Source organism: Crocodylus siamensis, chromosome 12 (genome assembly GCF_052110815.1).
Source record: "Crocodylus siamensis isolate JL-2025a chromosome 12, ASM5211081v1, whole genome shotgun sequence".
Taxonomy (NCBI): Eukaryota; Metazoa; Chordata; order Crocodylia; family Crocodylidae; genus Crocodylus; species Crocodylus siamensis.
In genome coordinates, this window is record NC_143406.1 from 2,440,644 (window position 1) to 2,550,915 (window position 110,272).

Genomic DNA, 110,272 nt, shown 5'->3' on the forward strand with positions numbered 1-110,272 from the left:
GGTGCCCAGAGAGGTGATGGAGTCTCCATCCAAGGAGGTTTTAAAGATCCAGGGAGACAAAGCTTTGGCTGGGATGCTCTATTTTGGGCTGGTCTTGGCTTGAGCAGGGGGTTGGATTATATGTGACCTCCTGAGGTCCCTGCCCACTCTGAATTTGCTGTGATTCTAGGACCTGACATGCGTGTTCCTGGCGGTTTTAAAGACCCAGCTAGACAAAGCCCTGGCTAGGTTGATGTGGCTGGGGTGGGGCTCGTCCTGCTTTGAGCAGGGAGCTGGAGTAGGTGTGACCTCCTGACATCCCTTCCACCCTGACTTTTCTGAATTTCTCGGACTTGACATGCGTGTTCCTGGGCCTTGCCCGGGCAAAACACGTGTGCTCACTCACGTGAGCTCTCCCGGTGTCCGCCCCTGCAGCCCATGCGCGGTGGGCGCAACCACCCAGCCCGGCGCAGCCCAGCCCACGTGCTCCGACCGGAAGGAAGCCGCCGGTAGCTTCCTCCGCAGTGCGCAGGCGCCAGGTGGCACACGTGATTGGCGAGTGGCGCGCATGCGCTCTGATAGAGCGCGCATGCGCGGGCGGCGGGCTGGCGGCGGCCGAGGAGCCTTAAAATGGAAGATGAGGAGGTCGCCGAGAGCTGGGAGGAGGCGGCCGACAGCGGGGTAAGGGCGGCCTCTGCTCTCGCTCCGCGCGCGGAGGCACCGGGGCTCGGCGGCAGAGCGGCCGGGGTCGCCCGGGCTTGGCAGCGCCCGACTAGGCCTCTTAAAGGGGCCGCATCCCCATTTCCTCCGCCCACCCCCCCCCCGGGCTCCTCATGCCCCTGGGCTCCAGGGCGGGGTTGGAAGGTGCCCAGGACGCCGGTGCATGGCAGGAGTGGTGCCAGCTGATGCAGGGCAGTGATTTCTTTCCTCTATTCAGCACTGGGGAGGCCACATCTGGATTTTTGGGTACAGCTGTGCTACACCCTTCCCCCCTTTCCCCCCCCCTCCCCCCCGAAGGGATGCGGGTGAGTTGGAGAGAGTCCAGTGGAGGGCAAGGAAAATGGTTCAGGGCTGGGGGACAGGACTGGGAGGAGAGGCTGAGGGAAATGGGCTGGCTTGGTTTGCAGATGGGCAGTAGGCTGTTACCCACCCCCTCAGTCTTCCCAAGTGTTGGGGGGACTGAACCCTTCCAGCCCCTCTTGTTTACAAAACTCCCTTCAAAGAGGATGGAGCTGGTCTGTTCTCAGTGGGGGCAGATGATAGAACAAGCAGCAATGGGCACAAGCTGCAGCAAGGAAAGTTGAGGTTGGATATTAAGGAAAACTTTCTCACCAAGAATGTAGTAAAGCACTGGAACAGATTACCCAGGGAGGTGCCTGGAGGTGTTTAAGATCCAGGTAGACTTGAGTTGGGATGATGTGGTTGGAGCAGGGGGTTGGACTAGATGTGACTTCCTGAGGTCCCTTCCCATCCTCATTGTCCGTGAGCGGCCCTGTCCCTGTGCAGACCTGGCTGGACTCAGCTTCTGCCGCCAGGTCCGTCCCTTCCTTCTAGTCCGGTTGGAAAAGAACCTCCCGGTGCTTGTTGTAAACTAATGGCCTGCTCCTTCTGCCTGCCAGCCTCTACTCTGAGGGCCGTTTTGGGACCCTTTCCAGGTTGTAGGGTGGCACTCCTCTGGTTATGTGCTCCAGACACGACTTGACTCTCTCTCCTCTGCTGTGAAACATTAAAGGTCTGCTTTCTAGCTCCCAGGAGAGGCAGGGTTCCCTTCTGAAATCCTCTTTTGAAGGCGCATGTGGGTATGGTGTGACATATTAGAGTCCAGCAAGGCTAAAACAATTGCTTGGTGTTCAGGAGCCAGCTCTGTCGCTTGCATTTCCACATTAGAAGGCGCCTGAAGGGTCCTAAATGCTTGCATGCATCATTACGCTACTGGAAGTACACGGTTGCTTGAAGTGTAGCAAGGGTGGATGATCAGCAGGAGGTACACACCTGCTTAGTCGGGGAAGGGGAAATTGTTCAGTGACATAAGAGCAAACCACTACTGTGAACAGGTTCTCTAATGTTTGCAAGGCAGACAAGCTAAGTAACAATCAGCGTGAGTTGTGAAGAGCTAGAATTTCATCTTGGATGGTGCCTCTCTACACTTTTCTCCCTGATTAAAATAATATTAAACTGTTATAGGGTATTTGGGTTACAGTCTGTGGGAGACTATGTTAAGCAATGGAAAGCTTGTAAGCCTGGGTCTTCAAGTAGCATGTGAGATATCAGTGATACACCAATAGCATGTGGTCAGGTGCATAAAAGCTGTTTCAGTGACGTTGCTGATCCTTCATGCTGTGGGGAACATTGTCATGACCGCTGGAGATGAGTCTCCATCTCATTAAACAGTTCCATCGGGGAATCTAACTTAGGAAAATCTCATTTTTTGGTGCTGGTTCTCCCCAAACTGCTTTCCCAGTGGAGTACAGAAGACCAAAGCTACTGGGTATGGCCCATAGTCAGCTACACTGGGGAGCAGACTGAGAGTTGAGCTGTAAATGCTCAGTGCTTACAGTGGTATACCTTGTAGCTGTGTTGGTCTAAAGACACGGGCAGACAAGGTTCTTTGAGTAAATCTGATATCTTTTATTAGACCAATTCAAATAGGTGGAAAAATTCTTAGCAAGCTCTCGGGTACAAATACCCTTTATCAGGCTGAAGTAGTATCTGTAGTTCGTGTGCGCTCTTCCTAGATGGAATGAATAGTAAAGAAGCCTGAGGCTGGTATGCAGGCAAGAAAGCCAACCTCTGGCTTTCAAAGAAAGCTTGCAAAGAAGAATTTTTCCAGCTATTTGATTTGATCTAAAAAAATTATCGGGTTTACCTAAAGAACCTTGTCTGCCAGTGCTTACAGCTGCTTCTAAAACCAATCAGCATCTTCATGTCTGTTAAGAACAAACCTAACTAGTTGCAGTGTTGGACCAACCGCCCAGGATGGATACTCATAGGAGTTGACAATGGGACCAGTGTTGCTAGTGGTGGAGAAAGGGCCAAATGAGAAAAGGAAATAAGAAGCAAATAATGGGAGAGGTTGGGAAATGAGCTGAAGGACAGGGCAGGCCATGTGACTCTTATCACAAAAGATATACTTGCCAAATTAAAGCCAAGTAAAAATAGATATATGCTTGCTTGAGAACAGCTACCGTACCCACTGCCAGGCTGTGACATTTGAGAAAACTGCTTTAGTGGAACTGCCCCGGTCTTTGAATCATGAGGAAGAGTTATGTACATGAGCCCGTGGACTGACCTGATCTTCAGTTGCTAATAGGTCATTGCATAGGACACAGCAAGACTATTTCTCCATCTGTTCCTGGCTCTGAAATACACAGTTGATGACTGCTACATCCAGAGCTAGCAGGGTGAGACAGACAGGACTTTTCTTACTGAACAGGTGAAGGAAACATAAGTGCTTAACTCTGGTCATTTATGTTCTGACAAAATGAGTGAAATGGTATTCTAGAAATAGTATACTTTCACCCAGTGCATACTTAAATATTTTACTATCACAGCTATTCAGATGGGTATGCCTGGGTAGTTCAGGGCGAACATTAGGCTTTTACGAGACTGATATCAGTAGAAATTGTGTAGTTCTAAGATTCCACATGAAAAGTTCTATTCAAACTTACACCTGCCTCTGCAGGGTACTCCATGCATCATTTTGGTGCATGAGAGCCAGAAAGTGAAAGGGATTATTCTTGGTGGATCACTGTCAAAAGTAAATAGGGTGGAGAAGGGGAGAGAAATCCTAAATTGCAAGCATCTTTTAAGAACATGCTTAATCCAACATGCTGGTATTGGTAGCTAGCACAAAAATGTAAACATGAGATTTCATGGGCGGTTGCCCTTTAGCTAATGTTTCTAGCGTTTCTCCAGTGGCGTCTTTGCTGAAGACATGCCACTGACTCACTAGGGTTTAGTCGCTTGTATTATATTGATATTGTAATATCTTTTTAGATGATAATTTATCTCCAATTTTCATCACCTAAGTAGCAATGAAGATGTGTATAAAAGTGACCCACAAAGGATTTTTAAGAAACCAGGCCTTTGTTTTTGCCTCTTGGTGTCTGGCACATAAAGAAGACCTGAAGACTTGTATAGGTTGTGTTTGCTTTCATCTTCTGCTTTAAGAGACCAAGAACATGAACTCTGGTCTCCCTAGGTGATGTTAGAGCAGTGGTTCTCAAATTTATTAGGCTCGGGACACCCCTCCATAACTTTTGTGAATTGAGTGGCACAAAAATTTCAAAAACTAACTTCTATATTACAGTGTTTACCTCCTTGTAGAGGGGATGGATAGTGGGGATGGGGAATTGTCTAAGCAGTGGTAAGTCTGTTTTTTCTATCCAATTTATCTGCTTATCTCCTTGCACCTCAAGGCACCCTTCAAAGGATCTGATGGCACCCCAGGGTGCCCTGATACTGTGGCTAAGAATCACTCTAGTAGAGGGACGCTCGAGTTGTCATACGTGAATGTGAAAGCTAGATACAAATCCAAGATGGTGAAGATTGCCTTGTCCTCCTATTTCTGGTGTTGTCACCTGACGCACTGTTGCTGTTCTGTAGGGACAGACGAATATTGAATGTCCAGCGTAAGGGGGGGAAAAAACCAGAAAGGCCTTTCTCATATGCTTGGAAAAAATCCGAATAAAACACACACAACTACTCAGAAAATGAGCACAAATTAAAGTTTCTTTTTTGCTGGTCACTTCTTAACTAGTAGGTCAGACACCTGAGGACTGAATACCTACCAGCTTTTATCTCATCTGTGTGAGCCTGAATACCATCTTGGATATTCTTGCTTTAGCCATTATAAATTTTACATCTCTATCAAATCCCCCATTGTGGTAGCATCTGAATTCCTTCCAGCATTTTGTTTATTTTATCCCAACATGTCCCTGTGAGGTAGGGACATGCTGCTGCTTCATATAGATGGGCAAGTGAGGTACAAAGAGGAAGAAAAAAACCAAAACAATTTTCCTAAAGTCACAAACTTCCTATGTGTCAGCGCGGGGGGGATTGAGCCTAACCACTAACATTGCTTAGGGTGTAGTCAGCTTCCTGTCTGCAGAGTGCTTTCTTTTTTTTTTTTTTAGTTTTTTTAATCTGCTATAGGGGAGCATGGAAACGCAAGAACTGGCAGAGCAGCTCCTGGTAGCTGTAATGTCTGGACCTGTCACACTTGGTTTCAAAATCCATTAAACTTCAAACTGGCATCTTCACTATAGGGTTACTCGGGCACATACTATACCAGTCTGAGCTCTAAATCATCTGTTTTGTTTGCTCATCTGTTCATCTCCATGATGTGTGCTTCTGAAATTGCTAAGGCTGCTAATAGCAAGAATTCTTGCAAGTGATATCTCTTGTTGGACCAGCTGCATAGCTGGGGTAGACATAGGCAAGCTTTTTGGTATTGCAGTACCTTTCCTCAGGCTGACCAATGCTAGACAGAATATAACCTTTTGTTTTGTGCTGATACAATGGTGGTGGTCCAGAAGGAAGATGTGCTTTTCAGAAGTAGACTGCAAAGGGAAAGTCACCATTGCTGGTCATGTGTGTTTTTAAAAAAAAAAAAAAATACAGCTGCATTGATGTCCATCTGCCATAAGAGGCTACTTAACTTGCTTAAAACACAAACCATCACTTGCATTTGGTGAAGGGTAAGAGCGATCATTGCTTATGGGCTCAGAGGACTTTAATGTGGGCATGTTACTGATGCTTTTGTTCATGAAACTAGCAACAACAGCATTTTTTCACACCTTTCATTGGGTGATGCAGTTTTGACCTAAAACAAGCCCTCTGTACCCGCTGCAGTTAGGCAGCTCTGCACTCTGAGGTGACTAATTCTGATTTCTCCTCTTAGCAAGGTAGCTCACTGGGATAGATGAACTTTTTGTCACATTCGGTTAATATTGCAGTAATATCTCCTTCGGAGCTGCTTCGAGTAGTTCTGCAGCTGAAAAGTTCTTCAGAGGTCTTATGTTTGTATCGCGTGCTCAGAAGGGAGTGCTGTTAAACTTCTTTAAAAATAAGTTTTGATTCCAAATTTAGGCCCTATTGCTAGTTTATTACAGCATATATTGTAAGAGCTTTCTGTGCAGGCTTAAAACTAAACCTCGCATAGTTCAAAGTCTAAGTTTAACTTGAACCCTGCCCCCTGGCTAGATGTGTCTTATGATACAGAGCCCCTGAGTAGCAGAGTCTTCAAGTTTGTTTTTTCTTAATTCTCAATTGCCAGCTGAAAATATGAGCAGTTGAGCAGAAGAGACTGGGTCTTGCAGATGCCTTCTATGATTGTATGTTGTACCTCTTCATTTACAGGTTCAAAATGTTGCCCGTGTTCCTGTGAAACAGCCTGGACAGTTACGGAAGTAGCTGTCCGAAACGGAGCTCAGGGTGTCCCCACCTAAAACCTGCCCTTCAATTGCAAAGTCCTGCCACCACTTTATGTTAAAAGGCTGAATTTAGGTTGTTGCCTAAGCTGTCGCAGTACATTTTAACCAACTTCAGACATGATCAAAGTACAAAGAAGTCAGGGTGAAATAATATTTAAGAACCTCATTTGCAGACTGACAAGCTGCCTTGCTCCCTCTAGTCACAAAAGAGCAATTTGGTGAAGTTGGACAAATACAGTGAGATGTTAGTGCTTAAAGATAGGATTACACAGCTCTCAGTTCATTGTAAGATTAATTACTGAGGAGACTTGCGGCGAATATAGACCGTATAGGGATGAACTTTGATGTCAAGGACTATAAAGGAATATGAAAATATTGCCACTTCCTGGAGTTCATATCCAGTCCAGAGATCACAGGTGCTTTGAAACCAGGCCATGTAGGTTTATAGATTGTCACCTAGGCCTGCCAGATGGTTGTGGCGGCTCCCGTTTCCCAGTCTAGCTGCAGAGGCTTCTCGCTAGCATTAAGGAAGATCGAAGCATCCCTGAAGTTGAAAGCCGCCTGGGTCTCCTCAGCCTTGCATTAGCTACAGACTGCAGCCAGGATTTAATGAAAGCAGAGTAGCCTGGAGAATTAATTAATGGAGCAGCCCGATTCCCAACAGCCTCAGGAATCGAAATGTTCCATTAATTAATGGAACATTAATTTCTCTTCAGAGGAAAGAAATGGATACTTAATGGAGAAACAAATTAGTCGTATCTTAGAATTATCTCATGTTTGAGGGTCTCCCAAAGCACCTTATTTGGATTTTTGTGGCTTTATGGCTAAATTATGTACTTAATAATGGCTTATGCAGTTGTGAAAGCTAAACCTGTTTCTGCTGAGAAAGGGAATGCTAGGTCACCGGGGTCATTGATGAAAGCCAATGGGATCTTTGCTAATTGGTAGAAATCACCTTGTTTAACGGTATCCTAAAACAAAATGATTCTGGAGCTAAAACCTACTCAATTTATTCGCTCGAACCATTTTGGTGTATTCAGCAGAAATCTGTAGTAAGGGATGTGCCTGGTGTTCTTGAGAGCTGTAACAGTCTGATAATGTTTTAGGAAGGTGTAGTACTCGGTGACGGTTACAGTCTGTGCTGCCAGTATGGAAGTTTGGATATTTTCTCTTTTTCCTCCCAAGTAACCCCAAATTGTTGCATAAGCTTATCCTTAAAAAGACACCACCCCCACAACATTAAGGAATTATGTAATCTCTGTAAAGCTCTCTTGCTCCTTTGTTTCTAAGGGGCTTCTTAGCAAGGGAGAAACAGATTATGCAGGGGAAAGAATGACACTACTTTTGCATTGCATCACCCTTGAGTTATCTTTTTTCCCCCCCAGTTTACTTAACTTGAGACAGAAGTGAAGAAAGACCAGTGATTACTGGAAAAGAGCACTAATGCATCAAATAGGTTCATCTAACATGAAAACAAACAAGCAAAGAAACCCTGCAGAGGAGCCACATGTGCAAAACCTAGAAATACCAGTAAATCTGAAGTCTAAACATTTCATAGATAATCTTCAGGAATAACTGGGACAAAAGCGATGCCTTTTCTTTATTTGCACCCCTGCAGAATTTCTGCCTGTAATGAACTTAAAGGAATTTCCTTCTCATGGTACGAGTCTGTTGAGAGTGGTGAATCGGAGGACTCCAAGCTCAGACCAGGCTGTTGTGGATACACCCGAGACTTGCCTGTGCTCTAAGGGTTTGCTGGGAAAGCTCTACTGGCAGCCTCTCATCCCAGTGGAGATGCAGTTTCTGCTGACATGAGTCTTCTTGCCAGTATGGATTCATTTCTTGGACAGAATAAGCTGTACTGACAAGAAGACTCTTGGCTTGCATAACTGTTGACATGAAAGATTTCAGAGTATACTGTGTTGAGGGGACTGTCTTTTTAATTTTTATTTTTCTGCCCCCCCCCAACCTGACTGGCATGATTAAGAGCTGACTAAGCCTAATTCTTGATTTTTCTTTCTTACTGCAACCTCAAATTAAAGAAGCACCCTCTGATTGTGTGAACTGGACTAGAGGACCTTGTGACATCCCTTTCAGCTCTACTTCCCCATGATCCTATGAACCAGACCTGCTTGGTGTGGCATGGTTTTGAACTTCAGACAAAAAAGATGTCCGTGGTGAGCATATTTAGGTTACCTTGGAGAATGGGTGCCCTTCATCTCCTGTTCTGTAGCATATGCTAGAAAATGTAGATGCATAGTGGAGTCTCCCGCAAGCTAAATGACTAAAGCTATATTAGGTTTGCCTCATGTACTGAACGACAGCCTCATAATGGATGTGTCAAATTACTTTTCAGTGAGTCCTGATATTTTAGTGCATCTTGGCATTTGTCTCTAATGCAGATGGAAGGACATGTTGATATTCAATGCTAAGGTCAGGATAAATATTCCACTTCTGTTGATTCCCCATCCATAACCAGGTTCTTAATGCCAAGGAGTAGTGTTTTGCATATTCTTTCTGTTGGATTCCCTTTGGTCTTTAAAAATGACTGTGATGAGGCAGCCTATGGGAATTCTTTAGTAAATTAGGAATCTGGTCACAGGTCCCTTTTTCAAGAGGAAGAAAGGGAGTGTAAAATGACTTTGTTAGCAAGAGCTACACATACCATGCTCAGGAAAAACAGCAACCTTAATTGTATCATGCTAGTAAAATGAGGACAAAGGAGCCTCCTATAAGAAAAGCTAACAACATCAAAAGATTAATAGCATAGTTGGTCGTCATGACTTGTACAACTGCGTACACGCAGGATGATCTTTTCTAATGGTAGGTTTAATTGCATCTCCTGTGAGCTCATGCCTTCCAGTTGTCGTAGTGCTTTTGGCACTCAACGGCTGTAAGTCAGACCCTAATTTTAACATGTTATCTGCCCAGCTTAATGACATAGTGCAGCTGTAGGAGGATGGAAGATAGTTGGCATCAGCAGGAAAACGTCTTCCAGCAGCGGCTAAAGTTGATCCCGTTTCAACTTCAGTGAGGAGAGGAGGATGTGCCGGGTGTACCAAGTCTTCAGGCTAAGTGCTTACATCACAACATCTGTTTTGACAGTGTGCTAGACGCGTGGTAACAAGCTCACTAGCGTGTTGCCAACTTAATGGACAGATGTTTCTTAATTGTTCATAAAAACATTCTCCAAATCCTAACTTTTCTTACCTTGAGTGTAGAATGCAGCAACAATAGGGAAATGTGAAACAGACCATGATTGCAAGATAACACCATTATTCAGAAGAAAAATATGCAGTGATTAATATTGTGGGGTTTTGTAATCACTGCATAAAACTTCTTTAACCCTGATGGCTGGTCCGCAAGTCATGGAAGTTTTCAACACAGTTGGAAGCTCTTAGTTCTGTTGTTGTTCATAGTGGGTATTGGGGTGAAGTTGGAGCCCCGCACAAGTGGTGATTACTTGGATCAAGAATGTAACAAGATTAATGTCTGGAGAGGATAGCGTCAACAGAGAGCCCAATTGTTGTATTGCCATACCGCACAGTAGCAGTGTAACAGCAAGGAGTCCTTAAATGGACAAAGGAATTGCACTACAAGAAGTACAGTGATGGGAAAGAAAGCAATAGAAAACAGATGGAGGTAAGGGGAAAAGTTCTCTCACACTTCCAGCATGCAAAGTAAATTTCTGTGATGCGAACAATTGGGGTTTGACATAGACAAATGCAGGGTGCTGCACCTTGGGAAAAGGAATCCACAGCATACATACAAGCTGGGGAGCTCCCCCCTTGAGAGCACAGAGGCAGAAAGGGATCTTGGAGTCATTATTGACTCCAAGATGAACATGAGCCGCCAATGCCAGACTGCAGCCAGCAAGGCCAGCTGTACCTTGTCATGCATCCAAAGATGCATCTCAAGCCGGTCCAGAGAGGTGATCCTCCCCCTCTATGCGGCACTGGTCAGGCCACAGTTGGAGCACTGCGTCCAGTACTGGGCGCCGCACTTCAAGAGGGATGTGGCCAGCCTGGAGAGGGGTCAGAGGAGGGCCACCCATTTGGTGAGAGGGCAGCAGGGCAGGCCCTACAAGGAGAGACTGAGGGACCTGAGCCTGTTCAGCCTCAGCAAGAGGAGGCTGAGGGGGGACCTAGTGGCTGCCTACAAACTCATCAGGGGAGATGAACAGCAAATGGGTAGAGCCCTTTTTCCCCCAGCACCACTTGGGGTAATGGGGGACAATGGTAATAAGCTGATGGAGAGTATGTTTAGGTTAGAGATCAGGAGGCAATTTTTTACAGTTGGGGTGACCAAAATCTGGAACCAGCTTCCCAGGGAAGTGGTCCTCGCTCCTACCTTGGGCAAATTCAAGAGGAGGTTGGATGATCACCTGTCTGGGGTCTTGTGAACCCACCATTTATTCCTGCCTGTGGCAGGGGGGCAGGCGAGATGATCTGTTCAGGTCCCTCCTGACTCTAACTACTATGAAGAAGAACCACAAGGCAGAAGTACTTGTATAAGAGTGTGTGATGCTCTGTCTGCAGGACAGTTTGATAGGCAGACATACCAACTAGTTGGCATTTTACTTCAAGTTGCTTAGTATGCTGTTCGTTAATGACTGGGAGTTAATAATACAAGTTAGAGCAGTAACCATCCTCAGGATTGATTTAATGACTATAAATATTGCCTAAGTGAAGCGTAAATAACCTGTTGCTAAAATCCAGGGAATCCACCCAGGTGACTGATATATTGATTTTTTTTTTCCTTCTGTCATCCTTACCCCCTCTGCAGCTCTGTACTGGGAAGATTGCCCCATTCACTGGGCAATCTGGAGGGGAATGCTGCTAAAGTTGGTGGATTAGTTTCAACTGGAAAGCGCGGGGGTTTATGGAGATGCTGATGTAGTTTTCAGTGGCTTATACATACTCATCCCCTCTTCTATCTCCTGCCCTAAAAATATTTGCTTCTATCTCAGTTTGTGTAGCTGGACTGAGTCTGAGATGGGTGTGCGTGTGCAAGGTCACCCAAGTCGAGCTAGCAAGGAAACACTGAGTAGGAGGCATTGTGGCACAGATTTTGGGTAGCGTTGGACTATTCCTTACTCCAATCTCGGGAATATTTTAAAAATGGGGAGTAGCCTTCGTCTTGTCTGCCTCTGCTGTGACTCTAGGGTTCTTCTGGGGAGGAGGAATTTTCAACCGACTTGCAATGGTTTATACCTTTTGTAATTAACGGTTCGGTGAGGAAACATTAAAGGGTGACTGAACCCAGTTTTGTCTCCTACCAAGAGCACCTAAGGAAGCAGGGACATGGTGGGCAGAGGGGTAAGAGAAGATACAGCACTGATGTGAAGACCGTAAAGAGCTAGGCTATTGATCACAAAAGGTAGAAGCCCCCTCCTGCTGAATTACCAAGGTGTGCGTTTGTGAGGGTGTGGATGAATGCTGGAGAACTGTCTTGAGCACAGCAGGGAGTCTCTGGTAATGGCTTGTTAGGGGGTGAAGGGGAAAGAACAGATGCGTCTGAGAAGGTGAGGAGCTTGCTATCGCTACCCACCATTGTGATGATGGTATCGGTCCACCTGCTTGTCTGGCTATGCAACATTGGCCGTGTCCAGATGAGCGTAGACGTTTGGTTTCCAGGGGACAACTGCAGCAGCACATCAGCCAGAGCATGCCTCCTGCCAGCCAGGTTCTGGTTTTGAGCAACACATGCTGCCCCTTTGTGTGCTGCTTTGCTTTTTTTGCATGTTTTTTTTTACCTCTGGATATGCAGAGGTCAAAAAAATCCTCATGATGCTCCCTTGCAGTGTGGGGAACAGATGAATGTGTACTATGTGACCCTGCAGGCATGTCTGTGGCATCACACACCACACAGCTGCACTTGTCTGGACGCAGCCATTGACATGAGAATCTGAAATTGCAGGGGGATCTGTGTTTGAGAGAGACTGAAAACTTACTCCCCAGATTTCGCCAGGCAGGCTGCAGTTTTGGGAAGTGTGGCCCAGACCCAACTTCTTCCCACAGTTGCAAGCTGTTCTATCCAAAAGCCTTTGCTACTGAATTTGGCTTTTATAAGAGCATCTCTTATCTATCAGAAGCAAAAAAAAAAAAACCCCAAACCCTCAAGCAAATGCCTTTGCCGCCTTGAATTTCTTTCCTTCTCTTTTTTCTTTTCTTTTTTTTTTTTTTACTGTAAGATATGCAATTTTTTTTGAAGCCGTTAGACTCCTTAATGAGGTAGTACTGCAGTCTGGTGTGTCTGGGCAGGGGCACCTTGAACCTAAGCTAGGTTTTAAGTCACTCTTTGTCTTACTGGACTATAGATCAGCAAACTGAAGGTTTGCTGGGGTATAGCTTGAAGCCAGCACTTTCTTGAGAAAATGCAAGTTAGTTTCTTTCTAAGCTAGGCAACTTATTAACATAATACAGGCTGTATTGATTACTGGTCTGAATTTCTCAACAGTAGTCATTTTAAAAGATTCAGGTGGGTAATATGCTATGTGTAGAGTCTAAGGCAGTGGTCCTCAAGCTCTTAGACTCAAGGTTCCCCTTGGAAAATTTCACCTCTTGGTTTCATTCATGTTTTGAATGCAAACATACAGAGCCATTCTTGTGTTGCAAAGAATTCAGAAAGACCACAACAGGTCAGCTTGTTTTGAACAGGACTCCTATTTGAAATCTCTGGGGTTAACTTGTTAATCACGTGTAGGTATGCAAACACCTAGCTGTGCTAATATGGACAGCACCCTTAAAAGGATCTCGCAGCACTTTAAGTTGAAAATCACTGGTCTCAGCTAAGTCGTCAGACCCGAGTCTCTTCATTTTCACGTTCTTGCAGAACTCTCTTCCCTCTCAGGAGTTTCTAGGTCCACTTCCATGGGGCTACTTTGAAGCTTATAATGCTCTTACTGTGCTGTTGGCCATCTCTTCCCCATGAGAGTTTTTAACAAGGAGTCAAGCCAAGTATTAAATGGCTTCCTTTAAAAGGACTGTGGTGGAGGACAGATGTGGGTTCGCTTTCAGATCTGGCTGATGCTTGTGTTCAAACTAACTGAAATGCTGTTAATGAAGGGCATCCAACTCCAAGCTGCTTCTGCGATGTTGCTCCTATTGCACCCTGCTCCCCAAGCAAGCAGCTAATGAGACGTGGTTGAGGAAACATCTTTCCAATCTGCCACTTCTGGTTGAAACACAAGACTCCTTGTGAGAGTCAAATGCTGAACCCCAGAGTTAACACTCTTCTCTAACAGGACATAATCCCTTCTGGCCTGGGGCTGACAAATGAGGCAACACTGTCTTGATTAGATCCTCATTGTTTGTCACCAGCCGGTCCCAAGAGACTTTCGGCTGTCAGCCAGGATAGCCATTTCTCCACTGCCAGTTCCCAGCTGGTCTTTCTGCTGTTGTGGCAGCTGGTGAGGAGGAGGCACCTTCTGCTGCGCTTCTCGTGTGCGTGCGTTCCCTGTTTTCCATCCAGCGTTTCGGCTGGTTACTGCGCAAGCTGAGGAGGTCTCGGGGAGAGAACAGACAGCAGGTTCCTGTAATTATCTGCAGCAGTCCAGAACGGCTTAACTTTGGCTTGACAATCTGTCATTGCATTTAGGTAAAACGCAGTATTGCTAGGTAGCTTCATGTGACCCCTTTTTGCAACCAGGACGTGCAGGATATTGTTACGTACCCCCTTTCAGAGCAGAAACACTTTCTGATGGAGTAGCGTCACCTGCGTGGGTGAAAGTTGCAGCCTCTGTGCAGCCAGTGGGAACTCTTCATTACGTGGGGGGTAATTTTAACAGGCACCTCTGTGCCCTGGCTGGCAGCTGTACCCATCAGGAATGAGAGCAGAGTTAAGATTTGGTGTAGTAACTATGCTTCTTGTTGGCAAGTTTTCAGCTGATTGAAAGGTGTCAGTCAGGGCAGAGATTTCTTTTGAAGGAAGATGATTGTCATAAGTAACAAGAATTTTAAATGACTGGCAGAGAGGTTTTACAATGGGTAAGCAGGCTCCTGTGGCTACACTTTCTCTGTAGCTTTTGGAGGAATATATTGTGTATTGAACTGAGTCTTTGAAGAAGCAGATTTGCCCTGGTGTCGTGTTTGCACTTTGTAGTGATCTAATCTAAAAGGCTCCACGTTGCTGTTGGAGAGAGCATCTTGTCTTCCTAATCCAAATTGCATGGTGTTGCCGTGACTGCTTTGTTGCATTTTGCTCCGGAGGAAGCTTCGCTGGCAGTTGAAGTCCTTCGGTGGGGGGGACCCTTGGCATCAGAGCTGCTGTTCAGATGAGGCCGTCTTTTTAAAGCTGCCATTCTGTCACCAAGGAACTGAAAATGCTGCTATATATGTAGCCAGCTTCAGTCTCCAACCGTATTTAGTGTTCTGGTGCTCTTGGAGCATGCGATGAAATGTATGTTACCATTAGGGGTTTCTCCCCTCCCTCCCCCTCTTTTTTTCCCCCCCTCCCCCAGCAAGACTTGTGTCTTCTGAGCGTGACTTACAAGAGAGGATAGTGCGGTAAAAGAGAAGCACAGATAAAGAAGTGACAGGTGTCTTTAAACAGACTCTGGACTAAGACATGAGATTTCACTCTTTTTCTCTCGTTCCTCTTGTAGGAAATAGATAGACGGTTGGAAAAGAAACTGAAGATCACACAAAAAGAAAGGTAATGGTGATAGTCTGAGATGCTCTTAATCTGGTCTTCCCCGGGTGCAGCTAGATGCTTGCCAATCTGGAGGGCTGGTACGGTGGGCTTGGGCTGTTAGAAGTCTCGAACGTAGTGGGTAATCTTTTCACCGAGATGAGAATTGGGAAGGCTATAATACAGCATGCCGCTAGATGGCACTTGTAATCCATGGCAGCATTTGCAGCAATCCTTGTATCTTTATATGGCCACCACTTTGGAAAAGCCATTTAAAAAATAAATAAGTAAATGCCGTGGATAGCAAAACGATGAAACGGGTGAGGTCAGCAGATCCCTGCCTCTGCCTGCCCTCATCTGGTTTGCTGAGCTATATGCCAGTGAGACTTCCTTTTTTTGTTTGGCTTGTCTGCATCCTAGTTTGGGCTGCTGAAAGGGAGGAAAAGTTTATACTTGCTGCTGTATGCAAGTTAGGAAATGGGGAGGGTTGTAATCTCCTGCTTTCTCTTCCTCCTGCTGCAAAAATACTGATGAGGGTCAATGTATTCATCCTCACTGGGCCATCGGGAGGCTTTAGGTTGTGTTTCCTTCACCATCTAAAAAATCAGACTGTGCTTTGATGGGAAGGTGGGGAGGGATTGTGCCAGTGGGGGGTGGGGGGACTTAATTCCAAAAAACCTGGAGAAATGGAGCAAACATAGATGTGGCTAAACCTGATGATGAGGGCTCTCTGAATCCCCGCTCCTGGAGGGGGAACGTTGGCTTAAGCACATGTTCAGCTGTAAGTGCCCAAATCCCTTTTTGTTCCTGAGTGTTAAGGAGTATTTCAGCTGCTCTGCCAGCTGACTTTTTATCTGTGAAAATGTTGTTCTTAAATTTGTAAGATGGGTGCTGGTTGCAAAACAATTTTACTCTCTTTTCCTGTTACTGAAAAGGGAGATTTTCTTCTGCTCAGCAGTCTGCTAACCTCTTCTCCCTTCCCCCCCCTCTTTTTTTTTTCTAATGAAGTGTGGATGGTTGGTCTTCTTGCCTGTTAGATTTAAGCATACAGGGGAAATCTCCGATGATCAGGATTACTCCTGTAACAGAGTTGGCACTGTAACAGGGTCTTCGACTACGGTAGGATGCTGCTTTTCATGGAGACAGTTAAACCACAGGACTCCTGCTCAGAACCCAACATCCTTTCTCATAGCTGGCTCTGTACACTGATCAGTTATTTCTTTTTTTCTTCAGTAGTAGAAAATCAAAATCTCCTCCCAAAGTGCCGATTGTGATTCAGGACGACAGCCTTCCCTCAGGTCCTCCCCCGCAGATCAGGATCTTAAAGAGGCCCGCAACTAATGGCGTGCTCAGTAACCCCAACTCTGCGAGCAGACCAGCCTTTCCCGTGAAGTCTCTGGCACAAAGGGAGGCAGAATATGCAGAAGCCAGAAAACGAATTCTGGGCAGCGCGAGCCCAGAAGAGGAACAGGACAAACCCATTCTAGACAGGTGAGATGCGCTGGGCTTTAACGGCCATGCCACTTGCAGCCCTGCTCCTGACCCTTGTTTCAGCAAATGACTTGCTGCAGATGGTAGCGTGCAAAGGGAGGAAGAGCTGTGTTGTGATCTGAATACTTCACATTTGAAATGCAAGATAAACCCCACTAATAGGCAGGTGCATCCTGTTAGCAAACTTTGCAAAGTGTATAAATAATAGAAATGAAAATAGATGCCTGCTGGTGACAGCACTCATCGTGGCCTTTTAAATGCCTTTGCTGAGGACGGGGGCCCTGTCTGACATGGCCTGGGGAGGTAGCGCCAGGAGGTCAGCTAGAAATGCCCCTTCCAGGGCAAGGGATCATAATTGACCGCAGTGGGGACATAACCTGTGCTGATAATCATTGACCTTCTGCAAAAGATTGGTGGCTCCTCTGAGCCAGAGGGATGCTATGGGGAAAGGAGCTCATCTGTGGCATTGAGCTGGCTTTCTTGACTCACTTCTTGTGAGATTAACTGAGTCTGTCTCCCTGCAAACTTGCTGTATCAGTGAATGTGGGTTGGAAAGTAACAGACTGTTAACATCAGAATCTCTCTTCCCCTCCCAGTATTTTAAGTGTGAATGTGTCTTCATTGCCTCCTGATCTCCATTCACAGTAATTTGGCCGTCACATGCAGTTGTTCGGGCATGTGCTCTAACTAAATGTGTAATCCCTGGAGCAGTTGTGGGGGAGAAAGCTGTTTGACACCAGGTTGATGACAGCCTCTTTGCAAAAGCCTTGGAAGACTTCCCTCTTGTAAAAAATGGAGCTACTGCACATGGGTGGGGCAGAAAAGGTGATTGCTTGAAAGGCCTCTTAAAAGAAGCTGATGATAATTGCACATAATGGAGGCTGAGCCAAGGCATTTTAATTGCCTAGCAGCAGAGCAGTGCCTTGCACTTGCTGAGTCCTGGCTGCTCAAGAGCAGGGTCAGAGAAATGCAGGACTAACAAACTCTGCATTGCCTTCTCAGCCTTGGAAGCACTGCAGGGCTGCAGCCATGGCAGTGATCTTCTCCTGAGCTTAGCCATATTTATTGGAAGTGTGTGGCGTGAGGCAGAAGCGTTGCTTCTTTTAAAAACAGACTCTGATCTCCTCTCCTACAGGCCAACAAGGATCTCCCAGCCAGAAGACAGCAGACAGCTCAACAATGTGATTAGGCAGCCACTGGGTCCTGATGGTTCACAAGGCTTCAAACAGCGCAGATAAATGTGGGCGAGAGATCATGCTGCCGAAAGCAGGGTCAGCTGCCACGGGTTGCACTGCCGTGGTGGACAAATGGACTTGAGCAAAGGGAACTACCTGGTTTACTTGCACTGTGAGCCCCTTTGCTCTGCCCACTGTGACCTTGAACCCCATGCACTGTGACCTCCCCCTCACCCCCCCGCTCCACCCACTGTGATTGGCACACCGACAAGGGCTGTCCCAAGTCACTGTAAAAGGAAGGGGGGGGCGTTAAGGACTCAAACAGGTGCAGAGTGTTGTGTGTGCCACTTCAGCCGAAGCTAGCGCCAGCAATAATGTTTGTACTCATTAACCTGGGATTTAAAACAAAGATGGGAAACTTCCCCCAAAGCGCATGTTGTCTTCATCACTTCAGAGCAAGTTCTGTTTCAAAGACTTTTTTTTTGTTTGTTTGTTTAGCTTTTGTTTTGGTTTGGGTTTTTTTTTTGGTGGGGGGGAGGCTTTGTTTTATATATGAGATCAACTTTAAACCAAGTGCATGGGAAGGGTTTTAACCGTTTAGTTTGTTTTAATTGAGAGAGGTAGTTGATAGCATTCTAAGAAAAGGAGTTTCGACGAATTTCCGCCAGGATTTGGCAAGCTTCTCTTCCCGATCTGTATTTCCACTGCTGCCAAGCCAATGGAAGAGGACTCCCAGGCTTTCTAATTGCCTTGGCCCTGGAAGCTGATGGAGTCCAGTGGCCTAGTTCACTTACTGCACCTGTTATAAGCTTGATTAGTTTTCTGCTGGCTTGAGGAAGGTACATCCCTTCGTATCTAGGGGGGGAAGGGAGTGTAGGCGGATCCCGTGGAGACCTATGGCCTCTGAGAGAGCAGGGTGAAGGAATAGGGCTCTGTTGCATCCAGGTTTACAAGCTAGGAATAGACTAGTTCAGTACTGTACTGGCCCATGGCAAATGTGGCAACGAGCCATGCTCTGTAAAGCCTGTGCTTGTCGAATGGCTGACATACGGTAGGAGGCAGGACAGCCACCAGGTACAAACCTTGAAGCAGTGTGGCTTTTGAAGGACTGATGGCTGTAACCTTTCAGTGATGGTACAATTCAGTGCTGTACCTGATGCATTTACTTCTAGGAATCATAGACACCGGGAACAAACCCTGTTCAATAAACTTTGGAAAAACTCCCTGTTTTCATGCATTGCTGGTGGTAACAAGTGGCTTTTTGCTAGGCTTCAGGCAGCTGCTCACTTTTTGCTTCTCTAAACCCTGGAAAGAGAAAGGGGTCTAAGGTAGGGTTTCATTTGGCAGTCTGAAAACCTTCCTGGATTCCAGCCATGAAAGAGAAATCTAAGGTACCACCAAATTTATCGTTGCAGTACACTGTCAAATACAATTGCTCCATGGCCTCTCTTGTGTCCTACACTGTCTGGTTTTGTTTTGTTGTGTTGCCTAACTCTTGTGGTAGGTGAGAAAACTGATCTACCCTTCATGGTAATGGTCTTGAGGGATTAGATGAACACTAAGATGTCTTTCTGATGGGACAAAGAGAAGGCATCTTGTATGTTAGAAAGACTCCAGTCCTAGAGGGGATTCACCATGTTGCTAGGGTCTCTTCCTGCACGGCAGAAAAACTGACTGCACCTTTTTGACCTCTGTCTGCTACCACAGAAGGTTTAAACCATTCCTTCAGCCAAAATTGCCCATGGGCTTGTCTGCTTCAAGCTGTGTTCCCACAAATTGCCTTTCTCCACTTCTGGTGTTTGGAGGATGTATTCTGTACTGGCAAAATATGGTCCACCCTCTCTGTGCTCTGTAGGTTGAACGGTGGACATTTGAACCCAGCCTCTTCTACCTGAAAGGAAGCAACTGTACAAAACCTCTGCCTACAGCGAGGTGTATGGGAGATTCCCAGCCAGTAAACTGACACACGTACAGAGATGCAGCAAACAAATTACCAGTGAAACAAAAAACAAAACTGCTAGAATACATATCTGTTCACTGACTTGATCTTCTGTCCCATCGCCCTGTGTGATTCCCTAAATCAGGTGAGCCCTCAATGGTTGTTGAAAAGATTTTTTTTTTTTCTTTTACTCTGCTGTAATTTGAGAGGTGGCCATGTGTACTGATGTCCCCTTTGGCCTGGAGTCATTTCTCAAAGGCTGTAATCTGATGTTTACGGAACTTCCTCTCAGGTAGGGCTTGGCACGTGCCCTGGGGCACCTGTACAAGCCAGGAGCAGCTGCATCGCAGGAAACGTTATCTTTCCTTCGCAGTGGTGGCAAGGAGAAACCCATGGGGATGGCTAGAGAGAGGAGGATGGGTGGGGGTGGGGGGAGGGGGGGACAAGACAGCAATAACTAGTCACCACGCCTTTCCTTAACTCTCAGTTAAAATAGCTATTACTTCAGATGGCCAGCTGCCGCAAAAGCCTCTTGATGTAGCTTCAGCTATCTTGCCAATGTTAGGACAACGGTATCCTTTTCTCCTGCCTGCTGTCCTGTGCAGCAGGGCCTAAAATTTCTTGCTAGTTGCACATAGGACAGAGCCGGCGCCTCCAGCATCAGCCTCGCGTAAATTCACATTAGTTACGTGAGGGGAGGTCATCGCAGCACCCGTCTCCAGCTTCTCCATCCCTATAGCACGATCAGTCAGGATGCTTCCAGCCTGCAGGCAGGATGGGGCAGCATTCCTGTAGACGCCTGCCACCAGGCCCCTCCTAGATGGACAGTAAGTGAGTGGTCCTGTCCAGAAATCAGTGTTGGGATAAGTCAAATGCCTTGTCTGCAGAGGGGCTAGAGCTTTTGTTCTAATACACGTTTATAGGGGTTTTTTGTGTGTGTTCTTAGGGGCACTTTATGGTTCTCTCTTGTGTGTGCCTGTGTGTATGTGTGCGTTCAGGTGGTGAGAAGTGCAAAACTGTGTGCATCTGACACACAGGATCTAGCTAGAGCCGCCCGTCTCCCCATGGAAGTGCTCCTAAGTATGCAGAAAAACATTTTATAAATTGTATTTTAAATAAATGTGTTTAAACTTTTAAAAAAAAGTGCAGTTTGTATTGAACTCCTTCATGCGCATTGCTCTTCACATCCCACCCAGGCTTTGCATGCAGATCTGGACAGTGACATCTCGGCTTGTAAGCTTTTTATCAAATCAAAGACTGCATCATGAAGGTGGAGGGCTGGGGGAGGGAACTGAGTGGCTTCTTACTGCAGTGAATGGAGTGAAATTACTTGATTTCTGCATCCTCTCTTTCAGATGTTTATCTCAGGCTTGTCCATGAACGTGGGGGACCTTTCTAGTGTTTTTTTTTTTGTTTGTTTGTTTGGTTTTTTTTCTTCCCCATTTGTGTGACGACCACAGATACATTGAAAGGAGTGATCTAACACGCTGCGTACCAAGAGCAAGCTGCTCATGCTGTGGGCTCTCTTCAAAGAAAAAGCCCTAAGCCTCAAATTCTGCAGCTACATGGTTTACCTGGACTGGGAATAGTGGGAAGAGCTAACGGGTTGGAGCTGCCCTGAGATTGCGTTGGTGTTCCTGAATGGAAGGCAAAGTGCTTCGTGCATTCTCCTAGCCACCAGCCCTCTACCTTGATACTGTCTTCATGAGAGCGGCTCTACGTGTTGCTCACAGGATCCTGAAGCCTTCTGATCCTTTTGGCAAGCACAGCATTTGTGATGCAGACAAAGCGCTGAGGGTAGAAAATTGCTTTTATTCTGCAAAAGACTTGTTTCCCTTTTTAAGCTAAGCCTCGACCAAAGTTGGCACCTGGGCAAGTCGCTCACCTGGGGCAGTGCAGGTCTCTGACCAAGGTCTTGAAGCACTAAAGAAAGCACTGGGGGCTACTCTAAATGTCTGTGCAGTTGTGGGAAATAGGATTTGATGGCTCAAGGTGTCTCCCAGCTTCTCCCTCTGCCCCTGTATTACTGGAGTCTGACCAGCTGGGGAGGGTAGGAGTCATCCAGTTGGTATCCAATTGCACCAGTGAAGCTGGAGGCTGCTGCGTCATTTTGTTTTAAAATGGATGCAAGAAAGCTAAAATGAATGCGAGTTACAATAGTCCAAGGCACCTTTTGGTTCTCTTCAGAGCTAACTGCCATTTATAATCGCAGCTCAAGGCGAAGGTGTGTCTGTACCCTCGTGGCTGGGAATACCTGTGTGCTCGTGTGTCTGCGTGTGATTTTAGATTTGGCTTACACAAATGTCTTCGATGCTGGTGAACCGGTTGATGACATCACCACTGTAGGAGGGGACAGTCCCCAAGTCAGCTACCCCCTACAAGCAGCTGAAAAGGAGATTTGAACTCTGCCAGGTGAAGCTTCCTGTTCTCACGCTGTAATGGTGCCTGGGGTGGTGTGATGCTGGCCATTGGGAGCATAGTCCAAGTCACCCCAGTCCTATTCATTTCACTTCAGTCACTGGCCCGTGCACTGGGTAGGATGCTCCTGCTCTGCTAGCTCTAAAGGGAAGCTTGGAAGCACCGGTTCTGGAGAAGGCAGAATTCCCTGGGGCCAAGAGCAGAGGTGGATGCTCTTGCCTTGAAAGCCAAGGCCCGAGAACCACTGGCCCAGATGCTCTGTATCTACATTAAGTAATAGCCCCATATCCAAAAAAACTCACTGACAGTGGGTAGTGTTTTCACTCCTTTACCTTAGCTCTCATCTACAGCCTGGACTAAGTGACCTACCCACTATCGCAGTCAGTTTCTGACAGACAGAAGGTGAACCTGCATTTCCTGAGTTTGTGGATGAAATTACTCTTCCTCTAAGGGGAACACTGAATGCAAGAGCAACCACCAGACTCAGTCTCTGAAACCAATTTACTTCATACTGTAAAGTCCTGACATGCCAATAGTCTCAATGGAGTATGAAGGCACCAGTCAAAACTCTATTTGCAATGCAAGTACTTATGACACTTGTCGGCATTTCGGTCTTGTCCTGTTACCACCTTCCGCTAACCGACTGCCAGTTCTCCCAGCAGGTTCCCTCTGCCATTTTAAGAAGCTGGCTTCTTCCAGGTACTACCTGCTTCTGATCCACATGGCCCTCAAATTGCTTGCCATCCTGTGGGCAGATCTGCTCTCCTCCTGATGATTTGCAAACACTTTTAAGAGCAGGAGCCACTTTTCTGCTCCAGGAAGGGAGGGAGGTACTGAGGGGCAGTACCAAGGTCAAGTCCCCTGGAACCAGACCCAGCTCAAACATGCTGGGAGGGCTGGTCTCCTATTTGGGGCTGTTTGACCATAGTTGCCCCTCGACAGTCATGCCCAGGATTCCTTAAGACCATAACACCAACTAGGCTATCCCTGCTCTTTGTAGATGAAGGTCCTGATGGCACGTGAGAAGCTGCTCTTCCTACGTAGCAAAAGAATGAAGACTATGCCACGGACTGGACAGCTGGTTGTGCCTGTTCTACAAATCGGCAAATGAGGCAAACGACACCCAGCACGAGGAGGAGATGGAGCAGGACTGCAGAGGGATGCATCTCAAGGACCATTTTGAGTGATCATCCACAGACCTCCAGTTACATAAACTCAGTCCTGGCAACTCCCATCATCTCTCTGCTCAGGTGCTCCACTTCAGAGTCATGGGGCGAGAGCTCAACCAGCCCCCAGGCACTGCGCAGGGCCAGCAGCATGCAACACGCTCCACCTCCGCGTGCGTCCAGAGGAGGATCTGGTCTGCTGATCATGGGCAAGTACATGACGCGTGACTGCGAGGTTTCCTTTTCTGCTTGGGACGCGCTTCCCGTATTTGCTCTGGAGTTGACTTGCACTTCATGTTTCCAACCCAAGCTGCAAACTGCGATCTTCAAAAAATGCCTTGATGCCCTTGCTGGAGTCATCTGACCCAGCAGCCTTTCCTGTCCCAGAGCAGGGAGGCTGGTAAGGTCCCCATGATCTGTACGGTCCCTTCCAGCCCCTAACAACTATGAAACGACTGTCTGCTCTATGTTATCCCATGGTAGGGGTGTATTCAAAGGAAAAGAACCAGTCATTTAAAAATACTGGTTTTAAGGAAGTTTCAGGCTTGTAATATATGTTTGCAATTGTTTAACTCCCTAGCTCATTGCTAGTTGTGCTCATGCTGAAGCATCTGCCCCACCACAGGTTTGGAAAGACATTTATTTCCCTGCTTTGTCTGCACTTCTGGGGTCTCAAAAGCAGGTAACCTCTACCCAAATCCTGGCTAAAGAACCCCTACTTCTCTTCAGGCCTAGGGCGCAGCATGCCTTAAGGCACGGATCCCATGAGATGCACCAAATGTTTTTTTTGCAGATGCTGTGACCCTGCCAGAGGCAGCTTCTACTGCCCTCCAGCTCACCGCTGCATCTTCAGCCAGGTGCTGGCATGCCACAGCACAGCTCTGGGGGGCCAGAGGAGAGCTGTGATCTCCAGGGGCAGTGGGGGCTGGTATTTGCGTTACATTCCCGGCTCATCCCTAAGCCGCCGGAGGGCCTGGCCCTCACGCTCTCTGCTGGTTTTGCCGGTCTCGTGGATCCCTGACGCAGGTCCTACACCCACCCATCTTGTCCATTGGCTCGGGCGCAGCTTTGCGGGGCCGACACCAGGCACGAACCCGCTCCCACGGCCGCGGTGCGGTGCGGGAGGCTCGCTCCGCCAAGCCCTGCTAGTATAACGGGGACTTGTACCAGTTTGGTTACCTAGGGAACAATGCCCCGACATCGCAGAGCCGGCGGCCAACCCACCACCCCCGTCACAACGCAGTGCGCGCGTGTGGGGGCAAGTGTTCAGCTGCTCTGCTTTCTGTTCCCGGTCCTATTTCCTGTTCTGCTTTCTGCTCCCAGCCCTGTGCGCTATGCCTTATCAGCTGCTCTGCTTTCTGTTCTGTGCCTGGTCTGCTGCTCTGCTTTGTGCTCCCAGCCCTGTGGCTCTTGCATCATCAGCAGCTCTGCTTGCGGTTCTGTGCCTGATCTGTTGCTCTGCTTGCTGCTCCCTCTCCTATCTGCTGCTCTGTCTGGTTTGCTGCTGCGCCTTGTGCTCCCGCCCATCGACTGCTCTACTTTCTGCTCTCCGTCCTTCCCCTGCCCATCAGCTGTTCTGCATTCCGCTCCCAGCAGCCTTCGCGCCCGGGGCTCGGCGGCCGCTCTCATTGGCCGAGCCGGGACGTGGTCCTCCAGGCGGGAGGGAGGCTCCGGGCATGGGTCGCTCTACCCCGCCGGCCGTGCCATAGAGCCCGAAAGCACGCCCCCCCTTCTCCCATTGGCGGGCCGTCCCACCCACAGAGACGACGCAGAAACGCCCACCCAACCACCGCAGGGCCGCTCTAGCCGGTGCCGGGCCCGCGGAGGCGGGGTGCGGGCGGACTTCCGGGTGCGACAGCGATGGCGGACGGCGACTACGAGTCGGTGCTGTGCGTGAAGCCCGAGGTGCACGTGTATCGCGTGCCGCCGCGCGCCTCCAACCGCGGACACCGGTGCGCCCTGAGGGGGGGCAGTGGGGGGAGCCCGGGCAATGGCGGGGGCAGTGACGTGGTGTCCAAGCGCGGGGCGGGGGCGGCCTCCTGCCTTGGTGCGAGGAGAGGTCTCTCCGTGCGCTTAGCGATGGATCCAGAAACACGAGGTTCCCGGTTCGTTGGATCCAGCGTGCGGGGGGTTCACAGCACAGCGCCCGTACCCGAATAGGGAGGAAGTAGTTGCACGTCTCCGTTGAAGTGCGGGGCTTTCCTGCCTGATTCACGCTGGCAGGAGGGGAAGCTGATCCGTGGTCACGGAGCGAAACTTGGCGGTGACAGGAGGCAGCTGACGGCCCGGCGGTCCCTGCTCAGCCAGCCGGACAGCTTCCCCAAGCAGGCTCCTTGTGCACGGCTCCCCGTCAGAGTGCTGCGCTAATTGTTTAATTGCTCGGGGGCAAAGGGCTGTATGTCTTTGTGGCCGGCTCTCTGAGCAGAAGCGGGCGGTGAGGATGAATACCACCTCTGTCTTCCGAAGCAGAAATCGGTGCGCGTAGGGCTTCGGTTATGAGAGCGAGTGAGTTGGGAAAGGACCAATCGAGCGAGGAAACGTCTCTTGCACTGGGCTGGATTCTTGTGTGCAATTTGCTTGCTTCATGGTGACTTCGCCCTCCTTCCCCAACTCTACTCCTGGGTGTTTGCCCAGGCATACCAGATGGATAGAAAATAACTCAGGCGCTGGTTCTGCAAGTGCCTCCCTCATCGTGTCTGTACGATGCCTCTGTCTCCAGGAGAGGAACTTTCTCTGTATGCGCCCGGTGCAGTGGAGTCCCGGTCTCTGCTTTATGCCTTTGAGCGCTACTGTAGTTTAGTTGATAAGAACATCATCGGTCCCAGGTGTAAGTATCTCTGAGCACTGCTGTGAGACGCAGAGTAATCAGAGGGACTTAGCCATGTAGCCTGGGACTGGGGAGGTTTTTCAGACACTAATGACAGTTTCTACCCGCAGGGCTGCAGAATGGCAGCTGGACCAGCCAGCGTGGAGCGGCAGGCTGCGGATCACGTCGAAGGGGAAGATGGCATTCATCAAACTCGAGGATAAGACTACAGGTAAAGGGAAAAGAGTGCAGCATTTGTGTGTGTGAGACCTGGGGCTTCCTCCGTTCACCCGCAGCTTGAAAGGGGCTACCTTACAGAGCAGGCTCATGGATCCTTGTTAGAGCAACCGTGGTGAGGAACGATCCACGCACTTGGCTGTGTGCACTGGAGGCTGGGGTCAGGGACACCTCCCAGAACTACCCTGCAGCTGAGAGAATGAATTCGGTTCCCTTTAAAATAAATATGTGGAAAGTCCATGGGTGCTTGTATGTTGGTGCTAAAATGCCTTAAGGCAGCTTCTTCCTCTTCAAGGAGGTTTGCTGAGGTTTCCCACATGACTTGCAACTGTATTTGGTTCTGGATTGATCAGCTCCTCAGTTCTTTGTGGTACCTGGGTGCCCCAATGATGCACAATAGTTAAAAGCTGTGGAAGGGAACTCAACTTGAGCAGCGGGTTTAAAGCCCCCTTTCCCCCTTTTGTGGCAGAATAATCTCAGCTAGATGCTGATTTGTTAGCTCTTCAAGGCATTTAAGAGGCTGAGCAGGAAGAAGCCTTGCAAACTGCAAAACTATAGTCTGTGCTAGGGAGTCTGTCTTTAATGAAATCAGGGGGGAAAAATCTGGTTAGCCCCTACAACTAGTATCTCCTGCCCTATCCCAGTAGTTTCTGTTGGAAACGCTTCCTGTGCGTTTCGCTTTCTTGATGCAGCCAGGTTGGTTCAAAGATGGAACATTTTTCTAAAGAGACGGGCGGCGTTTGTTAGAAAGCTTCCATTCTCCCTGTGCTGCCACTGCTCTTGGTCTGGGTGGAGAGAGCTGCAGGTAGCTGTGGCCCTGTCATTCATTTTCCCTGTCCTGGGGCCTGCTCAGAAGGGGATCAGTCCTTGAAAAGATGCGCAGAGCGTATGCTGCCTGTAGTGATTGCCTGGGCTTTACTACCTCTGTGATTATCCCACTGCTGCCAGGACTTCCTGACCATAGTTCTGGGGCTGGACTGGCCCCAGGTCATGTAAGTGAGCTTGCTCTCAGTCACAGCTGTGTAAGAAGAGCCTTATGTTGAGAACTGAGAATTGGGTTAATGGATTTCAGCCCCCAAAGGACATGTAGTGTAGTGGTTGGACTGGTTTCTCAGTCTGGGTTTCTGTCTGGATTTTATCCTCTGCTGTAGGCTTCCTGGAAGACGCTGGGTAAGTAGGTTAACTTCTCTGTTGATATGTGCAGCTTGTAAATACCTAAGACCTTGGTGTATCACTGTGTTTAATTCCCTAGCCTGTGTAAGCCACTGTCCCTGTGCGTGCTGTGCTCTGAGACATGGCACTGTTGTGTTGGCTCCTCTTCTTTAGCATTAAGAGTCCTTGCCCTTCACATACAATTCTGTTTCTAGGGGAGCTCTTTGCCCAGGCCCCCGTGGACCAGTTTCCTGGCATCGCTGTGGAGAGTGTGACGGATTCCAGCCGATATTTTGTCGTTCGGATTGAAGATGGAAATGGTAGGGGAGGTTTTAAGCTCTCTTCTTTCCTAGCAGCATACTAAGGCAAGCATGTTTCTTGATGAATACATTTTTAAGTTTATCTTGGAGGTTTCCGTTGGCCTGGTCCAGATTAGTCTTCCAGCTAGGAAGGATTCCTCATTTCAAAGGACTAAATAAACATTGCATCTCGGAGGCAGAGTAAAAACCTAGGGGAGTAGAATGAGGGGCCTTTCATTCCTTGGGATACTAGATCAGATCCATCCAAAGTCAGGACTCGGCACTGGTATTTCAGCAACCTGTGTGGATTGAACAGAAACCAAAGATAAATTACAGGATTTTCACTGCTTCAACTGAAACCAGTTTGAAAACCAATAAGTTGGCATGTGGGCTTATTTAACCAATTTTTAAGTTGTGCTAGACTGATCTAACATGTTTCTGTGCCAGTGTATTTGCTGACCCAAGCTGAACTGATAAGCAGTGTTGAATGTAGCCTGAGAGGTTCTGCACACAAGGTTGCCCCAGGGTAACTCAGTCAGTTTTATATGAACTGGTGTAACTTGGTGCCCAGGCCAGGCCTGAATTCAACTCCTAGTGGGAAATGAAACCATGTTACAGAGAGCACTGTAAAGTGACAGGCTCAGCAGAGAGGAAGGGAGGGCTGCAGCTGGTAGGGGTGGAGATATCAAGGGGCAGCACAAGGAAACTGATGATGCTGGGTTAGTCGTGTGCATAAATCGCACAACTTCAGCACCAGTATAGCATTAAGTGTCAAAGTATAATTCCCTGACACCTTACTTGGTTGCAGTTGAGACACATGAATTGAGGAGTGGGAAAAAAAATGGTGGTCCATTGTTTTCCTTATCTTAATTGCACCCGTTATTTTGCTAATTTGATTAGCAGCTTTCTGATTTGTAAAGGAGCTTAGTGATAGCTGGCTACTTAGATGTGCTGAAGTGGGGGAGATGCAAGGTCGTAGAAGAGGACTGTGAATTTCCAAGACCCTGGCAGTGACTTGGTATTGAGGATACATCCTGCATTTCCACAGCAACTTGTGCTCATTTACTTGTCACCGGCAGCATAAGGAGAAGGTCCTGAAAGCTTAAAAATTAGAAGTGAGGAATAACATTCAGGTTGAGGGATAGAGCAGTGAAATGCTGATTGAGTTTTGCAGGGAATGATCAAAGGAGGGGTAAAACATGGCCTATGATAAAACATAGAGGGGACTGCAAACTGTGAGACAGCTGTGTACTCCGTGACAAGGACCAGTAAAGGTGCTGAGATTTTGCCCTGACTCACTGCAGCTGTCTCCTAATGGATAAAAGAGTTCACATTGGTTACCTAGTGCTGCCTCCCCTTTCCTGCTCTCACTGCCTTACCCCTCTTGATGCACTCCTGACACTGAAAGGGCCTGTTCTGAAGTTGCAAGTGCTGCCTTTTTTAGGGGAACAGTTGAAAACACTAGGGTCTGTGTAGCAGGATAGACAGGCCACTTGTTCAAGGTACTGTGTAAGGGAGGAGGGTGCTTCCTTGGCCTCTGCCAAGCCGCCTGGCAGCATCTGGGAAGGGCTGTAAGATTCTGCTGCTAAGCATGTTCTCTGGAAGCTGTGGGACATGTGACCCCACGATGCAGGGGAAGCGAGAGTCCATGCTGGCTGAGCTGGAGGCTCACCACTTCGCTGCTGGTCCCAGTGCTTGCTCTCCTTTGTTTTGCAGGGCGCCACGCATTCATTGGCGTGGGGTTTGTGGACCGAGGTGACGCCTTCGACTTCAACGTTGCCCTGCAAGACCATTTCAAGTGAGTCGTCTCTGCCTCATCTTGGTGACTTTTTGCAGCATCTGCATGGTGGCAGTTGCATGCTGAAACTGCCGGAGGAGGAAGCTGTTGGCTTGCGACATGCTTAAGCAGGGAAGCCCAGTCAGCGGGGGGGGTGGGCTGGATAGGAAGCCTGCAGATTCCTCTGAACCAGCTCAGTTCCTGTCTCCATACAGATGAAGTCATTAGCATCAGTGCTTGTCCTCTTGAAGATTTCCCCAGCCCCTGGAAAAGGAAGCATTATTTGATGACATGCACGCACAAGTAAAAGCCCATGATCACCTCTTCCCAATTAATATTGCCTAAGCTTCCTTCCCTCATGCTGCTGGCTTCCTAACCCTTTTGTGGTCAGAGAAGTGGGGATGCAGCCACTCAGAAATGACTTCATTGTAACTCCAGCTGGTAGCAGAAGATGGAGCTGTGCCCAAACCTATAGTTCCTTCTCCTGCCTCTATGGCAAGTGCCGGAGCATATTGGATCAGAACAGCGTGGAAGGGACTGTGCTGTCTCTTGCAGCTTGGACAGGCCTGCCGATCCAGGGGGGCTGCCATCATGGGTGCTATTAGGAGAAGCTGCTCTGAACATTACAGCAGCTGGTTAGTCCTCAAGACCCTTGAGCATAGTTTAGGAGTCACGACCGCAGTGGAGCATGCTTGAAGCCTTTTTCTGGGCAAAATAGTTCTAAAAAAAATCACTGCTTCCTTCCTTATCCTGCCTTCCCTGCACATCACTTTGGTGTTGCCCATAGATTATGTTTCTAGAATCCAAGCAACTCTGGGTTGAGCAAGGGACAGCTCAAAAGTGACCTAGTTGAGAACCTGGGGAAAAATGTCTGAAGCCTGAAATTGCTAGTGGTTTCCTGTGTTGTCTTGCACTGGCTTTCTCAGTAGTTTCTTGGGCCAGCATGTGCAGTTCAGTCAGTTGAGCACTGGCAGCCTGGAAGCCAGTGGGCGGTAAACAAGTGAAATGCTGCTTATAATGATGATGATGATTATTTATTACTTATAATTTATTGTTTTTCATTATTACTTGCTATTTGTTTGTCATTTCTTATTATTCATTATCGCTTGCTATTTCTTTACTATTTCTTGCTACTTAATGTGCTTATTTATTATTACTATTATTTATTTTATAATTTAGTCTTATCATCCCTTTTACTATTGATTATTATTTTCATTATATTTTTAATTTATTTTTATTATTTAATTTCTATTCGTTGATGCTGTTGTTAGTTGGCCAGGGCCAGAAGAATGCCCAGAGCAAACGGTATAAATGACCCACACAAACAAGAGTCTAAAGATTCATTGTGCCGCTACCATAAGGGAAGCCACTTGTTTTGAATAGGACTTTATTTGGATGTTGGCTCTTCCTGCTGTTGCCCTCCTCATTTAATGACTTTTATTTGCCCCTCGCAGGTGGGTTAGGCAGCAAAGTGAATTTGCAAAACAGGCCCAGAACCCAGAGCAGGGGCCTAAACTGGACCTGAGCTTCAAGGAGGGACAGACCATCAAACTCAACATTGCGGTGAGGTACTTCTCTTACCTAGTCTGCTGCCTCCCCCGGCTAAGCCTGGGTAGCATGACTAGTCAGATGGATCCTTTTGTTTGATGTGTGGCTTTGCCCCTTGGAGCTTGTCCATGTGAGTGCTGACACCGGCAAGCCTGAGCGCAGCCACCAGTGTACACCCACACACCTGCCCCAGACCGGGGCGACCCTGGGTTTGCCCCCACTGGCTGCTTTCTTCATAGTATCGTAGTTTGTAGGGTCGGAAGGGACCTGAGCAGATCATCGAGTCCGACCCCCTGCCATGGCAGGAAAGAGTACTGGGGTCAGATGACCCCGGCAAGGTGTACATCCAGCCTCCTCTTAAAGACCCCCAGGGTAGGAGCCAGCACCACTTCTCTTGGAAGTTGGTTCCAGCTCCTAGCTGCCCTGACCGTGAAGTAGCGCCTCCTGATATCTAGCCTGAATCTCCCCTCTGCCAGCTTGTGACCGTTATTCCTGGTCACTCCTGGTAGTGCACGGGGGAACAGGGACTTCCCCAGCATGGTCCCTTCTGATTTCATGCTGGAGACGGAGGGCTCCAGAGCAGATGCAAAGGGACAAGCCAGGCGGTGCCTCACTGATGAATTTCCAGTCATGCTGTATGTTCACAGATGCAGGTAAGTGGGTCATGCTAGGACCCCTCACAGCCAGGGCCCTCTGTAGGTGAGCCCTTGGGGGTGTATAGGGCTGACTGGCCAGAATGAAGTGTGGCTCTGTGCCCTGCCTGACCCACAGAAAAGCTGCATGGTTGACTGTGATTTCGATGGTGATCTAGTGGTGAGTGGTTCTGCATGTTTCCAAAACCCCATCCCTGTTCCCAGCCAGAACGTGTGTGTGGGGGGGAGGGTATTTCCATTCCCCATGATAGAAAAACATGAACTGCTTTAGCTACAAGGCCACGAGAGGCTGTAGCACCTGCCTCCTTTGTACCTCTCAAACTTCTTGGGCTGTGCTGGACAGGAAGAATGAACAGTTTTGTACTGAAACCCTCTCACAGGAGGTCACTCGCATACCCTACCTTTGGGGGTCTTAAACATCCCCTCAGCGTCAAATCACAGGGGGAATGAGGCTGATATAGCTCCCAGCTTCAGATGCCAGCTCTGTTCTGGACAGTCTGGGTTCAGTGCCTGGGGCTGGCTGAGATGGCCACGTTCACAGTGGAGTGTAAAAGGTACTGGCGCTTTGCTGTGCTCAGCAGCAGCTTGTGAACAGCTGAATGGCTGGTGGGGGGAGTGGAGCTGGGCCAAAGCAGTATGTCCTGCTCTGTGGGGTCGCAGGCTGCATCTTACGTGGAAATTTCCCTTCAGAATATGAAGAAGAAGGAAGGAGCTGCAGCGAGCAGCAGATCGCGCCTGTCGGGGCCAGGGGGCCTGAGCCTACTCCCACCTCCCCCTGGAGGGAAGGGGCCAGCTGTGATCCCTCCCTTAGGGGAGCAGCCTCCATCATTTCCCACACACTCCCAGCTACCAGGCCCTGCTAACCCAGGTCTGTTTACAGTGGAAATGCTTGCTTCTCTTTGGGTCTGTCTAGCAGTCTGGATCCCTGTACCACCCAGTGCTATGGTAGCAGGTCTCTCTAGGTGCCCTCTGGCATTTAGCCACATAGCACTTGAGTCGATGAGAATTACCCCCCAGGAGAGGTGTAGCTTTTGATTCTTTTTAGGCCAGTTCCTTAACCTGAGCAAGCTGTTTTGGATGCCCATGGCTGCATGTTTTATGGGGTGGTGCTAATTTTAGACAAGCATCTTGTGTTGTGGGCTGTGCAGTTGGTGAGATTCAGACCCTGACTGATCTCTAGAGCTTTGCTGGGAGCTACATCTCTCTCCAGGCTCGCAAGGTGTGGCCTGGTCTCTGTCAGCCCTGGTATCTCAAATGAGCGTCACGCTCAGTGGAGAACGTAGTCTGTTTCATGGACAGACAGCTGAGATCAGCTTCACTAGGGAAGCATAGCCTGCTAGTGGTCTGTGTGTAAGGAGATCCAAGCAGACCTGCGAGAAGCTGCCTCAGAGCAGCTGACCTGGCTAACTTGGTGCGGTAAATCAAATGCTGTCCATCTGCTGGAAGGCTCATGGCCAGCGTTGACTACCAACCAATGCCTCACAAGCCAGGTATTATCAGAGCCAGCCTCCTTCATGATATAACTTTATATCAAACCCAGTTCTCCATCCTCCAGATATTGCAGCCTTTATTTAGCAAGGTGAAAAAGAGGAGACGAAATCAGGAACGTAGGAACTGCCATGTAGGTCTGCCAGCCAGGGCAATCATTGTATGAAAAACATGTTATGTCTGAATGTGGTTTCTGTTGCCCTTTCCTGGCTTGCACCGCTCTGCATTGCAGACCTGCAGTCTCTTAGTAATGTCTGCATCTACCTTGATCTGTTCCATGAAAGTCACCTGCATCAAAGTTACTCTGATAATTAATGGATTGAAAAGCCCCTTTAGTTAAACTGGGAACAGCTGAACTGGCCTAGACTATGTGCATTGGCAAAGTTGAGGGGTTGCTTTTGGGCCCTTAGAAATAGGTGTGCATGGGGAAATAAGCTCTGGTGCGGAAATCTGATCTCTGTCTCTCTTCTGATCCTCTTTGTTTCCTGGTTTCTGGTAGATACCCCTTTGCCTTGGCCACAGCCCAGCGCTGCCGCCACCACCGATGTCTGGGGAGATTTTGCCAAAGCTTCAGGGTAAGGCCCTCCCTGATCTGTAGCATGTTTGAGCGCAGCTGGCTTCCTGGGTGGGAATAGCCATGTTCTGGTGATGATGGATCTCGTGCTATATGGACAGCCCTGGAAATCAAAGCCATCTCTCTCGGGCAGTTCAGTGCTGCCAGTAGTGCTTCACACCGTTACCTCACATCTTTCCCTGAGCTCCGAGTGAGAGGGGAACGGTTCAAACCAGCAGCTGGCCAGTGGGGGTTCGAAGAGGAGGCCTATATCTGTTAGAAACAGCACTGAATCCATGAGGACCGAGTCTGCCAAGCCTTGCGTTATTCCCGTACCGCTTTGGGGCAGCATAACCGAGCTGTGGTGCTGAACTAGTAGAGATCTGTTTGCAGCTCTGGCAGTATCTTTATCGAGAGCAAGCTGTGCCGGGGTGACTGGCTCATGGTTAGCCTAGCCTGGGTGTAAGCAGCCATGCAAGTTACTGTGTCCTCACAGGTGCTGTTACTCACCTGTGCATGCCCAGGGCTCCTGAGGCTGCACCTCCTCGTTCTTCCAGCAGCAGTAAACTGGGCTGCTGTGATTCCTCCCCGTTAATTGTGGGAGAACTTGTCTGCACTGAGATCATGGGGGTGAATCAGTCTTGGCTTGAGGGCACAGCTCTTCGAGAGCCAACCTCAGGCCGAACACTCGGACACCTAAAAGCCTCCTGTCGTTCCCCCCTCCGCAGGTCTGCTTCCAGCCAGAATCAGCAGAGCACGGGCTGGGTTCAGTTTTAATCAAGACGCCTCTTTTTGCTTTCCTGCGGGGACATTGAGGAAGGAACCTCTTCTCTTCACTGTGGACCAAACACCGGGGGAAAGCAGCCCAACGCCCTCATGCCAAAGAGAGCAGGCTGAAGCCCCCGACCCCTCCCTCGTGGCAGCCTCTGTCGTTTCCGTGGGCATTACAGGAAAGGCGCGAGAGCCATGCAGAATCAAGTGTCCTGTGACTGCCATGCTGAACTAAATGCTCTGGCGCTGGGGAGTGAATGCCTTAACCCTGGGAGCCTGTGTGTGCTCCTGGGAAAAACCCACAGCAGGGGCCCTTAATTCAGTGCTCAGATCACAGTCGACATGGTGGGTGCTGCTCTTCTCCAGACCAGCACGCTGCGGTGCTTGCACGTATCCAGGAATGCTCCTTTTCGCGTCTTCTTCCCTTTGCTTTCTATAACCGCACTCTGGTTAATGCGAATGAAGGTCACCAAAGACAGATGTGACTTTTGTTCCCTTCAAGCAGCAGAAGGCTGGAGGAGAGCTAGGAGCGGTATCGGAAGACTTGGGCTTGCTTTAAGTCTTCTCTGTATTTTGCTGGCTGCTGCTGGTGGTCTGTGCAATATGTAGGGAGCTGTGCTGGCCTGTGCAGCAGAGGGTCTAACGGGCCAACAACTGGCTACCAGTGACTAATAATGCACTGCTGGGTTGTCCCCTGTACTCTTCTCACCTTGAATGCTTCACACAGTAGAAGAACCATTCCCCGTCTCAGAGTATGACGGATGAAGGAGCGTTCATATAAAGGGGTCACAGCCTTTAACACTGTCCAGCATCATCCTGTCTGCAGCTTTCTGAGCGCAAACTCTGCATTTCTTCATAGTTTCCAAAGTGCCTTCATGTCACTAACAGCCTGCAAAGCTGTTAACAGCCAGCTGGGAAGTTACTGAGCACTTAGACTTGCAGTCAGTCAGACCAGAGAGGAGTTCTTAGCTGGATCTCACTGTGTTTTAAATAACCGTATCTAAGCGAAACTCTGAGATTCCTTGTTCCCTGCCCAAAGGTGTTTGTTTTTTATTGTTCTTTTATTTTTAAGAGAGATTTTTGCTTTTCACAGATATGTTATTAGTCCGTGACATAGCTAGATGCGATGAAGGACAGAACTATATTGATCTTTAATGGAGCTGGGCTTATATTTTCTGGGTTTTTTTTCCTTTAAAACAAACCCCACAATATTTTCTTATCTATTTATATTCAGGTGAAGGCCTATACCAATGTGAAGTACTGCTCTGGTTTCAGTGTTCCAAGCTTTACCTTTTTTTTCATTTTACACCAGATAATGAGTATTTGATTTCTGATGTTAAATCTATCCTGAGGATTAGTTTACCCTCTTTTAAGCAGTTAGAAAAGCACACAGGGGGAAAAAAAAAAAACGGGTGGGAAATGTTGTATATTAAATAAGTAATAAAATCATGTTTCAATGGTAATTTGGATTCCTGTTGGTTTTCCACTCATTGGATCCCGGTCAGGTGGGCCTCGCTATGATGGTATTTAAGGAGGGGATTTGATGGTGCAGGGAGCTGTCCCCTGCTTTCTTCCTCTCTGCAAACCTGCTGCAGTTCTGCCAGGGGAGAGGAGCAGAAATGTGACAACAGCGAGTCTTAACCTTAAGGAATCTGAGTGTCATGGTGGGGTGGAGGTGAGCAGGCCGGGTGTAGGGAAGGGCTGGGGTGGTGGCTGATTCAGTCTGCAATGGCAGTGGGAGGGAAAAATGGGATGGATCATTGAGGGACATGTGGGAACCTGGAGCTGATGTCCCACTGCCCTCGGGCAGCTAAACCCTGAGAGCAAGGGGAGCTCTGCTGGTCCCCTGGCAGTGAGACTCCTGTACAGACGGGATCGACTGAAGGACTCGAGGGGAAGACTGGCTCCTTCTGCTTTACTGTTGCACTGGCTGGAGTCACTTCTGGGGAGAGCTCTGAGCTGCCTGTGAGCTCGGGGAAGATCTCCCGTTGATTGCAAGTGATGATGGATCAGACCTCTTGGAAGCACGAGTGTTTGAGGAGTGGTGCATCCCCTTCAGCCCATCTGCTTCTCTTGCTGCTAACAGCCTGCTGGCAAGTGCTGGGTGTAAAAGAGATCACTTTCTCCTGGGGGGGGCAGGCAGAGGGGAAAACCAAAGGGAGGGTAAATCATGGAGATAGCTATGGCACCAGTAGCTTTGTTAGATCAGCTCCAGCTTCCCTGGGTTTGTTTCTTTATTGCATGGGGAAAAAGCAAGTCCCTGAGACAGTGCTATGGACTGTCCCGTGCCAGTAAAACCCTATCTATCTCTGTCCTCAGCAGCTCACAATCTAAAGTCCTGATAATGGAGGGATTTGCTAGCATGCTTGGCTGTTCTCTGCAGCCGTCCCACCGGCTAATTAACTTCAGGCAGCCTAGAAAGGGTTGAAACAAGTCTCTGGAAGACTGAGTTACGTTTGGAGGACTGATACAAGAAAAGCAGGACTTTAAAAGCAAATAGGGTTCCAACCAACACCCTTTAAAAGCACCTAAGTGATTTAGGAGCCTTATGCACACTTTTAAAAATGGTGGGGGTGCTTCAATGGGATTGAAAGGGGGTGGAGGAATTCACCCCTGAATCTCCTTTTCTCTCGCAGCATGATCTTGCTGCCTTTACCTCGCCCGGTCAGTCTTCTCCACTCAATTTTGTGTCTGAGGAAGGGCAGGATGGGGAAAGAGAGGTCTCCCCATCTCTCCCCCTCACCACAAAAATACAGTTTGGGATTTAGGGCTTTATTTCACTGGGAATCTTCGGGGTGGATTTGACCCCTAGCAGCTTTTCCTTCCCCCCCTTGGCAGGAGAGTTTGGCAGGTCACAGAAACAGAACGGGTAGGGGAAATATCCTGAAACATCTGTCCAAACTGAAGTGGCAGCAGTCCTAACCTGTCCCCAGGACAGTGATCCAGCCGTCTCCCTGTAATCTGAAGGGGTCTCGGGCCTGGGAGCACTTGGCCTCAGCCTTGAATTTAGGAACGGGCCATCGGGTTTCCTGAGGACTTGCTTTAGCAGCCTGCCACGGATGTTGATTAGCCAGCTTGTGGTGCAATCATCCTAGCTGCTAATGAGCTTAAAGCAGGGCAGCAGCATGTCAGGGGGCTTTATATAAAGGGCTGCGGGCTGGCGGGACAAAGCTCCCAGCGGCCCAGCCCCTGACCTGGGTTACCAGGAGGAGGAACAAAGTGTGGCAATGCTGGAGCAAGCTGCACCTTCCTCCCGCGGTGCCCTACCCCGGGCTGCTGGAGGCATTTCCCCCCCGACGGCATGTGCTAAGCTCTATAGTAACGCGGCCCTGGAAAAGGAAACGCCGCTCTGTTGACTCCCGAACAAAGGGCCTGGACCGGTTTCACTGAGCGCCGTGGGCAGCGCCAGCGTCTGAGCCCTTTCTGCCTCCGTGCCCAGCACCGGCGAGCAGAGCTCGGGGTAGGTGAAGCTGCTGTTCCTCTACGGCGGAAGAGAGATTCAATCCGGCTCAGGTGTGCAGGGCTTTCCGAAGGGCCCCAGGGGTGCAATTTGAGGAGTTCCTGGAGTTGTAGGGTCAGGAGACCCCCTCTGACGACCGCTTACTTTGCTCTCTTATTAATGCTGCTCCTGGAGGCAAAGCCCTGGCTGTCACCAGCTCTTCCTGCTGGGTATCCCACTTGCGGAAGAGGAGAACGTGTCCACCCCTTGGAGGATGGCCCCGGGGCACGGGCCATCCTTGGTGAATGGTGCATATGTTGGGGGTTGTCGTGTGCTGGGGATTTAGCCCCCTCGGGTGCGGTAGAGGTGAAGGGCACGGGATGGGTAAGTCGGGACCAGCGCATCCAGTGCCCTGGCTGTTGCCTGATCGGACCCCTTGAGCGGTTTCTGAGCGTCTGGTTTATCAAGCGACATAACCAGGTTTCCCCAAATTGTTCCGCGGCGGGTGATCAGCACGGAGGAGCTGCATTTACACTATATGCCATGCGGTCCTGGGCACCTGGCTTTGGGCATCCTTCTTTCGTGGGTGCAACTGAACTGAACGCTGAGCCAGCGTTTGCCCTGTTACTAGCACAGCTGCTGGAAATCTGGTGGCCCAGGCAAGATGAGCTGAGGTCTACCAGCAATCTCTCTTGTGCCGGAGCTGGGCTTGGTGGGGTGTCTCAACTTGCAAGCTGGATCAAGAAGTTGGCTGAAGCAGTGCACCCTCAGGGAGCAGGCAGTACAGGAAGGGCCACGTGCTAGGGATGGTGCTGTTCCCCCTGCAGCTGCTTTCCTGGGGAGAGGGGGGCAGTCACAGCCCATGGAAAGTTTTTTGCTTTGCCAGATGCACCCTCCTTAGCTCAGGTTTGAAGTGGGAGCACCTGGCTCTGGCATCCGCCTCACCTCAGCATCAGTGGAGTCTTTCTCTTGGCTCCTGCAATGCGGGGGGGAGCCCCCTGCTCTACTTGCAGCCAGCCAGGGAGCTGGGTCGGAGCTGGGGGTGCTCCGGAGATGCCCATTAGAAGCCCGTGCCCCCAGGCTGCCCTGGATGCAGGGGCTGGGCCTGCAGCCCCGGGGGGGAGCTGGAGGTAAGCCAGGGACTGGCAGTGATGGTGCTCGGGGAACTGAGTTCTCCTGCACTGGGGGCAGCACTGCAGCAAGGTCCTGCCCCAGCAGACACTGTGATCTCCCCCTTCCTTCCCCCCCATCCTCCTTTCCCACCCACTGTTGATGCTCCAAAGCTGCCTGGGGTGGGCAGGACCCTTCCTCCCCCTGTGCCCCCTTCCATGCCCTCTTTGCAATGAGGGTGTTTGGGTTGCCTCTGCAGAGAGAGGCTGGCATAGAAGTGGTGGGGCTTGCAGTAGGGGAGCAGATACTCATGTTTGCCCTAGGTAGGGCATTCCCATGCCAGGCTCTTGTGAGCATGGTGGATTGCAAGCCCGGCCCAGCAGTCGGGATCAAAGTGCCTGCCTAGAAGTACCCTCCCCTGTTTGCAGCAATAGATGGCTGTCCCGACAGCTCTGCAGGAGCAGAGGGCAGAATCCAGCCCCCACTAGCTCTTACCCATTGTTAACAGAAACGTCTGCGAAGTGCCCATCCCTTCCCCTGCCCAAACCCACTGCAGTCGGCCAGGCTGGCACAGGGACTGTGGTGTCCAGAGTCCTTCTATTGTCGCGCTCTCGTTTCCTGCATCAGGGTTGGCTCTGGGTACCACTGATCTAACTCGTATTGGTTCGGATGCTCCAGCCTCACGTTGTCCTGAGCACCAAAGCATTTCTGTAAAACCTGCCTTTCCGATCCAGTAGTATCTCATTTGCTTGGGGGAGAGCCCCAGTTTGCCTGCCCTGGGCGCTACGTGGCTCAGTAGCTCATTAGAAGTTGATGGACTTGAGCTTAGCTTTCCTCGGGATGAGTTTGGAGGACGGGGGCCTGTGCAAGGCAAGCTTTTACTGGCCAGGTAGAATTACGTCCCCTTGTACCATGAGCCAGCTGGGCCTGGGAGATGGGACTTTGAGCTGAGAGCCGACCTGGTACCAAAGCTGTCGGAGCCGGGTCGGAAATGCGCTCTCCTCCTCGTCTCCTCTGGTCCGTGCACTGCAGATGTGTATGTTCAGTCCAGGCAGCAGCCTGTCCGTCTCTTCTAGAGGTCAGGGTTTCCTAGGGCGGTATCTCGTTGGCTTTTCGAGCAAGTTGCTCCAGCATGGGGGGGGGGAGGGGGGGTTGTCTTTTGCATCCCCTACCTAATAGGCACCTGATCAAGTGTGAATCTGGATTTGCCTCTAGCAGTGGAAAGGAGGGAGCCACTGATCCCGAGCTGCCTGCGAGGATCCTGGGTGCCAGGAGGGACTGCAGCTCTGCTATTGCACCCCCTTCCCCAGCTTCCTGGCCTCTGATGGCGTCTCGGCCTCTCCCAGCCTCCGGTGTTATGGAGGACACCAGCGTCTGCTCATAATGGCCTTCTGCCTCGTGCAACCGTGGCTGTTGGCAGGTCCAGAGCTGGTTACTTCAACATCTACCAGGCAGCTGATATTCCCGTCAGCTGGCAGATGGAGTAAAACCCAGGCTCCTCCGTGCTCTTGAATCCGACTTGCTAGCCAACTTGTCCAGTGCTTGGTCCAGCAGGGCTGTGTCATCAGCAGCTGCTTCGGGAAGGCTGAAGAGCAGGAGAGATGCTGGAGCTACCTCTGGAGCCCAGGGATGGTGGCTTTTTGTCAGAAGCTTTTCTTTGCAACCTGCAGAGCATTTCCCATTTTGAAAGCAGCCTTTCTGCAGGAGCTGATCATCCCCGTTCACTCAGCTCCGTCTCCCCCGGACCCTGCTCCTCAGTGCTGTTACCTGAGGGAGAAGGCCGCTCAGTCGCCGCTTCTCTCCGTCTGCATCTGGGAGATGGGATCATTTCTCGGGCTTAGATACGGGGTGCAGGCGGCTCAGGACCTGCCGGGCCATTCAGAAGTGTAGCGAGGGAGCTCCGCTTTTGCACCGGTTCATCCAAGCAGCTACGATGCAGGCACGGGGCTGGCTGGCCTGCTTCGAAGCCAGCGCTCATCTCATCCGGCCTCCTCCTGCCCCTGGTAGCAGCCAGCACCTGTGGTATCGGAGGAAGGTGACAGGGGAGGGTTACCGGTCTCTAACCCCAGCTGACGTGTTCTCCTCCCGGCGTCCAGGAAACCCCATTCGAATGGTGTCGAGCTCTTGGCTTCGGTCTGTCGCTCGTCGTGGGTTTTAAAAGCGGCTGATGAATGCAATTGCTCTTCCACCTTCTGCATTTCTCCAGGCTGCCCGGCAGGAAGGCTGGGCCGCATCCACCCCCTTTCTGGCGGGAAGCAGGGCGTCTCTAGGACCAGGCAGCTCGAAGGCGATGGAAATGAATGAGATCTCCAGGAAAGGGAGGGAATCTGCTGTCGGGCCGCCCCTGCTCCCAGCCATTGGTCGCGTGGGGGTGGAGAGGATCTCTTTCTAATCCCGTTTGTTGTGCAGCCGCAATTGTGTGCATCTGGGAGCCTTTCTCCCAGCTCGGCCCGGGCTCCGCGGCCTTAAGCGACTCTTTAGAAAGAACCAGGAAACCCCCCGGGACCTGCTGGAGAAGGGGGAGCAGAGGGCACGGCTCCCGCAAAGCACCCCCAGGGAAGAAGCCTGGGGTGGGCCCCATGGAGACTGCTTGGCCGAGCCGGGGAAGGCGGCTCGGGTTCCCCGGGGAGGAGTGATGGGGCTCTAGGACTCTCTCCCACTGCCCCGGGACCCCCATGAGCACCCCGGAGCCTGCGGCGGACCCCGAGCTGAGACTGGAGGCAGTGATTCAGGTCGGTCGTGTAGTTTAGCTTGCATGAGTCCTGCCTGCTGCACAAGGTGCTGGTCCACGCACCAAGCACCCAGGCCCTTCCCGGGCTCGCCCTGCTTCTCTCTGCTTAAGGCACCGTCCTTGGGTTTACTGTCCTGCTCTAAAACAGCCTGTGCCAGAGCTCACCGGTGCAGGGGGGCTGTGGTCCCCATCCTGATCACAGGCTCTCTGCTGGGGGGACTCCGGGCTCGCCAAATGTCCTGGCCAAGCAGCTGGGTGCCGGACTGGCTCCCACGCCCTCCAAGGTGTGCATGCTGCTCCGTGCTGCTGGAGAGACCCCTTTGCTCTCTTCCTTCCTTTCCGTGCCGATGCAGGTAGCGACCGTGTTTGCAACAGGCCTGAAACACCGCCCGGAAAAAACACCCCGGTCACTGGCATGGGAGGGGACCCACCAGCTGTACCCCAAGTTGCGCTGCTTTGAGGGTTTATAAGCAAAACTTGAAAGTTTGTAGGGGTTTTTTTTTCCTCCTCTTCTTCCCAGGTTTTCCTTGCTTCACCTGACAATGCCAGCGGGAGCTTTATCACCCTCTGTTTATCAGTGGGGTACATCTGAATGCCCCCTGATGGGGTTTTCCCCGAGTGTGCGCCTGGCATTTGAGTTATATTGGTGTTAAAAAGTAGAAGAGAGAGAAAAACACAAGCCTGGCTGCTCTCTCCCCGTTTACAGGTCACCTTTAAAACCCTCCGTAGGCTAAAATGGGTGCCCAGCTGGCACCTGATTGGATTGGTTTGTCTTAGGGTACTATTTTTATCCTTTTAAATCAGTGGTCCTCAACTTTGTTAGACCCAAGGCTCCTCTCAGGACCTGCCAGCTCTTCCTATTCACTTTCATTTTTTGACTATGGAAAAAGACTGGAGCAGTGCTTGTGTTACAAAGGCCTCAGCAAGACCCCAGCAGGGCAGAGACTCTCTCAAAGGGCAGATTGCTATTTGAAATTGCTGGATTCATCGCATTTATTTGAATGCTGAACAGCGCTAATGTGGATCGGCACCCTTTAAAGGGTCCCTGGTTGAGAATCACTAGGTTTTTCTCACTTAGACCTGGTCTATTCCTGTCTTGTTGGGAGATACCTCGGGTGGCCCGGGAAACGCAGAGAATTTTCCCCAAAGCCACTCAGCATCCAGGTAGCAAAAGGGTAGTGGGCTGCTTGCATTCATTGCCCGGGCAGGATCCTCCATGAAGGGTGTTTGCATTGCTCTGTAGCCAGCTGTGGGTTAGTTGGCCTGGGTGGCACAGACCTCAGATGAAACCCTGCAGAGTTTGTGTTCAGCTCCAGGCCCCTTGTTGGTTAGTAACCAGCCCGGAGGGGGAGTGGGTAGTTGGGGGTGTAATGAAGCATTGCATCCCAGAGGCCGGTGGGTTGGGTCTATGCCGAGGCCGTTGTATTGCCTGGGGTTGGCTTCAGCCGCGATGGGCGAGGCGACAAGGTGGGTACAGCATCTCGCTGTGCCTCCGCAGGCCTGAGCTCGAGCCTTTCTCCAGACTCGGTCACCAGGGTGCAAAGCTGGGGGGCTAATTCCCAGGCCCCGTATTGTCCATGGATTCCCTCTTGGCCCTGGGTCCAGCCCAGCTAGGGTCAGTCCTAAGCATGGCAGCCTCCATGGCTAGCTTCTTTGGTCCCAGCTGGTTGGGGGGGGCTGGACAGGCCTTTCCGTCGCTGTCACAGCAGCACATCTGGCTTCTGGCTGGGAGGGAAGACGGGTCCCTTGGCCGCTCACGCTTGCAAGGTAGTGCTCGAGGAGGGTAAAGGGCCAGGGGAGGCTGCAGAGAAACAAGGAGCCAGGTTGCAGCCTCCGCGCTAGGCACGGGGCTCAGCCTGCTGTGTCCCCGTCACACAGAAGCTGGAGAGCAGCGTGCTGACCTCCGGGGAGGGGAAGAGCCTCGCCATCCGGGGCACCTCCAAGGACGCGCCACCCACCCGCCTGCCCGCCCGCATCCGGGAGATCGTCACTGAGAACCTGTCGGAGCCGTGGGACCAAGGTAGGGCCTTGGTGGTCCTGGCTCGGCCGGTGACTGGGCTGAGGTGAGACGCCGGCGGGCAGTGGCACTCCGTCTGGTCGACCACGCTGCCTGCTGGGATCCAACCTCTCCATCCCACCCCTCCCCGTTCGGAGCTGGACATTGCCAGCCCCAGTGCCCTCTTCCACCCTGGCCGACGGGGCTGTGCTCACCCTGGTGCCCTCCAGACCAGGGACGAGCTGGACCGTCTCCGGCCTGAAGCTGGGCACTGATGGGGCATTCCCATGGACCTGGGGCAGGCAGGTCTCCTCCCACGTCTGCAGTCACAGCCCCAGAGGGTCCCCTTTGCCTTGATCACAGCCCAGCCCTGCTCATTCCTTCCCAGGAGGGTGCTGGCAGCTAGGGCTGGGTCCCGGGAGCCGTGTGCTTTTAAAGGCTCTGCTCTGAGGCTCCGGGTCTCGGGTGGCAGACGTGTGGCCCCGTGCCAGGCTGATGCATTGGGTGAGAAGCTGTGATCCCGGTGGCCACCTCTGAGTTGTGTACCCGGATGTGCTGGAAGTAGAAAGGGACTCGGTCGGATGCTGCAGCCTGCAAACCAGGCGGCTCCTGTGCAGCTGGATGCGGCCCGGCGTGCTGCCCCGCAGTGCCCTGCCATGCCTCTCTCTCTTCTCCCCGCAGCGGCCTCTCCTGCCGAGATGTCCTCGCTGCTGTCCCTCCAGGAGGAGAACCGCATCCTGCAGCAGGAGCTGTCGCGTGTCGAGGACCTGCTGGCGCAGAGCCGCGCCGAGCGCGATGAGCTGGCCATCAAGTACAATGCCATCAGCGAGCGGGTAGGTCTGGCGTGCAGATGGGGTGGGAGAGCTGCCTGTGTGCGTCCCGCTCCCTGGCTCTGAGTGGAGAGGCTCTGGAGAAGGTGTCCGGGGGGCTCTGTTACCTCCCAGGGAAAAATCATCTCTGCTAGACCTGAGGCTCTGCAGCTGGGATGCGTGGTCCAGCTTAAAGCGGAGGAGACCTCGGAGTTGGGTTCTCCTGGCTGCAGGAGCCTGAAGCGTCGCTCTGCAGCTGGTATGTCCCCCATCACCCAAGGGGTCTGCCTGTGTGCCTCTGGCACCTTTTGGGTTGCAGTGATGGGGCCTGTGCTCTGGTGACAGAGTTGGTGCATGCTTCGCCTCTCGGGGCCCTGTGGCTTCGCTGTCTGGTCTCTAGGGTTTGGCGGTCCTGACTGATTCCCTCTTGCCTTGAGCTCCTTCTGGGCTGGTGCGCTCGGACCCTCTCCTCTTGGGTCTGCTCAACTGTGTGGTATGAAACCCAGCTCTCGGCTCTGGTAGCACTGGCCAAACTCTGCAATCTTGTCCAGAGCTGCGGACGTCCTGTCCTTGGGTCAGGCCAGGCCAGCTTCTCCTCTGAGCCCACTGCGGCTGAGCTGGGGAGAGGGCTCTGTTGGCTGCAGGGCGGGGAACGTGGCATTCATCTGTCTGGCACGTTGCATCCTCCTGGGCATTTCAGCTCAACCCTTCCCGGTTGGTGGCCTGGCCTGAGCCAGGTCCTGGATCTTGCTTTGCCCCCAAGGGCACATCACTGAGTGCTGCTTTCTCTCATCCAGCATACCTGTTGGGTGGACAGTCCCAGCTCCCCTGCAGTGCCGTGCTGAGGTATGAACGGACTCCCACGGCCATGAAGTGGCCTGTCTGTCCCACTTGCCCTGCGTTTCCCCCCCGGGGTGCCCGTGCTCAGCTCCGTGTCCCGGCTGTGAGCTGGTGCAATGCCCAGGTTGGTTGGCTCTTCACGAAGCTGCGTGCACGGACCTCCATCCAAGATCCTGGGCCTGTCTGGGCCTGTTCCTTGCAAAGAGTGTGACCAGGGCTTGTCAGGACCTGCCCACGCGGCGATGAATTGCCTGCTGGCTGGTGCATGGGACCACACGCAGCCCGTGATGGCCTTGGCATGTCCTGGGGCAGGTCACTGAGCAGCGCAGCAGGGGAGGCTGCTGGCACGAAGTCTCACGAGCCTCATTCCAGGGCTTTCGAGCCATCGGTGACAACAGGGATCGAAACCTGGCTCTGCGGGGAACACCGCACCTCTTTGCTAGTGCCAGAGAGCAGCGGTCAAACACTGTTTCACACTCAGGGATTGGCAGGTGATACCGGCACCGTGGTCCTCCTCTGAAAGGTACGGGGGATAGCGTTCGATTTCTTGTCGTCTCGTGCACCCGTCACAGCACCGTTGCCCAGCGCTGCCTGCTGCGGGTCACTCACCCGAGCGGAGTGGACCAGAGCAGTGTCCTGGGAGCGAGTCTCATCCCTACTCTGTGCATCGGTGGGGTGCAAGGGTGTTTTGCTATGGATCCAGAGACCTGAGTCTGAGCCTGGCTAGACTCATGCCACGGCTATGCCCCCACGCACCCAGGTGAACGAGCGCCTGGGCTGAAGAGTCAAAGACAGGTGGCCACGATGCTCCCCTGCCTCTGCCAGGGGCTACAGAAACTGGTGTGGTGTAGCCATGCCAGTCCACTTTGACCTTTAGCTCCTATGGATCCACAGGGGCTTCCAGCCACCAGCACTAAACGGATGCAAGATCAGGAGAGAGGAGCCCTTCCCAGCTGTGACCCGTGCAGGACCACGCTCCAGCCCCAAACCGTGGGGTCGGTGGGACCTGGGCCCTGGCACCCCGCTGCCAGCCTGCCCGGAGGATGGGGGGTGCCCCAGCCTGCTCCCAGCTTCTCGTCTGCTTTCACGGCTGCATTTTGGGCTCAGGCCTGGGCTGGTGTCCATGGCAATCGGGGAAGGAATGGAAGGAATCGCTGGTTGCTAAGACAGCAGTCGCTAGGGGAGACGGTAAACTTTGTTCATTCATTCGCGGGCCGAGCCTCGGAGAAAGAAAGCCTTTTACAAAGTACTTGGTCATCATCGCCAGCGTGGGGCGGCCAGCAGATATGGTCCCGGTTGGGCGGGACTGCCTCTCGGTCTGCGCTCCCCCAGCCTGGGACGATAAACACAACGGGAAGTTTAAAACCAGTGACATGTACGGGGTTAAATCCTGCTAAATCCCATGAGGACCAGGCCGGACCTAGAGGGGTGAAGCCGAAGTCCTGGGGGCTCTGGCTGACTTGTCTTGGGGGCCTTGTCTGCCATTTCTGGGAAAGGAGTAAGGGACCTGATCTGGTTGTGGGTGGTATACCCCCTCCCCAAATAAATGCATCCACAGGGGTTGCAAAAATCTAGACCTCTTGGTTCAAAAATGATACTTTTTATTAGACAAACTAGGAAATTGCAAAAAAAATTCTCTTTTTCATCCACGGGGGTCGGACACTGCATGGGGTTCATCCGATCTGCCTTCTGGCCCCAGCTCCGCTCTCTTCTCCTTTTCCCTGCCTCAGTTTCCCCAGGTGCAAAACAAGCGCAATGATTTTGCCTCTTCTTGAGATGAAGGCAAGACGTCCCGTGTGCAGCTGGGGGGACTTTCATTTTACTGTGCAGTTAAAAAGAAATGCAGGAAAGAAAATCAGCAACTTCTCTTTAGTTGGGAGTCGGCAACTCGACCAACCCGCGTGCCTCTGCCTCCTGCGTTAGTTTGCCTGGGAATCCCTTCGGATTCCTGCCTTGTTAAAATAATGGCTCTGTTGGATGCTCAGCAGCATGTACAGGCTTGTCCCTGGCTAACTAGAGGACTAGCTGTCAGATGACAGCAGGGGACTGGGGGAAAGGGAGATGGAGGATAAATAAGAATACAAATGGATTATATTACCCTGTTTGGCGGTTTTGACAGGCCTGGCAGTTGTGAGCCCATATTACTGATGGGGAAACTGAGGCACGGAGAAGGGAAGCAACTTGTCAAGGGTCCCAGAGTAGTCAGTGGGAGAGCTGGGAATAGCCCCTAGTCTGCTTCCTGAAGCTGCAGCCGTGGATTTACCCACTTGCATTTCCTAAGGGTGCAAGCAGCAGAGTTATTTGGTGTTTAATGCAGTCTGGGGCCATGGGAGAGGGTGCAGGAGAGGAGGGGATGGGCAAGGATAAGTGGAAAAAAAGGAGAAAAAAATGGAGCAGCTCGAAGGGTGCTGGGGATGTCACAGGTGCTTCTAGGGACAGAAACGACTTTCGTTCCCCGAGGCTTACAACTGCAGGGGCACCCAGCAGTGCAGCCAGCTTTTAGAAGGGCACGAGACCCCAGGAGCACCGGGGTCACTGCTCTAACTCCAGAGCCCTGCAGACGCAAGCACCTGATGAAGTCGGGGCTTGTTGGTACGGCCAGCCAGCATCTGAGGGAGTGAAAAGCCCGCACCCCCGGGTCTCTGGCCAGGGCCCTGAGTTTTAGCTGCAAGTATTGACATTTCCAGCACCCACTGCAGAAGCAGCGTGCCCATCTGGCCATGGGGGTAGGTGTGTGTCCCTCAAAAATGGGCCCCCAAGTCACGCTGTGCTCGGTGCCGTGAGCCTGAGAGGCACTGCCCCCTCCAGGTCCGGACTCCTCCGGCTGCTGTCCCTCTGAGGACGGAGCCTGCGGTCAGCCGGTCGGTCTGTGCCCAGCGCAGGGCCATGCAGCAAGCGGTTTCTCCTCCCAGCAGCATCACCTGGGCCTGAGCAGGCCATCCTGAGCACCCCCACGCCTGCGCTGATCACGAGGCCTGGCCTGGGCCTATGTAGACAGGCTGGCGCAGGGGCACGCCGCGGATGACGGGCTCCGTGCTGCCAATTACAATATGAATGCGTCTCCAGGAGGCCGGAGAACAACGCCCAGACTCTGCCACTCGCTCGGCAGCCGGCTTTCCTAGCCCGGGTCTCGAAGACGCCGTCCCCCACGCTCTTTCTGCCAGGGCTTTGCGCATCGCCGGGGACCGGGGGGAGGCTGAGCGAGGGCTGAGCTGCCGGCGGGATGGAGGCAGGGGAGCCGGCTCCCCCTGAGCCCTCCCAGCCCCCTGGGGAACCGCCCGGGCTCTATGTGCGGAGGCGAGTGGAGCGGGCAAGTAGCTGCAGCCTGGGCTCGACCCTGGTGCCGTGGTGGGGGCTTGACGGGGTTCATGTGTGCAGGGGCAGGGGTGCCGTCTGCGTGCTCGGTGTGGGCAGGAAGGGTGCTGGGCCAGCTCGCGTCATCCTGCCGGTGACAGGCCAGTCGCAGGGGGAGGACTCGTCTTCTGCTGGGGCTCAGGACGAGGGGACAGGAGCCAGCTTTGCACCAGCATTCGGGACTCCCGCCTGCTCTGTTTCCCTGACCCCTTTGGAGACCTTCCCTGCTCCGGCCTTCTTCCTTCCAGACCAGGTTACGGGGGACAGGGTCTGGCACCTGCCTGCTCGCCCTTGGTGCCTTGCAGGGAAACCTGGGCCCTTCTCCTGGGGACAACAGGCCTGTGCTGCCTGGGAGAGAACTAGCCCTTTCCCGCTGCGGGAGGGAGAGGTGGAAGCAGGACTCGGACCTGCTTGGCATTGGGTGCTTCCTGCGGCAGGCTGGAGGAGCAGGGGCACCTGGATGATGCAAAGCTGGTTGCTATCGGGGCGTAGCTTCACATCTTGGCTCGGCAGGTTGGAGAGGGCAGTGTCACAGAGGGGCATTAGCAGAGCCACGTGGGGCAGCAGCGGGGCTGGAGTATATCCCCATGGGAGCTGGGGGGCTGCAGGCAGGATCGAGGGGACTCGGCAGCACGGTGGGGGCAGAAGGGGTGCGGGCGAGGATGGCAGGGTGTTGGCAGAGCACTGGGACAGGCGTCGGCTGCAGTGGCATTGCCGCAGGCCTTCGCCCCCCACTGCGACTGTGGGACGCAGCGGGAGAGCTGCCGGCTTGCGGCCGTGGGCCGGACTCTGCCGGCATCGGGGGGCGCTGGGCTGTCTGCGCTCACGCTGTCTGTTTTCTGTCTCCCCGCCTGCCTCCGCCACAGCTTGAGGAGAGCTTGCGCCTGCGGGGACCGGACCCAGTGACCAATGCTGATGTGGGTATCCTGACCTGGAGGGGTGGTGATGGGAGGGGGCACGAATCCCATGAGGCAGAGGGGTCCTGTGCGATCTCGGGTGCAGGAGATGCTGGTTCAAATCCTGGCTCACCCTAGGGGTCTGAGCTGTCTCTTCCAGTTGATGGCTCTGACCAGCCAGGCTGGGGACCATCTCTGTTTTACTGCTGCTGGAGCTCTTTTGCTTTGTCAGATAGATATTCGCAGGGCTGCTGAGTCTGACTGTTGCCTAGTGGTCGGAGCATCACCTGGGCAGTCGGGGACCCAGCCTGGGGTCCTCTGCTCTGCATCAGGTGGAGCCGGGACATGAACTTGGGGCCCTGACAGTCCCACCCGCCAGGACGCTCTCTTCTGAGACGAGTGTGGGCAACCCCCAAGGGCCCCGATCCGCACGTGGAGCGTGGAAAGCCTTTGACATCTCACAGCGGTCTCGGGGTGGGGAAAAGCGTTTGCTCCCCAGCTCTAATCCTGTCCCCATTGCTTTGTGTTAGGAGTAATTCCCATTGGAGGTTGGATGTCGGAGAGGTGGGAATTCCTCCCTTGGGGGCTGTGCATGCTTGCCACCCGGGAGAGCAGGGGGGACTAAGACTCTGATACAGCAAAGAAATGAAGTCTCCTTCCAACCACGCAACAAAGGCTGCGGCCAGGGGGAATAGAAGCCACGCTGGTTTGCAGCAGAGGAGGGGCACAGCTGATCTATGGTAACTGTTTTCTGCATCTGTGCCTATTCCAGAGTAAGTGGAGGCCAAGGCAGGGCAGTTTAAGCCAAATTGAAACAGCTGCTACGTCACCAGGGCTTAGTTCCCGTGTCCGGTGGGACGGAGGGCACACACGCAAAGCCTGCAGTGGATCAGCTTGGCTCTTCCCTCTAAACTGGCGTAATGGCTTCACCTGTCCACAGCCCCAGATCTTGATTAAAATTTCAGGAAGGTCTCTTTAACGCTTGCTAACACAGCATGAAGTCTGTGGAATTTAAGTTGCCCTTAAATTTGCCATTCCCATGTCACCCGGGCTCTCCAAGGCAGCCTGTGGATGGGTGTGCAATAGGAGGACCTGGTGTGACCGGTGTATTCTCATCCCCAAACTGGGCAGCCTTCTCCCTGGAGCCTACACCGACAGGTGGACTCTCGCTTGCTTCAGCCTGGATCCTTTCTCTGGCTTTGAGTGAAGATGCGGGCGATGCTCGCCTGGATTGTACGGGCCAAGAGGCTGGGCCCATCACACTGGAAGGGACCTCTCTGCTGCTGCAAGCTGCCGTCATACAGTCCAGTCCATAAGCACATGACGCTCCATTCATACCAGTTCCCTGGTCTTGGTGGGAGTCTCTGTGCTGTTCCCTAGTGCCTGGAAGGGGTCTCCCGACAGTGCACTCCCAGGCTGGGACCCCAAACGTCACAAACCATTCACAGGCACTGTCCGAAGGAGGTGGCATTTCACAAACTGTGCAGTTAGCTCTGCAAGCTGTGCGTCTCATCCCTTTGTGCAAGCAAAACACTGGTTGCCGAAGCCCCTGGTGCTTCCAATTTGCACGTGGATGGCAGCCCCACACGGTTACCTCCACTTGCGGCAGGCAGCTCGCAGCGGATCGTGCCTCGGGGCTCGTCCCATGTGGGCCCAGGTTCCTTGCATGGTGTGCCGTTGCCGTGTCGTGTGCATGGGTGGGTTTGCGGCGTGGTGTCGGACGCCGGGGGAGCATGCACCTGGCTAGCTGTGCCCCTCGGGCTCCTTGTGTGGGTCTGTGCGCGGTGGAAGGGGGTGATGCCACACACTGATCTCACACTGTCTTTTGCTGCGAAAGCTGGAGCAAGCCCTCAGTTGGAGCTGTCAGGGGTTGGGCACCCATCGCTGGCAGGAGATGGAGCTGAGAAGGAGGAACCAAATGGTAAGCAGCTCAGGCTGGCCCGGGGTGGCCTGTCCCAGCTGTGTCCCAGAACATGCTGCGTGCCCGGGGCTGGTGGATTAGGTGACCTGGGGCTGGTGGATGGAGCTGAGGCCAAGCGAGGCAGTGTGGTGCAGTGGAAAGGTGGGTGCCATTCCTAGCTCTGCCACCGACTTGCATTGTCACCTCGGGCAGGTCACTTCCCCTCTCCCTGCCTCCTTTTTTCCTCCCACCATATCTATTTAGACCATAAACTATACTGGGGTCAGTCTGCTACTAACGGTGCATTCAGTGCTTAGCTTGACAGGCCCCCAGCTTCTGCCGGGGTCTCGCTTTCAGGAGCATCTACAGATAATAAGTTGTTACTGGTATCTCAGACTTTTGCCTGCCGTGCAGCTGGCTGGGCACCACTTTCACTGCATGGGGGAGGCTGGAGCTAGTGGGGAGACTGGTCCATCGGAGAGGGCGACCGCAGCTGCAGCACGGCGGTGTTTGAGCAGGTGGCGTGAGCGCATGGCCAGTGGGGCTCCGGACACAAACCGAGCCGACTGCAGCCCGGGGGGCTCAGCTCCGAGGCTTGTCTGCTGCAGAGGCACCGTTTGCAGACCCCAGCCTGCGAGGAGCCCATGCTCATGCTAGGCAGGGTGCCTCGGCACTGACAGCACTTTCAGCTGCTGAAACAGGTCTCGGACACAACGCATGTATAGCCGTTTCAGCAGCACACAGACAACACAAATCCCTCCCCTAGGTAACCTTGCCCCATCCTATGGGGAATTACACCTGAAGGAAACAAGGTAAAACTCCGCTGGTTTGAGATGCACCATGTGGCAGTGTGTCTGTGGTTTACCCCGGAGTAGCTGCTAGCTTGAGCAAAGCAGCCCCTTTGGAGCAAGGCCCTCTAGTCATGCCTGCTGCATGCGGCTAGCTCGTCCATCTGCTCCGGATTGATTTATGTGGGTGAGCAAAGCTGATGTGCATGGGTCTGTGTGTATGGGATGCATGCCCAGGCCCTAAAAGAGATCCAGAAACGGAGTCAGCTGCAGAGCAAAAGGGCCTGTCTCCAAATGCAGCTTGTTTTTGCCAACATGCATCGGTGAGACCCTCCGTGTCCCCCCTGCGTGTGGAGCTGGGTTCCCGCCTGAGCTGCGTGATGTTTAGCTCGATGCTCGGTTCATCCAGGACGGGCTGTGCCTTCGCTCTGTGTTCGTGCAGCACCCGGCACCACGGGGCTGTAGTTCACGTCTGGAGCATCTGGGCGCTGCCACCAAGCACGTAGTGATCACGCTGCCCTGGCCTGGCAGTGCATTGATACGTGGGCCACGGCACTTGAGCCACCCCTGGCTCTTCAGCTTGGCCCCTGGCGGGGCGGTGGTGGTGGGGGTTCATCCTTCCCCAAGGGATTGGGGAAGGGGTGGAGTGGGCGCCTGCAGCCACCCTCTCCCCATCTCTCCGGGCGCAGCTGGAGCAGGCCCTGCGGCTGGAGACCGGGGAGCGGGAGCGAGAGTCGCTGGAGAACAAGAGCCTGGCGCAGCAGAACGTGGAGCTGCGGCGCCGTCTGGACGAGGAGCAGGCTGCCTACAAACGCAAGCTCCAGGCCTACCAGGAGGGCCAGCAGCGGCAGGCCCAGCTGGTCCAGAAGCTGCAAGCGAAGGTGAGTCGCCCGCACGGGATCCGCGTGCGAGACCCGGTGCTCTGAGGGTGCCCGTGTGTGCCTGATCTCTTGGCATGTGGGGAAAGGGGAGCTCCCCTGTGCCAGAGGGAAAGCATAAAGCTGGGACTGGGGTCACAGGGGAGGGTGCATCTGGGTGGGGTGAGGAGCATGGAGCTGCAGGGAAAATAAACACCTTTCTGAGCTGCCTTTGGACTCTGGGGGCTTTAATGCAGCTTGTGCCTCTGCGGGACAGCTCGGGGGGCGTCTGGGCCCCGATCTGAGCGGCCGGAAGAAGAGGACAGCAGGCTGAGCCTGGGTGTCTCGGGCGCTTTGCAGTGTGGGGCGCTGTGGCGGCAGCTGCATGGTGATGGCACCCACGAGTGCAGCTGCCTCTGGGGTGGAGGAGAACTGGCCCTGCTCTGTGACCGGCACAGATTTCCTGCCGGGGGGTAGAGGTGCTAATCCCCCAGCCTGTCCCTACCGGGGAGCAGAGACCCACGTGGGATGGGAGGGTCTGTCGTGGGGGTTCAGCCAAAGGTGGCTGAGACGTCAGGCAGCAGCGGGAGCTGGCTGGGGCGGAAGGGAGAGCAGGTACCGTGCTGCAGAGGGGCGTGGGGATGGAGCATGCACTGGGTCTGAGCTGCACCCCTCCCCGCAGGTGCTGCAGTACAAGAAGAAGTGCGGGGAGGTGGAGCAGCAGCTGCTGGAGAAGTCCACGGAGCTGGAGCAGCAGAGACTCACGGCAAGTCATTTGGGGTCTGGAAGGGTCTCCCCCACGTCGGGTTGGCAGGGGCAGTGGGTTCACCATCCCGTGTGGCAGGGGTACGTGCATGCAGGCTCAGCCGGGCACGTCTTCCCCCGTCTCACTGGCTCACGGCGCTTCTCTCCCCGCGCCCAGAGCCAGCTGGACATGACGGACTCACGCCTGTGCCTGGAGGAGGAGCACAGCAACGACCTGGAGAACGCACTCATCCGCCTGGAAGAGGAGCAGCAAAGGTGCTGGGGGAGGAATCACCTGGGCGGGGGGCTGGGGAAGGACGGGGCCCGTCCTCGGGGCTGAAGTCCTGGGGCCGAGGTGGAGAGGCTGCAGCAGGCGGGACTCACTGGAGCTGGGCTTCGGGGCCTCCGTTGTGCCATCCGGGGGGTGCGATCCTGTCACGACTGAAGCAGCGTTGGCTTGGGTCCGCGTGGGTGGAAGACCTCCTAGGAGTGCCCGGGGGCTGCAGTCAGCACTGGCGAGTGGCTCGGTGGCCAGCAGTCTCTCCGGGAGTCAGCGTGGGACTGCGGGACCACCCGTGCTGAGCCGCACTTCCCATCTTCAGCTGTTGTGCATGGCTTCCAGGCTGCACCCCAGAAACAGCTGCATGGCTGGGGTGGGTGAAGGGATGCCTCCTGGGGCCAAGGGCTGGGAGCCTTGGTTGGTGTGTGCAGAGGGTTGTGAAGTGCAAAGTGAGGCTATTCCCTTCCCACTTCTTGGCTGTCTCCTGGGCCCAGGGCTCTGTGCTGAGGCTCTCTCCTTGGGTGCCCGTCTCTAGGAGTGCCAGCTTGGCTCAGGTCAATGCCATGCTGCGGGAGCAGCTGGACCAGGCCAACACGGCCAACCAGGCCCTCAGCGAGGACATCCGGAAGCTGACGGCCGACTGGACCAAAGCCCGTGACGAGCTGGAGCAGCGGGAGGCGGAGTGGCGCCGAGAGGAGGAGGTCAGTGCTGGCGAGGGCGTCCTGCCTTACGGGTGCCCAGGGCAGCTCGTATGGTCCCAGTAACCCCGAGCCCCCCACCGTAGCATGTGCTGGCTTCCCCTGGACCCCGGGCTCGCCGTGCTTCCTTGTCTCCGGGCCAGTCATTGCTGTCCGAAGGGCGCGACTCACACTGCCTGCCGTGCTGCCGCCTGCCCAGAGCTGGGTAGAGCCAGCTGCAATGGGTGGGATGGATGGGGAGCAGGGCTTCTGCTGGGATTGTAAGTGAGGACCTCGCGGTTATGAAGAGCACAGCCGGGGCTGGAGCTCTGCAGGGCTCCCTGGATAACCTGCTGCTTGCGGGCAGTTGTGAGATCGCTGGATCCGTCCTGCAGAGAGGGTGCGGGGCTCGTGGCTTGTTCCCCTGCTCCCCGCCTGAGCTCTCCAGGTGGAAAGGGGTCTGCGCACCATCGGAGATGCGTGCACAGGGGTCACTCCTTCCCCTCCTCTTCCCCTCGCAGTCGTTCAACACCTACTTCAGCAACGAGCACAGCCGGCTGCTGACCCTCTGGAGACAGGTCGTGGGCTTCCGGCGGCACTTCAGTGAGATGAAGACCATGACTGAGAGGTCCGGGCAGCTGCTGGGGCGGGAGATCTGCTTGGTGCTGGGGCCTGCTGGGCTGTTTTTCTTCCCATCCATTGCAAAAGACTCTGTGCTACCCAGAACCGCGTTGCCTACAGCGTCTCTTAGAGGGTGTCTATGGGAATAGCTTGAGGGTGAGGAACAGAAAAGGGGGAGCAGAGCTCCTGTGGGGACCCAGGCTGGGCAGCTCAGCCTGATTAACGCCCTCCGTGGGCTCTGCCCGGGGGCACGGTGATCCCCTCCCCAAACCCCCTTGCCTTAGCGAGAGCGGTACGGGAGACCCAGGCACAGGGGTCTGGTGGGCGAGAGGCCTCACCACCTCTCCGTGACCGGGCAGGGACCTGTCGGAGCTGAGCAGCCAGGTGTCCAAGGCCAGCCGCACGATGCACGCCTCCTGCCTCAACCTGAGCAGCAACCTGCGCTTGTCGGAGAGCAGCGCCGGCGCGGCCCTGGAGAAGCAGGCCCTGCTGCTGGCCCAGGTAGAGGAGCAGCTCAAGGACAAGGTGCGCGACATGATCCAGCTGCAGGTCAAGTGCGACATGGAGAAGGCAGAGCTCAGCACCAGGTACGGACCCCCCCCCGGTCCCGCCAACTTGGCTACGTAGATGGGGGCTGATGAGCTGTGTATGGCAGAGGGCAGCCCTGGAGCCCCCAAATCCCAGCTGCCCTGGAGGATTAGGCCCGCTTAACCCTTGCCAGGCCAATGCCAGCAAAGCAGGGCCTTTCCTTTGGGTTCCCCCAAGGCAGGGTGCAGTTTCTCACCAGACACCCTCCCGGTGAGCTCGGTGCCATGCGCCAGAGCTCAAGACGGGGCCCGTGGGCTGGCTTTGTGGTGCTGTGGGTGCAGGGGATCACAGGGCGGCTGTCAAACCACGTGCACAGGGACCTGTTTGCGGGTCCCTGGGCCAGGCCACGCTGAGCCCAGCCTGTCCCCAGCAGCATGGGGGCACAGGTGGCTTGTAGCTGGCTTGGCCTGGCCCCGACCCATTGATGTCCTGCCCCTGTGATGGTCCCCACCCCTTGTCCTCCCTCCCGTGGGCTGTCTGCAGGGTCACGGAGCTGGCAGCGGTGGTGGAGAGCTTGAAAGCCCAAAATGCAGAGAAGGAGAAGGCGGCGGAGGCCCTGACTCAAAAGCTGGAGACCCTGGTGAGAGACGTCGGGCCGCGTCGCGGGCAGCGAGAGCACCTGCACCAGGCAGCACCTGGATGGCTGCCTCCCCCGGGGCTGGAGACGATCCGTGTGCCCCTTGCACAGCAGCCTTGTGACTCGCCGGCTGCTGACGCCGTGTCTCTGTCTGTAGGAGGCCGCTCGGGCGCAGGAGCAGGCGGTGCTGGAGGCCGAGGAAATCGAGGCTTTGCGGTCAGAGTCAGAGCTGCTGCAGCAGACGCTGCGGGACCTGGCGCAGGTACGGGGCAGGGGTGACTGGCGGGAGCACTTGTCTCCGCTGGGTAGTTTTATCACCCAACGAGCAATGGGTGCACGGTATTCGGAAGAAGCACGGACCCGGGAGACTGTGGTTATAGTCCTGATTCTGTCGCAGACTCGCTGCCAGCCCTCACCTTGCTTTGCTGCTTTGTGCCGCAGTTTCCCCTCTGTAAGCCACGGGTAAGATCTTTGCAAGCACTTTGATGTATCCACGAGCATCTCTGCGGATGTAGATATGCTTCACGTTGTATTCCCGACGTACAGAAATCCCCCAGTGGGTTTGGAAATGTTAACTAACCATGCGAGGAGTTGGATTATAAGTGGCTGGGGGCAGGGATCAGCTTCTTGTCCTGTGTGCGCCCAGTGCCAGGCAGAGAGCCTGCGATAGGAGCACTGGAGTCCAGAGAAATGAATCGTAGCAAGCTGATCTCAGTGGGCTAAAAGAGCAGAGCTGGGAGGCAGGTTTCTGTGGGGCTCAAGCAACACTCAGGAGCTCCTTTCACCCCATGGCGTGTGTGTTCGGAGATGCACAGCGAAAGGGTCCTGCGAGGTCGGTTCCTGGTGCTATACGCAGTCAGCTGTACTATTGTTATAACTCTTATTGGTGTCTGGTATAATCAATGGATAAATAATGGATCGCTGACCCGCAGCCCCTCAAGTCTGCGGCACTTTGCAGGGTGGGTGAATTTGAGTGTTGCAGTCACTGGCCTGGCAGCCAGCTGTCTTACCCGGTGGGTTCGCACAGCGGATGGGTGTGTGGAGCCCGGCGTGGCAGGGCCGTGCCTCGACTTGGCTTGGGTCTCGCCACCGCAGGCCGTCCTTTCGGACGCGGACAGCGCCATCCAGCTCACCGGCACTGAGCGCACGCCGGACGCCTCGGACAGCGAGGCCACGGGGCTCAGCCTGCGGGGCCTGTCGTCCAGTCTGCGCACCCCGTCCCCGCTCCGGCGCTCCTCCCCGCACCGCAGCCTCTCCCCGGCCGTCTCCGACTCCGCCTTGGCGGCCGTGCACGCCGCGCTGCAGAAGAGGCAGCTGCAGGTGCAGGTGAGGAGCCTCCAGGGCCGTAAGACTTCATCTCGGACACCTTCCAGGCGCCCCCAGCCGTCTCTGCCTCGGTGGCAGGGCAGGGCTGCTGCCCTGTGGGGTATGGGCTCCCGGGGTGGCATTTCTGTAGGGCCCGTTGGAGTCCATGAGGGGGTGTGGGTCTATGGGGATCCTCTGCTGGGAGAGGGGTCTGTGGGGGTGGATGGTGCGATGGGACTCGGGCCTCTGCCATACCTTACATATATTGCACAATTCACCGGTCAACCGTGCAGTCAATTTAGCCTGGCCACACACGCAAAGCAATTATCATGCAATTTGCTGGTTAATTGCTCGACAGATTTAGACTGGCCATGCACGCAAAGTAATTATCATGCCAAGATGGCCACCCAGCTCTTCAAAAGAGCCAACCAGCTGCAAAGTTAGCGCTTGGGAATGTATATCAACTTTATAGCTGCTTTCTGTCCAGCTTCAACTTGACCGTGTGGCGGTCCCATGGGTTTTTCGGCAGGAGCGCTAGCGTCGATGAGGGGCTGGGACCCCCACGCAGCCTCTGTGTAGGGTGGGGCTCTTCTAGGACAGGGGGCAAGATGGAGATGCCGTGGGAGACGGTGGCTTGCTGGGGAGCCCGGCTGGCTGTCCCAGTGCCCTGTGGCTCGTCGTTCTCTGCCAGGACATCCGGAGCAAGTACGAAGCCAGCCAAGAGCTGGTGAGCGCCCTGCGGAGGCAGCTGGGGGAGAGCGACGGCGAGCGGCGCTCCCTGGAGCAGAAGATCCTGCAGCTGCAGGATGAGGCGGACTGCTCTTCCAGAGCCAGGGAGGACGCCCAGCGGGACGTCAGCCGCTTCCGGGCCTCAGCTGACCTCCTGGGCAGGTACGTCCGTGCACGTCTGCACCCCCCAGCTTAGGTGCCAGCAGGGCGCTTTGCCTGGCAGCTGAGGGCTGGATCCTGGTCTAAGGGCGTGGGTTTCTTTGGCCCACCAGTGAGGAAGAAGTTAATTTTCTTCCTTTGAGAAATGCTCAGCAATTTGTCCTGTCTGTGCATCCGCGTCAGCGAGAAGAGCGCCCTGGAGAGGAGCCTGCAGGCCCTTCAGCAGCATGTCGAGTCCCTGCGGCAGGAGAACGAGAAGCTGCAGCTGGCCAATGCCGACCTGCAGCGCCAGCGCGACAACCTGGAGGACGAGAAGGACGACGTGGCCAAGGACAAGGACCGGGCGCAGAAGGAGGTGGAGAGAGGGTGGGTATCCAGGTTGTAGCCGTATTGGTCTAGAGGAAAAAGTAATCAGGACTTGTGGTAGAGGTGGTAACTTTTATTAGACCAACTAGTTTTTTGCGAAAAGAACTTCTTGTATTTTTTTTTTTCCAATTAAAGAATTTTTTCAATTTTAATTTCGATTAAAGAATTTTTTTTTTGCAAAAAATCTAGTTGGTCTAATAAAAGATTTCATAGATTTCATAGACATTAGGGCTGGAAGGGACCTCGGGAGATCATCGAGTCCAGCCCCCTGCCCAAAGGGCAGGAAGTCAGCTGGGGTCATAGGATCCCAGCAAGATAAGCATCCAGTTTACTCTTGAAGGCGTTCAGTGTAGGTGCTTGAACCACCTCCGCTGGCAGACTGTTCCAGACCTTGGGGGCTCGGACAGGAAGGAAATTCTTCCTTATGTCCAGCCTGAAACGGCCTTGCAGGAGTTTGTGACCGTTCGACCTCGTCATCCCTTGGGGCGCTCTGGTGAACAGACGTTCCCCCAGATCCTGGTGGTCACCCCAATAAACTTATAGGTGGCCATCAGATCACCCCTGAGCCCACGCTTTTCCAGGCTAAAGAGTCCCATGGCTCTCAGCCTGTCATCGTAAGGTCTGTTTTCCTGACCTCTGATCATGCGCGTGGCTCTCCTCTGGACTCTCTCATGCTTCTCCACATCCTTTTTGAATTGTGGAGCCCAAAACTGGACGCAGTACTCCAGCTGCGGCCTCACCAAGGCCGAGTACAAGGGGAGAATGACGTCCCGGGATTTGCTCGAGAAGCATCTATGGATGCACGCCAGCATTTTGGTCGCTTTACTAGCCGCAGCATCGCATTGGAGGCTCATGTTCATCTTGTGGTCAATGATGACCCCCAAGTCTCTTTCTTCTGTAGTGCTAACCAACGTAGCACTGCCGAGCCTATAAGGGTGCTGCAGGTTTTTCCTCCCAAGGTGGAGGACCTTGCATTTTTCAGTGTTAAACACCATCAGGTTCTCATCTGCCCATTTGCTGAGCCTGTCCAGGTCAGCCTGGATCACCCGCCTATCTTCTGGCGTGGATGCTTTGCCCCAAAGTTTGGTGTCATCGGTGAACTTGGCCAGTCCGCTCCTGACTCCAGTGTCCACATCGTTAATGAAGATGTTGAACAGGATGGGTCCCAGGACAGAGCCTTGAGGGACCCCACTGGTCACAGGGCACCACGATGAGTGACTGCCATCAATCACAACCCTCTGGGTCCGACCACGGAGCCAGTTTCCCAGCCAGAGGATCGTGGTGGAGCCAAGGCCACAACTGGGCAGTTTGGCCAAGAGGTGATCATGGGATACCAAATCAAAGGCTTTTTTGAAGTCAAGATATATGACATCAATCTCTTCTCCCTTGTCCAGATGATAGGTCACCTGGTCATAGAAGGAAATGAGATTGGTCAAACAAGACCTACCCGCAACAAACCCGTGCTGGCTGTCCCTTAGGATGTTAGCCTGGGCCAGTCCCTCAAGGATGGCCTCCTTAATAAACTTTTCTAAGATCTTCCCCAGGATAGAAGTCAGGCTGATGGGCCTGTAGTTAGCCGCATCCACTCGCCTCCCTTTCTTGAAGATCGGCACCACATCGGCCTTCTCCCAGTCTTCGGGCACTACACCAGAGCGCCAGGAGCTCTCAAAGACCCGTGCCAGGGGCTGGGCTATGACGCTCGCCAGCTCCTTGAGTACCCTGGGGAGCAGGTTGTCAGGGCCGGCTGACTTGAAGGTATCCAGCCTCTCAAGGTGTTCCTTCACGAGGTCAGCATTGATGGAGGGTAGGGGATCCCCCTCACCCAGATTTCCCTGTCCCATAGCAGGCGTGGGCATCCCGTGTGACTGATGAAAGACTGACGCAAAGTACCTATTTAATAGGTTGGCTTTTTCCTGGGCGTCAGTTGCCAGTTGCCCCATCTGGTTTAGCAGGGGTCCAACATTGCCCTTGCTTTTCCTCCGGCTCCCCACATACCTGAAAAAGGACTTTTTGTTGTCCTTGATGCCTGAAGCTAGTTGGAGTTCAGTTGCAGCCTCGGCTTTCCTGGTTTGCTCCCTGCAGGACCGGACCAGCGCGGAGTAATCCTCCTTGGAGGTGAATCCCGTCCTCCATCCTTTGTAGGCTTTCCTTTTTAGCCGCAGTAGGTCCGCTAGGTCCCTGGAGAGCCAGGGGGGCTGCTGTGCCTTCTTGCTGCCTTTCCTCCGTGTTGGGATAGAAAGATATCACCTTTACCTTGAGTCCTGAGAGAGGGTGTGTGCATTTGAGGTCTAGGAGGTTCTGATTCAGGGGCCGTGCCCCTCTCTCCCATTTCTAGTTTCTCTGAGAGACTTTTATACTTCCCTTCTAGAAGAGCAACCCTCTCTTTTGGGCAGTTTTCTGCTCTCTTCCTGCTGGGTCCTGGACTGAATTGAACCAGCCCTGTTTGGAGAGAGAGGGATAAATCACTGTGGGATTAGTCTGGGGTGGCTCTCGTGCAGGACTCTGAAAGACTGAGAGGGCTAAAGTAGCTATTTTGGCATGAGAGCACCATAAAGTGACCGATCACTCTTTGTTTTAGCTAGAATTCATTGCATGTGCAATAACTTTCTAGCTCTACATGGTGTGTGTGTGTGTGTGTGTGTGTGTGTGTGTGTGTGTGTGTGTGTGTGTGTGTGTGTGTGTGTGTGTGTGTGTGTGTGTGTGTGTGTGTGTGTGTGTGTGTGTGTGTGTGTGTGTGTGTGTGTGTGTGTGTAATATTAGATTAGACCAATATTAGACCATTAGATCCCAGGGCTTGACACCTCCTTGAGATGCTCCTCCTGCATCAGCCCAGACGGTTTGAATACCTGCTCTGGCCCCAGAACAGTTTAGATCCCATGTGGGGCTTCGTGCAATTTCTTTTCTCCCCCCACCCCGCAGTCACAAGCAGCTGGAGCAGCTGGAAGTGAAGAAATCCAGCCTGAAGAAGGAGCTCATCCTCGTTAAGGAAACCCTGAACAGGGCCACCTTGGAGAAGGAGGTGTCCGAGAACGAGAAGGTGGGGCTGGAGGAGGCTCTCTCCAAGGTACGGGCTCACCCCCAGAGAGGCCGCGAGGACTTGTGGGGTCTGGAGGAAGATGAACCAGGGTTACTTTGGGGGTGAAGAGAGGCTCATAATATTGCTTCTTGTGCTCTGCAGTTGGTAGACAGTAAGCACTTCGGAGGAGAGACTGCAGCTCGGGGTGCTGCGTCCAGGATGATAGCCGCGTTCGCTGTTTGTACAGCCCCTAGCATGGGCCTGGTCCAGGGTCGGGACTCCCACCGCACTACAAATAGTAATGCTGCCCTGGGCATGCGGTGGGACCTTGGGCAGCTTATTTATCGTCTCTCTGAGTTGGTTTTGCCATCTGCAAAGCCGGGAGTGATGAAGTGCTGTGAGCCTGATAGATCTCCTAGAGAAGTGGGGCTGGTCACGTCTAGTCCAACCCCGGCCAAACCACCCCAGACCAATCCATCATCAAACCTCTTCGTAAAACTGTCATCGTCCCTAACGCAGCCCTGCTCCTCTTCCTCCTGACCCCATAACACCGACCGCCGGCCCATTGCTCGGAGCTGAAGTGAGTGGTCCCAGCATCGTGCCCTTCAGCCCGGGCTCCGTTCTCTCTCCCAACCCAGGCGGAGGTGAGCCGGGCTGAGCTGGAGCTCGCCATCAACAAGCTGAAGGCGGAGGAGGCTTCTCTGCGCGACTCGCTATCCAAGATGAGCTCCCTGAATGAGGGCTTGGCCCAGGATAAAACCGAGCTCAACAGGATCCTCATACAGGTAGGTCGCCGTGGGGGTCACAACACCCCCAGTCCCAAGACCTCCTTGGGGTAGTGAGCTGAGCTGGTAGCCTCAGCCTGGCGGGCAGGAATATCTTTGTTCTCAGGGAGCCACTTCCTCTCCTAAGCCCCTTGGGAAAGGATCAGGAGGAGGTGGGTGCAATAAGGAGGTCCTTGCAGGAAGAGCCAGCCAGCGGCTCGCGGCGAGGAGGGGGCAAGCGTCTGTGTCTAGGGAGGGAGCCGTGATGCTCTTTCCCACCCGGCAGCTGGAGGAGGAGAAGGTGGCCTTGCTGGAGCAGAAGCAGGGGGTGGAGCAGGAGAAGGTCTTGCTCCGCGAGGAGCTGGTGCGCCTGGAGCAGGAGAAGCTGGACCTGGCCACGCAGAAGCAGGGGCTGGGCCGTTCCCTGCAGGCGGCAGAGCAGAGCCGGGACAAGCTGGAGCGAGACCTGCTGGTGCTGCAGCGGGAGAGGGGGCAGCTGCAGGAGCAGCTGGGGCAGGTAAGGGGAGGGGGGGCAGTTGTCCCAGGATGTCGGGGAGAACTAGGAGTCGGGATGTGGGGGGCTGCTGGGGGGGGGAGGGCCCAGGGGCAGGGGGCCAGCGAGTGCATGAGACGGATCCTCTGATGGGGGACACAGAACAGCACCTTGCTGTGGGTTGGGGCAGGTTGGAGCCCTCCCCGTGCCCCTCGCAGGCTGGCCATGCCTGTTCTGCCCCCCTAGCTGTCCCGCCAGAGGACGGCAGCGAGCGAGGAGCTGGCGCAGGCACGGAGGGAGCAGGATAGGCACGGCGAAGCTTTGCTGCGCGCCGCCAAGGAGAAGGAGGGGCTGATGAAGGAGAAGGCCAGCCTGGCGGTGCAGCTGACAGCCTCGGAGCGGGAGAACAGGGGGCTGGCCGAGGAGATCGCTGGGCTCAGGTAGGGCCTTGGGGTCCCCCTTGCCCGGGGCCCGTGTTGCCTTGTTGGAACATCAGCGGAGCTGGAGAAGGATGACGGCTTGGCTGGCCCAGCCCGCATCCCTTCTCCTCCCTGGGAGCTTGCCCCCTCTCCTTAGCCTCAGCACAGCCATACAGAGCCCCTGAGCCTGCAGGGAGAGTGGCAGGGACCAGCCGGGGGCAAGGCAGGTATCGCCCCTAAATACACCCGGGGATGTTCACTGCCTGCAGACTGCACTTGGGACCGCGGCAGCTTGCATCCGTAGGGCTGGGATCCCAGGGAAGCTGCCCCAGCTACAAGGCAGAGCCCCAGGCCCGAGGAGCACGGGGGGGTGCACTGCAGCAGCCGGGTGTCCGGCCGTCCAGCGAGGCGAGGCAGGGAGGGCGCTGCGGGCCGGGAAAGCCGGTTACTAGGGAGCAGTGTTTGCAAACGGTTGCAATGGGTGTGGGGAAGCCAGGACTCGCAGAGCTGCGGGGCCGGGAGAGCCGTGGAGGATGTCACGGTCAGTGCGCGTCACCTTGCTCCCGACACCGCGCACACGTGCTCCCCTCCCTCTGGTTGAGATGCAGGAGCTGGCAAGTCCTCATTAACCCCTCACCGGCTGCACGGCCTGCAGCAGGGGCCCCTGGCCCCGCCGGGGACGGGGGGTGGGATCTGCCAGCACGGGTGGGCCAGGCCCCCGTGCCACGAGCTGCCCTGTCATGTTGGGCGGTCAGAGGCTGTAGCGGGGCTGTTTTCATCAGCAAAGCGGCGCGCTCCACAGTTTCAGGGCTGCTCGTCTCCTCTCACCCGGGAAGGGATCGGTGGTAAAGGGCTCCTAGGGCAGCCTGATGGGAGGGCGGCTGGGGGGCCAGCCGGAGCACTCCCCTCCCTCTCTGCGGGTTGTTTCCCAGGTCGGAGAAGGATGCCTTGGAGACCACGCTGTTCGAGATCCAGCAGCAGCTCTCCCAGCTGGCCGTGCGCAAGGAGCAGCTGGAGGCAGACAACCAGGCCCTGTTCCTGGCCAAGGAGACGCTGCAGGGTAACCCGGGCACGGCCGCCTCTCCCCGCTTCCCTCCTTTCCCTTCTCCGAGGTGCTGCTGGTGGCTGAATCACAAGGCAGCGGGTGGGAGACAGGTGACGGGGGGGCTTCTGCCTCTGCCACTGCATTGCTGAGTGCCCTTGGGCAAGTCACGAGGGCCTGATTTCCCTTGGGTGCGGAGTATCTGCTGCTCCCAAAGACCTAATTGCATCCTTCTCAGTGCCCTTGGGAGGTGCAGGCAAGGAGCCCCACTCTGTGGCTGCAATGCCCCATAGAAGGGCAACATACAGGACAGCACGGGGGGGACCGTCGTCCCCTAGTGCCTGGGGCAGCTCTGGAGGTACCTGAGCTGGGAAGGGCCTCGATCAGTACTGGTTGCTGTGTCTGTAGTGGAGATGGCCGGCGCCCGGAAGCAGCTGGAGACAGACGTGACCCGGCTGGAGCGGGACAAGGAGCTCTTGGCTCAGAAGCTGTCTCAGACGGAGCAGGAGGCCCAGGTCACGCTGAGGAGCGAGCAGGCGGCTCACGAGGAGGACGTGGATCGTCTCCAGAGGGAGAAGGTGCAGGGCTGGGGGCTTTGGTCTGCCTCCGAGTGCAGCGCTATCAGCACCAGGCTCCCACCACGCTGGGAAAACCATGCTGCCCGCATGCTTGTGGGGAGCCCTCGGGGCCTGATCTGGAGCTCCCTGGATGCTTTTTCAGGTCTCCCGTTGGGTACCAATCTGTGACGGCCGATGGCTGTTGCTTATTGATTCAGGTGTGGAAAGGCGGCCAGTGCTGAGAGCCGGAGCACAGGGCTGGAAACCCCAAGCCCTGCTGGGCTCTGGGCGCTCGCTTGGTGGCTCAGTGCAGCGGCTAGCGCAATGCTGGCTGGGCTGATGGGAAGCCAGGGCGATGGCCAAGGGCTAGGATAGCAGGGGATGCTGCAGGCTAGGAGCGAGGGGCAGCGGCAGAGCTATCCGGGGTTAAGACGGAGGGACAAGGCAAGAAACCGCCCGCCATGCGAAAAGCTCACGTCCCCATCCAGGCCCTGGACATAAACCCAGGGGTGCAGAGCCTATTGAGGCCAGGCTGGCACGGGGTCTGCAGGGGGGAGAGCAGCGCTCCAGGGCAGGCTCTGCAAGGGGTGAGGTCTGTTGGGGGGACCCTGACTCGCACCCACTGCTCGGTCCCTGCAGGAGACGCAGCGCCTGGAGCTGGAGGCGGAGAAGGAGGAGGCGCTGCACCGCCTGGCCCAGGAGCGGGATGAGCTGCTGGCCCGCTACGAGGCGGAGAAGGAGGAGCTGAGCGAGGAGATTGCGGCGCTGCAGCAGGAGCGGGACGAGAGCCTTCTGCTGGCGGAGAACGAGAAGCAGCAGGTGGGGGACGCCTGGCAGGGAGCGGGTCCCCCTGCGCAAGAGATGCTCAGCGCCCCCCAATTCCACCTCAGAGCAGGACCCAGCCCTGAGGGGCAGATCCTGGAGGGTACCCGGTTGTGGGATGAAGGGTGGAGGGTTGTCACTACCTCTGCCCAGCCGTCCGTCACCTGGTCCTGGCCCCCTTGGCCGCACCAGCTCCGACGCGCGGGACCCAGGTAGAAGGGAGGTCCCTGACACCGCTTTCCCCTCCCTCCTAGGCCCTGTCTCTTAAGGAGTCGGAGAAGACCATCCTGTCGGAGAAGCTGACCGGCGTTCAGCAGAGCCTCGCCGGCGTCACCCTGGAGATGGAGCGGCAGAAGCGAGATGCCACGAGCCGGCAGGAGCAGGACAGGGTGGGTGGCGTGGGCCGGGGGATCCTGTGAGGGCGCCAGGGGTGGGTGGGCACGGGCAGGGACGATAGGCTCTTCCCTGCCTCCTGCCGGCACCAGAGGCTGGGAGAGAAGGCGCGAGGCGATGGCACAGGTTTCATGGCCCAGCCTCGACCAGAAACCAAGTCACCTCCCATTTGAATTGCAACCCCCTGCCCCTGCCAGTGACACCGGGTACCCGCCGTTATCCTGGCCCCCAGCTTTGACGTGCCGCAGCTCCCTCCCGTTGCAAAGCCTGGCTGTTGTGCTGGCGGGTGCGGTGCGGTGCATTGACAACAGCTCGTGTACGCGGTGGCTCGAGGTCCGCTGGGGCCGATGCTCTCGTGACCCATCTTGCTTTATCCGGAGGGTTTGCAAAGAGCTGCTGTGTGGGCGCTGAGGACAGCCCTGTTCTTGTGCCTGATGCCCACCTGGCGTGTGAAGAAGCAGTGGTCCTTAGCACGGTTGCTGGGAACTCATCCAGCCTGCTAAGGACCGGTTCCCTCCCGGCCCTCAGAGCACCATCAACGGCCTGACCTCGGAGCTGAAGAACCTGCGGGCTCGGTTCGAGGAAGCCATCGCGGCCCACGAGCGGGAGGTGAAGGGCTTGCACGAACAGGCCAAGGACCTGAGCAGGCAGCGAGAGAGCAGCCTCCGGGAGGTGAGCAGGGGCCCGGGGGAGGCTGGGGGGCCGTGCCTGGGTGCAGGAGAGGCATGATGGAGTTGCCTGGGGTGCAGCGAGCACTGACTGGGGGGATCCTTGCCAGGACCCTGTAAAGTAGAGGTGCCCACCCGCGTGACACTACAAATCCAAGCATGCCGTGAGGCCAGCCCCCCCACCCCCACCCCCAAGCCTTCTGCTGAGCGTGGCTCGGCCATGTGGTGCCCCATGCCTGCTGTTGGGCTGTGCCCAAGGAGGGTGTCGGGGGGGCCCGGTGCACTGGAGACCCCCACCCACAAGCCATGCTCTGTGCTGTCAGGCGGAGGAGCTGAAGACGCAGCTGCGCATGGTGGAGGATGCCCGGGACAGCATCCGCCGGGACCTGATCGAGGCTCACCGCAAGGTGCGGGAGAGCCTGGAGGGCCACGAGCTGCAGCGCAAGGAGATCCAGGACCTGCGGCGCAGCCTGAGCGACGAGGCCAAGGAGAAGGAGGCTCTGCAGCGCTCCAACCAGGAGCTGCGGGCTGCCGTGAAGCGAGCGGAGAGCGACCGCATCAGGTGGGTGAGGACGGCGCCAGCGCGAGGGGCAGCTCGGTGCCGTCCCCTGGGGCCTCACGGGCTCCTCCATCTCGACCCCTAGCTTGAAGCGGGCCAACGAGGAGAAGGAGCAGAAGATGTCCATTCTGGAAGAGGCTCGGGCCGCGGTGGGCAAGGAGGCCGCTGACCTGAGGAGCAGCCTGCAGGAGGTGGAGCGGTCGCGGCTGGAGGCCCGCAGGGAGCTGCAGGAGCTGCGCAGACAGGTGTGGCACGTGGCAGCGGGCTGCTGACCTGGGCAATGGCTGTGGTGCCCTTCTTGGCTGCTGGGACCAAGCGCGGGGGGCATCTGCGGCTCAGAGGGGGCTTTGGGGTGTCGTAGAAGCCACCTTTGCAGCCACAGCGGTAGCCGGCGTCGTCCGTGTTTGCTTGCTCTGCTCTCGGTCGGTCCCTGCCTGCCGCGTCTTTCTGCAGAGGTGCTAACAAGTGCCCCCCACACTTCCGCCAGATCAAGATGCTGGACAGCGAGAACACCAAGAAGAGCAAGGAGGTGGCCGAGCTGCAGGCCCGGGTGGCCGTGGATGAGCAGCGGGAGGAGGAGAGCCGGCGGGAGTCCTTCGGCCTCAAGCAGAAGATCGTGGAGAGCGAAGCCAGCAGGGAGTCTGCCAAGAAGGAGGTGAGTGTCTTCTGCGCCCTTCCCCTGCTCTGTCAGTAGCCACGGAGATGCTGTGCAGTAGCCCAGATGCAGCCCTGAAGGGCTAAGACTGAAGAGGGTCACGGATACCGAACCACACTTGGCCTCTCGTGGGGGGCGAGACAGGCCTGGGGCACCGTGCCCAGGGGTCCCTCCCCACTGAGCTGGGGCAGACAGAGATCGGGTCAAGTCATCTGGCAGGTCGAGCTCCATCACGGTGCGGGCCACATCCGCTGGAGGGAGGGCACGGCTGGGACGGCACGTGGCTTTCACGGAGGAGACTGCAAGGTGGGGGCAGCCGACCCAGCCTCTCCCCGGTCTCCCCAGCTCCACAACCTGCAGCGCAAGCTGTCGGAGCTGGAGGATGATTTCCGCCTGCGGGAGAAGGACCTGCTGGGCAGCCTGGAGGAGGCCCGCGGCAACGAGAAGAAGCTGCTGGACAACGCCCGCAACCTGGAGATCAAGCTGGACAACGCGCAGGCTGAGGCTTCGGAGCTGAGCCTGCGCCTGAGCGCCGCCGAGGGCCGCGTCCACGGCCTGGAGGCCGAGCTGGTGCGCGTGGAGGGGCTGAAGCGGGACGTGGAGTTCAAGCTGGGCAGCCTGCACTCGGCCCTGCGGCGCACCATGGGCGTCAGCCGCGGGGGCCGAGCCCCCAGCCCCGCCATCCGGGGCCGCAGCAGCTCCCCAAAGAGACTCTTCTCTCCCCCCAGAGGTAACTGCCCCAGGTCGGCCCTCCCCGGGCGCAAACAGCATCGGCAGGTGGAGCCCGGACTCCTGGCTGCCCAGCCCTGTGCGGTCAGCCGAGGTCTGTCCCATTGCTCTTTCCAGCAGGGATGTGGCAGGCGGGTCTCGCCGGGTCGAGAGTCCCTGGGGGTCACACGTAGCTAGGAGAAGGAGCCCTTAGAGCCAAGCTCTGGCAAAGCACTAAGGCACACCGAGTGCTGTTTTCACCTCTCAGCAGGACCTTTGATGTCCGTCCCTCCAGGAGAAGCCGCTTCCAGCCCCACGGACGGACACGCCAGCCCCGTGCCGCAGGCGGGCAGCCCTGGCTCCCGCCCCCTCTCCCCGGAGCGCCCCTTCTCCCCCGGCCGCAGCGAGCAGCTGGTGGCGGATATCGACCCCGACGTGGTGCGGGCGGCCCTCCGGGACTTCCTGCAGGAGCTGCGGGAGACGCAGCGAGAGCGGGTACCGGCGCGGGGGACTGAGCGGGGAGAAGGGCTGAGGGTGCCCGGGGTGGGCAGTTCTGCTTGAGCCACAGTGCTTTGTCCACCCCCTGCGAGTGGCCGTGTGGCTTTCGCTGCCTGATGGCGCCTTCCTCTGATCCAGGGCGACCTGCGGGCCCGCCTGAGCAGCCTGACCCGGCAGCTGGCGGAGATGGAGTCGGACCGTGACAGCGCCAGCGCGCGAGTGCAGCAGCTGCAGAAGCTGGTGGCTGAGAGCGAGGAAGGTGAGGATGCGGCTGGGCTCGGTGTGTTGTAGGCACGCGTGCGTGGCTGTATGGGGCGGTCCCACCTGTGTGCGGCCACCCCGGCCCGTCTCAAAGGACTTCTCGGCACACCCTGTTCCCAGCCTTGCCCTTGTTCGGTGCAATTATCCCCATTTTAAAGACAAAGCAACTGAGGTGCAGAGAGATGAACTGATCTGCCCCAGTGCTAGGGAGAAAGCCCAGTGCCCCTAACCACAGTGCCTCCTCCTAGGGACATGGGCCTCCTTTAGAGTCTCACCCCAGCCCCAGCTTGTCTATACCGCGTCCCCAGTACCTGGGGAAGGAGTCTCCCAATCATACCTCACTTACCCCCTCCTGCTGCCAGCGCTCCCCCACAGTCACAGAGACCCTCCTCTGCCATGCTTGAGATTTGGCATGGAGGGATGCCCGCCAACAGGTTCGGAGCTGCATTTCTGGGTGCAGCACATGCGAGTGGCAGTGCCCTTGCTCGAGCCTGTCCCACTCCAGACACACCAGGGATGCGGAGTCGTCCTGCGCCCCAGTTGCCCGCTTTATCCATAGTGCAGCCTGGCCCTATAGTCCCGGGGTCCCTGGGCAATGTAACTCTGCATGCCCCCTGCCCGCGGCTGGTGTGAGCTGCCCAGTGTGCCCCTCGCTTTCCCTTTGCTGCCCCAGGGAGACGTGGCACGGACGGCAAGCTGAGCAGCGCCCAGACTGCCCTGATGCTGCAGGAAGAGACCCTCCGGCGCAACGACCGGGAGCGCAAGGCCTTGCTGGACAAGGTGGCAACGCTGGAGCGAAGCCTCCAGTCGGCAGACAGCGAGCGCCGGACCACGCAGGTGCTGGGGGCGAGGAACTGGAAGGGAAATCAGGGCAAAGCGGGCAGGGAGCTCCGTTGGAAGGGGCCTGGGGCTCCCTGTTGGGACATCGTTGCTGTTTTGGGCATCGGGGAGCTAAAGGAGGGACCTTGGGTATGAATGGCAGAGTCCTGGTCGCTTCTGCCATCTGCATGCGATGCTCTCTCGGTCACCGTGAGTGCTGGCTGAGTGCGGGGATCAGAAGTGATGCCCACGTGCCCCATTCCTAGGGTCATTCAGAAATGATGGAGGCTCTTGGGTGAGGACCAACCCTGCACCCTCCCGGCAGGCTGGAGAGGAAAGGGCCTGGATTTGTCCAGCTGGGTCTCCCCCTTGCAACTGGCTTCATGTTGCAGGCTGATGCCTGCGAGATGTGCCTCCCATACCCCCAGGATCCCGGCCCCATTGTGCTGGGCACTGCACGAACACAGTACCGCACAGGACCCGCTGGGAAGTGAGGCCTACAGAGGCAAAGGGACTTGCCCAGGGTGGTGCAGCAGGTCAGTGGCAGAGCTGGGGGTCTCCCGCGGCTCAGCTCTGTGCCCTCCACCACAGGCCAAGCTGCTCCCCAGCTCTGTGGGGCACTGTGCCCGTTGCACAGGGTGCCGAGAGGAGGACCCTGGCTAAGCAGAGACAGGTGGGCACCAGCGGGCGAGACTCCCCCAGCGAGATCCTGCCCCCAGGCCGGTCACGGGACAAAGCCCAGGGGGCTGCCTCCTTGGCCCGCCGCAGGCTTGCCCCCCCCACACCTGGCAAAGCCGGCTCCTGGCAGCGAGCGGGCCTCTGCCTGGTGGAAGTCTTTACTCACGGTCCCCGGGGGTGCTCCGTGTCTGGGCCGTGCGCGTGTTATGTCTGCTGGGCTTGGAGCCCGGCCAGCCCTTTGCATTCAGGAACAAAGCTGGGAGGCTGCCAGTCTGGCAGGGCCAGGGTCCATCAGCTCCAGCGCAGGCCAGGGAGCGCGCGCTGCTGAGCATGCAGCTCTGGGGTGCGCGGGAGGACCGGGGGCTGCTGTGCACGGGCTCCTGCTTCTCCCTGGGGAAGGGGCCCGGGCCCGGGAGGGTGCCTTGGCGCGTTCCCCTTTTTGCACAGTATGGGGCAGGCGTGAGGGCACCTCGCTGTGCCTCGGGGAGAGGAGATCCTGCCCAGGCTGGGAGCGCTGGTGCCAAGGGGGCCGAGCTGCTCAAGGCAGAGCTAGCCCTCCGCGGGTGCTGAGATTGTCCTTTTTCATGGGTTTCTTTTGCACTGCAGCGGGCCTGTCTCTGAGTCTTACAGGGCCAGCCTCAAGCCTTGACCGCACGTGGACGAGGTGCTGGGCAGGCATCTGAAAGCCATGCATAGAAAACAGGACTGATTGCAATCCCCCTCCTCTCTGGTGGGGATGCGAGGCCTTGGGAAACTACAGCTTCCAGCACGTCGGGCATTTTTCAAGCCCGTGGTCTTTGCAGACTGCCTCTCTGCCATGCCCAAAGGTGGCCACACTGTGAAAGTGAGCCCCTCTCAGCTCCTGTCTCGCTCACCAGCCCTTCAACTCCCCGGGACACTGTGTCTCGTGGGGCTCTGTCTCGGTGCTGAGCCCTCGCCGCTCGTTTCCAATTCCCACAGCGCCCGGAGGCGACCCTCTTTGCCCCCTCGGCTCCAGGCTGCACCAGGGTCTCTCTTCTCCCTCCAGCCATAGCAGAGGGGTGACCCTGCCCTGTTTCATTTAGCTTGGTGATACTGCCGCTGGCCTCTAGCCAAGCACTGAGCGACTGCCGAGGCAAGCCAGCCCTGCTGGTACCCGCAGCATCCTGTGTGGCACCGGATCTGCGTTCAAGTCCTTACTGCCTTGCCTTCTTTGTGCCTGGGGTGGGTGCATGGGAAGCAGGGAGGGGCACAGCCCTCGGTGGTGGGACGGGATCCAGCAGGGCTTGTTCCACGGGTGACCGAGCTTGGAGGATGCATCCCACCTCCGGTGCCGGCTTTGTCAGCCCTGGTGATTCCCCGTCTCCGTTTCCACGCGGCAGAGGAGGGAGTAGGGGCTGCCGTCTTGCTTTGGGAGCATCTGGGGCTGAGGTTCATTGTCAGAGGGGGTGGGAGGCAGTGTCTGGGACTGGGAGGCTGCAGGCCAGGAGGAAGAGGCATTGGCTCAGCTGGGTGGGGGGTCGCAGAGCAGGGTAGAAATACAGGGGGGTCACGGACTGGAACGGGGGCGCAGGGCCAGAGCACCGGGGGTGTCGTAGCAGTGCGCTGGGGTACTGCCATCATCTCCTGTGAGCTGCATCCTCACCCAAGGCCAGTTTGGGAGCAAGAGCTGCCCAGGGAAAGAGGAGGCTGGGGGCTCTCACCCCCGCTGTGCCCACAGGAGAAGATCACCAAGATGAAGGCCAACGAGGCCAAGCTGGAGGCCGACAAGCGGCGCCTAAAGGAGATCCTGGATGCAGCCGAGAGCCGCTGCACCAAGCTGGAGCTGCTGCGGCGCTCGCTGGATGGGGAGCTGCAGAGGATGAAGCTGGTGTTGAGCGACCGCGAGATGGAGATCCAGGTGCTGCAGGATCGCGGCGACATGCTGCAGAGACAGGTAGTGCCGCCAGCACCCGGCTGGGCCTTTCCCAGGGGAGGGATGTGCCTGCGGCCCCTAGCACGGCCGGACCGTGGTGGGCCTTCTCCGTGGCAGCCGAACTGACCCCGCTGCTGCTATCAGAGCGGGGCTTTGCCCAGCCGGACGGGGGGAGATGCGTGGCTGTGTAGCTGGGGTCGCCACGCAGGCGCCCCCCGACTGGGCTCAGGGACATCAGAGAGGGACCAGGCCTGGGCTCCGGCTTGCTAAAGGACAGCGCTGACCCCACCGCAGGTGACCGACAGCGAGATGAAGGCCAGCACCCTGCAGATGTCTGTGGACCGACTGACCCTGGCACTGGGGAAGGCTGAGGAGAGCGAGAGCTCCCTGAAGGACAAGGCGCAGAGCCTGTCGGCCGCTTTGGCCGAGAGCAGCGCCGGCGCGGACTCGGCCCAGGAGAAGGTGCTGCAGCTGCAGAAGGCGCTGACTGCCAGCGAGCATGACCGCCGAGTGCTCCAGGTGGGAGCAGGGCCTGTGGCAAGGGGGGCTCTCATCGAGGCTCATGCAGCAGGGGTTTCACGGCCAGGACCCGGGAGAGGTGCTGGGTGAGGGTGAGTGGGATGCCCCCAGTCTGGACTGGGATGCTCAGAAAACTGAACTGGCTGGACGGGACCGGCTGGAGCTGTGGGGGACACTTCTTGCTTTGCACCAGGCTTTAGACCATGCCATCTGCCCCTAAAAGAGATGGCGGCACAGGGGCCTCTCGCCCTCGTCTCTTCTGCCGGGGGTTGGCATCTCCCTGCTGCCCCGGGGTTCGTTGTACGGAGGTGCCCCTCGGGACTCAGCCTCTCATCTCGTGCCCTAGGAGCGGCTGGACGCTGCCCGCCAGGCGGTCTCCGAAGCCAAGAAGCAGAACGGCTCGCTGGCCGACCGCATCCAGGGTCTGAAGACCGAGCAGGCCGAGCTGGAGCTGCAGAAGGAGGAGCTGGAAGGACAGGTGCGGCAGCAGCAGGAGGTGAGCAGCCTGCACGGGCTGGGGTGGCTCAGAGCAGCCACTCGAGCCCGGGGTGGTCCTTCAGCTGCGGGGAGGCCTGGGGGAGCCTGCTCCAGCAACACAGGCAGCTGCCGTGGTGGGGATGCTCACCGGGGCACCTTTTGGGCTCCCACGCACCCCCTTCCTCTTGAGGGTGGATGCTGGGACTAGACATGAGCACGGGGTCTGGGTTGCAGTTCCCCATCCATCCCCGGAGCCCCAGAGCATGTGCTGTTGAGCCGGGGAGGTTGTGGCAAAAAGCACGTGGCCGTGGCTTGTGCCCAGCAGCGTGGAGGCTGGGACCCACACACCCAAACTCGGGTCTGGCTAGCAACGCCCGTATGGTAGCACAACTTGCAGATGTTCACGGGAAAGTCCACTGGCATGTTGGTCCTTTTTTTGTGGAGCTGGTCTCCACCAACTAGCTCAAGCAGCTCATCAACCTCTGAATGATCCAGCTGACAGGGTCGAGCGCCTACTCCAGCACCCCCTTGCAAAAGGTCTTGTTGCTCCCTCCTGCTCTGGGCCAAGCAGGGGCACGGGAGAGGCTGCCGGTGTTGAGTGGAAGGGTCTCTTTGGATTTAGGCCAGTTATACCTCGGTCCTGGAGGAGCAGCTAAGGTCATACTCATTTGGGGCCTCCCTGCCAGGCAGCCCAGCTCCAAGCCCTTGCTGGAGAGCGTTTTGGGCTCACGGCCGGCTGGAAGGGCATGCATGCCTCTGGAGAGGAGCCGAGCAACACCCGTCAGCCATCAGTCCTATTGCCTTCACTTAATTCCCGGTGAGGGGTGCCCAGCCCTAGTGCAAACGCATCCTGTCGCTGTCGCTGCCCTGGTTCAGTGCATCCCTGCAAGGGGTTTCTAGCTCATCTCCACCCCTCTGCTCCCTTGCCTCACACCCAGCTGCTGCGCCAGCGCCAGGAGGGCGAGAGCTTGGCCTTGCGGGGCCAGCAGAAGCTGCAGGAGGACAAGCACCTGCTGCAGGAGAGGCTGGGCAGCTTGCAGCGGGCGCTGGCCCAGCTGGAGAGCGAGAAGCGGGAGGCCGAGCGCTCCTCCCTGCGCCTGGAGAAGGACAAGACCGCCCTGAAGAAGACCCTGGACAAGGTGAGCTGGAGCTTCACGTACTTGCACGGACCCCCGGCACCCCCCGAATGGCCCCAGTCTCTCATAACCAGTGCCTCTGGGTTAGTAGAGGGGAGATGGCTGTGGGCATTCACTAGCTCAGTGCTGCCTTCCCTGCTAGTGGGGTCCTTGCTTGATCCGGGGCACATTATGGGGCCATGAGCAGCTGGATCCTGTGGCTGGTGTGGCCGGCTCCCAAAAGCAGGGGCTACAGGGCCCTTTCCTGAGCTGAGGAGCCATCGGCTGTGGGAGTCCAGATGGTAACTTGGGCGTCATACGACAGCAGAGTCGGGCAAAATCCCCTCCGTGGAGCCAGCTGCATTTGTGCATTTGCTTTGCGGTGCAGTCTGGCCCGAGGCCTCAGTAGAAACTGGTGTCAACTGGAAATAGGCTGACCGCAGCAGGCTGGACACGCAGTCAGGTCCCCATCAGTGCACTGAAGGACAAAGCACACACAACTCAGTGTTGATGTGGATCTTGGCTCATTATGGTTCACCTTTCTTGTCCCCTGTCTTGACTGGAGACCCTGGGCCACGAAGCAAAGAAATAATGGGCAATTAGTTGTCAGCCTGGTCAATGAACAAAGCTTAAATAATAGTCCTGCATCCACATGCCCAAGAGGGAGAAGGGTTAGATGGAGGCTGTTGGCTGGGCACGATCTTGGCGCTCAGCGTAGCCGGCCGTGGCCGTCTCTGCTAGCCCTTACCCCTCCACCCCCTGCGCTGGCTGGGCTGGCAGGTGGAGCGCGAGAAGCTGAAGACCCGTGAAGACTCGTTGCGGCTGTCGGCGGAGAAGGGCCGACTGGACCGCTCGCTCACCACGGTGGAGCAGGAGCTGGCGGACGCCCAGCGGCAGATCCAGCTGCTGGAGGTGAGCTGTGACACCCCCCCCACACCTAACATATTGGGCAGGAGTCCAGGTCCAGGACCGGTTGGCCTGCAAGGGTCCTTTAGGCTGACATACCAGCTCCTGTAGCCACGGGAGCAACGTGGCTGTAGCACATCCAGGGCAGGTGGCGCGGTGGGGGCAAAAACCCTGCCAAAGGACCATGATCAGCCTGTGAATGGGGTTATGCTCCAGGGGGCTGGACTGGATGCCCGCAGGTCTTGCCCTGTGTTCCTCTGTTTCTTCTGGAGACCTGGGCACAGTCCTGCTTGCCAGGGACCTGCCCCTAGTTTTAATCACTGTGTTTGCTCTTAGGATGAACTCAGTCATCTTTCACACACCCCTAGCTGGCAGGACCTTCATGCAGGGCAGGTCGTGCCTTTCCCTTCACCCTGGTCTTGGGCAGGGCGTGTGTTCCTGATCCTGAACAAAAAGCTGCTGGGAGAGGAGGGAAGCGGTGGGCGAGGGTGGATGGAGAGAGGGGAGAAACAGGCCACTGAGGAGAGGATCTCGGGCAGGTCGAGTGCGATCTACCTGGGGGTAAACTGAGTGCATGTCATTGGTAGGAAAGGCAGCGCCTGTCCCCCCTGCCTTGCCACAGCCAGTGCAATCCTGATGCAAAGCCTGAGCCCTGCTCTCCTGCACGGTCCCGGAGCCAAGGAGTCAGAGACGTGAGGCGCTCTCCTGGCTATAGGGTCCTGGAGAGAGATTGCGGGTAGACAGCATGAAGGGGCAGCCCCTACGACCTCTGTCCCTGAACAGGCACCGCGGTCGTCGTCCCTGCTGCTCATGCCCTGCTCCCTTCCTCTTTGCCTGTGGTCTCCCTTGGAGAAGGTGCTTCAACCCCTGTCCTCACCCACCTGCCTCTTCTTCCTGGCATCTCAATGATGTCGGAGCCTGAGCTTTCCTGGAAATGAAGGGGACTTTGGTTCCTAAGTCACCTAGGTGCCTTTCAAGATGTTACCCCTTGCTTGTGCTCAGCCTGCTGGTGGCTCGGCCTCCCTGGCCACGTGCTCCCATCCCCCATGTCACGCTGGCACTTGGCGTGGGGCACGGGAGCTCAGCATCCCGCCGCCCACCCCTGCCCTCAGCTGTCACAGCCCGCACCAAGTGGCACATGGGAGCACGTGGCTGTGCTCGAACAGCTCTGCAGGGCGAGGCAGGTGCCTGCTCACCATCTGGGGCCGGATCCAAAGCCCGTCAGTCGGGGAAAGACTCCAGGGGCTTTGGGATAAGCCCCTCCATGCAGACCCCCCTAGTCCTTAGCTCCCTCTATACCCAGCTAAGTCCCCTGGCTGCCCTGCCTCCTGCCCCGCTGTGCTGGTTGCCTGCAAAGTGTCGCTCACCGGTGTGCTTACTGCCTTCTCTCTTCCGATTGCCGCCCCGTTCCTCGAAGGAGAAACTAAGCATGATTAGAAGGACCATAACGTGCTCCTGGGTGAGTCGCGCAGCCTGCCCCGTGCTTGTAGCTAGGCCTGTATCCCGGAGCCTGATGCCCAGCCTTGCCACACCACCACCTCCCTCCTAGAGACCCACCTCGAGCAGAGGCCACGGGTCGTTATGCTCATGCTAATCACTCGCGTGGCACCCGGCTTGAAATTAGGACCCTGGGCAGGTATGGCAGAGCCAGCCCCTGCCCAGTTTGGCTAGAACAGCGTGGGAAACTGAGGCACGGTGAGGCAAGGCAGTTTCCCACGTGGCAGAGCTAGGGCCCCGCGCGCGGGGTGCTGTCAGCTGGCCGCAGCTCCGCTCGTGTCTGTTCCCCTTGTTGACGCGAGCATCTCTGCAGATGCCATGATGTCATGGCTGGCTGCCGCCGGACCCGGCGTGATGAATGCCGCTTTGTTCTGGATGCCTCGCGCCTGGCCTCTCGCCGGGCCGGGAACCGCCGTAAACGCCAAAACCCTCTCCCAGCCTGGCCAGCGGCAGTGGTAGCCGGGGCCCGAGGGCCCCCAGCTAGTGACGGCCGCTCGCCTCGGCGCATGCAGGCAGCTCACCTCCCCGCCTCGGAGCCTGCTCCCCTGCCCCGGGGGCTCACTTCAGCAGCAAAGGAGCCTGTTTTGGTTGCAGTATTTCAGGACCAGGCGTCTGGTGTTTCCCAGCTGGGTTCATATTTGCCCTGCCCAAGGCTACTCTGAAGTGACACGGGGCACGTCACTGTATCCCTCTGTGCCTCAGTTTCCCCTCCCTCCTTTGTTTCTCCCATGTAGTGAGGCGGGCAGAGCCGCTCGGCTTCTCTGCAGAGCTGCACGCGCCCAAGCTGGGAGCGGTGGAGAATACTTCTGGGTTTTGCCACCCAGGCCTGAGTTACTTTAATGTAAATTGTCCCCTGGGGACTGCAGCTAGACACAAAACGAGTGCTTCTGCGTTCCCGCAGCCCCCTGGGTTGTGCCAGTGGGGGCTGTATCTCCTGGGAGGGCTCTCCAAATTGGACAGATCAGGGGGTAGATGAAAAGCAGCTGGCTTGGGATAGCTGCATGTCTGTCTTACCCTGGGGCGTTTTATGCTGGTATAATTTACAGCCAGGGATGTGATCCCTGGCTCCAGGCTGGTGCTTGAATGTTGGGCCCACCCGCTGTCCTTATGAAGGCTAGGGATGGACAAACGGGTTTAAGTGATCAGAAACTGGTTTAAACCTATCGCAGAACAGATGTTCAGTGCATATGAACCAGTTTGAAAATGGCTGAAACCTGCTTGAGATAAACCTGGTCGAATAGCAGCGTCAGACTTAACTGATTTGGGTCAAACCAGTTTATGCAATGTCTGTCCCAGACTGAAGAGGGGTGTTATAGGATCACAGGGAGGTGCTCGCCCCAACAGCCCTGTTGGGGATGGGGGTCTGGGCACACGGTATACCGTGGAGCACATGAGAGGCATCCAGATTACCTAGAGGCTGCAGAGCAGCGTGGGCCTGGGAGATGCTGTCTCCTGGGATCGCAGACCTTGAGGTAGGCACAGCAGGGGATGGACACAGCCTTGCCGCCGGGAGTGAGACCCTGCCTCCGCTCCATGTGCATCTGCACAGCATGGGCAGATTGAGCATTTACACCAGTGTAAGAGAGTAGCGGATGGGGCTTTCCACGAGGCTGCGGGGTTGGATGTGCCTGTGGCGGGCCAGTAGCGGGTGCTCCTGCGTTGAGCCGCCCACCTCCCTGCGCCCGACCCCCTTCCCGGCTCCGAGTGCCTCCCCGGGGCGCCTTACGTCCGGCCGACCCCCTCTCCCGGAGCACACTCGCTAGTCTGGGGGTAACGTAGCCGCCACCACCCCGAGAAGGGACTCACTCTCAGCCCTGTGTCCTCTGGGAAACACAGGCCTAAGGTCCTACGAGTACTCGACCCGGTACAGGCACTTGGGGCACTTCCCCAAGTCGGGGGCAAAAAGGAAAGTCTCCTTTAGGTCACAGCCCCAGGGGGTCTCTTAGGCATAATTTAGACCCACCCCTCAATAAGTCTCCCACACTGGTCACAAAGGAGAACGGTACTGATTACAGGGGTAGGGTGAAAATAGGGTACAAGATTGAGCAATATCCTAGAAATCCTACAGAGCAAACAGTCTGGCTGAGGTAGCCTTTAATCACGCATCTGAGTTACTGCCAGCTAGATATCTACCCAGATCTCGAGTAGCTCGCTCACAAGCATCCTTCAAAGGCCGGTGAAGTTTCCCTCTGGAGGCAGGCCATTTCTAGCTCATGAGTTTTGGGGGAGACAGCCAGTTTCAGATGGTAAAGCTCCTCTGAGTCCCCCGCATGGCTGCTGCCCCCTCCTCCTGGGCAGTCCTAACTTATACAGCCCCTGTGACCTCGTTCACCTGGTCCAGTGGAGGCCGGCTCCAGTTGGCTGTCAGCCAACCAATTTGAAATATATCACTAGTTGCCGGGCAGACTCCAGCCTCCCAGGTAGATGCCCCTCACCCAGGTAGGTGATACCAGTCCCGTAGGCAGAGGGAGCAGGTTCCCCCCTCCCTCAGGGCTGTAGCCAGCTCAGGTTACCTAAAGAGAGAGGGTAAGGGTGTCTCCCCTCTGCTGGGCCCATCCTCATCACATGGTCACAGCACAGAGATTGAATCACATTGTCGCAGGGCAGAGATTTTGGGGAGAAACCAAGGTGGCTTTCTGCCACAGTGCCAAGATCGCCATGTGTCTGGAGCGGGGCTGGGTTGCAGGTGCGGTGGTGGCCACCGCGGTTCACGCTGTTTTCTCTGGAGACCTCGGGCGGGTTTGCCAGCCGCGGGCAGGCAGGGACGGGAGCAGAGCACGAGGGGAGAAGCCTGGTGCCAGTGACCTGCGTGGTGGCAGCGGGGGCTCGGGGCCTCGTCTACACCACGGCACTTTGTAACGGCGTGATGGTGGCAGCTGTGGCTTGTGCGCTGTGTGTGGAGCGGGTCTCGATGGATCCGTTTTTAGGACCAGAGGGTCATGCTGGGTGACGCATCTAATGGCGAGGGGGGTGGAACTGGAAGAACTGGGCACGTGGAGGTGCCCAACGTTTCCTTCTGGGGTTGCATGGGGGGTTAGCAGTGGGGCCAAGACCCACCCCCCAGCAAGGGAAGCCCAGGGCACTTGTGGTCAGCGCACTATTGACCCTCTTGCCCCTTGCGCAGGCTCAGCTGGCTGAGATGGAGCAGAGCCAGTCGCAGAGCCTGATGGAGACGGCCACGCGCCACCGCCAGGAGCTGCAGGTGGAGATCGAGCGCCTGCGCGGCTCCCAGGTCCAGGCCGAACGCACGCTGGAGGCCCGGGAGCGAGCCCACAGGCAGCGCGTGAAAGGCCTGGAGGAGCAGGTGAGCCTCCGTGCTGGCCCCTGGGGTCTGCGACCTCTCCCCATGCAGAGAGCTGCGCGGGGCAGTGAACTTGCAAATACTCATTTGATGTTTGCAAGGAATCCCCCCCAGCGTGGCTCTGCCGACCCTCCCGGGACTCTCTCCGAGTCCGAGCTGGCTCCCCCATTGACGCCCTGTTCCCCTCTCTCACAGATCTCCACGCTGAAGGATCAGCTCCAGCAAGAGCTGCGGCGCTATCAGCCCCACTACCCGGCTTCCTCTCTCCTCCCTGGGAACTAGGCTCTGTCCTGCTGGCCAGCCGCACCGTGACCCCAGAGACATCGGTGCTACACCCCTTCCTGCGGTGCCAGCACGGAGGCTGGTTGGTACGGACGGGGTCAGTCCCATCGGATCCCTGGCCAGGTACCAAGGGGCCGTAGCCGTCTCGGGGACCCTTTCGCATTGCTAACTTGCCTTCTCTGTAGCGCGTCTCGTACAGAAGCACGATGAGGAAAGCTGGGACTCATCTGCAGTCACAGGATTCACTTCTAGACATGATGAGCACCCACAACTTGAAGGACAGTCGGCGGGGGCTACAGGCGCTCAGCACCTGAGTCAGGCCCTGCAGGTTGTCACCTGTGGTTGGAAAGAGGCTCTTAGAGGGTGGTGCTCACCACTCTGGGCTGGGGCTACATAAGCAGCCACCGCTCTTTGGCAGAGGTGGAGCGTGTCTGTCGGGGGCTCCCGCGCTCGGTTCTTGGTGCCAATATACGCGAGTCTGGGCGAGTCCCTTTCCCTTTTGTGCCTCACTCAACTGCCCTGGAACGGGGCACGTCGTCGCCGACCTCAGAGAGGCATTATGAAGCTTGCTTCCGGCCAGGCCTTGGAGATCCTCCCAGCATTTTGCTAACCCAAGAGGTTTGCTCCAAAGCTGATCATGCTGACCAGTGAACGGCGGCTGGTTTGCTCTGCAGCTCGTGCCAGGGACTGAAGGCTAGAAACGCCTTCCTGAAGGAGGTTGTTATACCAGCCCTAGAAAAAGGACTGGGCTTTTGCAGGAGCTTTCTCCTTCCGCATCCCCGGCAGCACAATTTTTGGAGGAAGAACCAGCATCTCCCCCTGCTCGCGTCCATGCCCTTGGTGCAACTGCCTGAGCAGCAGACCAGCAAGCTGCACTGATGCACGGGCAAGGTGGACTCCACGTCTCTCTGCCCTGCAGCACCTGACACTAAAACCCCGAGCCGATAGTAAGGCTGCATTTTCACCCCTTCCTTCCTAGAACCACGATCATCACGGCCCATCTGAGGCCCTGACTTGAAAAAACTCAGGGGTGCTGCTCTGAGCGTCCTCCGCTGAGCCGCGGTGTTTAAATCCTGGCTGCCAGCACGAGGCTTTTTGCTATGTCTGTGTCGTCTTGTTTTTTAAAGTGACCAAGTTTTTTCTAACCAAAATTCCTATTTTTTTGGCTTTTGTGTAACCATTAATCCCAACCCGTAGAGCTATTTTTATATTGATGCCTTCTGGGTGGATATGGACTGTGTGTGTGTGTGTCGGGGGGGTTTGCTCCCTTCCTCCTTGGTGCTGTGGGAACAGCTCAGAAGCCCCTTTGCTTCCCCGTGTCCCCTAAATCGCACTCACTCGCTTCTCTGCAAGTGAAGGGAGTGGAGAGACCAACCAGTAACAACTCTGACTCCTCTCTCAGAGACCTTCCCCAGGGGTTTGTACAACCTAGTTTTATCCAGAGGAATTTAAGCACAACCAAGCACGTGAGAGAGGCTGTTCCCAGCCAGCTCCCAACCTCCCTCCCTCCACCGGTTTTCATGAGCTGCACATGGTCTAATGTAGCATTAAAACAGGGGAAAACAGAGCTGGCGTGTGATGTTTTTTTCCCCTCCTGCAGTGTCTTGCTGAGGGTGGACACAGGGCACAACCATGCCCCGGTTCAGCAGCCGACCGCTCCCAGGGGCAGCGTGTGCACGGTAAGTGGAGGGTCCTGGAGAGCTGTGCTGGGCTACCACCGAGACTGCAAGCAGTGGAGCTGGCGTTGCAAGCTCATTCGACCCAGCTACGTGGCTGGAGGCAGCGTGGACAGCACGGGTGGGCTTGAGTGGTGTTTTCCCAGCTCTGTACCTGGCCGGGATATGCATGTGCATGTGCAGACGCAGTGTGCTCCATCGGCTGCCCATCTCCATGCAGCCAGAGTTTAAGTCCAGGAAAAAGCAGGGGTGGGACAAGCTTTCTCTGTTTTAGCTCTGCGAAGGTGTGACCCAGTGCTGAGCCACCGCCCCCTGCCCTTACTAGTCATTGGATAAAAACGCAGAGGACAGTGGCGGGGTTTCTGCCCCACTGCAACCAGAGGGTCAGGCTGCAACCCAGGCCCAGCTCTCCCCAAGGCCAGCAGCATCTCGCTGAGCCACACACTCTCTTGCTCTCTTCCCCTGGGCCACATGCATCTCCTTTATTTGGCTGGCTTCAAAGGCAGTACTGCAAAGGGATCTGGTAACGCGTGGCCTACGGTGCAGCGATCAGAGCATTGTGCTCGAAAGTCAGATTCAAAGCCCTCGAGCAAGGATGGGGGCTGCAGCTGGGGTCTCTAGCTCACTGGGCCAGTGTCTGAAGCGCTCAGGACTGGGGCTAAAGCAGGAGAGGCTGATCATTGCTGCAATCCTTCTTGCTGCTTGGGGTGTTATACAGGACTCAATGAACAGTGTCAGGCTCCCGGGACCCCGCCGTGCTGCGCGCTGAGGCTCAGAGCAGCCACGACCTGTTTAGTGGTAGTTTATTTTTTTCTTAAAACATTTACTTTGTACAAAAGAGGCATTCTCCGTACACAAGACAATACATGCAGGGGACCCCGGGCGCAGCAGGAGACGGTGGCACGGCTGGGGGGGTCTCAACATGGGCAGGGGTGGGCATCACCCAGCAGGCACGTTTGCTGCGTCTGGGCACGTTTACGTCCACTGCAGCTGACGGGGGTGGAGGAGGCATCCCTTTAGGTCTCGAAGGGGCTTGCAAGCCTTGCAGCGACCAGACAGAAGCACAAAGGGACAGACTCAGCTCGGAGGTGGGCACAGCAGAGGCGATAGCAGAGCTGCAAAGCTCCCCTGCTCACTGGCACGGGGCGAGTGGTGAGTTGCCACCAGCTGAAAGAAGAACCAGAGCCAGGAAAAAGCGCAAATCTAGGGGTGAACAGGGACAGCTTCTGGCAGGGACGAGAGCCGGGGCAAGAAGCACTGTGCCCCCAGCCCCGGGAGCAGGATCAGGGGGAAGGAAAGGGGCAGGTAGGAGGCAACCACTCCTTTCTGCAACCCCCCCATCTCTCACCCCTCCCACGGGGCCCTGCCGGCGTGGGCTGCATGCGTGTAGCACCTGGCTCTCAAAATAGCAGAAAACCCAGTGGACTTCCTTGGCCCCTGGAGCAGCAAACTGTACCTGTTCGGGTCAGGAGTCTTCTGTGGTTTACGGGGCCAACGGGGGAGCGGGAGCCAGCCACGGTCTCAGCTGGCTGGATGCCACGGGCGGGGGGGGACGGGTTGGCTTGCCCCGCGCAGACAGCTTTTGCAGGAAGAGGGAGACTAAGCCAGAGACCGGGGAGGGTGTGGACCGGCCACAGCTGAAGTTTCAGTTCCAACATGCCCGTTAGCAATCATGGACCACAGCTGGGATCAAACGGCCCAGGAACGCAAGCCCCATCTCCCTGGTCCCCATCTGCCCCACACTTAGATCCAGCGCCCCGGTGGAAGCAAAGGCTGAACTGCTGCAGGCAGGAGGGAAGAAACGAGAGCAAAGTCCTAGCAAGCCGCTAAAGAGCGAGACAGCGCGAGAAAGAGAGGGGCCAGGGACTCGGGCAACCCTTACACCTGTTCTCTTAGATACTCTACATATAAACCGGGCCGGCTGGGCTGGGCTGGGCTGCGTGCCCTCAGCCCTCGCCCCTGCCGCCGGCCTCTATAATATAACAAAGTGATAAAAATAATACAAACCCTATATTATGTGCACAAAATGGACTTTTATGCTGTTTCATGCACTGTGTTTCTTTAGCACCATGAGCGCGACCACCTTATTCTACGGGGGTAGATAGAAGGCCACTTGGGGAGGGTGGGGGTGGAAGGGCTTTCCTCTGGGTGGGTCGGGTCCTTCTGGCGTCCACGTGGCCTGGCCTTCGTGACGGTGGAGCCGTGGCCACGTGCCTGCCGTCCAGCCTTAGCAGCCCCCACAGCTTCTGGTGCAGGAGGTAGCCACGATTTGGCAGAGGCCGCTGGTTGCCATCACGCCGCATTTGGAGAACTTGTCGCGGCAGAGGTCAGCTGAGGGGGCGGAAGGGGCGAGAAGAAGCCAGCTGTGAGGGGTTGGGAGGAGACCCCGGGAGCCGGGCTGGCTCCCCGGGGGCTCCCGGGCATTGCTTCTCCCGGGAGATGCAGAAGCTGAGCTGCTGCCCCCCGAAAGGACGCCTCAGTGATGCCACTGCCACCATTTCCACTGCCACGAGCCTGGTTTTCCCACCCATCCACATGGGTGGCAGCAACCGGGCCGCACCGCAGGGGCATTTGCCAGGCCCATGGGCCTGCAGCACAGAGCGGGCGGAGGGAGACACTCCCTTCCCTCCTGCCGCGGTTTGGAAGTGGCTCAAGGCCACAGCATGGTGGCAGTGACTCCAAAACGTGTCCCCGTGTCCTCCCTCCAGCCCCGGTTCACGCAGAGAGCTGCAACCCAGACAGGCTCCCGCCAGCTCCTCCAGGGACAGCCAGACCCCTTCCAGGGCGAGACAGCGGGTCGGGCCCCGATCCGGCTTTGAAGCCACGTTTTCTCGGCAGCTGCGTTTAGGGAGCAGCACAGGGTGGGACGGGGGCGCTTTCCAGTCCAGGGGCTCCTGGCGCATCACGCTCTTACCTCGGAGCAGCTCTTCGTGTGCGCAGACCGTGCGGACGCAGATCTCCTTGTTGATGACGTACACCCGGCGGAGGCTGGAAGGGGGAGCACGTGGCTGAAACCAAAGCTGCCTCGTGCCCCGGACGTGGGCAAAAGCCCCCGTGGGTCCTACCGAGTGCCCTGCATTTGTCTGCAGTGCAATGCAATGCCATGAAGGCAGCGGGCCCCTTATGTGGGGGGGGGGAGCAACCACTCGAACTGACAGCACAGGGCCCCTGGGGGAGCTTTCTGCTCCCTGCCCCACCTGCTGCTCTGCTTTCTGCTCCCTGCCCAGTCTGCCACGTGCCATACGCACAGGCTGTCCGGGTCACAGGTTGCCTACCCCTGCTCCGTGGGGAAACCCCGGGGTCAACCCAACGAGCTCCTGCGCTCTCCCATGACAAGCAGGGACCAGGCTTGACCGGCTCCGCCACCAGCCGCTTACCTGTAAAAGCAGATCTCGTTCAGGCACTGCTTGCAGGGCTTGTGGACCGAGTACAGCCTGGTGCAGGGGTACTGCTCCTCCCGGCAATCTGCACAAGAGGCGGCACGCGCCGGTGAGGGCTCCGCACGGGCACCTCGGCTGCTGGCGGCTTCCCATGCAGCGCTCTTGGGGTTGCTCTCAAGCTGTGTGCGCACACACACGCACACGTGCAAGCGCACACGCACACACACACATACATATACTCACTCCTACTTGGTGCATCGCCCCAGCTGCAAATCTTGGTGCTCTTCTCCCCAGCCACCAGCTCTGCTTGGGCCTTGCGGCCCCGCGAGGCTGCGGTATCCCCGCCGCCCAAGGTGTGTAGCCATGGGGAGGAGGGGGTGAGAGGAGCAGGCTGCCCCTCAAGGCTGGGGGCATCCCTGCAGCGAGCGCCGAGGGCTGCGGATAGCAACGTGCCTCGTGCTTCTCGCACGCCTCGAAGCCTCCACTCGCTACGCGGGGCGGGCAGGGAAACGGCGGGAACGCCGGGCTTTCTTGACAGTGCCGCTGTGTGGAAACACTGCTGGGGGAGCCGCCGAGCCGTGTTTGGCTTGGCCGGAGCGGCGCGCTCCGAGCCCTGCACGCACTTGGCAGCCGAGGCGGGCTCGCTCGAGCTGGCCGCGGACGTGGCTTTGCCTGGAGCGCGGCCGGTCGACTCCCGCCCTGTCACCAGCTCCCCCCCGCATTATCCTGCCTTCCACCCACACACATGCACAAATGCACACGTGCACACACATAACAAGGCATGAAACAGACCCCTACCCACAATACACGTACAAACACACACATACACGTGCACACACACGAATGAACCAGACCCCTCTCCCCAGCACACACAGAAACACACCACAAACCAGACCCCCTCCCCAACATGTACACACGCAAGCACAACACAAATGGGACCCCAGCTAGGTCCAGCCTGTGGGGGAAAGCAGCAAAGCTCAGGGAGCCTTTGCAAACCCAGCTTGTGCGCCTGGGACGAAGGCCGGGGGGAGGAGGAGGAGACCCCCGGGGTCTGGGGAAGGATCTGAGTGCGAGGGACCCCAGTGCAGCTGGGTTTGATGTCAGCCCTCCAGGGCTTTGGCAGAGGCCATGGCAAGGGCCGGAGCATCCCCTCCCCGCCGGGACAGCACGGGCAGTTCAGCAGAGGGCAAGGACCTGACCCTGCACTTCCAGATGCTCAGGTGCCAAGGTGGCACGAGGCACAGGGCCAGGTTTAGACACAGGGGCAGCCTTCGTGGAGGCCCCATTTGGCCTCTGCTTGACACAAGCAACTTCTGCATGAAAAATGCCACGGAGGCTGGCAATCCCCCAGGCAGCTCTCGATCGTTGGCAGGAGCCTGGTGCTCTGCCGGCTACCACGGCAGCTCCTCCAGCGTGCAGCCCTGCCTGTCCTGGGGAAGGGGAGCGCAGCCAGCACCGTGCCCTGGCTCCTCTCTCGCAGCTCGCATGAGCTCTTTTTTTCCACCTCCTTTAAGCTTTCCAGGCCTGCCTTCCACCCCCGAGGAGCTGGGAGATGCACGGCCTCACCCGGGCGGCGGGGCTTACCGAGAGGTCCGGGCTCTGTGGGTTCGGTCTCCGGGACAGCATCTGCAGGGGAAAGGTGCTGGGCAGAGCTGGGGATGCAGGGCAGGGGCGCTGCTTCTCCCTGCTCTGGATGCCCCCCAGCCCTTCCCGCGTGGAGGAGCCGTGCTGGGGAACCAGGCCCCAGGGGCTCGGTCTCTCCGGGGTCTGCAGCGCAGCAGCGGAGGTGGGGGCACCGGTCCCTTGGCCACGCAACAGAGGCCTGGAAAGGCAGGTGCAAGGGACCACAGGCAACTCCTTGGAAGGTGTCAGAAACCTGGCACCACTGAACGAGGCTCTGTTCCACCTATTAGGCACCTCACGTGCCCCACGTCCACCCTGCGCGACCCTCGGAGCAGCCCTCGGCCACCTGCTGCTGTCACGGGCTGTCCGACTGCCGCGGAGAGCGGAGAGGACGTGGCCGCCAACGGCGTTCACGACTTTTCAGGGACGCAGCAGGATGGTACTTCGGTGCCTCCACCCGATGCACCTTATAGGTGCAGCAGGGTCTGGCCTGGGGTGCCTAAATCACCTAGGGCATGGGTCTGGGGCACTCTCTAGAAGTCAATGCATGGGAAGTGAACTGCTCTGGGTTCTGCATCAGTCACCAAGGAAAGACCCCTCCAGGAGAGGTTTGCAGCCCAGTCCCTGAGGGTTGCACACCCGCCACAGGAACGGCTCCCATCTCCACCCGGATGGGCCAGTGTCCCAAGGGACCCCCTGTGCGGAGAGGCCAGCAGCTCCGCTCTGCTACGTACCTGGGGTGGGTGCTGGGATCTCCAGCTGGGTCTGCTGCTGGGACTGATACTGGAACTGCTCTTCGGGGACGCGCGGGGTGACCGCTGCAAGGGACAAGGGGCAGGCTCAGCTCATCCCCCACCCAGGAGCCCCCCGACTTCATCACTTGGGCCAAGGTTGCTTTTGCTTCCCCTGAAATGGACCCGAGGAGTGAAACCCAGCCGGGCTCCACGAGGAGCGGGAACGGACCCCTCTGGGCAAAGCGTCTCCTCCCTGCGAGGGCTAGGGGCAACATGCTGCTCTCCAGCTCTCTCTACAAATGCCAGCGTCTCGTACGGAGACAGCCACCAGCCTCCTTACAGCACGGGGATGGAGCCGACGGAGGAGAGGGCCCACGTCCGAGGCGAGTGGGCGAAGCCACAAAAGCAGCCGAGGAGATGGGGGAGGATGACTGCAGAAGCAATGGGGTGAAGGCGAAACCGAGGGAGATGCCCCCCAGAGACCACCCATGCCCCAGGCTTTCTGCCCTCCAGAAATGGTGGGCAGCTGGTAAGACAAGCTCCCTTCACCCACTCCGGGGAAAGACAGGCACTTACCGTGGTAGTCATAGTAATCTAGATTTTCTAGAAGACAAAAAAGCAGAGAAAGGGCTCGTTTTAGGGGGAAAGGAGACCAACAAACCAGCTCAGCCCGAGGCACGAAGCCCCATTCCTCCCTCTCCAATCCCCGGCGGGGGCGCTGGCTGATGCTCTGATGCATGAGACGGGGGTCCGAGGACTTCAGAGCTGCTGCGTGAAGTCCACGACACTGGTCCCCAGCACAGACAAGCGCTCAGCACCTCCGCAAGCAGCGCTCAGACCCAGACTCCTCCCTGCGGCCGTCTGGACGGACGAGACTGGACTCGACAGCTTCCAAAGGGACTTGGGATTTTTGCTGCCCAGACGGAGCCGCTTCCAAAGGGCCCGTTTGCAAAAGGTAGGGGCACTGCCCCTTCGAGGCCGCGCAGCTCGAAGAGGAAAATCCCAAGGCCAGGTTGGAAATCTGGACTACTGCATGCAGCCCTGTGTAACGGTTCACTGGGAGGAACTTGAAAACCCAGGAATTTCGCCGCAGTTGAGATCCCAACGGCCTGGACCATGTGCCCTGCTCAGCAAGGGTTGCAATCTCAGACGGTCTGTGAGCAATTACCGCAGGCAGAACTGCTCCTGCCTTTGCGTGTCTACCCGTGCTGCCCCCATTGCCCGGACTGTATTACAAAGCCCCCCGGGGAATAAAAACCACAGTCTGTTTAATTCGGCTTCAGGTACCAGACTGGGGCAAGCAAAATATTTGGTCTTTTCTCCTCTTTTCCTTTTTCCCCTAAACAGATCTCGGCTGCCGGAGGCGCCCAGACGCCGAAACGTGTTTCTTGGAAGGAGCTTGGCACGGCCCGCGGCAGAGAACCAGCAGCGACTCAACTGCAATCATTTCCCTGAAATCTCGTGAGCCATCCCGAACAGCGGGAAGTGGAAAAATGGAGTTTGCCAAGCTCTTGTTAACGGGATAAGCAAGGCTCTCCAGATGGGACGAGGCGGGCGCTGTGGCAATACCTCCCCCCCGTCTGAAATGGCTCCAGCAGGCAGGAATACCAGTTTCAAATGCATCGGCACCTGGACATGTGGTATTGAGATGCCCTTCCTATGTGGCTTCATTCATTCCTGGGCACCTTGGTACCAGGTGGGTATTGGCAAATTGGAAAAAACCCAGCAAACAGCATCAAAAAATGACCAGAGAGCTGGAAGGAACCGATACTGGGGGGTGCGTATGGGGGAACTGAATTGAATCTCATTGCTGCGGCTCAGATTGGAGCTGCGGGGCACAGTCTCCAAGGTGCAGGAATGGAGGAAAGGGGGAAATGCTGGAGGAGGATAATATCCAGAAAGGGAACACTGAGATTGAATATGAGCAAGAAAAGCCTCCTAGGGACATGATCGATTGGGCCGTGGGACAGTCTCCTCCACGAAAGGAGGAGAAGGTGCCACGGCAGAGCTTCTGCTTATCCCCGGGTAGGAGCACGCACTCTTCCCCCACAGAGTAAGTAGTGAGCTGCCCACCCCCAGACGGTGCCGAGAGGCCGCAGCGAAGCCACCAGACTTGGAGTTGCACTCACCTAACTGACCGTCGTACTGGGAATATTGCACTGGTTCGGGATACGGGACCTCTTCGAACATGTACTGTCCCTGGACCAGGACGGCTGCTGCAAAAACACATGACAGGTGGGAGAAATCATGGCGTTATTGAGTGAGCGGTGTCGCGGATGTCCCGATCTGCCCTCCCAAGCTCACACTTTTGCCCTGGCCGCGAATCATCCATTGTCAAAGGCAGCTTAAGAAGGCACAGGAGAGCCGGAGCCGGCCCGGAGCCCCTGGATGTTCATGTGCACATGTGGCCATGCCCATCTGGCAGGGGGGAACTTCAAGCCCATGTCTAGGGGCTTCATGTCAGGGTCCACACCCCTGATGCCTTCCCAGGAGAGCCCAGGGGATGCGTGCACCAAGGAGCACGAAGCTCAGAGGCTGGATCCAAGGTGGAAAGATGCTGGGCTCCAGCGTGGGCCAAGTTCGCGATGGGGCAGGCTGCTGAGTGCCTCCAAGGAGTGTAGAGAGCAGGTGTTTGGTGCCCAGGGACACCCGCGTGCAGGGGACCCGCCATCCCCGAGGGCAGCGGGTTGCAGCCCGGGGCCCTGCAAACAGGGCAGGAGCCCAAGACGAGCCAATCGCCAGAACAAGAGCTGCCCTAATCCTCGGCACATGGCGGGGGAGGAGGAGAGGTCGCCCACCCCGACCAAAGCCAGACCCTTGCAGAGGGCTGCCAGGATCCAAGCTGTGCCCAGGGCTCATCTCCGGGGGACGGGGCCCCCCAAACTCGCCTCCCAACTCTCAAGCAAAGGCAGGGCAGGGGTTTCCCCTCTCCAGCCGAAATAGGCACCTGCCTAGTTCAGCACGGGCCAAACTCACTGCACGTTCCCCCTCCCGTTGCCATCCCGCTCAGGAAACACCAGCACCTTGCTGGCTCTGAACCCAACCACCCAGCCCCTTCCCTACCCCGGCCCCTCGGGGACACCCTCCGCTGCTGCACTACTGCTGCGCCAGCCCCATGCACGTGCCCTAGTGCAGAAAGGGCTCAGCAGGGCCGCGAGCCACTTCACGGCCATCTCGGCTACGCTGCCCCAGTGCCGATGCATGTAAAACAGGGTGATGACGACGCTAGTGCTCTGCCCATGCCGGCGCTCCTACGGGGAGACCTCCCTGATGAGCCCAAAGCAAAGTTACCGCGGTGCAGCTATCGGTCGACTGCACGGACTTGGCTTTGCTTTTCAGCCATTCTCAGCTCAGCCAAGCCAGAAGCTGGCCCAGCCCAGCCTGGCTCCAGGCTGCAAACGCCGCCAGGACGGGCTCATCCCCGCCAAGGGAAAACCAAGATGCGATCGAGCCACTAGACTGTTTTGAGCAGTTCATCCAAACCTTCCTGCTGCTTGAGAGCGATAGGGCGTTTGGTCCCGCTCTTCCCGCCACCAAACGGTCTCCCAAGTGCAATCGAGCCCTTTGAATTTGCAAACACGAGCTTCCTTCGGGACCCCCAGGCTTCCCCTGAGCAATTCCCCTGCATGCAGACAGCAGTCCACAGTGTGCCGGGGCTCGGGGGCACAGCCGCAGGGCTCACACAAGACATCCCCAGGGCCAGGCAAGACATCCCTGGGCTCGCGCCGCTCCCCCAGTCGAAGGAAGCGCTCTGGAGGCTCCCATGCACGCCACGTCCAGCACCCAGCCCGTCGCTCCCATCTCAGGCGGAGCACAAAGCGACTCAGGGGATCGAGTGCCACTTCCAGCTCTGTTGGGAGCCTGCGGGGTGATCTCGCGTGAGCCGCTGTTGCGTGCCTCGGTGTCCCCAACGGTGGAGACAATGACCCTGACCCTCCTCCGGCCTTGATGAAAAAGCGCCAGGAAAGGGTCAGCACTAACACGTTTTGATGCTATCGCACCGGCCCAGCATGACGCACAGACCCTGAATCAGCTGCTGGAGATGACTTGCAGTGGGAGAACCCCGTCTACACTAGGGTTGCCTGACAACACGCTGAACCGGTCTCCCCTTCGACACTATCCTGCCCCAGACGCGCTGCCCGCACCTGGCAACACCTCCCGCAGAGCGGGGCTCTGGAAGCACCAACCACAAAACCACGCAATAAAAGGATCTCTCACCTCTTCGTTTAACACACCTGATTCACCAGCTGAGCTGCTCGGGTGACTTACATCTAACAGCACACATGTTATGTCCAGAAACGGCTGGTCGCAGCTCCGGGAGGCACAAACCCAGCGAGCGGGCTGCCGGCTCTGCCGAGTCTTGTGATAAGAGGGATTCGTTTAAAAACCCCACGGCTCCGGGATTCTCGCGCACACGTGAGACATGCATTTTCTTTTCTTTTTCCCCCCAGAAGAAAGGCTCCAGCCCCTCTGGTCGCAGAGAAGAGCTTGACAAGACAAGCCCAGGGCATCCTCAAGGCTGACGGCAGAAGGCGAAGCAAAGGAGCCCGGAAGAATGAAAAACAAGGAGACTTCAAAAGTTCAGCCCTTCTCCTGCTTTCTGAAACAGCACGGATGCTGGGCCACGATTCGTGTTGGCAGTATGCCACGTGCTGGGGCTGGCGCTGGGCTAGTGCCTCTTTCCTCCCGCAAAGTCAGAGCCGCCCTCCGACACCCCCAGAAGAGGGGTCTTCGCAAGGCGTCAGACCGTGGGAAGCAGCGTGGCCTGCCCCTGCTTGCACCCGGCGGCAGAGCTGCAGCTCTGGTCTCCTCCAGGGCTCCCTCAAGCCCCACCGCCCCACCTGTAGCCCAGCCGGGGGGAGCCAGGGGCCGAGCTGTCGGGTGCTGCACGGCTCGTGCCACGTGCAAGGGGCTCGCCTGGCACCTCTGCAGAGGCCTGGAGCTGCGGAGGGGCGCCAAGGGCACCCTGTACCTGGGGCTCGGCTGCAACCCACGGTCCTCGGGGCTTCCTTGCACTGAAGATGCTCGGGGAAGCCTCTGCATTTCTGCGCCCCGTTCCTCCCACCGTCCATGTCCGGGGGCCGGGCTGGTAATGCTTTCCATGTGTCCGTTACCCTCTGCGCACAGAGGTTTGGCTTGCAGCTTCCCTGCCTCCGGCCTCCCTGGCTTGTTGACTCCTCGTTTTCATCAGGGCCCTTGCCAGACACGCCGGGGGGGAGGTAGAAGGGGGGCTTGAACTAACCCCCCTAGATCCAGCGCTGCCGACCCCCCGCGGCTGCACGTGCGCTGCACTAGCACAGCGTGCTGACTCAGGAGGCGCCGGCGTTGGCCCAGGGCCCTGCCTGCTCTGTGGTGTCCAGGCTGAGGCCACGCAGCCTCTCATCTCGGGAACTGTGCGTAGGTTGAACGGTGCCCTGCAAAGGGTCTCCCAGCCCTGTGCTACCACAGCTGCAGGACAGCCCCAACTCTCCCCCCGCTCTCCGCGGACAGACAGCCATCGCATCCCACGCTAAGCTGCCCAGCTGACCTCCCCACTTGGACGCTGAGATGGGAGGAATGACTTCAGATGCAGAATGGATGTCTGGAAAGACCAAGTGACTTGGCAGAGGGCATGTGGGGAAGCCGTGGCAGAGGTGGGGATTGCCCCAAGCCCAGCCTGCCCTCGGATCCGGGGTATAAAGGAGCGCGGCACCGAGGCCAAGTACATCTACCCGCTTTCTTCCACCCAGCTGTGTCACAGGGCTGGAGAAACGCCCCCTCTTTGCCAGTCCCCGAGCGATCGCCGCGATCCCAGCTGATTGCCACCCACCTCTCCCTGTCCCACCCAGCTCAGCAACTCTGCAAACAGGCCTGATCAAGGATCAAAACCCTGCAGGGCTTTTCCCGCAGGTCCTCGGCAAGAGCATCTTCTCCTGGGCTGGGAGAGCCCTGGGCCCGTGGGCGCCTGCCGCGCGCCGGGCCGGCTGGCTCGTGCTCACCTGGCAGACACAGCAGGAAGACGCACGCTGCTCTCATCGTCGTGGGTAGCCGGGGAGAGGAGCAGAGCGGCTCAGGAGGTAGTTGGATGAGCTTGGGGCAGTCTGGAAAAGAAGAGGGGAGAGAGGGGTTAGCCGGGGACCTTCTCCGCTGTGCCGTTCCTGCTAGCTGGGGCTCAGCTCCCCGCGCCCCAGTGCCAAAATCCTTTGGAGGATCTCAGCTGAGGGCTTTCCGAGCTGGCAAGAGACTGAGAGGACTTGCTACACCCTCCTCTTGGCTTCACCACCCGTCTCCCCCAGCAGCGCCTGCTGACTCGGGGCTGCCCAGGCTGGAACGGACCCCTGCCAAGCCCCTGCCTTTCCCACAAGCCTCTCCGGTCTGGGATCCCCAACCCTCCTGGCAAACACTGGTGAACAGAGAGGTGGGGGTTAGCCGTGCGAGTCTGAAGCCAGGCAGGAGGCAGGTAGAGATGCACCTTCTGGAGGGACACGAGAGCACACGCATTGATGACCTCCTTGTTCATGCCATCGGGGGCTCTGAAAGCGAGCGCAGCACAGCACAGAGCAGCTTGAAGGCAAACGGTGGGAGGGGCCGTGCCGGGGGAAGCAAACAAGCCCAGAGCAACAAAGCGGGCACAAAAGCCAGGTCGTGGGCTCGTGAAACCCGGGGTTCCCCTTGCAAGCTGGTCAGCCAGCACCTCACACAGGGAAACTGAGGCTTGGGGAATTTAAGGGATGTAGCTGGGGTCATGCAGCACATCAGTGGTGGAGGCGAGACCAGAAACCAGGGGCTTCCCCTGCTTTAAGCACAAGAGCATCACTTGCTCCCCCCAAATCCCTCCACCCGTACTGCCTGCCAGGGCCACCTTGTTCCTTCTCCCTTCAAAAGCCACCAGGCAGAGGTGTGTACCCACTCTGCCACGGGTGTCGGCGGGTAGCTGTGCAGGGGACAAAGCCTCGCTGGAAAGCTCGTCTCTACACAGCCTTAGTGTGGTCAAGTTTAATACAGAAAGGACGGCACCGATGTTCCCAGGGCCAGTCTCTGCTGAACGCTGGCCAGAAGCCACAACACCCAGCTCCCATGTGCACCAGTGCATCTGCCAAGAAAAAATTCCCACCCTCCATTCCCTGCCCACAGACATGAGCTATTCAGAATTTCCTTTTCTGAGCATTTCGGGATGTGAGGATGAATGGGGCTCCATGCTTGTCTCCTTGTCTTTCTCCATTCCCTGCTTTGAAGGGCTCCAGGTGACACGATGCATTTTATGGTGCGGAGATGAAGCACCCGTTGCTGGTTATCCAGCAGATACAAGCCATGCAGCGGTCATGGACCGGCTCAGGATGCTTCGGGCACGAGCCACTGCCCCTGCTCTGCCAGTGCCCCCAACCCTGACTTGCAACACGTTGTAGCAGCCCAGCACCAAGACAGACGTCCCCTGTCCCACGATGCTGAGCCCCTGGACAGGGGACACACTGACGCTGTCCACATACACTGCTGTTTTGCAGGCTAATGTATGTTAAGTTGGGATCTGGAGTGGACAGACAGCCGTCACCTATCCTGGGGTAGCTGCCTGCAGTGTGCGTTATACAGTGTTTGGGCCTTGGCCGTGAGCAAACGGCTACTCTGGGACACGATGGAGGCAGACGTCGCCTGCGGCAGGGTCACGCTCGATCATTTCAGATTGGAAAAAGCTCCCTACCTGCTCCGTTTTCACACTGTCATTAACATAGCATTTGTCCAGACCCTAATCCCATGATCTGTGGGCTGTAATCCCTCCTCGAGGGTCTCCACAGAGACTGCCAAGCAAATAGCTGACATAGACAGCAGAGTGGCTGCTAAACTCATTGCACAAGTGCCCAGGCCCAGAGGTGCCCCCGGGCTCTCCAAGAAGAACGAGGCAGCCCCGCCAGCCGCGCTCCCGAGCACCCTCGCGCCTGGTCCCCGTGGGGTGCACGCTCTGGGTGCCCCGGGGGCTGGTCCCCGTGGAAAAGCAACTCGTCCAGCCTCCTTCTGCTAAGACAGCGGTTTTCAACCCATGGTCTGTGGACCCCGGGGGTCTGCACACTATGTCTAAGGGGTCCACAAAAGATGACTGTGATCAGTATGTGAATACCCACGCTTACCATTCAAAGGGGTCCGCGCCTCCATTTGAAATGTTTTAGGGGTATGCTAAACAACAGCTAGAGCGCAAACCCAGCCCGACAAAGCAAGAACGCATGCAGCGCTCGCTCTCCGACATTTGTGCGCATTATCCGTGAGCGTGGCATAACCACGCAGGCCAAGCAGCCGACTGACATGGAGCCTATGTGGCTCCTCACCCCCGCCCGGGGCACGTCCTGCTGGTGAGAGGTGGGTGGGAATGACCGTCTTCTTGGGCCAGGATATGTTTCCGAGTCACGGCACAGGGGTCGGGGGCGAGAGGAAGCTTCTCGTGGACGTGGGAGCCCATTAGGATGCATCCCACCAGGAGGAGGCCAGGGGTGGCAGGTGGCGGTGCAGCTCCTAGCAAGACTGGGAGCTCACAGCAGCCTGGCCACCCCCACCATCCCCCTTCTCCCCCCCCAGTGGTGCACATCCCAACAGGCGAGCCAAGAAAGGGGAACGGTAACACAGACTCCGGCCGATCCCAATTCTGTGGCCGAGCGGAGGCCCTCAAGCATCTCCCTCCAATACCATTCACGTATCACTACTGCCAAGAGGTCCCAGGCAGGATCAGGACCGCCTTGTGCTCGGTGCTGTACATACATGCGAGGGGGCGTGTACGTGCAGGGAGGGTTATTGCCTCTTTGCCTATAGAGGGGGGAACCAAGGCTCTAAGGGATCAAATGACTCCCCCAGGGGCTCACAGGGAGGGACCCAGAAAGCAGCTTGCCCCTACCTTTCCCCGGAGCGAGGCTCCCTCCAGATCTCAAGCCATTCGGTAGCTCAGCATCTACAACAATCAATCAAGTGCCTAGAGGCCAAAAGGCCTGGGACGGTCACCTTCTCCCACAGCTAAACTCTCCTGGGAGAGGACTTTGCTTTGGCCCTGGAGAACTGTGCACGAGTGACCGCTGCCCGGGTGCGATTCCTGTAGATTTGCAGCCCCGCACCGTGCTGCGCGGGTCCCGAAGCATCAATCCCGAGCAAGAACTGCTAAAGCCACCGGCTGGCTGGAGCTGCAGCTGCTTCTGTCCCGGGTTTGTGCCGCGCCTGGCCCTGGGCTGCGGCTGCGGCTGAGAGGGCCCACCTCAATGCAAATAAATATGCCCGACTTGGTCTGGTTTTCAGCCTCATCAGCCACCAGCCTCCACTGCCTGGGCAAGTGGCAGGGATAGCAGGACTGGGGCCGTATGGGAGAGGCAGAGCCATGGTTGCAAGGAGCATCTTCCTTCCTGGAAGGCAAAGCTACCTCGGTGCCTCTGTCGTGATGCACTGGAGCCAAAACCCAACACGGGCTTATCTGAAAGCCCCGTCCCCCTCTCTCAACACAGAAACACCTCCAGGGCAGTCCTCGGGGTACAGTCGTCTAGGGGGACCGCACCAGCCCCGAGCAGGGGACCTTTCTGGGAGCAGGTTGGGGCGGTCCCACCGCTCCCCACACCTCCCTCCTTCCAAAACCACTGGATGGACCATTACATTTTCGATGAAAGGAGGCTTTGAGCAAGTTGGGGGTTCAAAAATAATTCAAACACGTGCAACAAGTCTCTCTGAAAACACAGCCCTGGCACCTTGCTGTCCGCAAGGAGGGCTCCTCATGCAGGCAGGCTGGCAAGGAGAGAGGCCACAATGCCATGCCAGGGCAGAGACACGACTAGCTCCGGCTGGACGTGTCTAGCCCCCATTCTCCCCTTGCTCATTTCCAAGGTATCCTTTCCAAAGCAGGACGCTGACCTGCCACCCTTTCCCAAAGCTCATTTCTTTGCAGTGGAGGGGCATTTCCCACCCTAAACTCCAGCAACAGCCCCAAGCCTTCAGGTGCTAATGCAGATGCAGATGCTGGACCACAGAAGTCAACGTGAGCAAAGGGAACTCGTGCATGAGTGCAGCTAAGCAGTCAATGAGGAGAGGAAAGTGCAGCCTCAGAGCCAAAGACAGACTCCAGCGAGGTGGGAATAGGTGCTCGGAGAGATTAACTTGATGCGAGGTTGGCATAAATCGCGGCTTTGAAGTGTGTCGCTCTAAGAGGTCCCAGGGGCCTGTTCACAGAACCAGACCCTGCAATTAGCCCAGTCGGGGGTCAAAGGGACTCTATTTACAGGGGCCAGCGCATGGATTGAAAGTCCCCCTTTCAATGTGCCCGGCAGCCCCCGGACTCCTCCCTGCACGAGGAGGAAAGACTGCGCTGCAGCTGCAGGAGGAGAATGGCTTTGCTATACATTTTTTTCCGGCTAACTGTTCCCGGTTTTCCTGGAATGCTCCCCTCCCTCCTCGCCCACCCCCAGGCCCTGCCTGGTGAAGGAAATACTTGCTGGATGCTCGGGGCAAAGCCGGTTTCATTACCCGGCCTGGAACGCAAAAGGCTTTAGGCTCCAGGACTGCCCCCCTTGCTCCCCCCTCCACCTTCACAGAAATGCTGCAAGACTCCAAGGAAGCCGATTCTGCCCTGGATTGAGCTGTCTTTTCATCCCTTTGTCATCAAACACCAGAATCAGAGAAAATGAGGGTTGAAGGGACGCAGGAGGTCACGTCTAGTCCAACCCCCTGCTCCAAGCAGGATCAGCCCCAGCTACATCATCCCAGCTACGGCTTGGTCTACCTAGGTCTTGTACCTCCAAGGATGGAGAGTCCACCACCTCTCTGGGGAGCCTGTCCCAGTGCTTAACCGCCCTCCTCGTGAGGTTTTTCCTAATGTCCAGCCTCATCTTCCCTTGGTGCAGCTTGAGCCCATTGCTCCTTGTCCTGTCACCTGCCCCCACGGAGACCAGCCCAGCTCCATCCTCTTTGCAGCCCGCTGCAGGGGGGTGAAGGCTGCTATTCAATCCCCCTCGGTCTTCTCTTCTGCAAACTCAGTAAGCCCAGTTCCCTCAGCCCCTCCTCACCGGTCCTGTCCCCCAGCTCCCAGCCATTTTCACTGCCATCCGCTGGACTCTCCCCAGTGTGTCCACATCCTTTCTGCAGCGGGGGGCCCAGAGCTGGACACACGCATGGAGCCAAAGGGACAGAGCTCCTACACAAGAAATACTGGTCTCCAGTATAAGACGCTGGGACGTCGGAGAATGGGTTTGCAAGGCAAAAAGGAAAGCGGGGTTAACTGCGGGCCGCCCTGGGAGGCGAGTTCTGGGGAAGCTTCTGCTCCATCTGCTCCCACCACGCTCAGCTTCCCCTCCGCCCTCCGCCCCACGTGCTGCTCTGCCTCTGGCCCACCCGTGGGCCCTGCCTTGGCTTTGCGTACGGCCCTCAGGCCTGACGGGCTGCAACACCTGCCAACCGTGACGTTGCCCCTGCCTCCGCAGAGGTCGAATGGGGAGAGCATGAGTGCGCCCCCAGCTCCTGAGCTCCTGGACCGGGGCGGGCTATAGGCCACGGACCCACCTACGTCGGCCCCTTCCCACCCTCTGAAAATAGCTCTCTCCTCCCCCCTCTCCTCCTCGCTCCTTCCGAGCTGCCTAAGAGGCTGGCACGGCCACACTGTTTGTGTGAAAGCAAAGGGGTTTTCCTGTCAAACATGTAGCCCATTCCCAGCCCTTTTCTGTCCACAGAAAGGTTAGCTCTTACTGTGCCTCTGCGAGAACTGCACCCATTGCACAACTTGGGAAACTGAGGCATGGAGCCAAGCAGGGCTTGTTCACATCTCATCTGGCACTCGCACAGGAAATGCAGCTGGCCTCGCTTACTGCAGGTCACAAGAGGAGGACATGTGCCCTCCACCCCCAGCTAGACCCGGGCTCCAGGGTTTTGATCCTTGTGCAGACGTTATCCAGATGCTTGTGTGCCGGCTAGGGTGTACCAGCGCTGGCAGGAGCTGTGCCACGTGAACTGGTGCAGGGACAGCTCTGGCAGCGGTGACCCCACATCAGGCGAGATGAAGGGACGTGGGGTCAGGGCAGGGAAGGCAGCACCTTGCTCCAGGCACCTGCTGACCACGACAGCCTGCTCCAGCCCAGAAAACACCCACGTGTTGACTGGGCACTGGTGCAGCGGTGTCGTCACGGAAGTGGGGCCACTGAGCCCACGATCCCTGCAGGCAAAGGGGAGCTCGTACCTCACTGCAGACCCGCCGTCCAAGCCGCGGGGCAGCAACAGGAGCTCCCTAGAAGTCCCGTGCCTCCTACGATGCCACGGCTCCTCTGCACAGAGAAACCTTTCTACCACTGCTAGGATTTCACAGCCCCCGGGCTGCAGGAGTTTGGTCCCACAGCTCCCGCTGAACCCAGACAGGACGTGGACGTGGACGTGGCATCTTGTCAGCACGACTGACCCCGGTCCTTCTAACCAGAAGAGGCCCTGCCAGTTGTGCCCTGGGTTTCAGTGGAGGGGGAAGCCAGGGGCCTGGCAGGAGGGCGGTAGGAGAAGGCTGGGAGACACTCGCAGGGAGAGCCGGTCCAGCCCCACAGCATCCAGGCACCACTTGCTTGAGATGTGGGACTGAAGGAGCCCCCCAGGTCCCCACCCAGCAGCAAACCCTGGTCTCGTTCACTGGGGTATTGCAAGTTTAGGAAGGAGGAAAGCACGGAGAACTCGACCGCCCGAAGCGCGGGCCCCTCCCCTGCTATCCCCACTCACACGTCCTCACCCTGATCCAGCAGCACCAAATGGGAGGAAGGGAAAAAGAAAAAATCAGGTCTGTGGCCTGCTGGGTCCTCAGCGTCGTGCCCCGGACCGGCGGCGAACACAAGGCTGGGGTCGGCCAACTCTCCAGGGCATCCCCGAGGTGACGAGGCCGCCGGGCTGACGCACGCTAGGGTGTGGGGACCTACTGCCTCCCCCCCTCCCCCGAGTCTCTGGGGTCGTGTCCAGAAGAGCCTGCCCCCAAAATGGTCGGTTGCTGCTCCCAAACAGCAGAGGGTCGTGCTGGAAGGATGAACTTCGCTTCCCCCCAGTCCGCCCCCGGGAGACGCGGGAAGGTTTCACAGATGCAGCATGTACGAGCTCATCCCGGCCCACGCACACGTGCGCATGCAGCAAACCCCCCCGAGGTGGGGGATATTCCCACGGTTACAATCCAAGACCTGGGATGGAGTCAGAGATAATCCAGTTTAAGAGCTACAAGCTCCTTCAAGATAGCACAGGCAGGCAGGGCAGCGGGGGTGGGGGTGTGGGTGGGGGGGGGCTAGCCTCAGCTCTGCCACTGAGCTGCTGTGCGACCTTGGGCACATCCCTTCCCCACTTCACCTGTCTGGTCTATTTAGGCTCCAAGAACACCAGGACCGTCTCTTACTCGGGTTACGTACAGCACTTAGCATAATGAGACTTTGATCTGTCTGGGGCCTCCCTGTATTACCATAACACCAGCTCACTCATTCATTTCATGTCTGTCATACGGACCTAGCACTGATCCCGACTCAAAAGGGCTGCAACAAACCGCTTTTGGTCACTGAAGGGGAGACTAAATGATGTGGTCAGGGTCACACAGGACATCGGTGGCAGGGCGGGGGGTAGTGCCCAACCCTGCTGGGCTCCAGGCTGGTCCCCCGGGTTCATCCTTCCTCACCCACAGCATGTCGCGGATCAGGACTGATCTATGGGGCAGCTCTTCGGGTTCAACGGCAGGTTTATCCGGCGCTATGCCAAAGGCCGTTACACCGCCTGCTGGGTAGTCATCTCCCCAGCTTTGCCTCCTCTCCCCACCAGCCGTTTTGCCCCAGAAAGGTCATCAGCTCCTCTCCAGCCCTAGCAGCATCCCCAGGTCCATCTGGCTGTGCCGCGACAGTCACTTTTTGGCCTAGCTGCCTCTCGGCTCCTTGTCCAAAGAGTCAGCGGTCTCCGAACAGATGCGACCTCATAAGCCCGGTCACGCTTGGCCCCGATCAGCGGGGCAACATCCCGAGGACCAGGCTCACGAGCTTCGAGCTGGACTGGGGCACGGGGCCGCTGCGTTTCTGGAGGCACTTTCCTCTCTGCTCCACGCAGGGGTCTCCGGGCTCCAGAAAACCAGATGTTTTTGTAATACACATCTGGGAACAATCAATCCCGGGGAAAGAACACCACAGTCTGGCTCTTTCATTCTCTGAAACTCCACCTTCCAAAATAGTTTCCCCTTCCCCCAGCTTTCTCTCTCTCTCCCTTTTTTTTTAAAAAACACTAATCCAGCTGCCAGGGAGTGGAAGAACAAAGGGAATGAAAGAGGGTTTAGCTTTTTTGGCTCTTGACCAAAGGTAAAACTCACTGAAGTTGACTTAATTCTCCATCCCCTCCGCCCCCCCAACACACTTATTTTTTTTCCCCCCCAAAGGACCCTAAAAAACCTTTTGTACACTCCATTTTCGGGGGGGAAGGAGGGGGATCTTAAAGCTCCCTTCAGACATTCAGATACATTTAGACGCATTTAACTGCAGAGGATCAGCCACCCTGGAGTTCAAGCTTTCAAAATCAAGTTGATCCACAGCGTCTTAATTTTGGTGTTCCCAGCAGATGATTTGCAGTCACTCAGATTAAATCATGAATAAATAAATACATCCGTGCATAATGCATCAGTAAATAAATGGGGTTTCTTTTTTAATTGAAAGCCCTGAGAGTGTCTTTGAAGAGCTGAGCTCTGCTTTCTGCTGATCAAACACGCGCACGCCACGCAAAGAGTCAAGAGCAACAAGGGAAGATTTTTGCCCATTCAACAAAGAAATGTGGCTGCCCCCCCTCCACGCGCACACACCATACGAGTCATATTTCCATTGCCCCCAAAAACAGAAGCCAAAGAGGTGAATTTAGGAGCCGGGAAGTCCTCAGCCCTCCAGAGCAAAGGAAACTCTGCTCCCGTATAACAAAGCATCCTCCACCAAGGCTCATTTTCTTACCAGTTTGGGATCTAGGGGATGGTTTGTTCTCCTCCAAATGCCTTGATCTCTTCTGTCTGGTCTCAAAAGCTCCAAAATGGGACAAGTAGCTCCTACCTCCAACTTAATTGCATCGCTGGGTCCTAATGCTACCCCTCGTCCAGGCTTCCTTGGCTAAGGAAAAAAGAGCCGGTCATGTTACCCCCAGGCATCGATCTGCACAAAGACGGTGACTTTTTTTATTAAACAGCTACTTCAAAGCCTAGTGGCTGCAAGAGCAAGCAAAGAAGAGCCGGTTTGATGTTGCATTGGTAGAGCTCCTGACACCCCGCGGCTCTGATCCGTCGTGGGGCTCCCACGTGCCACCCCAACCCAGACACGCAGGCAGCTGTAACAGCAGGCAAAGCACAGCCCTGCCGGGCACCCAGTCATGCAACGTGGAGCTGTGGCCACCATCACGGTGTCCTCCCGAGGCTCTTCGATGGCCCTTCAGGAACAGGGTGTCACCGGTTTGCTTAGCCCAGTGATGGGAAAAGGCCTCCCAAGCTCACAGAGCCCAGCTCGTCTTCCCCTTGTATTGGGGAGACGCCAACAAGCCTCAGTCATGGGCCAGGGTCTCACTGCTGGGCGCTGTACAGGCCCGGAGCAGAGACAGCCCCTGTGCTAGCAAGATTATGTACCTGCTTTGTGGTTAGACAGGACTTCCTGCCTCAGGGCGGTAGCCCTGTGCGTCTCCGGCAAGCACCAGCCTGCTTCGAGAGCCTTGGAGGTGCTCTCCCCATTTTACAGCCGGGAACACTGAGCCAACCTGGTGCCTACAAGCCGGGCGCTACAGCGCCTGGACCGGAGGTGCCCAAAGCCTGGCACGGCCGCGCTGGACGGGAAGAGCCAAGTGCCTCGGCGGGCGATAGCCAGGCCCAGCCCGGCCAGCAGGAAACGCTGCCCTGCTCCGCAGTAGGAACGGAGGGGTCGCAGGGCCGGGAGGGCGCCTGACACAGCTGCCCAGCGGTCCCGGTGCCTAGCGGTCAGCGAGCGAGGGCTGGGAGAAGAGCCCAGGAGTCCTGGGCTTCACACCAAGAGGCAAGCACCTTCCCCACCCCCTCACCTACACCGCTTGCAAATCCAGCTGCTGGGTCTTGGCTGAGCACAAGTGAGGTCGGCCTGCCCTGGGAGAGGCAGATGGGCTGCCAGGCTGGGATCGTTTGTCCTTTGCTCACCGCAGACCGGCCGCCGGCGTTAGTCATGGTGGTGGTATTCTGTGTCTAGACGCTCCCCGGCGAGCACGTTATATCCCTGGAGCGAAAGCCTGGCCGGCAGGTTGCTCGTGCAGCAGCTGGGCTCTGCAAGCTCTCCTCCCCAGATTCCTGCCCCCAGGTTGATTTTGCATGGGGGGGATGAGGATGAAGCCGTGAAAATCCCCTACTTGAAAGCAGAAACAAGCTGCAAATACAAGTGGAGGAGCCAAGCACCTGGCAGCAACCTGCCCCTCTAAAATCCTGCCGGGCTTTACCGACCCGAGCCTCTCCAACGGGAACCGCTGGAGTGAGGATTCGAACCCAGCACCCCAGCTCAAGCAGCGACTCAAACCTCCTCTGGCATTTTCAGTGCCGGCCACACCGAAAAAGGCTGGAGGATGCTTGTCCCATTGGAAACTGCATCAGCCGCCTCCTACTTATGGACATATCGTCACCATCGCGTCCACGGAAGAGTGAGGTTAAGAGATCGCTTGAGGCCTGCCACTTGCACACAGGGAGGAAATCATTGCAACAAGCGACCCTGACTACTTCTTTCTGGCTTTAAACCTTGCACACCTAGCTGCAATGGGAGTTACCGGCCAGCTCTCCGTGGAAGGCCGTCGGAGAACCGCTCCTGCCACCCTTTGCCTCCATAGAAGACGGCCCCTCTCCCAGTACCGCGGTAGCACGGGAGGAGGAAAACATCTTGGCATCTCCTGGCCCGGCTAACCCGTCTCCAAACAAATTTACAGCCGCAGTAGGGCGGCCTCTTGGCTGGTCGGAGCTCTTTCATTGCAGCTATTTCCGCTCGCTCTCAAAGTCGCGCTGCCCCACGGGCTGGGAGAGACGGAGGCATGCGAGAAAGCATTAATGTCTGTGCTCATTATCTCAGCAGGAGATCCTCCTGTTCTGGGAAGGGCACCAGGCCTGGGGCAGCCTGCCCCTTCCCGGCTCGCTGGAAACACTCTGCACAGCCTCCTCCTCCGTTAAAACGGGGTGACGCTGATGGGGATGGGGGAGCGCAAGGTCGGGGGGGTGCCTCGGTGATGCGGGGCCAGCTCTTTGCAAGGAGCTATGGCCATGCTGGTGTTTAAGGGTGGGAGCGAGCCCCTGAGGATGTGACTTTGTGCCTCAGGCAGTGCCGCTAACCAGAGGAGCTAAGCAAGGTTTCACCCCGGACACTTTCCCCTGGGAAGCAGGCGGCCACACTCCTCCATTTCAGACAGGAAGAACGGAGGCAGGGAAAAAGTTTCACTCGGCCGTAGGAGACTGGCCACTGGATAACCAGCCTGATCACCAAAAGGCAGCAGGTTGAACGCAGTCAGCAGTCACGCGTCCCTCCTGTGCCCCAAATGCAGCATTAGTTCACCTGGGACAGAGCCAGTGCACCCCCCCAGTGGGGTTCACCAGCCAGGACCCCAAACCGAGCCTGGGGATGTGACGGCCTCTTGCAACTCCTAGAGCCGAGCAAAGGACAGCGTCTTCCCTCAAAGGCCTCCTGCCCCGCAGCGCCCAGCCTCAATGGGAGAAGCTGGTTTCTCACCACATAAGGGGCTTTGACAGCAGGGCAGGGGCTAACTCTAGGTCCTTGTGAAAATCCCAAGTGAGAGCAATTAAATAAGCTCACTCCCGGCGGGAAGAGTTCGGTGGGAATTTGCCTCCGTCAGGAGGATGAGCCCGGCGGGGGTGCGGAGCCCGTGGACCCGATGGCTGCACGGGGAGGCTCTGGGACAGAGCCGGTGGCTTGCTGTCGCTCCCAGCCTGGGAGACGCATCACAATTAGGGCCGCGGGCTCGCCCCTGGCCCTCCTCTCCTGCTCCGTGCCCGCATTCGGCTTCTTCGGCCACTCGAACCGAACCACAAAGCTCCGGGAAAAAGAGACCGAGCTTCAAATCATCAAGGGGCACCAGGCGACCGGCCCCAGAGCCATCCCGGTCTCTTCTAGCTGCCTGCTCTGCTCAAGGGGAGCTAAAGAGACTCCCCTGGGCTTGCTCAAAAAGACGGGGTGCCCGTGCCTTCCTCTGCCAGCGGGATCTGGGACAGGTGTCGCTGGCTTGAAGTCTTCCCCACATGCTACAGGAGCCCTGAGAGATAGGGTGGGAAGATGAAGGAAGAAGAATAAAGAGGGGAAACATCACAGACCATCGGTGCACCGTGCCTGCCGAAGGGGAGAGGGAGATGGTGGAGCAGGTACCAGGAGACGGCACCCAGGAAACCACACAGCTCGTGAACTCCTCCACTGGGGTTTCCCACCAGCAAACGCTGCTTCATCAGGATCTAAATATCTCGTGGCTATGCCCTGAGAAAATGAGGGTGGGAAGGGAGGTCACATCCAGCCCAACCCACTCCTCCACGCCGGACCAGTCCCACCTAGACCATCCCAGCCAAATCAAAGCTTCAATAACGTCAAAATGTTTCACGCCAAAGATCTCACATATTTGGACTTGCCTGTAATGTCGCATTTTGGATGCACGTCGATGTATTATTTCCTCTATCGCGTCTCAATACTCTTGGTAGCAAACAGCTCTGACGCCGCTATTCTTCTGAGCGCTCAGCTTCCCATGGCGATGGGGACTGTGCATCGGGGCTTATTTTTTAAAAGAAATTTGATTTCCTGTGTAACAATTTCCAGTTTCCGACTCGTTCCGTGGCTGGGTTTTGCAGACCCATAAACCGTGTGCACAACACACGACCGTCCCTAGCAGCTGTACACATGCAGGTCGGTGTCCCTTCAGTGGCCAGCCACAGAGATCTGTCCCCACCTCTGTGCCAGGGTGATAGTAGACTGGAAGACCTCCCCGTTTGCTCATAAAAAGGCAGGGCAGGGTTGCACCTTAGAGACTGACAGGTCCCAATAGGCATGAGCTTTTGTAGGCGACAACCTGCTTTATCATCTGATGCGGCAGGCTGTGGCCTAAGAAAGCCTCGTCCTAAAGAAACGGTGACTTAGCATCACAACCACCCCCTTGAGGGGTGCTCAGCTTCCCTCATTTACAACTGGGGAAACCGAGGCATGGAGAAATGAAACTGTGTGCTCCTGCTCCAACAGTCAAGAGACACGGCGCCCAGGTATCTTGACCCCAGGCGCATGCTGGATCGTGCCTCTCTTGCTTTTGCAGACTCACGGAGGAAGCAGTATGGTTTTGCTGGCCACCAAACCAAACCATGCTTCAACTCGCCAGCTTTTAGCTGTTTGTACCACGGCACCGGGGGGGTTTGCTGGCTTTCCATGCAATCAGACGTGAAGCCACCTCCAATAAGACAGTGCATGAGAAGACTTTTTATACTGCCACCAAAGCTGGAGCAAAAATGCAGCACTCATTATATTCTTTTAAGGTATCTAGGTTAGAAGGCACTATTAAATAATCACCCAGGCCAACCCCTGCCTAACAAATGCCAACATTTCTCCTCGCATAGGAAAGGTTTTTGTGACCACATTGTGTTTGGACGTAGTTTCTTCTCTCCTTTGGCTACATCCACATCCCTAACGCCAACACCACGTGCTCCAAAATTGTGAGTCGGCTCCACGTTAAAAAAAGAAAAGAAAATGATGCTAAGTTATTTTTATTTGCCTTCCACTGCTGGAAAGTTTAGGGTTTGCTTATTCAAGTGGCTTTCTGCATCAGAAGGGCCAGAACTTTTTTATTTTTTTGAAATGCAAGCTGAGATTTTTTATGCATTTATTTGAATCAAGGAGCTGGACACTTCAAGGGAAAACACACGCTCAAGTTGTAAAAAGACTCAGTAAAAAAAAACAAAAAATCCCAGCACAAGTTGGCAATGCTGCTACACAAGCCCCCTAATTCCCTGGTGTAGCTATAGGGAGATGTACTACTACCATTTTGTCCTGTTTTGGTAGCATCCCATTGGTGAAGCTCGGTGGCAAACGGGGGGGATTTTTAGCAGATTTATTCTAGTGGGGACAAGGCCTTGCAGGGTGTTTTCTTGTCTACACAAGACGGGATAATCGCACATGGCTGCAACAGCATTTCACCAATGGGTGTGAAAAGCAAAAAGGGGACTTTTTCCCTCCCATAGAAAAAACAGATTCAGCAACATAGAAATCACGGGTTGATTTCACAACGTTTCGAGACCCAAATAAGAACGCACTGCATTCAAAACCTTGCCTAAACCCATCCCAACCAGGCAGTCGGTCCAATAAATGATATCACCCACCACCGTCCTTGCCTTTCACCGAGTTATTTCCAACTCTTTCGAAGAACTCGGCATGGCCGGAGTCAACAGTTTCTAAGCACACCCTTTTGCAGGACTGGCTTGATGCGATTTGGTTTCGAGATTGGCTTGAATTTCATTGGGCTTTTTTTTTAAAGCATGAAACTAAGGAAATGTTTCAAGTAAGCAGTTCCCTCCTTCCCCAAGTTACTAATTTTTTTTTTTTTTTAATTGGTTCTGTTCCATATTGGAAAGCCTTCCCTGCAGACTTTCAAAGATGCTGAAGAAGTCTCCCCCGGCTCTTTACCTGCAATAAAAAGGATGAGGGGTGCAATGGGGCAGCTCTGCACCGCGCAGGGGGGGAGTGCAGCGTGGCGTAGTGGTAACAGCAAGGTAGCTGGGGATGCAGTTGCTATTCTGGTACCCCCAGATCTGGTGCCCCGATCCCTTCCCCAATTTATTCATGCTACGGGGAAGGATAGTTGAGTGGATTGAGCAGCGGGTTGGGTTTCAGGAGACACCAGCTCTCTCCTAGCTCGGCCTTTGTCTCAGTTCCTCATCCGCTTCCTCTCTCACAAGAGAGGAAAGTCGCCCTTAATGACCACGAGATTTTCTTGTCATGGTCTTTAAGACGTGAGAAAAGCTCCTGTCTTAATGACCATGAGATTTTCTATTGGATGCTATGTGGAAGACCTGACTTCAACACCACTGCCTGCCGCCGGGAGGTGAATGTCTTAAGCCCTGGCTCTTAATGCAGCTGGGATGGATTTGGATGTAGCGGTGCTGGCTGTAACAGTGTTTGGAAAGTTTCCACGCTCATTTTACGAGATCCAGGGTAGACAAGCCATAGACTTCAGCCCTTATCAGCCGCCGTGGCAGGAGACAGAAACCAGACACCCTCCGAGAGATTCTTTACAGCTAAAACCAGTTTCTTCCT

General features: G+C 56.2%; 4 protein-coding genes across 13 annotated transcripts; 3 read left to right on the forward strand and 1 right to left on the reverse strand.

Annotated features, from left to right (window-relative positions):
- Window positions 1-514: 514 nt before the first annotated feature.
- SZRD1 (SUZ RNA binding domain containing 1) lies at window positions 515-18,933 on the forward strand. 6 transcript variants are annotated; one of them, XM_090023937.1, is made up of 5 exons: window positions 515-660; window positions 8,456-8,590; window positions 15,019-15,068; window positions 16,281-16,535; window positions 17,671-18,933. In XM_090023937.1, exons 2-5 carry the CDS (start codon window positions 8,531-8,533, stop codon window positions 17,771-17,773), a joined length of 468 nt encoding a protein of 155 aa, XP_089880063.1. In that variant the 5' UTR covers window positions 515-660; window positions 8,456-8,530; the 3' UTR covers window positions 17,774-18,933. The 6 variants fall into 6 exon arrangements, with proteins under 6 accessions (XP_089880063.1, XP_089880061.1, XP_089880060.1 ...); XM_090023935.1 differs by having other exon boundaries at window positions 517-660; window positions 16,278-16,535; XM_090023939.1 differs by lacking the exon at window positions 8,456-8,590 and having other exon boundaries at window positions 524-660.
- A 6,081-nt stretch (window positions 18,934-25,014) lies between these two features.
- NECAP2 (NECAP endocytosis associated 2) lies at window positions 25,015-35,980 on the forward strand. Its single transcript, XM_090024076.1, has 8 exons — window positions 25,015-25,185; window positions 26,171-26,271; window positions 27,644-27,748; window positions 29,444-29,525; window positions 30,959-31,067; window positions 32,396-32,573; window positions 33,693-33,768; window positions 34,475-35,980. Exons 1-8 carry the CDS (start codon window positions 25,094-25,096, stop codon window positions 34,521-34,523), a joined length of 792 nt encoding a protein of 263 aa, XP_089880202.1. The 5' UTR covers window positions 25,015-25,093; the 3' UTR covers window positions 34,524-35,980.
- Window positions 35,981-41,428: 5,448 nt separating this feature from the next.
- Window positions 41,429-83,966, forward strand: CROCC (ciliary rootlet coiled-coil, rootletin). 4 transcript variants are annotated; one of them, XM_090023554.1, is made up of 37 exons: window positions 41,431-41,798; window positions 43,676-43,817; window positions 44,475-44,626; window positions 53,070-53,261; window positions 53,920-54,003; window positions 54,160-54,257; window positions 54,797-54,962; window positions 55,460-55,566; window positions 55,919-56,146; window positions 56,631-56,727; window positions 56,882-56,986; window positions 57,820-58,050; window positions 58,721-58,920; window positions 59,101-59,283; window positions 62,203-62,347; window positions 62,938-63,084; window positions 63,350-63,580; window positions 63,803-63,996; window positions 64,908-65,035; window positions 65,426-65,595; window positions 66,214-66,393; window positions 66,651-66,785; window positions 67,318-67,461; window positions 67,781-68,019; window positions 68,102-68,261; window positions 68,504-68,671; window positions 69,017-69,401; window positions 69,648-69,874; window positions 70,016-70,136; window positions 70,812-70,975; window positions 73,335-73,550; window positions 73,824-74,048; window positions 74,395-74,544; window positions 75,464-75,664; window positions 76,421-76,552; window positions 81,168-81,347; window positions 81,540-83,966. In XM_090023554.1, the coding sequence occupies exons 1-37, from the start codon at window positions 41,742-41,744 to the stop codon at window positions 81,624-81,626; spliced, it is 6,171 nt and encodes a 2,056-aa protein (XP_089879680.1). In that variant the 5' UTR covers window positions 41,431-41,741; the 3' UTR covers window positions 81,627-83,966. The 4 variants fall into 4 exon arrangements, with proteins under 4 accessions (XP_089879683.1, XP_089879680.1, XP_089879681.1 ...); XM_090023555.1 differs by having other exon boundaries at window positions 69,651-69,874; XM_090023556.1 differs by having other exon boundaries at window positions 69,675-69,874.
- A 122-nt stretch (window positions 83,967-84,088) lies between these two features.
- MFAP2 (microfibril associated protein 2) lies at window positions 84,089-104,121 on the reverse strand. Of its 2 annotated transcripts, none has more exons than XM_090023568.1 (9): window positions 103,949-104,121; window positions 95,018-95,119; window positions 91,169-91,255; window positions 89,616-89,642; window positions 89,040-89,123; window positions 88,267-88,308; window positions 86,680-86,767; window positions 86,217-86,290; window positions 84,089-85,633 (listed from the first exon to the last, which is right to left on the reverse strand). In XM_090023568.1, exons 2-9 carry the CDS (start codon window positions 95,052-95,054, stop codon window positions 85,530-85,532), a joined length of 543 nt encoding a protein of 180 aa, XP_089879694.1. In that variant the 5' UTR covers window positions 95,055-95,119; window positions 103,949-104,121; the 3' UTR covers window positions 84,089-85,529. The 2 variants fall into 2 exon arrangements, with proteins under 2 accessions (XP_089879694.1, XP_089879695.1); XM_090023569.1 differs by having other exon boundaries at window positions 91,169-91,252; window positions 103,949-104,101.
- Between the last annotated feature and the right edge of the window lie 6,151 nt (window positions 104,122-110,272).

Coding starts and splice junctions, on each gene's coding strand:
- SZRD1 (XM_090023934.1), top strand. CDS start 548: ATGCGCTCTGATAGAGCGCGCATGCGCGGGCGGCGGGCTGGCGGCGGC. Junction 661..16,277: donor AGGAGGCGGCCGACAGCGGG/GTAAGGGCGGCC, acceptor TTTTTTCTTCAG/TAGTAGAAAATCAAAATCTC. Junction 16,536..17,670: donor GACAAACCCATTCTAGACAG/GTGAGATGCGCT, acceptor CCTCTCCTACAG/GCCAACAAGGATCTCCCAGC.
- NECAP2 (XM_090024076.1), top strand. CDS start 25,094: ATGGCGGACGGCGACTACGAGTCGGTGCTGTGCGTGAAGCCCGAGGTG. Junction 26,272..27,643: donor ACTCGAGGATAAGACTACAG/GTAAAGGGAAAA, acceptor TTCTGTTTCTAG/GGGAGCTCTTTGCCCAGGCC. Junction 27,749..29,443: donor TCGGATTGAAGATGGAAATG/GTAGGGGAGGTT, acceptor TTTGTTTTGCAG/GGCGCCACGCATTCATTGGC.
- CROCC (XM_090023554.1), top strand. CDS start 41,742: ATGAGCACCCCGGAGCCTGCGGCGGACCCCGAGCTGAGACTGGAGGCA. Junction 43,818..44,474: donor GTCGGAGCCGTGGGACCAAG/GTAGGGCCTTGG, acceptor TTCTCCCCGCAG/CGGCCTCTCCTGCCGAGATG. Junction 73,551..73,823: donor GCGACATGCTGCAGAGACAG/GTAGTGCCGCCA, acceptor ACCCCACCGCAG/GTGACCGACAGCGAGATGAA.
- MFAP2 (XM_090023568.1), bottom strand. CDS start 95,054: ATGAGAGCAGCGTGCGTCTTCCTGCTGTGTCTGCCAG. Junction 91,256..95,017: donor CTTCCTGCTGTGTCTGCCAG/GTGAGCACGAGC, acceptor GTGTTTTTGCAG/CAGCCGTCCTGGTCCAGGGA. Junction 89,124..89,615: donor AGATTACTATGACTACCACG/GTAAGTGCCTGT, acceptor TGTCCCTTGCAG/CGGTCACCCCGCGCGTCCCC.